The sequence below is a fragment of the Eleutherodactylus coqui genome, chromosome 7 (genome assembly GCF_035609145.1).
Source record: "Eleutherodactylus coqui strain aEleCoq1 chromosome 7, aEleCoq1.hap1, whole genome shotgun sequence".
Classification (NCBI taxonomy): Eukaryota; Metazoa; Chordata; class Amphibia; order Anura; family Eleutherodactylidae; genus Eleutherodactylus; species Eleutherodactylus coqui.
Genome location: NC_089843.1, coordinates 203,619,628 through 203,763,806, shown reverse-complemented (window position 1 = coordinate 203,763,806; position 144,179 = coordinate 203,619,628). Strand labels below are relative to the sequence as shown.

Below are 144,179 nucleotides of genomic sequence, written 5' to 3'. Positions count from 1 at the left end.
TCCTTTGGATATTTGTGGGGTTCCTTAACCTGGTATGTTCAATAGGTAGATGACTTACTCATGATTTGGGTGCCAGTGTAGCATTCATACTGATTTTCTGGCATATATAAGGAGGTTTCTGGGATTAAACTATTGATGACTTTGGCTGAGGATAGGTCGCCAATAGTTGATCATCGATCCCTGCTCCTTCAGTCCATACCAGGCACAGTGCTGTACATTTCATAGTGGCTGTGCCTGGTATAGCAGCTCAATCCTATTCCCTAGAATGACCCTCAGCTGTTCTCAGGCCATGTGACCAATGAACATTACGTCACATGCTTGAGCATGAGAAGAGGTCGCGGCTCTCACCTGAGTGCTGTGGCTTTTTTAATCAGCGGGGATCCTGATCAGGAAACAGCAGCTGATGATCACCTATTCATGACTTATCCTGAGGATAGGTTATCAAAAATGTATCTCCGGACAATCCCTTTAAATAATAACTGTCTCAACTTTAAATGTACAACATATGTCCACCAAACAGAAGTGGTTTTCCTGGATCTGTGTGTATTAGCTGATCCCGAGTCAGCAAAGTGAATCACCATTACTCATTGTAAACTCATCGCTATGGATACATTACTTCATACTACTTCTTGACATCCTAAACTCTTAAAAAAAAGCAATCACTACAGGAGAATTAATCGGAGCCAAAAGAAGATGTTCAGATATGAATTAACGGCCACTAGAAGAAACTAGAATATGTAATAAATTGGCAATTTGGGGATACCCTTAAAGGCAATAGAAGTAGAACAATTAATGGAGTTTCCCACAAGATTAGGAGTGTTATTGTCAGGACCGGCAATGCTCAGGATCTCCGGCTTGCCGGGGTTGGTAATTTCCCCTGGCTGCGGTATTCATGAACGCCGCTGGGTTGCTAGGGACATGGCGGATGCCATTCCGCACCGCATCCTCATTGCCATGGCAGCCGGGCACGCCCGCTCTGTCTCTCCCTGTTCTTAGCAGGGTCCGGAGGCTGATGCTCCTACCTCTCCTGATTGGATCTTGTTGCTGTCAGACTCTCCGTGCCAATCAGCTGCTGTCAGGAGTTCTGACAGCATTTAAGATGCTTAGTTTCAAGCATTATTGCCAGTGTATGTTAGGTATTCCAGCTGCACCTGTGTTTTCTTGTATTGACTCCCGTTTTGACTCTCTGCTTTCTGGACCCGACTTTGTCTTTCGCCTGACCCTTGGTACTTCGTTCTTTCCTGTTGATGACCAGGACTGTGCTTCTCTAGAGAGCCTAAGGACTGTCGCCCAGTTGTTGCCCTGGGGTTTAGCCCAGGGGGGCAAGTAGGTAAGGACAGCAGTTGCGGGCAGTTCAGGGACTTTCGTACTCAGACCCTAGTACCTTGACAGTTATGCTTAAGACCTTTTAAGGACTAGTTTTTTTTTTTATCATGTCCTGATATATAAAACCATAGGGCTCAAAGAGGGTGTATTCAGTTTTTCTCATTACTGTATTAATTGTAACTCCACTTTTGTTATTTATCTCATTTATTGTCTCCAGTATAGAATCCAATACGTCATATTCACTGCATGTTCTCTAAATTGTACTTCATTGTGTGCATCATGCTTTGAATCATTTTGTGATGTTAAAGGAGTCCTTCCATTCACTTGAATGGAAGCCGTCCTCGCAGAATCAGTGCAAAATGCTGCGATTTTACATCTGTGAGCGGAAACCACAGTTGGTTTCCTCTCATGTGTATAAAGAATCAGTTTTCCATAGCATGCTTTGGGGTGTATTTGCTGCGGAATCCAGAGGCAAACATCTGCTCCAGATTCCGCAATGCAAATCCGCCCGTGTACATGCACCATAAGTCAAGAGGCAAGCTAGATTTTCACACTGGGGACAAGACCGCTGGATGGTCTGAATCATAAATTTAGTGTATCATTATGGATATATCTGCTGTTTTTGTGTCATAGTGTGTAGAAGGTTTTTATCCAATGTGCTTTTGAATGTACCGTACTGTGCAAATGTGCTGATCAAGCTGTTTTAAAGAAACACAAAAAGACGGGCAACATTGAGTACTGTAGACGCAGTGGTCGGACAAGGAAATGTAGTTCAGCAGATGACAGACACATCATGTTTTCTTTAGTTTAAAATTGGAAGATGTCCAGCCGTGCTATAAACTCAGTCCTGGCAGAAACCAGGGGGACCCAGGTACACCCATCTACTGCGCGGAGAAGATTGTCCAGAAGTGATCTTCATAGAATAATTGTGGCAAAAAAAACCATACTTTCGATGAAGAAACGCGGCCAAGTGACTCAACTATGAATGAAAACATAGGAAGTGGGTGGCAGAAAAATGGCAGCAAGTGCCAAGTCATAATTTAAAATATTTGGCTATAACAGAAGGTAATTTGTTGGCTGAAGGGCTGGAGAGCCGTACGTGATGAGTGTCTGCAGGCAGCAGTGAAGCATGGGGGAGAGCGGTACAATAATGAGTGTCTGCAGGCAGCAGGGAAGCATGGTGGAGAGCGGTACAATAATGAGTGTCTGCAGGCAGCAGTGAAGCATGGTGGAGTGCGGTACAATAATGAGTGTCTGCAAGCAGCAGTGAGGCATGATAGAGAGCGGTACAATAATGAGTGTCTGCAGGCAGCAGTAAAGCATGGTGGAGTGCGGTACAATAATGAATGTCTGCAAGCAGCAGTGAGGCATGATAGAGAGCGGTACAATAATGAGTGTCTGCAGGCAGCAGTGAAGCATGGTGGAGTGCGGTACAATAATGAATGTCTGCAGGCAGCAGTGAAGCATGGTGGAGTGCGGTACAATACTGAATGTCTGCAGGTAGCAGTGAAGCATGATAGAGAGCGGTACAATAATGAGTATCTGCAGGCAGCAGTGAAGCATGGTGGACAGCGGTACAATGATGAGTGTCTGTAGGCAGCAGTGAAGCATGGTAGAGAGCGGTACAATAATGAGTGTCTGCAGGCAGCAGTGAAGCATAGTGGAGTGCGGTACAATAATGAGTGTCTGCTGGCAGCAGTGAAGCATGGTGGACAGCGGTACAATAATGAGTGTCTGAAGGGATGCAGTGAAGCATGGTGGAAAGTGGTATAATAATGCGTGTTTGTAGGCAGCAGTGAAGCATGATGGAGAGCCGTACAATAATGAGTGTCTGCAGGCAGCCATGAAGCATGGTGGAGAGCGGTACAATAATGAGTGTCTGCAGGCAGCCATGAAGCATGGTGGAGAGCTGTACAATAATGAGTGTCTGCAGGCAGCAGTGAAGCATGGTGGAGAGCTGTACAATAATGAGTGTCTGCAGGCAGCCATGAAGCATGGTGGAGAGCTGTACAATAATGAGTGTCTGCACCCATATGCTGGAATAGAAATACTTTAAACCCATGAAGTATCTGGAGTGCTGGAATTCCTGTGCTGGAAAGTCATAAAACACCCAAAAGAGCATCCAAACAAGTTCAGATCCTTTAACCTCACGATGACTCCGCCCTGCCTACTAACTAAGGCTTTTTTTTCCAGCATTGCTTAGCAGTGATCAGTGTAGCACAGAGAGCACATGGAAGTCCTCCGTGGGCATGCTGGTTTTTTTTTGAACCCACATTTGATTGAATGGGTAACTGTTGTCTGAGAAATCAGTCCAGAATAGGACATGGTGCGATTTTTTAAATAGTCCGTGTCTATATAGCCCCATGGGTCAGTGTGATGTCCGTGTGCAGGCAGGTGCAAATCCAGACAGCACACAAACATGATAATCACCTGTGTGAAGATGCCCTAAGGGTGACATCAATACTGAAAGAGACCTAAATGCTACTAAAGCCATTTTTGATGAACAGATACCTTTCTTGTAGCATTTTAATGAAGGGGCATTCACAAAAGTCAGAACAGTGTGAGTCTGGCAGAGGACCGTCATTCGCTACCAGCTCCTAGAACAAGTCGTTCTGGTCCTGACTGAGTGTATTTGGTTTCCTGGATGCATGGTCACTTTCCAATAAAACATACTTTCACCTTTTCTGACGTGTTTATTGTGGTATTTAGCTTCCATCCAAGGAGATCCGCAGTGCTGTCAGCAGTGCAGGAGACTCTCATGAAGATTTGGGTCTGTTCTTGATGTTATGCTGTAATGTCTTCATTCTGTAAGGGGGTTATTGTTTATGCTGCCTCCCTTTACTAAAAGTGTGAACTGAATTGTGTTACTATTTGTAGACGGCCAAGTTCCTATTGACCATTACTAGCACCGTCAAACTGTTTTTGTGTTGTTTTGCCATTTTACAGTATGTGCCAAATATAATTATCTGCGGGCACAGTGCAGTCTAAACAGTTACCTACCTGTCATGTTACAATGCATGTCATCTGCCCTAGATCGCGGGTGCAGACGCTGCACATAGCGCCCCACAGGCTCTATCAGGGTCAGTGTCTAAGGGTGGCTTCCCATTGGAGTATATGCAAAAAGTCACAAGTTAGCGCGAGGTATTTGCACCATGAGCGTCACGCTTTTGCACGCATTTTTGTGCATATTACTGTTTGTTTTTCGCTGTCTGGGCCACTTCACTTGGGTGTGTTCTGCGCCCCAAGTTAGATGGCAATTTAGCCTAATTAGTTCCCAATGTGTTCTTTTCCCCGTGAAATTGTGCAGCTTATTTTCTTTCTCTCTGACTCGACTCTACATTAACCTCTATTTTTTTCTCCCCTTCCTTTTTGTTTTCTCCCCACTCTCTCCACCTTACCAGTTTTATAGGCCTTGCACTAACCTGCATGTTTTTGATCCTTAAATGTTTGAGGCCTGAATATCCCCCAGAATGGCAGTCAAGTTCTTTATCAAATACATAAATTGAAGACTCATGTTGTCTTATTTCAGGAGGCGCATTTAAAAACAGGTCAAATTCCCGCTGTATGCAATCATTACTTTGCATTATAGCTCCATAGCACCAACCCAGTCTTCAGGTCCAGAAGGGTCTCTATTGGCCTACACAAATCCCTCTGGCATGAGGTCATGGGAAGCTTAGTAGACACAGAAGGCCACTACCTCTTTATCAAGGTGTGGATAGGAGGTAAGATCATTGGAATCAGTGACCTGTACCTCCCTAATACCGATCAGCTTCACTCCTGAAGACAATTTTCTGTAAACTGACAAACTTTGCTGGGGGGATAACTCTGATTGGAGACGACTTTAATCTCACTGTAAACCCTGTAATGGATTCTATATATTCCAGAGGTCATCTACCTAACTCATACCTACGCTCCATTAAAGTTAGTTGATGTAAGGCAAATTCTTCACCCTCAAGAAAGGCACTGCTCATTTTTCTTCCATGCTCACCAATCTTATGGTCGTATCGATGTTCTTCTGTTGAGTCACAATGCCCTCTACTGGCAACCATCTGCATTTATAGGGAATATCCTATGGTCAGACCATGCACCTGTTACCCTGTTCCTAGAAATTCAGGGAGCATTGAGGCAACCCTGGACATGGCACCTATATGATAGTTTACTAAATGACTCTGCATGTACCTTTAGAAATTAGATCTATGATTGCAGACTTCCTCGAACCCCACCCATCAGATCCTACATATTTACCCTTGTGTACTATGAGGTGACTTATTAAACATTGTACCCGCCTGAAAAAAGCTAATTCTTTTAAGGTATCCTCCTCAATGACTAAATTACATAACTTAAAAACATCCCACAAAGCTACCCACTCCTTCTTGGTTTTACAAGACCTCCTTAATACCGTACCAAGCTAGAGCTTAAAACTCTACTCAATAAGAAACATGCCCATTATCGACAACAAATCAAAACATATTCTTATGAACATGCTGACAAATGTGGTCGACCCCTGGCCAGACTTCTACATCCCCACACCTTTATCACTTATCTCACAACTCCCACGGGTTATAGAGCCCACCATCCGGCGATCATCTCTAACCTTTTTCGAAATTACTATCAAGGGCTATGTAATATTAGAGAATCATTTGCAGATTTACCCAGAGAAACTCTGTATATCGAAGAAAACCCCCTACCTACAATCAATGCGGAGACTAAGACCTCCCTTGAGCAGTACATTATGGAAGAAGAAGTAGACAGTCATTAAATCTACCACAGCAGGCAAAAGCCCAGGTCCGGATGGATTTTCTGCATGTTTTTACAAAAAATTCAGGGACCAATTAACGCCCTTTTCACCAAAGTGTTTAACTCCATCTCACCACTTTCTCCACTCCCATCTGCAATACCTAAACTGGGTAAGACCCATCTTCCTGATCAATATAGATATTAAACTATGCTCCAAGTGCTTAATGAACAGATTTAGCCCTATCATCCAATCCCTAATACATGGAGACCAGGTGGGGGTTGTGGAGAGTCGGGAAGTCAGGGATAACACGAATAAAACTCTACTATTAATAAAAGGAGGTATTAAGCCTAAATCCTCTTTTTGCCTAATTTCAGTGAATGCCCAAAAAGCTTTGGATTGTGTGCAGTAGGGTTTCCTCCAGGCATCACTCACACAGATGGGCATGGAACAGGGATTCATAGACAAAGTTCTCTCTCTGTGACAAACCATCAGCATAGGTCAGAACAAATTGAATACTGATGACTCTCTTCTGCATTAATAACAGCACTATACAGAATTGCCCCCTCTCTCTACTGCTCTTTGCATTGGTCATGCAACATCTAGCTAAAGCCTTGCAGCGAAACCCTAGTGTATATGGTCTCACCATTGGCCATCTCCATAACACCAGAAGAGTGGAGCAAAGCATTTCTACTGTCCCATAAGCTGCCCATGACCTGTAAGGCCCAGGAAAAGAATTGTAAGATGTTTACAAGATGGTAAAGATGCCAGGCAACTGCTACACCGTATTTATCCATCAATCTCACCAAGCTGCTAGAGATGCAGCTTGAGCCCTGGAGCCATGCTGCATGTGTGGTGGGATTGCTCTTCATTCAGACCCTTCTGGGACATGGTATTCACCAGCTATACAAAACTCACCAGATGATCTACAACAGCATCCCCTAAGATTGCTTTACTTTCCATCTTACCTGGATCCATCTTGTCAATAAAAAAGGATCTCTTACGACATTTCTTATAGCAGCACGTGCCATCATCCCCAAATATTGAAAGATCTCACAAATTTCTAATGCCCTTGAATGGTTCCAGGAACTTAATGAAATTATGACAATGGAAAGATTAATATCTGGGGATTCAGACTTCCCGGAGAAGTTTGTTGCAATGAGGAGCCCTTGGATATCATTTCAAAATACCTCTAATTTTCAGGCCTTGCCAACCTAATCCCCACAATATTAGTGCTTTTTCAGGGTACCCGCTCTCATCCCCCCCCTTGTTTGGGATTTTTTTTATTCTCTCTCTCCTGTATTCTGTCTCTTCACTTCTCCCCTTTCCATTTCTCTGCTGATAAATTCTGTTCTTCTAAGTCCTCAATATTAAACTTATACAGAGTTTTTTTATGTTTGTGTTAAACTATTGTTGCTAAGATAATACCTCTTTTTAGGATGTCAACATGGACATGTACTTATCTCTTCCACTACAAGAACTTTATACCCTTTTGATATGTCATGTATTGTGTATGCTTGAAATATCGCTTTCACAAGTTTTATGAGCTCTTTTCCTGTCTTATAACAATAACACATAGGAGTTGACTAAGCATAAAACCAAAAGGAGTAACCTGGAAATAACGGTCCGAACTTACCCAAGAGAATTTTATGTTTTCCTTTTTGGTACATTTTATATGGTCCTACGAGATCTATTTGACATTGCTAATTTTATTATATTTGAAAAATATAAAAAAAATGAAAAAACATAAAATCTGGGATATAAAGTGTATCACAACCTATACACGTTGGACAGGAATAGCATGTGTAAGGTTAGCATACTCTTCATTGTTAGGACTAACTGTATGCAAGAGATTTGTATATTCTCCTGTGACAGGTGGTTGATTACTTTAGCAAAAAAGCGGAATGCAGCAAAAAATTAAGCGAATGATAATATAGATTATCAGACATATTAGCAGGACCTGGAAAATGCTTTGCATGACTCCCATAATCCAGTTTTTAGGGTTAAAGATGGAAAATATGTTGGCCCACCATGAGTCCTTTTTTCCCTCATGCTCCTTTAAGCCATCTATCTCTCATTTTCGAGATCACTTGTAAAGTTGCTCATATCTGCATGTTACCCTTGGAATCAATAGAATGGTAACAGGCAGGTCCAATGATTTGACACATTCCCCCTTGAGCTGCTGTGAGGTAGACTAAGACAATAGTATGTTGGTCTGATACCACTATCAATTGGCTTGGATTGCGTTCGTTTGATTGACTAATCCCAAAATTGCAAATATCTGATCATCCAAATAGTCAGTGGCCTCAACTAACTTATCACAAATTTGAATTAACATGGGAAGAATGGAGTAAGTCCTAAGCACATAATTGGCAGGTCCCATACTTACCATATGCAGTCTACCATTTGGAATGGGGTACATATCTGCCTTTCTTTTGTACAGTATATGTTTAGGGATACTCATACATGACAGACCATGATGCGGTAGCACAAAGGTAGCAGTCGTAAGCCTGCCAAGAATACAAAGGGTATCTAGGATGCCAGAGAAATGTAATCCGAAAAGTAAAACATCCCAGGCTCTGGCTCGATTTTCCACAGTATTATTCCGTCCACCATCAAGACCTACTTTCTTTGTGCAATTTGAGCAGTGTAAGGATTCCCCTAATGTGTGTTTGACTCTGATAGATTGTATTTGCTTATTGGGTAACCCATAACAATCCCTATAGGGGGTGTGATTTGAAAACAGAGTTGCTTCATTATTTGCGACTTCTATACTTGCACACTTCATCCAGGAGGGGAAACAATTTGCAGTCACATTGTTTTTGGCAAATGAGATGGCAAGGTGATCCCCAGTCCATGAGCAATTTAGGAGCAGCCAAGGATCACCAAGCCATGCCCCAACCATCACTGTGAGAACACAGAGGTACGAAGACTTTTATTACTCCATGACCTGATCTCCTCCACACTGAGAGGTTTAGACACATAGGGCATAGAGGAGGAGGCTATAGGAACAGGAGTACATGTCCAACTATTTTTCTGCATCATCAAATGCTGCAGTAAGTATTTCATGAGGTTCAACAAATTTATTGACCCACTCATTTTTCAAACCCCAAATACATGGTACTATGACCATAATTAGAAGGATATGCATAGTTCTAACCAGTATTTGTTTCTACTTCTTTCTAGACAGAGACTCTTTTACAGTGGCTGGCGTGGACCCACTTAGGCTTTCCTTCACGCTTTACTGAAATATTTGTCGTTAACAGCACTTGAAAGGGTCCCTCGTATCATGGCTCCAGAGATTTTCCCACGTGCATCTTTAGACTACACAGTCTCCTGGCTCCAGAGAATGTGTTGCGCTTGTAGAGTCAGGATCTGGAAGGGAAGCAAACACCCATTTATGCACTTGGTTTAAATGTTTTTGCATGGCCTGAACATACCCAGTGACAGTATCAGTTTTCATCTGTGATACCCTCACTGTGGGAAATACAATCCTGGCTTGGGGGCTGTGCCAAAAAGTATCTCAAAGGGAGGCAACCCTGTCTAACAGTTGGGTGGGAATACTACTGAAAAAAAGCCAAAGATAGACACTCTGTCCATAGTTTTCCTGACTCCTGCATGGCTTTCAGAATTTTCAGCTTGAGCGTCCTGTTTAGTCTTTTCACCCTCCCACTACTTTGCGGGTGATAGGGTGTATGAAAAGCTTGCTCTATCCTCAGAAAGGACGTGATCTTCCGCATCACCCCACAGGTGAAATGAGTAGCTGTATTACTTTCTATGGTCTCTGATACCCTGTACCTGCAAACTACTTCATTTATTAGTTTATGAGGGGACGTTTTTGCTGTAGCTTTCGACGCAGGATAATGTCTCTGCCCACCAGGAGAACAGATCGATGCAAATGAGGACATACTCAAAATTATTGTCCATTGGCAACTGTATATAGCCAATTTGCATCCTTTGGAAGGGGTAGAGCGGCCTAGGATTGTGTTTTTGTGAAGTCTTAATTACTTTGCCTAGGTGATTTAAGGCACAGATCATGCAGGCCTGGGTATACTGGGCTGCCATTGTACTGAATCCTGAAAGAAGGGTATACAGCAACACTCAAAAAATTTCCCCTTAGAGTGAGGTGGAAAAATGCAAGCCACTATAAAAGGCTAGAGCCAAAATACCCAATTTAATCCAAAAGAAGTCAATAGCAGTGGCAGCATAAACAGGAGTAGATATAAAAATCACAACCTTTATTTCTACATAGTCTTCTTAAAATGGTAGGCTATGATGGGACTTTATCAAGCTACCAGTCACATACACAACATCTTATTAAATAGTGAACATAACATACAAGCCCCAAATCAGGATTCATCAGGATCCATCCCAAATCAGTGTCACCCACATTAATTAAAGACACAATAATACACAGGTGTACATATTAAAGACATACCATGTAAGGTAAAATACAAACTATAGGCAGTATAGGGCGTTCAATGATGTCTCCTCTGCAATGGCGTCCATAGTGGCATCTGAGTGATGCTAGTGCGCATGTGTGAGACCAACCAAAGTCCTGCAATATCTCTATGTCAATCTAGATTCAACTGAGTCAACCGCGCATGCGCAGGAATCACTGGATTGTCACGGCACATTGTCTCACTGCAGGATCGTGTACATCCCATTGTCATAGCAATGGGATCGCAACTATGGAAACCCATACTGAGCAAAAAAAGGACAAATCGTTTGAGACATAATCTTAAGGCAGCAATCTTAAAGCGGCAATATAATAACAAACAACCCACCATGGATTTAATAACTCAAGGACATAGAACAATGCTTATCCATCATAAATTAAAAAGCCACATAGTGTACAATAAACAAATAATCATTTTGGCAGCTCCAAAGTTATGTAAAAAAGAGAGAAAAGGGGGGAGAAATATAAAAAAAGAAAAAACACCTAATATAAATGATATACTCCTCAAAATATGAAAAAACATATGGGGGAACAGAAAGGCAGTCTATATCCGTCTTGCTAGTAGCTCACAGGATATTTGGTATTTCCTGCAGAGATGCATTAGGCTGGAGGGAGGACTCTAGTTCCTCTTTCTGAAAGGAAACAAAAGCATTTAGTAAACACAGATGTTGTTCAGTAACTCTGGAATTAAGAGTAACAGTACCAACGGAAATATAAAAAAGGTTAGCTTGTATTGCTAGTAATACATCAGCTCCTAATAGGTTAACAGGAATTGTGTAAGAATCTTCTGGTTGGGAGATGTGGACACAGAGTGGCTTTAGTCAAGGGGTTTTTGTACAGCATTTCCATCTACCCCCATACAAGATATAAAATCATCTGTAATTTCATGGGTAAACATATTATCTGTATCACTGATTTGGCTGCCGCAGTATCTGTTAGAAAGTTAGGTACCCTGTCCCCCTGCAAGGCTACGTTGTCAATGGGTGCAGGCCCTACAGAAGGGGGAACAAATATTGTTGACATTGCATACACACAAGATTCTGGGTTGCCAACACCCTATTGAGTGTTAGTTAGAGGCGGTAGTGGGGGCAGGTCATCATACTGTGGGCGTGAAGGACTTTTACAATTCCTCTTTAAATGTCCCACCTTTTTACAATTCCAACAAGTGGTAAGACCAGCCCTATCACACTCCATCCTTTCCCCAAAGGTGGACATAGAACACTTTAGTATGTTTTTGAACTCTTGCTCAACTCCCTTGACTACATCTAAAATGTCGGCAGGAAGCTGTTTAGACCACTGCGGCAGCGCCTTCACCAGTCATTCCCTTAATGGTTTCTTCAACCTATCCACAAAGGATGTTCCGAGTAGCTGTATGTCAAGCAAATGAGTTTGTAGTTCTATGTCCAGGTACGCACTTGGGAATAGAAATTTTCAGTGCTTTCATCCTTACTCTGTGCCAGATCAGTTAAGTTTACAGATTGTTCTAAGAGTAATCCCTATGCCCATCGTGTAAGTGCTGCAATAAAATGCTCTCCCAATAGGAGTCGTCTAGAGATGAGCGAGCACCAAAATGCTCGGGTGCTCGTTACTCGGGACGAAATTTTCGCAATGCTCGAGGGTTCGTTTCGAGTAACGAACCCCATTGAAGTCAATGGGCGACCCGAGCATTTTTGTATATCGCCGATGCTCGCTAAGGTTTTCGTTTGTGAAAATCTGGGCAATTCAAGAAAGTGATGGGAACGACACAGCAACGGATAGGGCAGGCGAGGGGCTACATGTTGGGCTGCATCTCAAGTTCCCAGGTCCCACTATTAAGCCACAATAGCGGCAAGAGTGGGCCCCCCCCCCCCGCACTGTCAGCGTAAAGATCGTTCTCCTCTGCCATAGCTGTAACAGCTGTGGCAGAGAAGAACGATGTTTGCCCATTGAATTCAATGGAGCCAGCAATACAGCAGGTTCCACTGAAAGCAATGGGCTGCCGGCGATCGCAGGATGAATTGTTGGGAAGGGGTTAAATATATAAGCCCTTCCCTGCAATTCATCCAGAAATGTGTTACAATAAAAATATATACCGGCGTATAAGGCGACGGGGCGTATAAGACGACCCCCCAACTGTCACCTTATACGCCGGGAATACAGTGGAGCAAGGAATAAAAATCATTACTCACTTCCCCGGGCATTCTGCGGTGCTGCTGCAGGCTGTCGCTCCCTCCTGGTCCACGGCAGAACATTGCTTTCTGGACGCAGGGCTTGAAATCCCCGCCTCCAGAAACACAGCCAATCACAGCCATTCAATGACATCATTGTCATTGGCTGTGATTGGCTGAAGGCACATGTGTTTCTGGAGGCGGGGATTTAAAGCCCTTCGTAGAGAAATCAATGCTCTGCCGGGAACCAGGAGGGAGCGACAGCCTGCAGCAGCGCCACAGAACGCCGGGGGAAGTGAGTAATGATTTTTATTCTTTGCTCCACTGTATTGCCGGCGTATAAGGTGACAGTTGGGGGGGTCGTCTTATACGCCCCGTCGCCTTATACGCCGGTATATATTTTTTATTGTAACACATTTCTGTATGAATTGCAGGGAAGGGCTTATATATTTAACCCCTTCCCGACAATTCATCCCCGCGCTCGCCGGCAGCCCATTGCTTTCAGTGGAACCTGCTGTATTGCTTGTTCCATTGAATTCAATGGGCAAACATCGTTCTTCTCTGCTACAGCTGTTACAGCTGTGGCAGAGAAGAAGGATTTGTCTTCTATATGTTCTCATTGGGGTCGGCGCTGCTGCCGCCGGCCCCATTGAGCGCATATAGAGAAGATTTATGGCCTTAAGAAGAACCGTTGGGGTTCTTGAAGCCTAAAATACTCCTAACACTCTCCCTATAGCAGCTCCGGCACCAGCAGCACTTTCCCTGAACTAATGTCAGAATGCATCTGTGGCGAGCCGCGGGAGGGGCAGATTTTAATACTCGCGTGACACCTAATCTCGCCAGCCACTCACTGCAGGGGGGTGGTATAGGGCTTGAACGTTGCAGGGGGAAGTTGTAATGCCTTCCCTGTCTTTCTATTGGCCAGAAAAGCGCGCAAATTTCTCAGGGAAGAAAATGAAAGTAACCCGAACATCGCGTGGTACTCGTTACGAGTAACGAGCATCTCGAACACCCTAATACTCGAACGAGTATCAAGCTCGGACGAGTATGCTCGCTCATCTCTAGAGTCGTCTCATGATTGCCTACGAGGTACCATGCAGCTAGTAGACATTGCCTCTTCAATCATTTGAGCTATGGCAGGGTCTGGCTTAGCATCCACCAAGTTCTGCAAATCTTTCCAAGTGCAATTATATATTGACTGTATGGTATGTATCTGTCAGGCAAAAGGGGAAGGTCTCTCTTCCAGATCAGGAAGCTGATTACACATCAGGAAGCTAGTTGATCTTTTGGAGACCAGGGTTTATATTCTGTTATTTTTTACTTTGCCTCCAGGTCTGTATCAGTGGTGTCAAAAAAACACCAGGAAGCTCGAGGAGTCACGTTAATGGGTAGAACAATATAATATAACTCGCAGTTGACAGGTAACAGATGTCCTTTCTGGAGGATTGGAGAATATCTTCTTTCTTTAAGTAAATTCAATACTGTCTCTTCTATTTAAAAAACTCTTTCTCTATCTTTCATCTTTAGTTTCTGTTCCCTATCCTTCTTTATATGTATAATCCCTTTTTCTTATGTCTTTCTTTTTTTTTAAACAGTCTTCTTTCTATATCTTTCTTCTTTAAACTGTTTCCTATTTCTTTCTTGCTATTATCCTTTCTGGTCTTAAACTATACCTTTTCCTTTTCACAGTACTGTCTTCTCCTCTATCTCCCTCCTGCTCTTACTTGATCTTCTTTCTCTCCTCTCTAACTACTGGCTGACTTCTAACTGCTATCCCGTCCAGGACTATCCCTTTTCTCCACCCAATCACGGACCTCCTCTTACTGTTACCCCACTGTCTGCCAACCAATGGGGACAAGAGCAGCTCTCAGGCATATTAACATTAACCTTTTCTTCTCTAATCACCAAAACCCTTATCATTATCAATACACAAATTTAAAGACACATACACACAAAAAAAACATGACCACATTACATATTATAAAGTGCTCACTCCAGGCACTACATCCTCCCCTTCTTTAAGTAAATCCAAGCTTGGTGCTTGTTTGTACAGGCTGTTTTTAGGGGGTAATTATTAGGGTTAAGGGGGACTGTATAAAATCCCGGTTACTGGGCAGAACTCCCTTTCCCAAATGGGGAACTCTCCCAGTAAGGGGCTACCTAATCTGCCTTCATGTGGCTTGGAGTAGTGTCTTCTTCTAGGTCACTACTTCCTCCCCAAGGCATAAACTAACTAAATACATACTGGAACTTAGATCATGTAGAAAGGGGTGCCATGAAGGGAACAAGGGTAGGAGTGGGAACAACACCACTCACTTCACGACCTTTGGAGCGGAAACACTTCGTCCGTGGTCACACAGCAATTTGGATCCCACACTTGACACTGTAACACCCCATCACTAGCTCTTAAGGAGGAGGACCCTATAAAAACATTATAGACTGATTTTAAAAGTCCAAAATAATTATGTGGTACTCCTCTTTCGTCTTCCTGCTCAGTGCTTAAAACATCAGTTACATTACATAGCATTACTGTAATACAGTGGCACTTTTAATAATAATCTTTATTTGTATAGCGCCAACTTATTCCGCAGCGCTTTCAGGCATGGATAAATGCAAAACAATACAACAATTAGAATATGAGGTACATTAGGCTAGACACAAATGGGTTGGGGGTGGTACAGGAGGTGCAAGGGGTGGGGAACACAGGCAGTAGGAAATTTCATTTGCAGATCAGATTTGGTATGCTTCCCTGAAGAAGTGCGTTTTTAAGGCACATCTGAAATTTCGTGCATCGGGAATTGTCCGGATGCCTTGGGGTAGAGCATTCCAGAGGATGGGTGTTGCTCTGGTGAAGTCCTGTAGGCGAGCATGTGAAGTTCGTATTACAGGGGTGTTCAGTCTAAGTGTGTTAGCCGATCGGAGTGAGCGGGCTGAGTGGTGTGCTGACAGGAGGGAGGTGACATATGCTGGTAAGCAGGAGCAAGACACTTCCTGGAAGGTGGACAGCCATTGTCTTTATTTCATTGTTTCGGCCCTGGGTGCACTTAAGGGAACACAGACCATAAGTAAGTCCTGCACCTGGCTATAATAAAATAATGAATCGATGCAAACTTTAGCAGTACCTCAAATGGGACTTTCATATGAAGTTTAGCCCATAGAAGGCCAATAAAATAGTGCAGTGTCCGAGCAGAGGCTGGCCGCAGTGGGGGAGACCACGGGTGGCTTGGCGATCTCTCCCGACTATTGCAGAAAGTGGCCTAGCTCGGCAGCGCGAAGTGGAATAGGCAGAATAACCGTAACATTTATACTTAACGGTTTTGTCACATGATGCCAGTACCTTTGGGGGTGAACTCGGGTGGTTGGTAGCGAAATAACGGAGACGAGTGCCCGTAGCCTTTTTATTGTAAACAGAAGGTACACAGTTTACTCAGCAGTTTGTAAGCACTCTTTAACAATTTACAGTTCACAGATTTGGCGATTTGTTTTGCAGTTGAATTTAACGCTGTTCCAAATACAGAGTATCACAAAACAATTTTCTTCAATGATCTTTCTCCCTATTTAAAGTTACCCATAAAGAATCCTCTCAGTCCTGGTTATCTGAGAGTTGTTTTCCTTAGGATTATTTAGTAGAAGATGGTGTTACTGAGATATGGCCACTTGTGAGTACCCATGAAAGTAACAGACTGTAATCAATAAACAAAATGCCCTGCAAAGATACTGTAACCATTAACCTTTGTGGCCTGTTAAAAGACTGTTTTTTAATAGTAGCTAACAAGCTTTGTGCACCCATTAGAGACTGTAACTAGCAAGCTGTGTGTCACATTTGTAGCTGCCCAACTCTGTACCTTTTAAAGACTCTAGGTAGCAAGATTGTACCCATTGTGTCTGTAACCATTATGCTTTACGCCTCCTGTTGATTGCTCTTTTTTTTTTGGAAGTGGGGTGGCCAAAAAAGCACAATTATGAAATTATGTTTTGTGAAATTTTTATAAATTAAACTTTCACACATCTAGAAATAGCAATTTAAAAATATATATATGTGACAACTTAAAATGTACTAATATTAAAGCTATATTAATCTTCTTTTTACTTTTAATTTTATTCCCCATAGGAAACTTGAACTAGCTACAGTCTCATATTAGGTACATACTTTTACAAGTATCCTATTAAGCCCTGCCACAGTAATGGAATGGTAGCCCATGATTTCATTGCAGTGCCACTCGAATATCAGAGGGAGCCCCCTCCCTCTTTAGGGCCATTTAAAGTGACTATATCACCAACATGTTTTTGTATTAAAACCAGATGGTGAAACATTTTTCTAAACGTTTTTTATTTTCTGAGTGTAGGGGGAAAATGGGAGATGTGACGTTGGAACGGCATGGTCCGGCATAAGTGAGTATATGTTTTTTTTAATTATTTTTCCTTTTTTCGGTCATGTGTGAGTTTAGGATTTCACACAGCTTTTGGTATAGATAGTGCATTGAAATCCATGTTAAGGGCAAAAAACACGAGGGGGCTCGAGCCAATACACTCATAAATACTAATAAACGCATTAACCTGGTTTCGTTTTTATTATTTTTTTACTATTCAAACTCTGCATTAGTGTGCGTGAATTCGAGGGAAAAAAAGGGAGTAGATAGGTCCTGCCCCATCTTTTCTCCTGTGTGGTATTAATTAATGCGCGAGAACCCTGATTATGGAAATGCAATCATTGTGTTGTTTCACCCCGTTATGCCCATGTCTTTAAGCCCTAAGGCTGGCTTCACACGAATGTATGCACATTTGCACGTTTATGAGTGTAGTGTTTTTACAGAACAAAGAATGCTTTTTTGCGCGCCCATGAGTGTATTTTATCGCACTTTTGCGGCGCAAGGCATGCTCATTTGCGCTTGGCAAACAAAGACGAACCAATTAAAATGGCTAGTCCTAATGTGTTTCAGATATGATCTTTTTCCAGCAGGATTACGCAGTGTTTCACACGTCCTTGTGTATTGCACTTGGGAAAACCCCTTTGGTCTGCAAATACGCAGAAAAATAGAACATGTTCTATTTTTTCGTGCATAACCAAAATGTGGATGCAAAATATGGAAATGTATTTCGCGTGTATTTGTGCATCCCCATTGACTTCTATGGCGATTTTTGTTGCACAAGGGCACAGGAAAATGGGACGCTTTTTTGTGTGCGACTGAAATTTGCAGGAAAAATACGTACACTTGAACGAATCTATTGAAATCAATGGATTCTATTCTTTGCATATTGCGTGCACAAATACGTCCGTATGGGGGGGGGGGGGGGGGTCTAGGCAGCGACTAAGTCCTATGGATTCTAAATGGAAAGCTGGCAGATTCGCCGCACAGAATCCCAGTGTGGATCCACAGGACATCACACTGCACACCTGCAACAGAAATCCAAATGTCACCCTCCGCATATCTGACATGTGTGAACATACTGTAACACATTTATGTATCCACTTTATATTTTCTCCAGAAATGGGAAACAATCAAATAAGGACATTTTTGCTGCGAGGAAAATGCAATTGAATTGCTAAAATATATATTTTTATTAATATTAATTACAAATGAGCTTCAGAGTGCAGACATTAACCCATTTAGGACCAGCCACAGTCTCTTGCTCCGCAATCAGAGACAGGAACGGGTTATCAGCTGTTAGTGACAGCTGATAACCCGGAGCAGAAGACAGAAGGGGATATTTAATCCTTTCTGCCCTCTGCTTCCCCGATACACAGTGCTCAATGAGCACTGTGTGGGGAAAGTGAAAGTAAAAGGCACTTTCACTACGGGAGCCCAGGGGGGGTCATGTGACCACCCGGGTTCCCTGCTATAGCAGAGTTGGAGGCTCATACTAGACCCTGGCAGCTCTGCAAGTGACTAATGTCACCACAGGGGTTGCTTTTCCCTGTAACAGGGACTCCTATGGATGCGGCTCCTATGGATGCCCCAGCTACAGTGGGAAAGTGTCAAATAAAAAAACAAAAAAGTGAATGTCCCCCAGAGGTCCTAAAAAATGGGAAAAAAAGTCAGTAAAAGAAATATTTTAAAAAATCGTCCTATATGTCACGGAAAAAAAAACGCAGCAAAAATAATTTTGATAGCTAAAGGAAAAGAAATAGGGCAGTAAAACCGCCACATGGGTAAAATCCCTAAAAAGTGTCTGGTCCTTAAGGTACAAAACAACCTGGTCCTTGAGGGGTTAAGGAGCAGCGAAATTATACCGAGAAGCCTACTTCTTTGTTAGAGCAACCTTTTATAGCCATAGCAACAATAGTATTAATTTAGCGCTAATGCAGGTAATTTTATAAACTGGCCAGTGTCATGGCGTCCTCTTCCGTGGCTGGCATCATCGCTGCTGGCAGGAAATGCCACATCCTCTCTTCTTTATGTGAACCTATTCACTTAGTAAAATTGCAACTTCCTTTTCTAAAAATTCTTCGTCTTCTCAAAGTAATGTTTTGGCAGAGTTGTATGTAAAGCAAGGAACCTTTTGTGCACTTTCAAGTCTTTTTCAATTTCCAAGCTGTTTGTGACTTTTCTTTGTCAATACAGGATTTGCAGCGTCCCTGCTCAGAGTCCCTGCTTGGACTTCCTACTTGGCCCAATATATTTAGCTCAGGATTAACATTAATTCTCGTGGAGCACTCGAATTCTTTTAAGTAGGCAAACTGAACATTTTGCACCTTGTCTTTTTCCCAATCAACAGGCTTATGTAATAAGAAGATTAATATATTTTCAAATAGTCCCCCTAATGACGGCAAATATGCCTTTTTACTCACCCCACTAATAGGGCCTTTAAGCTGCACATACATCTATTTAGGTGTCATGCACACGGCCGGATCTGGGGCGGTTGTGTGCCTCCGTGTTCCGCAGCAATGACCCTCCATAGCATGCTATGGCAAAGAGGTTTTTCGTGCCCAAGAGAGGAAATCAATTGCCATTTCCGCTCGCGGATGAAGCGCAGCATGCTCCATTTTCTCCGATTCCCACACAAACGGCTTCCATTGAAATGAATGTAAGCTGTCCAACCCGCGGCCAATTGTCATTCCGGATTCTGCGGGAAAAGCAGGGGTTTAAAAAAGAATCTGTACTGCGCATGTCCGACGGCGAGCCGTGTGGACCATCCGCAGTACAGAGAAGCCGGAAGAAGACAGGTCCGCACGGACACCTGCAAAGACGGCCACCTGCACACACAGGTACACAGGGTCACCCGCCGCAGTCAGGGACAGATTCGGTGCAGGAATCCAGACCTGCCATGTGCATGAGGCTTTAAGGCGGTGGCTAGGCTGAATACTGACAGCCAGGCACCTGTTCAAATTGCCAAGAACAGAAAAACCTCAGATCTTGCATTTTAACCCATTACATGCCACAATCAATAGCAACTGCAAGCATGTAAGCAAATTACTGGGGTTGGGGGCTTCTTCTGTCACCCATCAGCACCCTGCTGTATGATTGCAAGGTACCAATGGGTTTCCCTGGCAGCTGGAAGCCTGACAAAGGCCTACGTGTCTGCCATGTAATGCAGTCTATTAGACCCTGACTTCAGTGGAGTCTAATAGGCCGCTGTCATAAGCTTAGTAGAATGCACTACATAAGTAATGCAGTGTACTATTCCAGTGATCGAACAATGACATATTCAGGCCCCCTCAGAGACTAAAAAATAGAGTTACATTTAAAGAAAGAAATCCAGTCTTAAAAAAATTTCAGATTTTTCCCACAAAACCCATTTAAGGGCTCAGTCAAACGAGCGATTATTTTAGCACATGAATAGCCTCATTTAAAAAGCGGCTCTATTAGAACTAGTAATTTCCAATGACAGTGTTCACATGTATGTTTTTCAGAAGGGAAAAGAAAAATAATTATATATATATATATATATATATATATATATCTCAATATGGGAATATCAAACCAAGCCAGAAACCATGCACAGACTGACTGTTTCGGGGTGATTGTCCATCACCAGTGTGCTGTAGGTTTCTGGCTTAGTTTGTGAGGGGCCTATGATGTGGATTATAAGCGGTGTCCTATCTCCTTAAGGAGAGCACCCAAAAAGTGTGTGGGGACACCTAGGGGGTAAGTGGATCAGTGGAGTAGACTATACCATCTCCTGATCCACTCACCCCCTATGTGTTGAAGGCCTGACTACCAGAAGACTCTAAGAATCGGGTAGCTGAGTGGAAACTGAATGGACCCCATTATAGTCACTGGGGTCAGTTCTGCGCCATTCTGCCAGGGGGTTCTCCTTTCCTGCTCCCCGAACAGAGCAAGAAAGCGAAACTCCAGGTGCAGGTGTAAAAACCACCTACTGAACTTTAAACGAAGACGCTGCAGTAAGCAGTAGGGACTGAGAACGACCTATTAGGGTGTATTCACATGAGCGAGTTCCATCTGATAGGGATATGGATGGAATCACATGGGTTATTAAACACGTGTTTATTCACATGACCAATTTTTCTCTCGCAGCATTGAAAACTCACTGCATGTCCGATTTTTGGACAATTCCTTGTAAGGAATCACCCATAAGCTCCTATGGGATCTGTTAAAAAAAAAAACCCATCGCACTCGCATGCCGTGTGATATGTAGAGGCAATGTATTCAACCAGAGATTCCAACACTGATGTAAAAACGGCCTAAGAGCTGCGTCACACAGAGGCGATGTCCAAAATCACTTGTGCAAACCACATCCATTAAAACTCATTTATTTCAATGGGTTCCCTCACATTGAGCGTTTTTGCGTGTTAAAATCGGTCGTTCTAAAAAATACATAACACGCCCTACTTCTGTGCGCACCCAAGGCCCCATAGGAGTCTGTTGGGTGTGCCAACGTGCACTTGTCCCAAATGGAAAAGCACACTGAATTGCGGGGTTTTGCGGAGTTAATCGATAACACCGGAGACTAATTAGGTTGGCCCGCCTACTAAGTCAGCTGCCTCGTCTATTAAGTAGGCTGCCCTGCCTATTTAAACATGGCGCGGTTGTGTCCTGTACCAGTGCGAACAGGCCCGGCAGTGCAAAAAAGTACAGCAAAGGAGCGTGGTTATGATCGCGAGAGGACGCAATAGTGCTCCATTCAGAGCGCAAATCAAGTCAAGGCGCCCCAGGACATATTAAGGGTTTTTCAGTGTCGGCTATTTTTGCCAAATAATACAGCATTTTTAACGCATCATTAAGCATCACTAATAGAGATGAGCGAACGTACTCGGATAAGCACTACTCGTCCGAGTAATGTGCCTTATCCGAGTACCGCTGTACTCGTGCTGAAAGATTCGGGGCGCTCCGCTGCTGACAGGTGAGTCGCAGCGGGGAGCGGGGCAGAGCGGGCGGGAGAGAAGGAGAGAAAGATCTCCCCTCCGTTCCTCCCCGCTCTCCCCTGCAGCTCCCCGCTCCGCAGCGCGTCCCGAATCTTTCAGCACGAGTACAGCGGTACTCGGATAAGGCACATTACTCGGACGAGTAGTGCTTATCCGAGTATGTTCGCTCATCTCTAATCACTAACATTAACCGGAATCAGTTAATCAGCGTCCATTAACGTCATTGGGTGGTCAACACAGGACACCAAACAAGGAGCGGTCCACTCTTGAACAACCAGTATTTTGAGGCATTGCTGGGTTCAGATATTTTGTTTGTTTCACTGTTGAAAGGGGGCTTAGGCATTGCCGCTGATTCTTTTCACCTTGCTGTCATGTGCACTTTGCCTTTGTTTCATTGCAATCACATTTTTTGTGCCATACAGTGTATGTTTGTGAGCAGCGGTACTCAGCAAACTAGATAATCAAAACCCCGGAGTAAGAGAAGCTCTGCTTATAACACAATTATGCTACGGTTAAAGCCAATTGCAAACAATGGAACAAAGTAAAAGCTTCGCGTCGCCGGGTGAGTCATTTAGTACCGCAAGAAAGCAACATGGTTTATATAAAACAGCACAAAAGAAGTAGAGAACAGAGCATAGTGCTACATTCTGCTCTTTCTTGGGGTCAGCTCACCTCTGTAGCTAAATTACGCTAAAATACAGGACAATATACCGCTGCATGCAGAGCTATTTCATCCTGGAAAATGCATGCTAGCCGGATGGAAAGTGAGCAGACGCCATTATAGTCAATAGGGTCTGTTCGGCACCATTCAATCCCATAATATGGATCCGTTCAGCCAGTGAGTACCATTTTCTTTCTCTCTTAGTAGAACAGGAAATAAAACCCATTAGGCCGGCCGTACATGGGCGTAAGTGCATATATGCTCGCTATCGCAAGACGGTGGGGCTATAGTGCCCATATCTGCTCTTTTACTGTACTCTTTTGCACTCTTGAAACTGCTGGTTCCAGCAGCGGCATTTTTGAGTAGGTGGGGCAGTCTATTTAGTAAGCAGGTCAGCGCATGGAAATGCACCTGTCTGGGTCTGCCCTTACTGCTGATGTGAAGTAACCCTAGCCATAGAGCACGAGTGTCACGTTTCAGTCAGCACATAGTTAATTATTTTCCAGCACACCTTGTTTTTGTAGCCTCTGTCCAGACTAGCCAGGGTTAACAGCTCCTGTGCCTTCTAGTCTAGGTTAATTACCCTGCTAGGGTCTGAGAGGTGTGCTGGTGATTGACATGTCGGTCAGCCAATCAGCTTCTCTCGCCTTTCTATAAGAGCCAGCCAATTATTCTCCAGTGTTCCCTGAGCAGTCCTGCTGCTCAGACCTGCTGAGTGTCTGGCTCTGGTACTTTATTCCGTTCCATTCCCGGTATGTTTTACTTCTGTCCTGCTCCTGTGGAGGTTACCTTGGCTCGTTCCAACTCTGCCTTGGTCCTGTGGTTTTCCTGTTGTGTTGGTTATTCCATCAGCCTAGCCTGTCAGTACTAGTAAGTTGTCCTCTGCGTTGGTACGGTGGTTCCTTCCTGTCCTGCCACTAGGCAGCGTAGGGTCAGTGTTGGCGGCCTGGACTTGTCCACCTTTGGGGCTACCTCCAGGGCGGACATTGGCGTGGGTGAGAGTCAGTTAGTCCCACGCCGTGCGTTCCAGTGCACATTACTAGTACTGTAACATAATAATCGGCCCAAATAAACTGTGCTAGACACAGTATGGATCCTGTTCAGGCACTTACTAGTCAGATTAGTGCCATGTCTGTGCAGGATCCGATGCAAGTGCTAGCGTTATCGCAGCAGATGGCAGACATCATGTAGCAGCTGTCTGCCCTTCAGTCTGTGCCTGCAGCGTTGGACTTGTCTGCCCAATCTGAACCAAGGCTTGAACTACCAGACCGTTTTTCTGGCAATCGTAGCGATTTTGTTTCTTTTCGTGAAGCCTGTAAGTTATATTTTTGTTTAAGGCCAGTTTCCTCACGGAATGAGACACAGCGTGTCGGCATAGTTATCTCCCGGTTACAGGGAGACCCTCAGGCCTGGGCATTTTCCCTTTCTCCTGCCTCACCTACTCTGTCTTCTGTTGACAGTTTTTTTTTCTCAGCTCTAGGATTGCTCTATGATGATCCGGATTGTGTGGTCCTCGTTGAAAGTAAAATCCGCATGACTCTACAAGGCAACCGCCCGGTTGAGGACTACTGTGCGGAATTCCGGCACTGGGCAAATGAAAACCAGTGGAATGATCCGGCTTTGAGAAGCCAGTTTTGTTTTGGTTTGTCATGCAGGGTGAAGAATGCAATGGTTTAGTATGCTACACCTTGCATGTTGGTGGATGCCATGGCCTTGGCGATTAGGATTGATCGCTGTCTACGGGAGAGAAAACAGGAGACTATGTTTAAATCTCCTTTCTCATCATCTATGTTACCTGAAGAGGTTGCAGAGGAACCTATGGAGATACGGACAGTCTCTACTAATAAAACACATAGGGATATTCGTCTAAAGATAACGTCATATCGGCTGGTGTTTGTCTAGATAGCGGGTCAGATATTAATGTGATTAATTCTCAGTTTGTCCTAAAAGCTGATCTGAAGATAAAGACTCTCCCTAAACCAATGTCAGTTACCAATGTTACGTCTGAGACACATTGTTCTGGATGTACGTTTAAGGGCGCCCACCCACTGGCGTTTTTTTTTTTTTTTTTTTTTTTTCCCCTGCGAAATTCGCAGCATTTTTTTCTCTGCAGGGGTCTATGGGACTTGTAATGTTAAAATCGCGATCACGCAAAATCGCAATTTCGCGGTAAATTGCGATTTTGCGCGATCGCGATTTTAACATTACAAGTCCCATAGACCCCTGCAGAGAAAAAAATGCTGCGAATTTCGCAGGGAAAAAAATCGCCAGTGGGTGGGCGCCCTAAGGGTTGGGCAGTTCTATGTGGAAACTATATCCTTGTATGTATATGAGGGCCAGCCTTCTGATATAATCCTTGGATTACCGTGGTTTAATATTCATAACCCGATTGTCGACTGGGTCTCTAATAAGATTTCTGGGTGGGGAACCCATTGTCTAACCAGGTGTATTCCTGGGGCTGGAAAAAGTAATGAATTTTGTTTACCTTTTGTACTACGTCTGGCGTGATATATATTTATATCTTTCTTTTTTTTTTATGGCTCGTACACCTGTTCATTACAGACTATTGTGCCTGAGACCGATTGTGTAAGGCGCAATAGTTCTGTTCAAGGTGTCTTCTGTATTGTGACAGTTATGCGTTTTTCCAGGAAGGGACATTGGCGTGGGTGGGAATCAGGGATTCCCGCGCCATGCATGCCAGTGCACACTACTAGTACTGTAAAAACGAGTTTGCAAAAATCAACAGGAAGATAGGTCCTGCCATGTCTTTCTGGCACGTAGTATTAACTCTTTCCAATCCAAACCCTGTCTGACGTCTTAAGACATTATGATTTAAGGCTGTACAGCTCTGATGTTGGAAGATATCCGTCGGGGTTCTCTTACTGTATATTGCCGGCCTCTCTGCTGTCGGAGACTATCCAACTTTTCACCTCATGCAGTACTGGCTTTAGCCAGCAGATGGCACCGTTGTCTAATGGCAGGAAAGGAGTAAGCCCCCTATGAAAAACAGGATACAAATTGGATTGGAAAGGGTTAAAGAGCAAGAATACCACTACTGAAAACAATTCCAATGCATCAGATCACATGCGTGTATTTGCGAGACATAAAAACGCCCGGCCGGCCAATATAGCGTCGGGCGTTTTTACGTTGAGCCCAAAACATAGTTCTGGAACTATGTTTGGGCTGGAATACGAGCAGGGACGAAGAAAGGTAAGCCTGCGATGGGGAGGGTAAATGGGCGATGGCCTGGTGAGGTCGATGCATTTGTGCTAGCCTCACCAGGCCATATAAAAGGGTGCACAAACGTTTGATTTGTGCGCCCGTTCATCAGTTTTTTGCCCCCAATGTAGCATACGGCCGGCTGATATGTGCTCGTGTGAAAGAAGCCTAAGTCATCAATAGTTGATCAGCAGGTGTTTGGTGCTTGGGATCCCCAGCAATCTATTGGTTCTCTGGCCCACTGTCAATGCAGTCGGATCGGATGTAGTCATCAGCGGTGAGGGCTGGAAGTGCAATAAAGGCTTCACTCCCCTTAAAATAAATGGGAGCATGGTTTTTATTTATGCCAACAGAGTTATACACTGCTAGACACTACAGTTTGGAATTGACTTTATGGTCGCAACTCAGAAGGGTTGTTGATTTGGGAATTATTCTGATGGCCAGATTGGAGTCAAGAAAGGAATTTTTTTCCTTAAAGGGGTTGTCCCGCGGCAGCAAGTGGGGTTATACACTTCTGTATGGCCATATTAATGCACTTTGTAATATACATCGTGCATTAAATATGAGCCATACAGAAGTTATATACTCACCTTACCTGTGCTGGCGTACCCGTCTCCATGGTACTGTCTAATGTCAGCGTCTAATCGCCCGATTAGACGCACTTGCGCAGAAGGGTCTTCTCCCTTCTGGTCGGTCCGGGCACGAGTGGCGTTCTGGCTCCGCCCCCTTCTACGCGTCATTGCATAGCTCCGCCCCATCACGTGTGCCAATTCCAGGCTACTGATTGGCTGGAATCGTCACACATGACGGGGCGGAGCTACGCGATGACGCGTAGAAGGGGCGGAGCCAGAACGCCGCCCGGACCGACCAGAAAGGAGAAGACCCTTCTGCGCAAGCGCGTCTAATCGGGTGATTAGATGCTGAAATTAGACGGCACCATGGAGACGGGGACGCCAGCGCAGGGAAGGTGAGTATATAACTTCTGTATGGCTCATATTTAATGCACGATGTATATTACAAAGTGCATTAATATGGCCATACAGAAGTGTATAACCCCACTTGCTGCCGCGGGACAACCCCTTTAAATGAGGAAAATTGCCTTCCTCTGGATTAACATTCATAGTAATAGGGTGAACCGGATGGATGTCTCTTTTTTCGTCCTTACATACTATGATACTATGTAACTTTATTAATAATAATAGTAATAAACTTGTATTTTTTATCTCCATAGGCAAAGAAGGCTACCATTGCCCTCCAGTGCAAGGATGCCTCAAAGAGAAGGCCAGACTTCTGCATCCTTGTCCCTTTTATGTGTGACTCAAGGGAGGGAATGGCTATTGGGATCAACTGCACTTAGTGCTAAATGTTTTTGGTTTGACTTGGGTCATGATTTAAGCTACTATCTTTCTAACATCTAATCCTATGAGACAGTTTCCACAAAGACGTGCATTATGTTCATGTATGGAAGTCATAGTTTCTGCAATACCCTTGCAGTGTCTTAATATAAATGTATTAAAATATGAACTGTTCTCACAGGCTTAATTTTTTTCACCAAAGTCAAAGAAAATTATAGAGAGTTTAACCAAGAAATTGCCTTAAGCTTTATGGCTTCTTGAGATTGCTGGAATAAACGACTCATCTTTTATCATGCCACAGAAAATGTGTTTGAAAGATACTTCGGATAAATCACAACCCGACGTGTGACTTTTAGCACCTGTGAGTTCTCACTTGATTATATTTTATGATAAAATGACTCACAGCAATGGGCTTATTATATTTATCTTAATAGAAGACTCCACCGAACACACAAATTAGGTGCCAGAGGTTACAGCAAGTATGTACAGCAGATGTGCCTAAATCATCAGTTGTTCTTTAGTATCTCAGGCATGAACAAACACATATTTCAGAAGAAGCCACACAGTGTGAATGACCACAAGTGGCTAAACCAAGCAGATCCAGACTTGACAACAGTTGACAACTTTGGCTGTATGAGGCCAGTCACTCTGTGAGAGGTAGGTATCCAAAAGGCACTTTTAGGCCAGTATAACATGAAATATATGTGCCAACTAACTAATATAACCGCCTTTGCCCGAGTTAATTTGGTACAGGTGTTTATGGTTACTTCAGAGGAACTGAGGAATAAAATCTGTATACACATAAAGGAGCATTAGATTCTTCTCAGACTGCATGTACCGATGTCCCTCTGCAGAATGTGCCACCCCTCCCACTCTCCTCACTTTTTACCTTTAAAGGTAATACCCCTTTTAATTTAAGTTTAAGACCAGACTGGATGTTGCAGCCTTTCTTAGCCTTAAAGGCATGCTCCAACCCTGCAGCCCATGGCCGCTTCCTTATGTACTTTACAGCCTTTCGGTAGATTCTCCTCAGTGTATACACATAGAGGGGAGGTAGATTCTCCTCAGTATATACACATAGAGGGGAGGTAGATTCTCCTCAGTATATGCACATAGAGGGGAGGTAGATTCTCCTCAGTATATACACACATAGAGGGGAGGTAGATTCTCCTCAGTATATACACACATAGAGGGGAGGTAGATTCTCCTCAGTATATACACACATAGAGGGGAGGTAGATTCTCCTCAGTATATACACACATAGAGGGGAGGTAGATTCTCCTCAGTATATACACACATAGAGGGGAGGTAGATTCTCCTCAGTATATACACACATAGAGGGGAGGTAGATTCCCCTCAGTATATACACCCAGGGGTGAGGTAGATTCCCCTCAGTATATACACCCAGGGGTGAGGTAGATTCCCCTCAGTATATACACCCAGGGGTGAGGTAGATTCCCCTCAGTATATACACCCAGGGGTGAGGTAGATTCCCCTCAGTACATACACCCAGGGGTGAGGTAGATTCCCCTCAGTATATACACCCAGGGGTGAGGTAGATTCCCCTCAGTATATACACCCAGGGGTGAGGTAGATTCCCCTCAGTATATACACCCAGGGGTGAGGTAGATTCCCCTCAGTATATACACCCAGGGGTGAGGTAGATTCCCCTCAGTATATACACCCAGGGGGAGGTAGATTCCCCTTAGTATACAAATTTCCTTAGGCTTTATGGTTTCTGAGAAAAGTACTATCTCATGTATCATGGATTTTCCCAGTTTTTCTCGCTTAGAATTGAATATTGAAGTTACTCTTCCTACTGGGATATAAAGAATTGTTGTGGCAAATTTCACATTTGTACAACACCAGGAAGTTACATTACACAGGGGTGCACTTACTTTTCTACTGAACATTAAATAATCAAGTTGTAACCCCCTTACTTTTCCTATATAAGACCTATAGAATAGTCCTGCCAAATTTCAAGTTTGTGCGACAACAGGAAGTTAGAGAATCAGTGGCCAGTCAGTCAGTGAGGGCTTTCGTGTATGTATATATATGTATATATATATATATATATATATATATAATGTATGTAGGCATAGAACAGAACCATTGATCTCAATGGGTTCGTTCACATTTACATATTTTGGTGAACACATATCAGTTATGCACAAAAAAAGATGTTCCATTTTTCTGCTTATCTACGTACCAAAAGTCCCCATAGGGCTTTCGTGTATGTATATATATGTATATATATATATATATATATATATATATATATATATATATATATATATATAATGTATGTAGGCATAGAACAGAACCATTGATCTCAATGGGTTCGTTCACATTTACATATTTTGGTGAACACATATCAGTTATGCACAAAAAAAGATGTTCCATTTTTCTGCTTATCTACGTACCAAAAGTCCCCATAGAAGTCAATAGGGGTTCACAAATGCGTGTGCTTTACACAAGGAGTTGTGTAATTGCGCTGGAGTAAGAACATATCTGGAACTCATTAGATGAATTAGCCATTTCAATTGGTGTGTTTTTGTATCCGAGAAGCAAGAGAACATGCTCTGCGGGCAGAAAAAGTGCAGAGGAATATGCCGACAGTCACAAAACAATTGCGCTAAGATGTGCGCAAATGCACATACTTCATGTGAAGCCGGCCTTAGGGTATGCCCTCACGTAGCAGAAATATAGATTTCTAGTTACTATTTTGTAGGAAGAGATCTGTACAGTTTTATAGGTGGTGAGCTCCCTCTAGTGGTTGCTGCAAGTAGCCAGAATTTAATCATATAATTGAATGGTTATGTGAAGGGAAGTAAGGAAATTTAGAGTATTCCAACAGAAAAAAAAAACAGCTTCTAAAGATGTTACTAAAATTATCAACATAGAATTTTGGACCTTAAAATTAAATGTTCAAAGTTGGGCTGCATTTACATCAGTTCATAGCAGAGCTATGACAGTCTTCATTGATCTGTTTTGAACAGTATCCCAATAAATCCAAATGGATCCCATTGGCTTGGGCAATTTTTACATCTGCGTTGGATCTCTGGTCGGAGGTTCGGTCACAGATCTGGTTCAACATACCTGAAGAAAAGCCGGGCAGCTGGGCAGAAGCTAAACGGACCACATTACAGTCAATGGGATCTGTTTGGCACTGTTCAGTTCCGTCCCGAGAGATTCCCCTTTCCTGTTCCTTGAATGATATCACTAATACCATTCAGGGCTCTTTCACAAGGCCATAGGCATTTTTACGTGCGCCCGCCAGCACCGTAAAAACGCGTGAATGTGCGCACAAATGTAATGTTTGTTCGCCTGTTCAGGCGCATTTTTGCGGTCACCTCCCCTTCCCTCCCCCTCACGGCTCACGGCCTCTCTCTTTCCCTCCATCTGTTTGCAATGGGAGTGGGTGTGACATGGGCGGAGCTAAGCACCCGCCCCTTTGTCCACTGCCAGCAATGGGAGGGGGCAAAGTGGGGTGGAGCTTATCTCTGCCACCCCCTGATTGTAAACAGCCGAAGAGGAGGAGAGAGGAGGAGAAGGGGGGAGCGAGTTTAGAAGTCACACTGCTAAATTCCCTCCCACCTCCCTTTTCCGGCTGCTGTCATTGGTTCCAATAGGAGCCCATGCAGTGGCTGACATATTCCGGCCCCAAAGATAGTTCCAGGACTATCTCTTCAGCCCGTCGTGAAAGTGCCCAGCGCTATATTGGCCGGCCGGGTGCTTTTACGCTGCGGGAATACGGCCATATGATCTGATGCATTGAAATCCAATGCATCAGATCGTAGCGTATATTGTCCAGCCGTGAAAATGGCGGCCGATATACGCATGTGTGAAAGAGCCCTCAGTATGTAATAGTGACATGTACTCACATGTACGGTTTTTTTTTTAACGACTGTGTTTAAAATACGCAGCATGTGCAATTTTTGTTAGTTTTTGATGAAAAATACACTCGTTATAGTCTATGGAAAGTGATTAAAATACAGGTACATCCGTATGGCATCTGTATATGCATTAACTGGCATTATTGCTCATTGGCCAAACAACAAATGCATTTATGCCCAGTAAAAAGCAACACCAATGACAGCAAATATGGAGGCAAATTCAGATGAAATGCTGAGCAGATACCAATGGCCAATGACCTACTCATGTGATTTCATCTGTAATATATCCATATTAATGATCAATATTACATACATATGCTATATACAGCCAGCCCTAAAGCCCCGCCAACATAGGCACAGTACAATGCGCTACATAGGTAATGCAGTGTACTATCCTGGTGATTGAACAATTGCATCTTCAAGTCCCACTAAGTTCAAAAAAAGCTTAATTTAAAGAAATAAAATAAAGTTTAACCCCTTAAAGATATGGTCCTCTTGTTTTCTAGGTTGCCACGGGTCACTCTCTAGGGCACGGTGTTCAACACTGTGGTTGGCATTGGTATGGAGCACTTCATCAACATAATTCTCTTTTGGTATGGTTTTGGCTAATGGTCAGTCCTTTGATATAACTGGTAAGACTCCAAATTAATTTATTAATCATTATTCTACTGCACTCCACAATGCTTCACTGTTACCTGCAGACACTCATTATTGTACCGCACTCCACAATGCTTCACTGCTACCTGCAGACACTCATTATTGTACCGCTCTCCATCATGCTTCACTGTTACCTACAGACACTCATTATTTTACCGCTCTCTATCATGCTTCACTGCTGCCTGCAGACACTCATTATTGTACCGCTTTCTATCATGCTTCACTGCTGCCTGCAGACACTCATTATTGTACCGCTCTCCATCATGCTTCACTGTTACCTACAGACACTCATTATTGTACCGCTCTCCATCATGCTTCACTGTTACCTGCAGACACTCATTATTGTACCGCTCTCTATCATGCTTCACTGCTGCCTGCAGACACTCATTATTTTACCGCTCTCTATCATGCTTCACTGCTGCCTGAAGACACTCATTATTGTACCGCTCTCTATCATGCTTCACTGCTGCCTGCAGACACTCATAGTACTGCTCTCCACCATACTTCACTATTGCCTGTAGACCCTCATTATTGTACCTACTCATGTGATTTCATCTGTAATATATCCATAATAATAATCCATATTATATAAATATGCTAATATACATGTCTGAAAGAGGCATGCATGCTGGGAATTGGAGAAGCCCTAGATAACTGCTAACCACTTAGAAATCTATAAAGACAGAGTATTCGCAGACGTCCGGCTTTGGTTGGGTTGCTCATGTGAATGCTGTGGCCGCATGATTCAGTGTCATTTGACTGACTGTAAATGGATTTGTGTTAAAGCTGAGCGGCAGCCAACTGGACCAACCTGAACTACACAATGTGATTTCTGCACACAGCGAAGGGGGGATTAGAATGAATGAGCACCCAGCCGGAAGCTTCAGACAGGACAGGAGCCCTAAAGCCCCGCCAATATAGGCACAGTACAATGCACTACATAGGTAATGCAGTGTACTATCCTGGTGATTGAACAATTGCATCTTCAAGTCCCCCTAAGTTCAATAAAGCTTAATTTAAAGAAATAAAATGAAGTTTAACCCTTTAAAGATATGGTCCTCTTGTTTTCTAGTTTTGTTTTTTCCTCCCCTTTTAAAAAATCATAACTCTTATTTATCTATCGACGTCGCTGTATGAGGGCTTGTTGTTTTTTGCGGGACGAGTTGTATTTTTCAATGGCGCTATTTAATGTACCATATAATGTACCGAAAAACTTTTAAAAAATTCTAAGTGGAGCCGGATAGAAAAAAAACTAAATTCTGCTATTTTTAGGTGCGTCTTGTTTTTACAGCATACACACTGCAACAAAAACGACCTGATAACTTTATTCTATGTGTCAGTACGATTACTACGATACCAAACCTGTATTGTTTGTTTTTTTTGCTGTAGTTTTATTTATTTTCAAAAACATTTTTTTTTTTTTTTTAATTTTCTGCCGCCATCTTCTGACAGTCATAACTTTTTTATTTTGTCATTGATGTAGCTGTGTGAGGGCTCGGGGTTTTGTGGGACATCCTGTAGTTTCCGTTTGTAGCATTCTGGAGTACACACGTCTTTTTGATCGCTTTTTATTGCATTTTTTCTTGGAGATAAGGTGACCAAAAAAATCACAATTCTGGTGTTCTATATATTGTTTTTGGTTACGGATGACGTTCACCGTGCGGGGTAAATAATGTCTTACTTTGATAGATCCGACTTTTACAGACGCATGCAATACTAAATATGTATTTTTCTTTTAATATTTAGAGGAGACATAAACATGCGATGCTTTGATCGTTCCTGCAGTATGATGTAATGCTGCCATAGCATTACATTATACTGTGATCGTACAGGCATTCTATCAAGCCACCCCAAGGGCTTGATAGGCATTCTATTATGACAGTCCTGGGGCTTTTCAAAAGGCGGGGGCCGTACGTGACCCCAGGTAATCGGCCATTGGATTTAAATGCCGCTGTCAGAATTGACAGCGGCATTTGAAAGGTCAATAGTTCTGATGAGCCATGCGGCATATCTTACAGCCGTCACCTGCGTTGTATGAAGAGTATTTCACAGAGTAGGCAGAGCAAAAAGTCTCCAAATTTAACTTGAGTAGCCCTTTCACAGTGGTGACTTGAATTAAAAAATATAATTTTTATTTTGAACTTTTTAAAAATGCACATATAGGGGCACAACACATAAAACAACAAAAACAAAAAAAGTAAGTAAGGGGCGTGGTAAATACCATCCAACCACACCGTCACTAAAGATGGGCATCCACTTGTGCTGTGTGTGTGGGTGTTTGTGTGATCTGGTCACCGGCGACCACGAAGTTTTTTTGTCCTGCTTAAAGCCGGTAATGTATGAGGCAGGGGTATATTGGTACTTGGGGTTTGTAAGATTATCCCCAGTTGTTTTGGTCATTTTTATTTATAAAGCCCACACACCGTAGATGGATGCAATTTTTAGTGATTTGAACGTTCGTTTCTTCACAATTCTTTTTTGCCCCCCCCCCCCTTTTTTTCAAAGGAGGGTAGAGGTACCTGACCAATTCCTAAATGGATAGTCGGAATTGGCCTTGGCCGTAGGGATCATCTCCCGAGGTTGCTAGATATGTATGATGCCAACCTCCAGAGAGAGTCTCCCGGTTAGTATAGGACGGCCTCGCCTCTATAGATAAGGGTCGTAGTGTAAATACTTGACCCAAGCGTATTCGAATTTCCCTTTTTAGTATGCTGATTCTCGTATTTAATTGCTCGACGCGTTTCACCACTTCAATTCTCGTGGATCATCAGGAGCATTATAAATCGGGATTGAGTAGAGACAGTATAGATGATATCATGAGGTCACCAATAGACCAATTGATAAAGAAACGAATATCTTAATTTTTGGAGGCCCTGTTCATGCAGCAGGTTTCTCAAAGGATCGGGTCTAGCCTGGGTAGAAAGTTCGATACTCAAATTTCTCTTATTGACAAAAGCAATAATTTGAGATTTGCCAGAGATAGCGTATCCTAATGACCCAAATCAGCCTTGAATGCGAATGTCTGGCGTGGGGTGTTCAGGACTGATACGGGAATGTTCAAGCTGCTACTACTCACAGAAACATACCATAGGGATGCAGTATTATGCTGCGAGTAAAGCAGTATTGGAGCAATCCGTCTCTGTCCAGAGATTGGATAGCCGGTTCGTCCTATGCAATATGCATACTGGGACGCTAAGCCGGTATCGCAAGGGTTTTTGTGCCTGTGCTTATTCAGGACACATATCCCCAGGTGAGGAAAAGGAGAGAAGCACTAGCCCCCTGCTTCTCTATAGAGAACACCCCGTTCACCAATCTGCTGCTTCTTTAGCTATCACATAAACAGACTAGTGGTTTACTAGCCTGTTACGTGTAGGAGCTTATCTAACAGAACCCGCCCGAGTTTCTTTTCCCAGAGTGTCAGAATTGACAGAAGAAAAGGATGGATACAAGATGAAAATAACAAAAGTTGGTGTCCATAGCCCAGATGGTAGGCGTTGTATGAAGAGAGCTCACTGCGCAATCTTTCTTCATATATTGCCTAATGCTCCAGGACTTAACTATGTCCTATAGCATTAAGGGGTTAAAACATACATTTTTATTTCCACAAAAACACTTTAAATGTATAAAATACAGAAAAAAAATTAAAATCAGCAACACATAATAGATGTTACCGCGTTTATAATGACCCCTACAATGAAAATATTTTGTTACTTATCTCGCAGGGTAAGGGCTTATTTAGATGACCGTATATCTGCTCGGTTTTCACGCCGAGCCAATATACGATGTCCTTGTCTGCAGGGGGGGAGGATGGAAGAGCCAGGAGCAGGAACTGAGCTCCTGCCCCTTCCCCGCCTCTCACCACTATTTGCAATAGGAAGGGCGGGATGAGGGCGGAGCTAAGTGCAGGGGCTTAGCTCCGCCCCTGTCTCACCCCTCCTATTGCAAATAGTGCAGAGGGGCAAAGAGGAGGCGGGACCTCAGTTCCTGCTCCTGGCTCTTCCATCCTCCCCCCTGCAGACAAGGACACCGTATATCGGCTCGGCGTGAAAACTGAGCCGATACATGGTCGTCTGAAATAGCCCTAATGCCGTACAAATAATTTAAAAAAGCAATACCAGAATTATTATATTTCTTTCGTCTGCCTCCCAAAAACATAATAAAAAGCCATCCAAAAGTCACTTGTACCTCAAAATGTACCAAAAAAATTACAGCTTTTCCCGCAAAAAACTAAATCTCACAAAGCTCCGTTACCGGAAAAATAACTTCCTTCTTGGGGTAGGAGAGAGAGGTGTTTGGAATGCTAAGCAGGTGTAAAGTATCTGTTACTAGGTAGCATTGTCTCTGACGCTAGGTTGCCACGGGTCACTCTCTAGGGCATGGTGTTCAACACTGTAGTTGGCACTGGTATGGAGCACTACATCAATATAATTCTCTTTTGGTATGGTTTTGGCTAATGGTCAGTCCTTTGATATAACTGGTAAGACTCAAAATGAATTTATTAATCATTCTTGTGCCGCTCTCCACCATGCTTTACTGTTAGCTGCAGACACTCATTATTGTACCGCTCTCCATCATGCTTCACTGCTGCCTGCAGACACTCATTATTGTACCGCTCTCCATCATGCTTCACTGCTGCCTGCAGACACTCATTATTGTACTGCTCTCCACCATACTTCACTGTTGCTTACAGACACTCATTATTGTACCGCTCTCACTATTGCCTGCAGACACTCATAGTACTGCTCTCCACCATGCTTCACTATTGCCTGCAGAAACTCATTATTGTACCGCTCTCCATCATGCTTCACTGCTGCCTGCAGACACTCATTATTGTACCGCTCTCCATCATGCTTCACTGCTGCCTGCAGACACTCATTATTGTACTGCTCTCCACCATACTTCACTGTTGCTTACAGACACTCATTATTGTACCGCTCTCACTATTGCCTGCAGACACTCATTATTATATCACTCCCAACCATTCTTTACCGCTGCCTGCAGACACTCATTATTGTACCGCTCTCCACCGTGCTTCACTGTTACCTGCAGACACTCATTCTACCGCTCTCCACCATGCTTCACTGCTGCCTGCAGACATATTATTGTACTACTCTCCACCTTGTTTCACTGCTGCCTGCTGCCTGCAGACACTAATTAATTATTGTACTATTCTTCTTCAGCCCTTCGGTGAACAAAGTGTCTTCTGTTCCAGACAAATTTCAACTTTTGGTTCTTCAGCCCAGGGCACCTGCTGCAGTTTTTCTGTACCCCACTTCGTTTTCATGCATGGTTGAGTTGCTTGGCTTGTATCTACATTTAAGGTACGGCTTTTCAGCCACAATTCTACCATGAAGACCCCTTCTGGCCAGATTTCTCTGAACAGTAGATGAATGTACCTGGCTCCTACTGCTTTCTGTCAGTTCTAAGCTGATGGCACTGCAGGACATCTTAAGATTTCGAAGAGAAATAAGCATGATGTGTCTTTCATCTGCTGCACTATATCTATTGTCTTCAATGCTGCCCTTTTCTTGATGCTTCTTCAAAGGAGTTTGAACAGAACCTCTTGAAACCCTAGTCTGCTTTTAAAAGCTGTGCCTGGGGTAGAACTTTTTGATTTACTTTGTGTCTTGTTCCTGTGCTCAGATTTGCCATGGTGTATGCCTTGTGACATGAAACTGTCTTGCAGAACCTCCCCTTTGTAGCAGAGTTTGGCTGTACCTCACCCCGCTTTAAGCCTATTACACAACTGTTTCTGTTAATGACTGTAATTCAACCTACATATGAAAATGCTGATCATTATCACCTGACTATAATCCTGCAAAATCCATGACTGTGTACAAGTGTACCTAGAAGATCTGATGCTGTTGTGAAGGCAAAGGGCGATCATTCAAAGTACTGATTTGATTTACCTTTCTCTTTTGCTCATTCACTTTACAATTTCTTAATTGTCATAAATAAACTATAAACACTTCTATTTTTCACAGCGCTCTTACTTTTTTTCACACTTGCCTAAAACTTTTGCACAGTTCTGTATGTATAATCTTTTGTAAGCCATTTCCTTTATATTAGTGTTAACTTGTTGTTGTACTAAATACATTTTCATTGCCAATTCTCAGGATTTCTGGAAACTTAACTTTTATTCCAGACATGTGATGATCTTCAAACATTAACAATAAAGCTGTTTCTTACAAGGTCACCGAGGCAAAATCCATTGAATTAAGTGCAGCCAGCTGATTTATTCACACATTTTTGCTTTGTTGGAACACGCTCTTATGAAATGCTCATCATTACATGACGTTAGGCTGAGGCTCCTCTACTACAGATTTGTCCTGATGTCTCCAGTGAATCACCTTGAAAATGACCCAGAAGAGGTGGATGAAGTTATCCAGCAAACAGGTTTTTGCTTGTTGAACAGTTAAGCAGTTAACTATGTGAATGTTCCTTATCTATATAGAACAGACCTACTCTCAAATCCAGTGCAGCCTAGGCTGCTTTACCATTCTAATTAAAAATTTAGGTGTTACAGAGAATTCTCTTAAAGGTACACTGTCATTAACCCATTAGGCTAGTTTACCACAGGCGAGGGTGATTCACGGCCCGATATCGCACTTTGCGCCATGTGAAAGCGCTGTGGATGTGAGTCTTTTTTATGTGAAAACAGCCTTGCATCACTGCGGGGAATCCCTTCATCGCATTGCTTTCAATGGGGTGGCAGTGGCGCCGGCCCCATTGAAAGCAATGGGAGAACTCCGCAATCCTCTGTGACAGCAGCACAGGGATTCCCTCGGGGAATCCCTTCACCCTTGTCTTCACTGAAGGGATTTCCCCACAGGGATGAAGGAGTCCCCTGCAGCTGCTGTCACAGAAGATCGTAGTTCTCTCATTACTGCCGCCAGCCCCATTAAGAACAATGGGCTATATCGCAGGAAGAAATCACATGCTGCAATGTGCTTCTCGCATAGCATCCCATGGGGTTAAATATCATTCATCTTTCTGCTAATTAGGATATTAGTAAAGGGAAAGACCATAAAACTTTGTTTATTGACCCATATATGAGGCACATTTTGTGCATGGATCCCGGCTAGTAATACATGCATGCTTTGTAAACTAACAAGTAGTGGTTCTTATTGATAGGGATTTTTCCATGTTACGTTAATATGCTGTGGGGCTCCAAATCAAAGGTGGTTATGGCAGCCACCATGAGAAAGCAATAGACACAGGCATCACGGTCGTGTCTTAGAGCAATCTGAGTTTTATTGTGTACATTGTCTTTCTTATACAAAAAATAGTAGGCGTATCAGAGGTTGAACTGCTTTACAGAGGTCGACCTGTTTTACTGGTACATAATTTTGTCTTCTCTATAAACAATGCTTTATTTGTTTGTATTTAGACATCGTGTCTGGACCTAGACAGCAGACAATGATCAAAGCATTCCTCACAACCTTTGTAAACAAAAGCTAAACGAGATCTTGGAGACATGATGGACCCTTAAGATTACACGTCTACTTCATTTAGCAGAGCTTTTCATAGGACACAGAATAGAATGTACAATTTAGGCCTACAGCCTCCGGAAACGTATATCAAAGATACATACATATATAAATTAATATGTTCATAACCCTCACAATCCCCCATTTTGAAACAGTCCATCTTGAAAAGAGCCTTTGTAGTGGTACTATCAAGGGTGCTAAGCCACCCCTGCCGGTCTTTCTATCCTCTTCGCCGGATCCCCACTGTTGTTGCTCTTTTACGTATGACTGTTTTAACGATATCGTAGAGGGAGCGATTCCAGATAATTTGCTTGTTTCCGTATCACACAGAATGTCCATAAATTGCAAACACTCAAAAGAATGAACAAAAGAAACAGTATTAGTAAAGGGTGAAACATAAAATCCATCATCTTTCCTGCTGTAGGTGACCATCCAGTAAAAATATCATACTAGTTATACTCTGTGTCTACCTGGATCTTAGTACCTAGGCTGACTAGCTTATCTCCTACCCATACATTTTTCTAATTCTATAAGGGAGAGGTTAGTAACATCCAAATGCTTTTAAAGGTGTTCAGTATCTATCATTAGTCTTACAATTCTACCCAAGGATACTGTCAGAGTTGACATAGGGATAGCATCTGGGTGCCAGTAGTACCTTAATGTTGCTTCAGCATCTGGCAAAAATGTGTAAGTTTCTGTAAATCAATGTATCACCGACATGTTCTGTATACATCCAGACAATGGAGTGGTGAGATTATACATACTGGTGGTTCCAGTTCGGTTGGCAACAAAGAATATATATACATATTGGGGGCCAACTTCTATCAGCATATAGAAGAAGCAGGTAACACCGTCCAATCACATATGCTGACTGAAGGCTGCAGGAAACATGGCTCATATGCGGCTGTACTCCGTCCGCATGCTAGGCCATCCAGTGTTTCTTCACAGTTCTCTATACCATGGGTTTTATTTTCACTATAAATCATCGTACCTGTGAACTTGGGCAACCAATATTGTAAAGCATATAGAGGTGGTCCGAACACCACAGGTAGTACTACAGACTTACACATCAGGCTTGTGTCCTTTACATCATAAAATCATTTCCCCAGTGCTATACTCATCAGAGCATTCTATACCATCAGCCCCGGGCCGTATCCAAGATGCTACTGGAATTACATTCTTGAAAATATTTCTCCACAATTTTTCATTATTTGTCATCACATCTGACTGCTTTGTCCCTCTTGTGAATCATATATACATATTGCAGGCTACATTGTGTGTAGTTCATGAATTTACTCATATTTACAAACAAATCCTTTTAAACCGCAAAACCAGATTAAAAAGCGTTAATACATCCTTATCATATCCTAATGCAAGACATCGGGGGAGGAACAAGGAAGGCATGCATTGTGCCTGAACATTTATAAACATCCTGTCCTACCCCAGCCATTTTATTCTTCATCACCTCTAAATCTATAGAGTTTAGAACCCCTACACCTGTACCAATTCCCCCTAATAGGGTATCATACCATTTTCGTTTTCCTCTGGTGCAGGGTTTCATTGCCTGAAGAGAAATATTATAATGCAATATGGTTTTCTGGCTCTTTGTGGATGATAAGGGGTGTCAAATGCCTGGGAGTTACCCAGGGCAGACATGAAGTGTTGCATTATTTCACCTGTGAAATGTGTACCTCTATCTGACTCGATTACCTCTGGTACCCCGTATCTGCAGATTACCTTATTCATGAGCTTCTTTTCGGTTACCTGCTCATTTACTTTTGTAACAGGGTACGCCTCCAACCTGAAAAACATCAACAACAAGCACATATTCATACTTCCCAACACGTGGGAGCTGAATGTCGTCAATTTGCAATCCCTGAAATGGGTAGAGTGGTCCTGGCAAGTGCCTTTGTGGTCAATTTACTTCTACCCTGTTGCTTACGGCATAGCTCATGCAAAACTGGACAAATGATGTAGCAGCTACAAAGAACCCAGGGGGCAACCCTTTCTCTCTCAAGCGTAGGTAACATAGCTGCCTTCGATAGGTGAGTCTTTCCATGGATCAGCTGGGCCATCATGGGGTACAGGGATCGTGGTAGGCAAGTTACTGACTGTTTGCCATACGCCACCCTGTTCTACTGCTCCCATATTAGTCCATTTATCTTTTTCTTCTTTGCTGGCTTGTGACTGTAATGTCTTTAGTACATCAATGTTCAAATTTTTATCAAAGTCCAAATCATAGTCTCTGACTTGTGCGGTCAGTATCTTCTTTCCTTCTTTCTTCCACGGCTTGAGGGCCGCTGTCTGCGCTGAAGTCTGCTAGGGCGTTGCCTTTTGCTTCTGCACTGTTGGCTTTAGTATGAGCTTTCACCTTCAGGATTGCTACTTTGTCTGGTAGGAGTAGGGCTTTCATAAGGTTCTGTACTGCTACACCATTCTCAATGGGTTGTCCTACAGAAGTTTAAAAATGCCTGGCCTTCCATATTGGGCCGTAACCATGATCTATGCCGAATACATACCAGGAGTCAGTGTAAATGGTTACCTTCTGTCACTCTACACGCCTCAGTGAGGGCCTTCAGTTCCGCTTCTTGTACCGAGACATGCGGAGGCATTCTGCTTTTAGAGATCTTGTTGTGTGAACACTGCATATCTGGTGTGGAGTCATCAATCACCCTGGTACCATCTATAAAAACAACTCAAAATATGTATTAACAAGGGGTTTCAATAACTCTTTAAAACTTAAACTTTTCTTGTTGCATCAATGCTAGACAATCATGCTGATATTCTATTCCAAATAGATCACGTTCTTATTTGCAAAAATTTTTAAAAATAGCTGATATGTAATACATAGATCACCTATGCATCCCCCTCCCCCATTTGATCACCTATGCCTCCCCCTCCCCCATTTGAAACAGGATACTCTATTGGAAGAAGAGTAGCCGGGTTCACCATTGAAAATAAATATTAAAAGGGGGGGGCATGAGCAAAGCACATTGCAACCTTATTTGACGAGCTAGAGACAGATGTTTAGGTTGTACTTGAGTGAGTATACTCTGGATGTCATGAGGGGTGAGAACCACTAGGGGGGGTAGTTCAGGACCAACTCAGAAGACTTGTCAACCATTGCTTGTACTGCTGCTACCGCACGGACACAGGAGGGGGCTCCTCAGGCTATCGGATCCAATCTCATGGAGTAATACCCAAGTGGCCGTGGACGTCCTCCATGTTTTTGCGTCAATACTGCTGTCGCATGAAAAGGCCAGGGACGGCAGTATGAGACAAGTCCCAAAAAGGTGCGAAGCTTTGGCAGCAGAAGAAGATACAGAAATGGCTTGAACTGCAGCCCTGCGTTGTTCTGTGAGATGTCTGCCTTCTTGAGCTAGACAACAACCTTTTGTTTACAAAGCTGTAATTTTTCCTTTTTAAGCCTTGCAGCCATTTTCTGCTAAAAAAAAATTTTAGAAGAGAAATAGATGCAGATTGACATGTTTCAGATCCTCAACACAAAGCTGGAAAGTCATTAACATATTGCAACAGCACAGTCCCCTCAGGCGGAGTCCAAGCCTGCAGGACAGTTACATAAATGCCCTTTTGTCTGAAAAAGGGCCGGAGATTCAGACTGTCTCCACTCTGGCTTATTATCTATGACCTTAGGGATTCCAATAGACCTTCTACAAAGGCCATACTAAGTACATGTTTGCCCATCTTTTCTATGCCCCTATACCCCTGATCTGACTAATGTTGTTGAAGGCGGGCATAGAATTGTTTTACACTTTCTTCCTTCTCTTTGTGTGATATTAGAAAGAGACAAGGAGGATTCTCTCAAATTTTTGTTTTTCTTTTTCCCAATGTTAAAAATATTTTACCACTTCTCAATTCTCTATGATTAATTTAATCCTAATCTGTGCCACAATAGTTTTTCACATAATTTTAGATTATCGTTCCCACTGCCTTCCCTGTTTTACATATACTCCTATTCCACCCTCCGCTCCCTGCATCTCTTTCTTGTCCTCATGCTTCCACTCACTAGCCTAGGATCTAGTGAGCATAGGCATAACCGGTTTGCACCGAGGAGCTCCGCAAGCAGGGCAGCTCTCTCTCCAATCCGGGTTCTGTTGTCCACAATGCCAGCAGGTCCATCCCTCCAGTCCAATGTTTGACCTTGGAGTGGATGACTTGGCATAGGGTGGGGAGGAGACGGTTGGAATTGAGATGAAGGAGGGGGTGAAGATGGAAGAGGGAACTGACCCGACAATGAGAGAACATCTTTGAATTCTTTTCTCATTTCATTTTCAGCTACTGAACAGTATATATATATATATATTACAACATACTTCCTGTGTAGCCAAATATAACCAATTCTTAATTCAGATTTCTTTGCAAAGACAAGTAGGTCTTCTAAAGCCCAGTACTCCACCCTTTGAAATGTATCTTATCTTCTATAGAACACAGAAACTTCTCCAGACAAATAGCTGTATAACTGGTTCCACTGCCTGTGACATCTTCTATTGTGCAAATAACCTGGGCTGACTATTCAAAATGAACTTAGAGTGTAATACACTTGCCCCCACCTTACAAAAACTGCAAATTCACACTCACTAAGGGGGGTTTTATTCATTCCTATACGGACTGATAATATGTGAAGTAGAAATTGGGATTGTATTTACTGTACACCAGACTTCCAATAATGAGCGAATTATGTATAGATAAGAAAAACTCTTAGTACCGCGGTTTTTACACAATTCGTTCAGAATAGGCTACCCAATGACAAACACAATACAACTTATGCCCATTTCTACTCACATACTGATATTCACCACACTGTGACCACTCAGCGGCCAATATATTATAGGGGGCTTTATTCCACCCTGGCATAATTAACAATTCATCGGACACTTCTTTGTTCTTAGCTACCGACATTTTCGTACTATTTCGGATTTTCTTAAACGGCGACATTTTCACACTATGCCAGATTATCACAAGAAATTCTTCAACTATCAGTTTATCAAAATTTTCCTTTAAAACAAACTAGTGTATTACTCTCTGCGTAATCCTGTTCACAGCGCCATTAATATATATTGCTGGAAGGAGCAAGACTTAGTTCAAATTACGCTTTATAGAGAGTTAGACACTATAAAAGGTTCATACTGTAGTTGATTGGGACCCTAATAAGTGGGATGGGGACCAATATTCATTTGCCAATTTCTTTAGCTATCTTCCGCACCTTATCCTCTTTACCAGCAGTATGGACAATGGCTGGCGGTTTATGTACACCAAGAGGCTTATTATTTTGTATTCTTTCACACACATAAAACAATTGTGTTTCACTATTTTCTTATGCAGTCTTCCATACCTTATCCTCTTTACCAGCACTATGGCCAATGGCTGGCGGTTTATATACACCAAGAGGCTTATTATTTTGTATTCTTTCACACACATAAAACAATTGTGTTTCACTATTTTCTTATGCAGTCTTCCATACCTTATCCTCTTTACCAGCACTATGGCTAATGGCTGGCGGTTTATATACACCAAGAGGCTTATTATTTTGTATTCTTTCACACACATAAAACAATTGTGTTTCACTATTTTCTTATGCAGTCTTCCATACCTTATCCTCTTTACCAGCAGTATGGACAATGGCTGGCGGCTTATGTACACCAAGAGGCTTATTATTATTATTATTTTCTTTATACACTCTTCAAATAAAATACTGTTGTTCATTGAAGATGAATTACACTTTAAATAGAACTTTTGTTATTAATTTGACTAAAGTACTTATCAGGTGTTTCAAGTACACAATTATCTCATATTAATATCTTAATTCAATAATATTCAAATTAACACAACCCAATATTTTTGAATTCCACATATTCCACGAATCTGTATATACATATATACACTGTGGTAATCCTGGGCTATTATCTCACACAACTAGTCTCAGGAATAAAATTAGATGCCCCTCCTTTGGTCACTCCATTTGTTCAAGTGAGAGACTTAACATGGAGTCTAAGAGTGACCTTCACTCTATACATTACCACAATATACATATATATATACCAACATCCACTTAAAATGGAGACACACTTCTCACCTAGGCTGGACTGTGTGTAGGGTGGAGCAAGACCTGTTCCTATTGTTTTTCCCTCCCATCTCCTTACATCACCTAGCTCCACCCCCTATGGTCTGGCTCAGCATTTGGTCATTTTTGCTTCATTTCGTTTCTGGTTACCGGACAGTATACACCATATAACACAGTCTAACTCTCATACAGGTCCTTCCATTTATACACACACATAAAGACAAAAACATTTGCATGTCAGTTACTAAAGTGTCAGTACTTTTTTAAGTGTCAGTACTTCCTCACTTGTCTAAAAGTGTCGGTACTTCCCAACCCTGCTTATTTCCCCCCGTCTCAACTACTTCTCTTATACCTATAAGAGGATCCCATCAGGGATTTTATCCCCTGAAAATTTTAGGCTTCCCTGGTACAATTTATACCATGCCTTTCAGAGATCGGCAAGCGGGTTTCATATTCTGTACTTCCTCACCCTGCATATTCTGTACACTGACCATGCAAAGTAACAAATAAAGACAATAACAGTTAAACACCCGCACAGCATATTCAGCCCACCATATGAATTCTTAAAAAGCTTGAAGATTTATAAGAGGCATGCACTTCTTACCCCTCGGACAGGAAAGGAGCAGCCAGGAAGCACGGATAGATTGTGGCAAGATAAAACCTTACCTTACTGCGCAGTTTTTGTCAATCCGTGGTTCCGAGTGGCTCCTTATCCCATCTGGGTCCGGGGGGGTTCGAGGTGTAGGTGGTCCTCTTGTTCCATCAAGCCCCGCGATCGGGCGCCAATTACTGATAGGGATTTTTCCATGTTACGTTAATATGCTGTGGGGCTCCAAATCAAAGGTGGTTATGGCAGCCACCATGAGAAAGCAATAGACACAGGCATCACGGTCGTGTCTTAGAGCAATCTGAGTTTTATTGTGTACATTGTCTTTCTTATACAAAAAATAGTAGGCGTATCAGAGGTTGAACTGCTTTACAGAGGTCGACCTGTTTTACTGGTACATAATTTTGTCTTCTCTATAAACAATGCTTTATTTGTTTGTATTTAGACATCGTGTCTGGACCTAGACAGCAGACAATGATCAAAGCATTCCTCACAACCTTTGTAAACAAAAGCTAAACGAGATCTTGGAGACATGATGGACACTTAAGATTACACGTCTACTTCATTTAGCAGAGCTTTTCATAGGACACAGAATAGAATGTACAATTTAGGCCTACAGCCTCCGGAAACGTATATCAAAGATACATACATATATAAATTAATATGTTCATAACCCTCACATTATTGTTGGTAGGAAAGCTAGCCAAGAAGAGTGAACAGTAATCACAATCCTGGTGCTGGATACAGGGGTTTTTCATAAACTTCTGAAACTTTGTTGTCATAACACGGGCCATACAATTTTGCCTTTGTCCTATTGTCCCAAATATACTTGCTGTGACCATAACTATGTGCGAGTATAAAAGGGGATGTTGTGGTTTCCTATGGTCGGATATACCTTGTGAAGCCTCTAGTGGCAGAGTTTACAAGCTTCACTGACTGGAAATAACCCATGAAACTCTGCATCACTTTGTGCTGGATGTCATGAGAAGGTTTATAGATGGAGGTTTCCGTATCATAATGCATTAGTGTTGCCTGGAGACATTTAAAAATAACATAAAGTGTTCAACAAAGAACAGCGGCATCGCACAGCGGCGTAGTGTGTATTGGGTCCCCGTGTGACGATAAGTAAACATTTGGTGAAGACTTTCTTGAAAGCTGCGGAAAGTGGTTAACACAAGTGTGGATTCATAAATATGTAAGCACATTCTCCAGATCCGATGAATCTGATAATATGTAATTCAGGTCTGAGAACAGTATTTTACTGTTGAAAGTTCCCTCTGAATTATACTGCATTCTGTAGCATTCCCCGAGTTGTACAGTGATCCCTTGCTATATCGTGGTTTAATGATTGTGGCGGTACTGTTGTATCTTGTCTCCACCTGAAGGGATGGGTGGAGACCAGCAACAATGAGAGGGAAAGCCCTGCTCACACATGTGGATTGGCTGGCGCTTGTACCCTTTAGCACTGTGACAGAAGAAGGAACTATCACAGCGCCTGAGAGGAACCTAGCTTCAGGAGAGGAACAGATGACGAAGCGGGTTAGGGTTACAGGTTGGGATTGGTGTTAGGGGTTACCCTCCTAAAAGTGTCCCACTGCCTGCTCCACTGACACCTGTGTCCTGCAGGTGTCCCACTGCCAGCTCCTGTGATCGCGACGGGTAGGGACAGCCGGGTCCTGAGAAGCTGTCTGCTGAGGGGAACGGTGGCCGTAATGTGGACACCCAGGACTGGGACTTGAACGACAGTGGAGCAGAGCAAGGACACTCACATTGGGGACAGCTGATTGGGGGGATGGGAGCGCACAGTGACATTGTTGGCCTGCTGCAGTGCACAGTGAAAGAGCGGTGCCGGCTGATGGGGGAGAAGGGTGCCGGAGCTGACAGTGACAGCGTTGCATGGCAGCAGAGCACAGGCTGCAGAGTCACCGAGCCCCACACTCATTGGGGCAACGGCAGCGGACATGCCAGTACCAATAGCAGATATGTCAGCTTGTCAGGGGGATAGCCGGTGACAGGTGTGCAGCCAATCCAAATATGTGGGGCTGTGAGTTCTCACTAAACCCGCCCAACCCATGTCTCCACCCAGTAGAGACATAAAACACCCGCAGTGCATTGCAGATTTTAGATAGGCCAAATATAATTCTGTTTTTGCTGAGTCTTTTGCTATATCACGGAATTTTGTGGTACATACAGTAAATATAGTACGCCACTAGCGCTTGCAAATGCGAGATTGCACACGGCACATTATTGGCTTAAATATCTTTGAAAAAGATAAATAGTACAGTAAAAAAAAAACAATATAAATTTGGTATCGTAGTAATCGTACTGACCCATCGAATAAAGTTATCAGGTCATTTTTGTTGCAGTTTGTGCGCCGTAGAAACAAGATGCACCGAAAGATGGCAGAATGTCGTTTTCTTTCCATTTCACTCCACTAGGGATTTTTAAAATGTTTTTCACTACATTATATAGTACATTAAATAGTACTATTGGAAAAAAACAACTAACCCCGTAAAAAACAACAAGCCCTCAGACATCTACATCGATGGATAAATAAAAGAGTTATAATCTTTTTAAAAGGGGAGATGAAAAAACAAAAATGGAAAAAAAAGGGCAGCGTCTCTAAGGGGTTAAACAAATGTATCAGTTTTTCAGTGCTTTTCTAATCCATTCTATAAGGGCTCAGTCAGACGAGTGTTTTTATGTGCGTATGTCAACTGCGTTTGCGATCCGCATGCATTAAGAACCAATGCTTTTTAATGGCAGCAGTCATATGTCCAATGTTTACCTGCGCACAAAAATGCGCGGGGGGGGGGGGGGGGGTAGCCGCAGTTATCAGCACTATCCATTGTCTTTAGAGTTTTCTCCCACTCCATACAGCCTCTCTTATCTACAAGTCTCTGTGAGCGGTAAATGACCCCTAGGTATCAGCGCAAGACAGCGGTTTAATTTTTTCGGGTCACAGCATAGATCCTCTGGTATCTACAAATCTCTGTGCATGGTGAATTAGCCCCAGTTCTCGTTAGCTTTACCATCCTGCTGCTTTGCCTGCTGAGAAGTTCGCTGCTAAGCATAAAGGCTGACGCTTTGCGGTTAGAACAGGAGACCAAGGATGACAGTATGTCACTTGATAGCCAGATCACCCTCACGTCTATATCTCAGCGCGTTTTGGAGGAGCTGGAGGAGGGGGAGGAGGAGGGGGAAGAGACTGCGTGCAACACTGCAGAGGGTACCCATGCTGCTTGCCTCTCATCTGTTCAGCGTTTATGGGCTGAAGAGGAGGAGGATCCTGAAAGTCATCCTCCTAGTGAGGACAGTGATGTGTTGCGTACAGGGACACTGACACACATAGCTGACTTCATGTTAGGCTGCCTTTCCCGTGACCCTCGCGTTAGATGCATTCTGGCCAACTTGGATTACTGGGTGTACACCCTTCTAGACCCACGGTATAAGGAGAACCTTTCCACTCTCATTCCCAAAGAGGAAAGGGGTACGAGAGTGATGCAATACCACAGGGCCCTGGTGGAAAAAGTGATGCTAAAGTTCCCATATGACAGCACTAGTGGCAGAAGACGCAGTTCAGAGGGCCAACTAGCAGGGGAAGCGCGGGGATTAGGCAGCATGTCCAGCGCAGGCAGGGGAACACTCTCCAAGGCCTTTGACAGTTTTATGGCTCCCCGGCAAGACTGTGTCACCACTCCCCAGTCAAGGCTGAGTCGAAGGGAGCACTGTAAAAAGATGATGAGGGAGTGCATAGCTGATCGCACCATCGTCCTCCGTGATGCCTCTGCTCCATACAACTATTGGGTGTCAAAGCTGGACACGTGGCACGAACTTGCGCTGTATGCCTTGGAGGTGCTGGCCTGCCCTGCCGCTGCCGCTAGCGTCTTGTCAGAGAGGGTGTTTAGTGCAGCTGTGGGGAATCATGGCCTGTCAAATGCCAGTGCTGACATGCTTACACTCATAAAGATGAACAAAGGCTGGATTTCCCCAGACTTATCTTCTCCACCAATGGAAAGCAGCGGATCCTAAAGATTCTTTTAGCTGCAACAGGAGAAATACGCATCCTCTCTCTAACCCCAAAAAAGGGGAGAAGTAGCTTGGTCTATCCCTTTCGGATCTTACTCCTCCTCCTCAAACAGCATGTCATCACGCTGAACCGCCAATTTTTCTGCGTTCCAAAAGGCTCTTTTAAAACCAATGTTTTCGAAGGGATACCTCTAGGCTCTGTTACAAATAAAGCAACAATGAGCTGTATCTTTAAAAAATGTTTATGGGTTTCACCTGCCCTCGGGGTTCAGCAATTTTTCAGGGGTACACTTTTACTCTTGGTACACCAATTTTTCAGGCCCTCACCTATACTCTTAGGCAACTAATTTTTCCAGACTTCGCCTATACTCTTGGCAAACAAATTTTTTCAGGTGTTCGCCTATACTCTTGGTACATCAATGTTTGAGGGGTTCACCTATACTCTTGCAACAGAAATGTTTCAGGGGTTCACCTATACTCTTGCAACAGAAATGTTTCAGGGGTTCGCCTATACTCTTGCTACAGAAATGTTTCAGGGGTCTGCCTATACTCTTGCTACTGAAAGGTTTGAGGGGTTCGCCTATACACTTGCAACAGAAATGTTTCAGGGGTTTGCCTATACTCTTGCTACAGAAATATTTCAGGGGTCCACCTATACTCTTGCTACAGAAATGTTTCCAGGGTCCGCCCATACTCTTGCTACAGAAAGGTTTGAGGGTTTCGCCTATACTCTTGCTACTGAAAGGTTTGAGGGGTCCGCCTATCTCTTGCTACAGAAATGTTTCCAGGGTCTGCCCATACTCTTGCTACTGAAAGGTTTGAGGGGTTCGCCTAAACTCTTGCAACAGAAAAGTTTCAGGGGTTCCCCTATACTCTTGCTACAGAAATGTTTCAGAGGTCCGCCTGTACTCTTGCTACAGAAATGTTCCTGGGGTCCGCCTATACTGTGGGTGCACAAAGTTTTCCCATTGCGGTGTTCAGCTGTCTGGCACAAATACACTGAATAAACTTGGGCAGAAGTGTGGACCATGGTGAAATTCTGCCATGTTTGGGCACTCTGATTTCTTCATATGTAATACTTTCTTTGAGTTTCATGGGCTCGCCTATGCTGTGGGTGCACAAAGATTTCCCATTGCGGTGTTTTAGATATTTGGCACAAATACACTGAATGACTTGGGTAGGGCGCAGAAGGCTTCCCCCATTGCGGTGTCTTGCTATCTGACACCTACACAGAATGAAGTGTATGGGGACACACGGGTTTCCCATAGCTATGTAACTCACGGCACCTTGGGTCACACAAGGTGGAAGCTGGGACCGAGCCTGACCCTGGGCCCGCTCACGTGCTTCCCACGCACAGTATTGCGGGTCCTACCTCGGTCATGGTTTCTCCGGCTTATTATGCCAACTCCTCCTGCTTGAGGTCTGGGGATCTGCGCTGGGCGACATGAATTATCTCTCATGCTACAAATTACCACAGTTATCCAAGATACTGGATTGGAGCATTCACTGGAAGCATTAGTGATTTCATGAGACTTTCACAGGGTCACTATATACCTGTGGTGGCTACTTTTGCAACACCTCATGCTTCAAACCAATCTTTGGTGTTAGTATGCGCTGCTGCATTGTGGAGATGTGTAGAAGTGCTGGCACCTGAGTCCCCTTTATGCCCACGTTTGTGGCTCCTGACAATTTTGTGATGGAGGTGGCACAGGATGGGAATGATGATCATACGTCAATTTATCATCAATTCTCAACAGCATTGCGGGCTATCACCCACACTTTCAAAGAGGGTCACTGCCTGGCCCTGCCAACCCTCTGCAGTGTGTGCCTCCGGTTCCTCCTCATCCAGTACGTGCTTATAAATAGACATGAGGGTGGTGTGGCTATGAAGCAAGCGTGTGGCATGAGGGCAGCTGAACGCTGCGCAGGGAAAATTTTGTGTACACTGTGCACACAGGGTCGTGTAGGGGGTTGGACAGCAATGCCAGCATGTAACCCAAGAGAAGAGGCAGCTGTGTCACCCGCAGGCAGTGATTGTCCTTGGTTGTAGGTAGTGTGGTGCTTAGCTAAGATGTGCCAGCGCATGTGCCTTGCTAATGAGGGTCTGTCCCAACTAAATTGTTAGGGGGTTGACCGCCAGGCTCTTGCCCCCAATTTGGCTTAATAGTGGGACCTGGGAGCCTCAGATGCACCCATGCATGCTGCCCCTGCCATTCGCTATCCGTTTCTGTGGTGTTGTTTCCATGACTTTCTCATGTTTTCAGGTATTGAACACAACCTCCCCCCTGTGCAGAGCATCCGTCAGCTTGAAAAATGCTCGAGTCCCCCATTGACTTCAATGGGGTTCGTTACTTGAAACGAGCTCTCGAGCATTGCGGAAAGTTTGACTCGAGTACCAAGCACCCGAGCATTTTGGTTCTAGCTCATCTCTATTCCAAACCTCACATTTCCCCCTTTGCTATGTAAAAAAAAAAATATGGATAGCTGTCAATCACTGTCAGGACCGCCCATCTGGACCAACACTGAACAAGAACTAATACAATTCCATGAGAGATTCAATGCATTCCACCCCACCATAAACCTGACATTAAGCTACTTCTATACTGAAATCAACTTTTTGGACACCACCATAAAAATCTCAAACTCAATACAGACATCCCTATACCGGAAGCCGGTTGATCGGCCCACATACCTCAGATGGGACAGTTACCATCCTAAACACATCAAAAGGTTAATCGTCTACAGCCAGGCCATCAGATACAACTGGATCTGCTCCAACCCAAGGGAACATTAATACCATCTTGAAAGGACATTTATAAATCAAGGCTACCATCCCACCTCAATTGATGACCAAATCACCAGAGCCACCAGGATACCCGGAAGCCATCTACTCCAATACACAGAGAACGAACACGTGCCTCTAGTAGTGACAATTCACAGCTAGAGGTAATAAGGAAAAGGCCGGCTGAGCAGAATCCCACAGTGGAATACGACTCTATCAGCATCAGCGCCCGGGTGTAACTGTTTCATCTGTACTGCGAATGGTCTGCACAGCAAGCCGTCGGACATGTGCAGTACAGATTTTTGTTGAAAGTCCTGCTTTCCTGCGTCATCGCCTATGTGATTGCGGAAGGGCCGCGGATCGGACGGCTACTATTGACTTCAATAGAAGCAGTCATTGCGGAATCCAGACGAAAGTGAAGCATTCTGCGATTTTTCGTTTGTGAACAAAAACCGCCAGTGGAGGAAGAATCGATTTCCCATAGCATGCTATGGGCGCTATTTGCGGACGCCCGCCATGGATCCCTCAGCAAATATCCGTCCGTGGGGAGGAGCCCAAACTGCAAATAAACCCTATTATACCCTATGTCACAACTTGTCTGTGCCTTATCAATTATATGTGTATATATACACTCTTTCCCCAAAAATAAGACACTGTCTTTTTAAAATTTCTGCCCCAAAAGAGGCACTAGGTCTTATTTTCAAGGGATGTCTTATTATACTTAGCTAGCAGGCTCGGTCTGGGTCCTCCCACTGCTCTCCGGACCTCCAGCACGCTTGCTGCAGTCCTCAGCCGCCCACAGAAGATCACTTTCTGGTTACGGGATTCATAAATCGCTCCTCCAGGAAATGGCTGTGATTGGTTTTTGAGCACTGCTCAGCCAATTAATGCAGCGCTCGGTGTACTAATGAGATGACTGTGGTTGGTTCATTGAGCGCTACATTGATTGGCTGGGTATCATTCAAGAACCAATCACAGCCATCGCTTCCAGGAGGTGGGATTTTTGAATCCTGTATCCCGGAAGCGATCTTCTGTGGGCGGTCGAGGACTGCAGCAAGCGTGCTGGAACTCCGGAGAACAGCAGGAGGACCCAGACTAGGTCACTAACTTACTGAAAAGAATCACACTTTGCTCTACTGGCTAACACGGTACCAAACCTTTTTTTGTTCTGCACAGATCCACACAGCAGAACTATCACTGTAACCAGTGTGCCTCACCTCCTAGTTGTCTCTAAACACTTTTTGGCTGCTCTCCTTAAGGAGAAGACGACCCTCTTGACCCGCTTACCAGTTAAGCCAGAAGCCTGCTGCACCCTGATGAGGGGCAAAAAACCCTGAAACAGCTGGCTTTGTATTGTTTTCCGGCTTGGTTTCCTATTCCCAATCATTGTTTTACAGACTTGTTAAAAAGTTGGACATTGATTTGAAGGAATGCTGCCATCCAATAGGTGGCGCTGCAGAGGTATTGTTCCAGCTTCCTTATTTGTTACTATGCTATACTGCCATCAGAGAGGGGGGCAAAATGATGGCGACTGAGATGACTACTGAAACAGAACAGGAATTGTCAGCCTAGTTTTAAGATAAGTTGTCAGTGTGAAAACTGATGGGTTTTATAGTTGTTTTTTTCTTAAATATACATAGGGACGTTGAAATTAAAAAAAAAAAATTCTCTAAAAAAATGTGTTTAACATGAAAACTGGATTTAAATAATAAACATTTTCTGCTCAAACATTCCCTTAGACAGGTTCCACTATCATACACCTCTGTCTAGATCCTTCTTGATAATTGTTAGTATGACTTTGAACCATGTTAAATGGGCCACCAAGTGTTTGAAAAGTAGATGTAGGAGAGAAAAATGTGCATTAGGGCTTATTCACAGGAGCGCATATCGGCCGCCCTTTTCATGGCAGGCCAATATACGCTACCATCTGAGCTGTCTCCCCCTTCCCTCCCCCTCGCCGGCTCTCTGCCTCTCTCCTCCCCTCGGGCTGTTTGCCACGGGAGGGGACAGGGCGGGGCTAAGCTTCCACCCCCCTCCCCACAGCCAGGAATGGGCGGGACAGGGTGGAGCTTAGCCCCTCCCCCTCCCATTACAAACAGTCAGAGGGAAGGAGAGAGGCAGAGAGTCGAATTCAGATGGGTGTATGCAAATTGCATCTGAAAACGCTGGCTAAACTCGCATTTAACATCACATGGACTCCTGTCTGGTGTGCCCAACGTATACGGACCCTGCATTATGTATGTGCTGTTCTGGTCTGTGAAAACCGACAATATGATGTGCGGTTATGTTTTTGAAAAACCGATCATGTGACGTTATGGGGCCCCAAACCTCGTGGGTTATTATGGGGCCGTGTGCTGTCCATGGGATACAAGAACAGTACATGGCCTGAATACAGAGCCGTGCGAATTGGCCCTTAGTCCTACTCGGAGAAATGAACTGAGCCTCCAAGTACATTGACAAACATTTGTTATACTAGTGATTTATTAAAGGGGTTGGCCGGCCTTTTAAAACTCTAAGCCAATATTAAATTGGTTTGTGTCCAACTTTTGGCACCCCCATCAATCATCAACTTCAACGGGGGCCTCTTGTTCGAGCGCTGCGGCCTCTTCATGTATACGGCGGTCACAGTCTGCTTCGCACTTGCAGATGCCATACTTTTTATAGCAGCAGTGCAAGATGAGCCAGGTACTCCACGGCATTACAGGAACTTGTCACCATGTGGGACTTTACAGACATGTGATGAAACTGGAGACACATGAAGACACGGTGCGGCCATATGCAACTCACACAAACGTCATTTCATCGGTATTACCCGTGCAATATACGCATACAGAATACGTCGTCAGTCAGTGGGAGGACATTGATTTCCACTTAAACTTGCGCATATTCATTGCGTATAAAAAGAATGCAGCCTTTGGCCTCATTCACACGAATGTACACGATTTCATGCTAGCCGCACGTGGCTGATAATCACAATAGTGAAGAATAGCCGTGATCTAATACGGACATTAATTGGAATTTTCTCGTCAATTTACACGACCGTATGGCGTGAAAAAAATCGCTGCAGCACGGAATTTCATTGGTCGGAAAAATGGCTTCTATTAGCTTAAGGCCGCCTGCACACGGGCGGAAATCCCACGGCGGAAAGTTTGCATAGGAGTGCATTACAATACGCACTCCCATGCAGACGGCTGCGGTTTAGCCGCGCGAAATCTCGCGCGGCAAACAAACCGCGGCATGTCCTATTTTTGTGCGGGGCACGCACTCACCCAGCCGCCGGCTCCGGTCTGCGCATGCGCCGGCTGCGCCGCAGCCGGCACATAAAAAGAGCTGGGGCCGCCAGGCGCAGGTGAGTACGCGCTCGTCTCTGCAGGCTCTCGGGTCGGGTCGGGTCCCGCGGCGAGAATTCTCGCTGCCGGATCCGACCCGCTCGTCTGCAGGCGGCCTAAATAGCTAAAATAGAGCCAGCTGTCTTCTTTTCCCAGCGCCAGACGCAGGTAAACTCCCTCCCCCTCCTTTTTTTAAATCTCCCATAGGAGTCTATGGAAGCATCCAGCGTTTGTCGTGACCTATCTTTTGACGCTGCAAGAAAATTCGCTGACCAAAAACAGTTGCCGATTTCATGATTGAACGGCGCGATTTTTTCATGCGCTGGAAAATATCCAACGCGAATGAATGCGCTGGAATCCGAAGCTTCACACGGTAGCGATTTTTTATTTCGGCGAAATAGCTGCGATAAGACGCTCATGCTCATGTGAATAAGGCTTAATTATGCGCGGTAGAGCTCTATTGTTCTCTATGGATGTGTAATGGCTCGTTTACACGTAACAATTATTGCTCAAAATTCGAATTGGAGCGGTAATCGTTCAATGTAAATGTGAAAAGAAATGCTCGCTATTCGTTCGCAGTTAGAGATGAGCGAGCGTACTCGGAAAAGCACTACTCGCTCGAGTAATTTGCTTTATCCGAGTATCGCTGTGCTCGTCCCTGAAGATTCGGGTGCCGCTGCGGCTGACAGGTGAGTCGCAGCGGGGAGCAGGGGAGAGCGGGCGGGAGAGAGGGAGAGAGAGATCTCCCCTCCGTTCCTCCCCGCTCTCCCCTGCAGCTCCCCGCTCCGTGCCGGCACCCGAATCTTCAGGGGCGAGCACAGCGATACTCGGATAAAGCAAATTACTCGAGCGAGTAGTGCTTTTCCGAGTACGCTCGCTCATCCCTATTCGCAGTCTTTATCGCTGACTTTCAGTCAGTGAAAAAGCTATTGCAGGCTTGTCGTTACATGTAAATGCTCCCTGCTCATATACGGTGAAGCGCTGAGTGAGAAGCCCGCCATGACTTTCAGTCTGAACGCTCTCGTGAGCACTGACCACCTAAGCGGTGACATCAGCGCTCGTGCAGTCGTTTAGCCAACTGTTGTCCCATGTAAAAGGGCCATAATAATCGCTGTACGTACGAAATTATATGCGACGCCGCTAAGCGACAGAACGGGAGATTCAAAAAACTGAAACCAGGAAGACTGCGCAAGACGGTATGTGGAAGATACGCTGTCATGCACAGTCCAAAATCACTGCCATGCATGGCGATACGCCGGCTGACACGGATTGTACACGCAGCGTTTTACCACACGCCAGTGTGCGGCCGGCCTGAGGCCACTCTCACACTGGTGATTTTCACAGCGTTTAGCGGGCTCTTCTAATGCCCACTAAAAACGCTGAGTTGAGCCTCTGTTTATTTAAATGGGGCTTCGTTTTAGCGAAGCGTTTCTAAGATGCGCTAAAACAAAATGCTGCGTGCTCTATTTCTGTGCGTTCAACACGTTTTTGACGCAGTCTATCACCCATTACAATGATGGGGTGCGTTAAAAACTCTGTCAACTGTGGTCAAAAACACCGCTTTTAAAAATGCGGCATTTTTACAAACAAATGGCCACGGACGGATTTCTGATGAGTTTCCTGCGGCGGAAATCCGCAGCTATTAGGTTCTATTGAGCCTAATAGCTTTCCTGCTGCCAATGAAATTGTGGCGTTTTCTATTTCACCGCGGATTTCTGCAGCGGAAGGTCTCCATTAATATAGTGGGCGGAATTCCGTGATCACTTGTGTTTTTAAACGCGGTACTTTCGCAGCAGAATTCCGCGCCGCTCGTGGGCATGAGCCCTATAAGGCCTCATGTCCACGGGGAAAAGCAGGCCCGCTCCGGATTCTCCATGGAGAATCCATAGCGGGTCCCTCCTGCCCCGCGGACATGAGCGCTGAAAATGAGAATAAATAAGAATAAACTTACCTTTCGCCCGCTCCGGATCTCCTTTTCGCCGCGGCGTCATCTTCTCTTCGTCGTGGCCGGATCTTCTTTCTTCGGCCCAGCGGATGCGCAGGATGACGTCGGTGACGTGCCCTGCGCATGCACCGGCCCGAAGGAAAAAGATCCGTCCGCGACGGAGAGAAGATGGCGCCGCGGCGAAGGGAAGAACTGGAGCGGGTGAGTTAATTCCGATTTTTGTCTCCCGCGGATCCGGACGGCTTCCATAGGCTTCAATAGAAGCCCGCGGGAGCCGTCCCCACGGGAGACCCGCACGAAAATGGAGCATGGTCCAGATTTTTTCATGCTCCATTTTTTAAAAAATCACTTTTATTGACCATCCGTGGGTATTTATCTACCCGCGGGTGGTCAATGCATCCCTATGGAGTGCGGATCCGCTGCGAATTTTAATTCTTCTTTTGCCCGTGGACATGAGCCCTAAGTCTGGTTACATCACATGAGGCTCTGCATGCCATTAGTTCACCGTAGAATCTCCTGTTTATCTTTTGTGGTTGCTGATACCTTGTAAATCATCATTACCACATCGAAGAATTACTCACTATTAGAAAGATAGAATCAACTCTTTTATTTTTATCAATTTAACCCTTTATCGGTCCAGGATATACATAAGCGTCATGGAGGTTTGGGGTCTGTATGGAGGAGGATCTGGAGCCAATCCCGCACCATACAATGCGGGTGTTGGCTGTTCCTAACAGCTAAGACCCACCTGCAACAGCTGTGATCAGCACTCACACTGATTGCAGCCGTTAACCCTTTAAGTGCTGCTGTCGATTCTGAACATTCCACCCCCCTTCCCCCCCATCCCGTCATGGAATCTCGGGGTTTTGTTTGTTTTCCATGGGTCCTTCTGAGCCCCTAGAGCTGTCATTACAGATTGCCTATCAATCGCCTATAAGATCTGGCTGTCAGATCGTACTATAATGTAATACTATGGTATTACATCATATTGTAGAAGCAGTCAAACTATCACAAGTTCTTGTCCCCTATGGGGACTAAAAAAACGAAGAATCAGTTTTATAAGTTTTTTTAATCATTAAAAAAGTAAAAAGGTAATAAAAGTTGAACAAAAACCTTTCCCCATATTTATAATAAAAATGTAAAAAGAAAAAAACAAAACAAAATCATATTTGGTATCGTTGCGTCTATAAAAGTCCAATCTATCAAAGTAACGCTTAATTTACACCACACAGTGGACATCTTCAGAAAAAAGATACACAATGTCAGGGTGCATTCAGAGGACCGTATATGGGCCGGGTATTCACGTCGGCCGATATACGGCGCCTCTCTCTGCAGGGGGAGGAGAGGGGGTGGAGAGGAGGCAGAGAAGGGGCGGGAGCTCAGAGCACTGCTCCCGGCTCTTCCAGCCTTCTCCCCCTGCAGAGAGAGATGCCGTATATCGGCCGGCGTGAATATACGGTCGTCTGAATAAGCCCTCAGAATTGTGCTTTTTTTTTAAAAGAAAATCTTAATTAAAAAGCAATCAAAAAGTGGTATGTAATCCAAAACAGTACCAATAGAAACGACAGGACGTCCTGCAAAAACAAGCCCTCACACAGCCACGTTGGCGAAAAATGAGAACATCTATGGCTGTCAGAAGATGGAGGCAGAAAATAATTTTATTTTTTAAAACCAGTACAGCAAAAAAACAAAAAACTGCAGTGTGTCCGCCATAGAAACAAGACCCACCAAAGAGGGTGGAATTGTGATTTTCTTTTCATTTAAGGGCTCCCACACACTTGTGTTTTTGGTGCATTGCGTTGTGTTTTTAACATTAGAAAGTCCCATTAAGAATCGCGTTACCAAAAAACTCAAACGCAAGTGTGTGGGAGCCCTTAGTCGCCTTAGATTTTTTTCAAAAGTTTTTCAGTACATTATACGGTACATTAAATAGTACCGTTGAAAAATGCGACTCGTTCTGCAAAAAACAACAAGCCCTCAGGTACGTTAATGAATAAATAAAAGAATTGTGGGTAGGAAAAAACAAAAATGAAAAAATAGGCCCGCGTCCTTAGACCGTTTTCACATGGCTGAGAAAATCGCGCAAGATTTGTGTGTTGCTAGGAGCTTTTGAATGGTGTCATACACATGAGTGATTTTTTCCCCCGCATCGCATCACACTGGGAAACAAATTGCAGCATGTCCTACTTTTGGCCGTGCTCTCGCATCGCCCATTGTTTTCAATGGAGCCAGAGGCAGCATCACAACACATGCTAGATGCACGTGAGTGCGATGCGAGGTCTCCCCATTGAAAACAATGGAAGACATTGTGTGATCATCCACCACAGCTGACAGCCGTGGCGGAGGATCGCTGCTTCCCCAACATGATGCGAGGCAGTGTGGATATAAAAAGGCCTTACATCCACAGGGAAAATCACGTGTTAGTGAGCTTGATATTGTACCGTTATTCACAGCCTGATATCACACTCACCTGTGTGAAGTTGGCCATAAGAAATTAAAGGGTTTTTCCCAAAAATACATTAATGTTCTATACATAGGATTTTCCATGAATGTCTGATATATGGGGTCTTACCACCGACCGGCAGTCTACTTGTTGAGTAGCCTGCTCAGCTCTCTTTGTAAGGGGGCATTCAGACGAGCGCGTGCAGGTGCGTATATAGGTGCACACAAAACCGGTGCGCCCACGTACGTGCACAAACACGTGTGAATGCATGTCCATGCAGCATTACTTTCAATGGGGCTGTGGCTGCTGGCAGCCACATTGAAAGCAATAGTCTGCTGGCAGCTCCTGCAGTGATTTTCAGGGAAGGGCTTCAAATATAAGCCCTTCCCTGAAAATCATTATATCTGGTGCAAAAAATTGTCACTGTAATGAAGTTCTTTCAGCAGGCAGGGATTTAAAATTGAATTCAATGAATGGCCGAGTGCTGCCTGTGATTGGCTGAGCGCGCACCCAATCAGATACAGCCCTTTCAGCAGGCAGGCATTTTAAATTTCCGCCTGCTGAAAGGACTTCATAACAGTGACGGGACACAAGCGTCTGGACTTGCCTGGGTCCTGGCAGCGGCGGAGAGGTAAGTAAGTATGTATTTTTTAAAATTTTTTACTACAACTAGGATTGATTTTCAGGGAAAGGCCTATTTAAAGCCCTTCCCCGAAAATCACTGTGGGGGTGCCGGCATCCTATTGCTTTCAAAGGAGTTCCGCAATTCTCTGCCACAGCTGTGGCAGGGAATTCTTTACTCCCCGAGGGGAGTCCCCTTGTCACTGAACACTGTGACACTGCTGACAGTGTTCAGTGATGAGGGGACTCCCCGCGGGGAATATAGACAAGCACCATGGAGCTTTGCGGTGCACGCATGTCCTATGTTTTGCAGGTACATACGTTTGCACGCCTGTAAAACACGGACATATAAACACACCATAGGGAAGCAATGGTTCCGATAGACGCGTGGTTATGTGCGCACGTATGTACGCACACGCTTGTCCGAATGCACCCTTACTCTCATGGATTAGGATGGAAGAAGCCGTGAAAATAGAAGGTTAATAGTTCCTGCAAATAAACATCAGAATTGTTTCTCTGTTCCTTAAACAAGTTAGCATACTCCGTGTGAAAAAACAATGCTTAGAAGACAACAGAAACTAGGAATTAAAGAAAAACCCTAATTGCAATTATTTTAGCTTGCGGCTTTAAAAAAATCTGAATGGTTAACCTGATGATTTATATGAATAAACCTGGAAGAGTCTGGTGACCTGTGAGTCAGCCCTGTCCTCGGCATGTACTGCCCACGTGTGCAAAGAACATGAGAATGAACTCTCCGAAATTACTGGTAAGTTTAGGTGCGTTCCAGAAGGGAGTGGGACTGCCTGAAGGCAGAACAGTCTTTACTGAGCAGTTTGTAGTATGTGACTCAGATAATCTGTAGAAAACCATGGCAACAAATAATATTTTCATCTTTATTTCACTAACGCACTAAAGAACATTCTTTAAGTCTTACGATGACTGCACTATAAAGCATACTACACCAAGAAGTACGTTTTTAACTGAAAATGTATTGTGTCCCTGTCACTATTCTATTCTAGTTGCCTTACAGTTCGCTAATATGTTGGTACTGCGTGGAATCCCTATTTTAGTCTGCATGGCATTTTTACACAACTTTCGGCATATGTGCTGGGAGAGCTCCCAGCGCATGTGCCAAAGGCATCCATAGGGCTCCATTTACCCGACAGATAGTAAAAGTGTGTCCTTCTGGCGTGGCTGGCCAGGTATGGAATTGGTAGACCTTTTTTTTAAAGAGGATAATAAACTTTCTTACAATGGAAAAAAACTACATTCATTGTGAAAAAAAATCAAGCATCTAGAAGAAGTTGTGGGAATCGAATGAAACTTTCTCCCTGTGATTGTAACGTTGATATAAGTAAGTGATTACAATATCAGAGCAAAAGGAGCATTTATTGTGGAAAACTGACCCCTTGTACAGAGGCTCTATCACCCTGTTGTACCACCTCTAGCTTGGATGCAAGATGTGATACAGGTGGGCATGGAGGCTCTAGTACCCTGTTGTACTGCCTCTAGCTTGGATACATGATGTGATACGGGAGGGCATGGAGGCTGTAGTACCCTGTTGTACCGCCTCTAGCTTGGATACAAGATGTGATACAGGTGGGCATGGAGGCTCTAGTACCCTGTTGTACCGCCTCTAGCTTGGATACAAGATGTGATACAGGCGGGCATGGAGGCTCTAGTACCCTGTTGTACCGCCTCTAGCTTGGATACAAGATGTGATACAGGCGGGCATGGAGGCTCTAGTACCCTGTTGTACCACCGCTAGCTTGGATACAAGATGTGATACAGGGGGCATGGAGGCTCTAGCTTGGATACAAGATGTGATATGGGGGCATGGAGGCTCTAGCTTGGATACAAGATGTGATACGGGTGGGCATGGAGGCTCTAATACCCTGTTGTGCACCTCTACCTTGGATACAAGATATGATACGGGCATGCATGGAAGCTCTAGTACCCTGTTGTACTGCCTTTAGCTTGGATACAAGATATGATAGGGGCGGGCATGGAAGCTCTAGTACCCTGTTGTACCACCTCTAGCTTGGATACAAGATGTGATGCAGGTGGGCATTGAGGCTCCAGTACCCTGTTGTGCACCTTTAACTTCGATGCAAGATGTGATATGGGTGGGCATGGAGGCATACAAGTTCCATATGGTATCTTGCGGCATATCACTCCATATTTGTTGTAACTGAGCTTCTAGATCGTGCAAACTCGTAGACTGTTGAGGTTGGCATTCCAGATGGTCCCATACATGTTCTATTGGTGATAAATCTGGTAAGCAGGCAGACAGGAAGTGTGGCAATATTGTGGAGACATTCCTGTGACACCCTTGTCCTGCTGGAAAATGCCATGAGAGGAGCACATGTGGCTGAATGATGTAATGAAAATACCACTCGGGCCATGACCCCCCTAGACCATCACACCAGCAGGGGGCTGTGTGCCACTCCATAGCAAAGGTAGGATGAGGTGCTCATGCCTAGTCTCCAGACATGAACACGAATGTTGTCAGTGCCCAAACTAAACCTGGATTCACCGCTGAAGATCCGATTCCACTCGGTAGCAGTCCACAACATCTCTGCGTCGTTGGGTTGGTGTCAAAGGCAGTACAAGTAAAGGGTGCCATGAAACCAAATGTTTTTCAGACAAGCACCTTGAAACGGTTCTGACAGACATAGGGGCCTGTAACAATGGTACCACCAGTCTCTGGATGGCAGACAATCAAACAGTTGAAGCTGCTTGTGCTTGACAGATAATTTTTCTCTACTGGTGGTCTGTCGAGAGTATCCTGATTATACTTCGTGTGGGCAAGTGAGCGTGACGTATTTATCTTAGTGTAGGGACTCACTACAGGCAAGGAACCTTTATGCGGTTTGTGAGCTGATGTATTTTGGCCAAAATCCAAGTAATACCTTGCATTTATTATCTATCATTCACATGCAGTGTGGCTTTAAAATGCCAGGGGGAGCCCAGGGTGGCAGTACCAATGTGGTTCACTTTTTGAGGTGCAGGGCAGCCCGCCGAACTATTATGACATTATTAATAGGTTGCTGGTCTGCATGGTGAACTGCATGTATCAGAAGGTCTGGCACTGTGTATCTACTCTGTGTGGGAGTATACACCAAGCAGCTACCCCCCCTGTACATTAAGAGGCAGTGTGAGTGGCTGTCTCATGGGTGTCCAGCACAGGTGTAATTAGCTCCCTCATTTGCTACTTGCATGTTGAGGGGATGCAGCTATCTGCCCTCCTTAGTCAGTAATTATATGGCCATTTTCTGTGATTGTTACTCTAGGCACTCTGGTGTATTTCCAGTTGGATTGGTGGTGGGAGCTAAAACATGCCCCTCAAGTGAGGATAAAAATGGCGGAAGGTATGCTACTGACTCTGTCCTAGTCTGTACACCAATGCTGGCAAATGGGCTGCCTAAAAACTAAAAGTATCAGCTGTATCTGCTCTAGAGAAAAGCGTGAACACTGGAATTTTTCAATAATTTTTTTATATGTATAGCCACATAAAAAACACCACAAAATGTTCATAAGGCCACTTTCATACGGCAGTATTGTGGTCAGTATTAGAGATGAGCGAGCGTACTCAGTAAGGTCAGATACTCGAGCGAGTATCGTCCTTACCGAGTACCTGCCTGCTCGTCTGCAAAGATTCGGGTGCCGGCGGGGGTGAGCGCTGTGTTGCGGGAGTGAGCAGTAGGGAGCGGGAGAAAGGGAGAGATCTCCACCTCGTTTCCCCTCCCCCCCCCGCTCTCCTCCGCCAGCACCCGAATCTTTGCGGGCGAGCAGGCAGGTACTCGGTAAGGACAATACCCACTCGAGTATCTGTCTTTACCGAGTACGCTCGCTCATCTTTAGTCAGTATTTTGCATCAATATTTGTAAGCCAAAACCAGAAATGGAACAAACAAACAGAAATAGTGTAATGGAAGGATTTGCGCCTTCTTCATATTTCTAACCTACTCCTGGCTTTAACTTGCAAATACTGATGCAAAACGCTGGCCACAATATTGCCCTGTGAAAGTCGTCTAATAACTTCTTTGAAAGAGTGCATCATTTTCAGATGACACATTCTCTTTAACAATTACAACGGAAAGCAACATTCTCTCTGTGCTAAACTAAAGCCTGGTTCACACGGGCTGCAAAATGTATGTGAACCCATGGTTTCCAATGGGTTATTTCAGGCTACAAAACATCTCATGTGAAAGAACCCATTGGGAACCATGAGCTTCACATAGATGTGTTATGTAGCGATGTCGCATCGCTACAAAATTGTGCAATTTTGTAGCCTGTGTAAAACAGGCCTAAGGCCTCCTTCACATGGGCGACACGGCATCGCCGCAAGAAAACCGCAGCGATATCACATCACTGCGTCTTCTCGCGGCAATACCGCGATTTTGTAGCGCTACCAAGTCGCATGTGATGCTACAAAGTCGCGCAACTTTGTAGCATTACATGCAAAGATTTTTGGGTGGGGTGAGGGTTGAAATTTAAACCCCACCCCGAAAATAAGCTGTAACTGAAGAAAAAAAAATACATCACCTCTCCTGCGCTGTCTGGGGCGCCACAGGAGCCTCTCCCCTGGTCCCGGCACTGATCATCTCCTTCATCTTCTGGCTGGGGATTGAAAAATCCATGGCTGTTGGAAGCGCTGGCTGTGATTGGCTGTCACTTAGCCAGTCAGAGGCAGTGCTTAATGAATGGCTGTGATTCGTTTAATCACTGCTATTCATCGAGCACTGGCAGTGATTGGCTAAGCGTCAGCCAATCGCAGCCAATGCTTCCAGGAGCCGAGGATTTTTTAATCCCCGGCCAGAAGATGAAGAAGAGAAACAGTGCCGGGACCCACGGAGAGGCTGTGGCGGTGGTGGAGAGCGCTTCTAAGGTGATGTATGTTTTTTGTTTTCTGCAGCCAGGGCTTAGATTAAAGCTTCGACAGTAAGATTTCCTACTGTCAAAGTTGCATCGCACCGCACGAAAATCACGTTTTCATGCAATGCAACGGGGAGGAAGGTTCCATAGGGAAACATGAGCTACAAAACCTCACAAGTCGCGGGCATATCGCCGGACCCATGAAGTGTTGGTGTCGGATTGTTACATGCTACAAAACATTGCATGTGTAAAGTAACCCATAGGAAAGCATGGGCTTCACTTCATGCAATTTGTAGCATTGTAGAAACGCGACAAAATTGCGTGAATTTGTCGCTCGTGTGAATGAGGCCTAAAGCCCTCATTTACACGGGGCAAGTATTGCGCAAATCTCTCCTCAGATAACTGTACAGTGTGAACGTATGCAGTAAAAGACCGATCGATCGGATCTTTCATGCTGACCATAAAATCATTGTTGGTCTACCTCTGCATCGTTCATTTTTGGCCCCCGGCAGTTTAGGATGATCTGTATTCATTCTGAGGGAGAGGGACAGTTTTGGACAAACAGAGCTCATTCTACTGAAAACGGCTATTTCTCTGGTTCTATCAGGGCTACAAACATGCTTTTGGTGGCATTTTCAAGCCAAGATTCGTGTAACCCTTACATAAAAGATGCTACAGCCATTTGAAAATTAGTTGGAATACTGAATTTACAGCTGTCAGTTTTCAATCAGTGCATGCAAAGAACAAAGGGCGAGGGGTGGGGGATGAGCAGGCAGCAGAGAAGCCCTGTGCTTCTCCTGTATATCTCCCTGTCCCAGCAGAAGGTTGGAATGAAGTTTTGTTCATGTTATCACCCCCTATCAATCAGAGAGCATATTTGCTCTCTAATTGACACATATAGGGTTTTTTCTCAGAAATGGAGTGAAATTATACGGCCTTGCTGATTTAATCAATTCTCTACATCAGTAAGGCCAGCTTCACACACGCGCCTTAGCGCAACGTTTTTGCGCTATGAACAGGGCTTTTTTTTAGGTGCGTATCAGCATATTTTACTGTACCCTTTCTACCTGCAGGGCATGATTTTTTGTGCATGGGACAGAAAGATGCACTGATGCACTTAAAATGGCCAATTCATCTAATGAGTTCCAGATATGTTCTTTTTCCAGTGGAGTTACGCAGTGTTTCATGCAGCTGCTTGCATATTGTGCAACCCCCCATTGACTTCTACTGGGACCTCTGGTGCGCAAATACACAGAAAGATAGAGCATGATCTATCTTTTCTTGCATGGCTAAAATGCATACATGCAAAATATGCAAATGTGAATGAACCCATTGAAATAAATGGGTTCTATTCACTGCATATTGTGCAGAAATTTGAGATTCGCAAGTAGATCCATGTGAGTCTTTTTTTTTAAATAAAAAGGGCTTATATTACACAAATGTGAGGTTTTTTTGGAATGAACAATGCTTTTTTGTGTGCGTCGTATTTTACTGAACATTTTCCACCCACAGAACAGGTTCATTTGTGTGTGGGAAAAAAAAAACAATTGAAATGGCTAATTGAGTTCCAAATGTGTTCTTTTTTGCGTACATACAAACCCCCTTATGATTTAGGAATAAGGCGATTGAGCTTTGAGTCAAATATATTTACCTAAGACATAACTTTAAAATCTTCAGTACAAAAAAAGTAACATTTTCAGGAGGGTTTTTCCATGACGCTTGGGGGATGTTAAACAGGCAGTTAGTCATCTATGAACTGCTGCCTGTTCACTGTGAATAGAGACAGGCAGCCGAAACCATCTCCAACCCCTCTGCCTCCATTCACTGCGTGATCATCTTTCCGTATAACAGCACCCATGTAAAAGATACTTAAATTATCACAAATTATCACCCGCAAAATCCCTGACTCCCAAGGGACTTTCCTCAAAAACAACTTGGGTCTCCTTCAAATATGAGTACGTGCAATTGTGCGCACCACAGCACAACTTTTTTGCGTACTGGTCGAGGCTTTTTTTTGGAGTATATTAGCGTATTCTACTGTACTTTTTCCACCTGCAGGGCATGTTCATTTGTGTGCGCATCACTCAAAATGGCTAATTTAGTCTAATGAGTTCTAGCTGTGTTCTTTTTCCCCATTGACATCTACGGGGACCTTTGGTGTGCAAATGCACAGAAAAGTAGAGCCGGCTGTCTCATTTTTCTTTGTGTGACCGAAATGTGCGCACAAAATATGGAAATGTGAACAGACCCATCCATGTTCTATTCTCTGCATAGTGCGTGTGCAAATATGCCCGTGTGATGGAGCCCTTAATGTTTGTCTTTCACATTCCCTTGTTGATGCCAATTTTGTCCAAGACTAGGAAAAGTCCAGAAGTAGTTTCTTTATCGCTGCTCTTACAAACAATAGTCCCATATCACCTTTGCAGTTCCATATTATGCATACAGTTGCAGCTGCTTTGTATTCTTGCTACTAGAAATTGTCATGTCTTTGATTGACAGCAGAGGGTGTAGTGAGGTTTTTTTTTCAAAGCTCGGGAAGAGTAACTGTCAAAATGATCTGCCTCCAGGTCCCACCCTCATACGATTATGTTATTTATGGTGCTCTTCTGGGATGCCTTAGCATGGAATTATAGCAGCTGCCATAGAACTGCAACCAGTATGAGCCAGTGTGCCACTCTGCAGCCACCCCAGCAGCAGTCATTCGCATAAAGTGTCATCCAGGTAATTATTTGCTTGCACATTGTATTATTATTTAATGCAGCAGTTGTATGTACTAATATCTCTGGATATTTATAAAATAGCCCAACTTATTGCCCCGTTAGACTGACTCACAACAGCTTTTGCGTCCCACAACTTCTCCGGCTGCCGCAGGCGACTGCACAGCTTTTTTTCTGTGTTCCGTAATTATCTTTTCTTTCATTCTAATCATTATCAGGCCATAATAATGTGCGCTTGTATCTCTGGACAAATAAGGGCAGGATGTATTGGAAGGAGAAGGCTCTGTCAGAGCTTCAGTATTTGCTTAGATTATCTTCCTTTCAAGCTGTACATTTGTATCCAGCACTCTTTATCTTTAAAGCAGGAAATAAACATTTGCATTGGCATATAATCTGCCCCATGACTGCTCCTATGAGCGGCTACAGCTTTATGGAATAAAAATCAATACCTAATTCAATTTTTTTCTTAGAATCTCAGCAGCAGCTTTCAGCACACAGCTGGCAGCAGGACGGTAATATCCATCCTGCGCTACAATGTCACGTATACTTAAAGGGACCCTGTTACCGGCTATGAGCACCATCAACTAAGTTATAGTGCCCATAGGACAAGTTCCCAGGAGCCCAGGAAGGTACTTTTTAGACTTACCACTATCCTAGTGCCTGCTGTCACCCATGAAAATGGGGTTGGGGTCAATGAGGGTGCATGCGCATCGCCTAGAGCTTTGAGTCCAATGCGCAACAATTTCATGGTTGACAGCATGGGCACTGGGAAGCAGGTAAGTATAAAAAATACTTTTCTGGGCTCCTGGGAACCCCCACTATGAACATCATAACTTAGTTTATGGTGCTCATAGCCGGTGACATGTTCCCTTTAAATATTGGTAGCTAGACCAAAAATGGATGTTGACCTAAAATAAACTTCCAGAGCCCTTTAATGCGTCCAGCTCAATGAAACTAAGAATTTGAAACTCTGAATTTGAGAGTATATATATATATATATATATATATATATATATATATATATATTGGATTCTGACAATACTGCTTGACTCAGTCCAATCTATCTTTACAAGCCTCTGTGTCATAAATCAATTTTTGCAATATGCACTTTTGGCATTCAAGCATGTACCTTTTTAGCATAGAAACCTTAAGTGGGTTCCTCAGGTGTGTAGTTTCATGTCAAGTAGGCTGCATGTTCGCTCAGTCTCCAGTCCCCAATGTCTCCTACTGAACAATCATCTAAGGGCTCATTCACACTTGTGCTATCGATTCTGTTTTCTTGCACCATTATGGGAGGACGAACATGGAATCCACAGGCCATATGGATTCGTCTTATGATGGAACCGAATGGCGCTGAATTGACCTTATTGTCTATAATGTGGTCCATTTAATTTCCATCGGGCTGTCTAGGATTTACCTGGGCAAAGTGAAACAACATGCTGCTATAATTTTGTCTGGGATTTTCGTAAAAATCTACAGTGGAGGTTCCAAACAAAACCTCCTCCGTTCTCACAGCTGGCTGATATACGCTTCCATCTAAGCAGGTCGCCCCCTGCCCTCCCTCTCACCGGCTCTCTGTCTCTCTCCTCCCCTCCGAGCTGTTTGCAGTGGGAGTGGGTGGGACAGGGGTGGAGCTAAGCTCCCACCCCTCCCCTCGTCCATAGCCAGCAATGAGAGTGGGCGGGGCAGAGTGGAACTTAGCCCCGCCCCCATTTCACCTTCTCCCATTGCAGACGCTGGAGTGGAAGAGAGAGGTAGAGAGCCGGTGAGAGGGAGGGAAGGGGGGAACTGCTTAGATGGAAGCGTATATTGGCTAGCCGTGAAAACCCGGCTGATATACGCTCATGTAAATAATCCCTAAGCTGAATAGATCTGTTCAATGTCAGGGTGTATTTGCACTTGTAAACCTGTGATTTTTTTAAAATGCAAGTGCGATTAATTTTGCGAGAAAATCCATTGCATCACTGGACTTGCGATTTTCACGGGCCTGAAAATCACATGTTGTTGTTCCATACTTAAAAAAAAAAGAAAATTGCATTGCACACACATGTACATGCGAATGCGAAGTGATATTTTTTGGCTTCTATAGAGGAGAATAATTGATTCTTGAACAGAATCGCCCAAAAATAGGATGTGTTGCAACTCTTCTATCTCGCAGGTTCGCTGTGAGAAAAAAATCGCGCATGTGAACAGACCCATTTAAAACCTGACAAGGCACCTAAAGTCAGTGTCAAAATCCCCCGTGTAAATGCACCTTCAATGTTATTAGATTTGTGCAGTTCAATGATCTTTCCCAGAATTAATTTAATTTTTTATTAGAAAAAACAACTTGTCTGCGAGCCGATCCTTACAAAAGGGTTTGTGCACATAACAGATGCAAAGAAAAAGTTGTACAAAGTAGAGATGAGCGAGTATACTGGCTAAGGCACATTACTCGAGCGAGTAGTGCCTTAGCCGAGTATCTCCCCGCTCGTCTCTAAAGATTCGGGGGCCGGCGGGCTGACAGGTGAGTTGCGGCGGGGAGCAGGGGGCAGCGGGAGGGAGAGAGAGGGAGAGAGATCTCCCCTTCGTTCCTCCCCCTGCTCCCCGCCGCTCCCTGCCCCGCCGCCGGCCCCCGACTCTTTAGAGACAAGCGGGGAGATACTCTGCTAAGGCACTACTCGCTCGAGTAATGTGCCTTAGCGAGTATACTCGCTCATCTCTAGTAGAGTCCTAATGAGCAGTGCCTTGCTAAAATCTTCACCTACTTTGGTGTCTTTTCTGTTTAGTTGCATTACATCTGGAATAAAGAGTTATGTGGGGTTTATACCGTTTGATTTGCACAATATGCCGATCCCTTTGGATGTGCAAAATATTTTTTACTTTGACACAAACAATAATTAAGACAAAAAAAAAACAGAAAAATTTAAAGTGCATATTCATCTCCTGAAGATCGAAGCTTTGTGGAGCCACCTTGTGTTTCTTTGGTAAGTATCATTCTTTAAGTCATGCCACATATTGTATGTAGGGATGGCCATTTTGGATCTGACAGAATAACGGGGGTGCAGGTTGGGACGCACCTGGGAAATAATGACCATAATATAATAAATTTCCACTTTTATTTAATAGGGTCTTTTATTGGGGAGCTATGGAAATACTAAACTTTAGGGATGAAAAGTTCAACCAGCTTAGTGATGCCTTTAAGTTTATTGACTGAGACAATGTCCTCAGAAAAAAAGAGTACAGACAATAAATGGGCAATTTTTAAAACCATCTTAAATATTCACAGATCATACTTTACAGGAAAAAAAGAGTTAGGAATAGGAGAAAAATAATGTGGCTAAATAAAAGTAGAGAGGGGCAATAAACAACAAAAATAAAGCGTTTAAACTCCAAACACAAGGGGATGCAGAGGATGCTGTTGTACCCGGGCCCAGGAGCCTTAGGGGGCCCATAAGGCCTCTCTTCTCCATATAGGGAGCACAGTACTATGAAAGCATTATACTTGGGGGCCCTGTTACAGATTTTGCATCGGGGCCCAGAAGCTTCAAGTTACACCTCTGTAGAAGGGTTGGTGATCCGGGTATCATTCTGATTTCCATATTTGCAGTCGGGAAGTAAGGAATGAATGTAAAGCAGTAAATAAAGAATACAGTTAAGGTGGTTTCATATCTGCGCTCGGGGTTCTGCTTCCCTGCTCCATTCGGGGAGCAGGAAAGGGGGGGAATCCCCATGGCTGAACGGCTCCATCTAAGGACGAAACTGAACAGCGACGAAAAGTCCCCATTGAGTATAATGTGGTCCGTTCGCTTTTCACTCAGCGCTCCGACTTTCAGCCAGAAGAAAGCGTGCTGCATACAGGTATTTTCTGCCGGATCTGCGATAGAACCTCTAACTGGAGGTTCCAATGCAGATGTGAAACCACCTTTAGGCCTCCTTCCCACGGACGGATTTCCGCCGTGTAATACGCGTCGAAAATCCGCCGCGTTGCCCGCAGCTATTAGGTTTTATTGCATCTAATAGCTCAATGCTCACGGTGCATAATTCCATCGCGGAAATCCGCACCGTGAAATCACCCGACCTCACCCGCGGCATGCTCTATTTGCCACGGGTGTGCGTGCGGACGGCTTCCATTGCAGTCAATGGAAGCCGCCCGTCACGCTATCTTCCGCTGTAGCACAGCAGAAGATAGCGTGAAACTGCTTCCCCGCCTACCGCCGGCCGCGTCATGTGACGTTGTGGGCGTGTCAAGTGACGTGGCCGGCGTGTCACATGATGCTGCGGCGTGTCACGCCGAAGCGTCATACGGGACGTGGGGCGCCGGATCCGCAGGTAAGTATTGGGGTCTCTGGGGGGCGCTGTGACGGGCTCCGCCGCGGAATTCCACGGCGGAGCCCGTCACCGCCGTGTGCAGCCGGCCTTAATTCGACAAGCTTGCAAGGTGTGTTTTGCTGTGACAATTATGTATGAAGAAAGTGCTGGTACACGGCACACATTACAAAGAACCTGGCAGCAAATTCATGGTGCCCCAATCATGGGCAGCTTAAAATTTCAGCAGATGTCCTGATAATGAAGTATGTTTTCCGGTGAAGCGTTCCATAGTAAAGCATAGTTCATTGTTATTGGGAAGCCGGTCGGTACAGTGAGACGCATGAATCTACTGATAGGTTTCATTTAAGGTTCCAACTTTTAGTTGTTTACAGTATCTTAGAAGCCAAATGGCAGAGATTAATAATTACAATAGTCATCACACCCAGCTAGAACAAACAAACTTCACTCTTTCTACATGGTTACTCTCAGGAGTGATATACAGTAACTGTAGTATGTGTAGGATGTCTGTTTGGTGTCTGATTCGAAAAAAGGATCATAGAATAGTAGAGTTGGTAGGGACCTCCAGGGTCATCAGGTCCAACCTGCTCAGTGCAGGATTTACTAAATCATCCCAGACAGATATTTGTCAAGCCTTTGTTTGAAGACTTCCATTTAAGGTGAACTCACCACCTCCCGTGGTAACCTGTTCCACTCATTGATCCCCCTCACTGTCTTACATCTAATCTGTGTCTCCTCCCTTTCAGTTTCATCCCCTTGCTTCCATTGATCAGCATTGACAATTCTGCTGGTTGCTATTGGAACCAGTCGACAATTTAACAGATGCACTCATGGCAATGTGGCTGAGCTTCTACAATCATTACTATATATAACTTAGGCCGTATTTACATGTGCAATTTATTTGCACATGTTCCACCTTCACTGTCTAATATCTAATTTGTATCTCCTCCCTTTCAGTTTCATCCCATTGCTTCTAGTCTTTCCTTGTGCAGATGAGACTAGGGCTGATCCCTCTGCACTGTGACAGCCCTTCAGATATTTGTAGACAGCTTTTACCCCCTTAAGGACCAAGCACTGTAAATTTATGGCGCTTGGTCCTGGGCTTTAATCTCGCCTGATAAAAATGGAGATTGGCTATCAGTTACAGCCGAGTCCCCCTGCGGGATGACGTGGAATCACTTTGGAACCTGCATCATCCGCTAGACACAAGTTCACCTCCTGTTGCGTTAACTACCCCTCTGTCAGGATGTAAACTTACATGCTGCGGCATTAAGAGGTTAGAGAGGACCTATCAAACAGATATATCCAAAGAGCTGACAGGCTGGGGTCACAACCGTATGCTCATTGTGTTTTACCTGGGCAGTTTGCGGGAGCGTAATCCGCAGTAGCAATATCCCATAGACTTGTATGGTGCCTCCCACAGAAGCCGCGTGAAATAGTGGCATGCATTACCTTAGCCCGTATACCACGCATATACATGCCAAGATACTGTATTGGGATTGGCGGTGTTTATGAAGTTCGCAGGTCATTGCGTAATTGCTGTGTTCACGTGCAACAGAGATGTGTGTGGCATATCGCCAAATGCGGTTGTGTGAGCCCCACCTTTAAGCAACACTCTGGCCACGATGAAGCAGGAGCCACAGGGTTCAAAACATTTCTTCGTTATTTCCATGGCTTTGAATGGCAAACTGCAATACCCACCTCTAGAAAGGTAATTCCACAAGTTCTTTCCGTGGCTGCAACTACCCTTCTACCAGTATTTAAAGCACTGATTATACAGAATATTGGCAAAACACCGACCTGCAAAAATCAATACAATTAAAATACAGGTGGAACTTAATTTTTTCTGTTATCCATGTGGGAAAGAAGCAAACGTGTGATTCACTGGCTTGTAGACCAATAAATTAAACCTGTCACGTATACTTGAGTTTTCTGCTACATGTAATAATTTGGGTCTGCAGATTAAAAAAAGTACTTAAAATCTTGGAAAGCCATATATGCGAATGTAATATATAACCGACTTTCCATCTGTCATTTTAAATAACAAGTTACATCAGTTTCCGGTTTTATATGAATAAAGCTCAAAGGCATTTGGACACCTTCTGAGTGCGGTGGGGGGGAGTTTTTATTCACATAAGTGCATGTATTTTGGGCGGTTGCACCATTTGTCTTCTGCAGCTCCTACATATCACTATATAATTAGCAACTGCAGTATAAGGGCTTATTCAGATGTGCGTATATCGGCCGGGATATACGCTGTCCCTACTGCAGGGGGAGGGGCAGGAAGGGATTAGGAGCAGTGCACTGAGCTCCCGCCCTCTCTCCGCCCCTCGCCACTGTTTGCAATGAGAGGGCGGCATGGGGGCGGAGCTGAGTTCCACCGCGCCCATTGCAAATAGTGGCAAGGGGTGGAGAGAGGGCGGAGAAGGGGCGGGGGCTCAGTGCACTGCTCCTGGTGCGTCCCCCTGCAGAGAGGGACAGCGTATATCGGACGGGCATGAAAACCTGACCAATATACGCACATCTGAATGTTTTTCTATATGAGTGTTTTTCCAATCCTAGCCATGAGCACAGGTTTTTTCAGTTTGTAGCGCTTTCTGTAGAGTTTTTACTGTCACCCTTTGATTCTATCAGGATTGCCCATTGTGTTCTGTTACAATCATTCCAAGCACACTCACTCCTAGGGAGAATAGCAACAGTCCTGGATTTTTTCCATTATGGATAATTTGTCTAGCCATGGATTCGTGTACACTCAGGTCTTTATACAATGATTTGTAGCCTTTTCCAACATCATGCATCTCTATTACACATCTTTTGAGTTATTCTGAAAGCTGTTCGCATGGAAGTATTGTTCACACTAACTAATCTAGTTTTGCCAGTAACCAGGCTTTGTGTGCTTTCCTTTAAAGGACAGAGCACCAGTGAAAGCCACACTTTCTATATCATTTCGTTGAAATGTCTTTTGCCAGTTAGATCTTGGAGATATTTTTAACGGAGATTCACTTACTTTTTCTTCTGCCCTGTAGATGTTTACTCAATGTGCTCATTAACCCATTAGTAACAAAGCTTTTTTCTGTTTTTCCATTTTAGTTTTTTCCTCTCCCCCCTTTTAAAAAAATCGTAACCCCTTTATTTATCCATTGACGTAGCTGTATGAGGGCTTGTTTTTTGTGGGACGAGTTGTATTTTTCAATGGTACCATTTAGTGTACCATATAATGTACTGAAAACTTTTAAAAAATTAAAAAAAATTCTAGGTGAAGAGAAATGGAGAAAAAAGAAATTCCGCCATCTTTTGGCGCGTTTTGTTTCTACGGCGCACAAACTGCAACAAAAATGACATGATAACTTTATTCTATGGGTCAGTACAATTACTACAATATCAAATTAAGGGCTTATTCACACGTCTGTATAAGTTCCGCCCCCTCCCATTGCAAATAGTGGCGAAGGGCGGGAGAGGGCAGAGAGGGGACGCAGAAAGGGCAGAGAGGGGGCGGGAGCTCAATGCACTGCTCCCGGCCTGGCCCGCCTCCTCCCCCTGCAGAAAGGGGCATGGCATTACATCATACTGCAATCTGACAGGCCGCCTATCAAGTCACTCCATGGGCATTTCAGAAGGCCCCCTGGGTGCCACGACATACCCACATGGCTCGCTGCGATCTCATCACGGATGGGCCGTACAGGAGCCCCGAGGATTTAAATGCCCCTGTCAGAATTGATGCCGGCATTTAAAGGGTTAACTGTCCCGATAAGCTGCGTGGCTCATCGCAGCTGTTGTCGCTAGGTGTCGGCTGTAAGAAACAGCAGGCACCCAGGATGTATGAAGAGAGGTCGGCGCGCGATCTCTCTTCATACATAGACTGCCGATACTGGCCGTCAAAAGGTGCATCGGCACTCGGTAAGGGGTTAAATGACATAAACTGTCATTCATGTCTATAATTGAGCATGTTGAGTAAGCATCCACAACTACATCTACAGCCCCATTCCCACCGCCGGGTTGGGTTCCACCTGTGAAATATCGCAGCGGAATCTGACCCGGCGCCCCTCAGAGACCCTATACTCACCTCTCTGGATCCCCCGTGAGTGTCTCGCCCTGTGAGTTGGTGCTCATGCGCAGTGCAGCGTACGGCGCTGGGCTGTGACGTGGATTCTCGCGGTACTTCCACAGTGCTCACAGTGCACGTATCGTGGGACGGACGGCTTCGATTGACTGCAATGGAAGCCGTCCGCACGATTTTCCGCACAGAATTGAACATGCTGCGATTTTCCCCCGCAAGCGGAAAATCGCGGTTGATTTCCGCTTGTGGGCGGAGAAGAATGTTTTAACCTAGCAGGTCTACGGATGGACATTGCTGCGGAATCTGCGGCGGGTGTTTCACCGCAAATTCTGCAGCGATAATCCGTCCGTGGACATTAGCCCTACAACTGTTTGTTGGTAGTTCAGATAGTTGCCGGATGGCACCTGGACTGGTTATTGCTACAATTGGGAAGTCCAGTGATCCAATTGAGAGTTGACATAATATAAACGTATATCACATACTATAAAAAGACAGTATTTTACAAGCTAATATGCAGCAGTAACTTGACACAACTTAAACATTAGACTGTTTGTTAAGGACAAGCACTTTTAGGCTGGGCTCACACAGGGCAGATTTGCGCAGAAATTTTGCCGTTTTGCTGCAGCGAAAAAACGTGAGATTTCCGCAGGATAAGCAAAGCTTCAAAACCCAAAGCAAAATGCTGTATATATGTCCTAATGCTCACAGGGCATAAGCTGTACCTGCAGGACCACTGTGGGACACCAGCTGTAACCAAAAGGCAGGCTTCCACTGTAGGAGTCTGGATGGAAGGTAACTGAGATTTGGCTATTTAAGCCCCTTAGATGCCATAACTAATGCTGACTGTGCCATCTACATGTTTACAGAGGAAAGGGAACCCATTGCCCTCATCTGATCAAGGGGTGCCAATGGTTAGTATGGCAGCCGTGGGCTTAACAATGGCCCCTGGTTCGGCCATCTGAGCACTCCTTCTAAATCATGCCCGAGTCAATAAAGACAAAAGTTAACATCTCATTTATACCATATGGTGAACATGTGAAATAAAATGCCAGAATTGCTGTTTATTGTCCATTTTGCCTTCCAAAAAAATGGAATAAAAAGTGATCAGAATATCATATGTACCTCAAGGAGGTACTTAAAAAACTACAGCTTATCCGGCAGACCTCTACAAAGCCTTGCAAAACTCTGTCAAGTTACTTACTGCCTGGCTGGAGCTAACTTAGCTCTGGAGAGTAACCACAGAACCCAATGTGCGGCCCGACAGGCACAGTGACATTGTGGAGTAGTGATACCATCAATGCTGTTTCCTCAGGATAGGTCATCAATAGTCGATCGGCTGGGGTCTGTCGCTCGCGACCTCGACCAATCAGCAGAGCGGGCGCATGCTATCAGCGCCGCAAATACATAGAAGTCGGCGCTTGTAACTGCAGGCACAGCTCTTACTGAAATCAATGTAAGCTGTCCCTGCAGTTACAAGCGATGGCCACTACACAGAGGTTGGCGCAAAGACTTCCGCAGCTTCAGCTCCGAAGTCTGTGTATTTGCAGCGCTAACTGCATGCGCCCGTACAGCTGACTGGTCGGGGTCTTGAATGACGGACCCCAGCCAATCAACTATTGATGACCTATCCTTGCATACTAGCCAGTCTTTGTGCGGTTTCTCATGGGCTCAGCCGAGGTTTGACTTTCTGGTTTAGAGAACTTCCTGACTGCTGTCTTCATGCTCTCTGTCTTCCCTGCTTTCTAAGTGTTTCCTTGTAACTTTTTCCATCTTTGGTCATACAGGGAATACTGCTAGGTCCCGGATGTGGCCTTTTCAGGATGAGTGCACAGCTGTTAGTCAGGACCGGTCAGGGACAGACAGTAGAGAGGATTGTCTTCCTCTCCATACCCATCCCTATTTGTCGTGGTGTCAGTTCTGTCTGTGTCTATATCATTACTTGTCCTCCATCTATTCCCTTCCTTGGATCTCTGAGTACTTTACACAACTTGAATAGTGTAACCGGACCTCGTTGGGTGAGATCTTGTCTAGGCTACTCCCGTCATGATGGTTTCATTGGCTTCCTATGAATTTCCAAGGGGCTCTTTTGAGTTCCTTGAAGAGCAGGAAATACTTTTTTATAGCACAAAAGAGGACTACTACTTTGTGGGGGCACAAAGAGAATATTACTAATGCATGGGGGCACTAAGGGTGGCATAACTGTATAGGAAGCACTATTACTGTATGGGAAGCATTATAACTGTACGGGAAGCACTATTATTATTATACTAACAGAGCTCACTTGTATGGTCTGCAGAGAGCCTGTGTACAGCTTGTGTCCACCACTATATGGTCACTGTATGGCGGTAATATTGGTCTTTGCATAGTACTTGTTTATTTATTAACAGTACAGTGGTGGCATTTTTTTCCCCTTGTATAGCGGTATTATAAGTAATATTGGCTTTAGTATACTGGGCTTTGCTTAGTAAGAGTCTGGTATAGTGGCATTATGGGGTAGGGGTGCATTTGGGCAACAAGTTGAAAGATGGAGCCCAGATCCAAAATGTGTCCTGGGGCAGATAGGCCTCAAGTTACACCACTGGCAGCGTGACTGTTGTGCGCTCTCGCTGTTGTTATCTATTCTCTCTCTCTGCGGTTGGCAGAGATAAGACGTTAGATATCACTTCCTGTCTCTCATTTAGGATTATCTTGCAGCACAGAGAAAGACATTCGGACGTACAACTCCCTTTCTTGACTACCACCAATCAGCATGTGGTTTGTATACTGCGCCGGTACTAGTTGTAGCCGTCTACTCTGATACATATTTGTGCCGCAGTTATGCGCATCTGAGGTTGCATATTTGAGTGCAGTACTGCAGTTCTTACTGTACTTCTTGTAAGTCTCGTACATCGAAGTGGCTGATTAGCCTCACTTCATATGTTCTATATGTAAACAAACCCATTGAAATTGCATATTGCGCATTCACATATGCTCGTGTGAATCTGGCCTTACAATGCAAAGACTGAAATCTGCTGCAAACCCACAGCCAGATCTGTGGTATTAAACCAACTTTATCTGTAGATCTTTCGGAGCATCTTCCACCCCATATGACTGTACCTCTGCTATTGAAATGAATGGGGTTTACAGAAATCTGAGTGCTCATCGCCAAAAAACAGTCTCAGGGCTCTTTCCCACGAGCATATATCGGCCAACCGTTTTCACAGCTGGCTTATATATACTGTGGTCTGATGCATTGTATTCCAATGCATCAGATCACATGGCCGTATTCTTGAAACGTAAAAGTGCTTGGCTGGCCAATATAGCGCCGGGCGTTTTTACGTCGGGCCCAAAAGATAGTCCTGGAACTATCTTTTGAGCTGGAATACATCGGCCGCTGCATGGGCTGCTATGGGAGCCCATGACAGCGGCCCCAGGTGTGAGGGAGTTTAGCAGCGTGGCTGCTAAACTTCCTCCCTCTGCTCTTCTTCCCCCATGCAGGCTCACCTCTGCTCTCCTGCCCGCTGATTCTTTGCAATGGGAGGGGCGGGGCTAAGTGCTGGTCTGTCCCGCCTCCTCCTTCAATTGCTGGCTGCGGACAAGGGGTGTGATGTGGGCGGAGCTAAGCTCCCGCCCTTAGTCCATAGCCATCAATAGGAGGAGACGGGTCGGCGCTTAGCTCCGCCCACCCCCATTGCAAAGAACGAGCAGGGTGGAGAGCAGAGGTGAGCCTGTGATGGGGAGGGAGGGGAAAGGAGTGACGGCATAGTAGTCTCAGCGTATATGCCAGTTCACCAGTTCTATCTAGCCCAATGTAGTGCATATCGGCCGGCTGTGAAAACGGACAGCCAATATACGCTCGTGGGAAAGAGCCCTCATTTAGAGGAATGGAACTGATATGCAGTTGCTGAAATTTCTACAACAAATCTACTAGATGTGATTAGAAGGATGGAGATCATTTAAATTCCGCAGCTGATGCTAATATTCTGTTGAATAATGAAATAAAATCTTCACCAAATATAGTTAGAATTGTAAAATTGAAAACTAATGTTTTTTTTTTTAAGGCAGTGGCATGGCCAACTATTGACAGCCAGGCTCCGGCGCTAACAGCCAGGAGCAGATAAACCTCCGATCCTAGCAGTTAAACTCCTTACATGTCACAATCAATAGCAACCATAGCATGTAGGGAGATTACAGAAACAAGACCTGACAGAGCTGCAGCAGGGCTTCTGTCCACGGACGGATTTGCATTGTGGAGTCCGGTGTGGGATTGCGCCTCCAGACTCCGCAGCAAATCCAACCCATAGCATCCAATGTAAAAACATGATTTCCTGCCCATGAACGGAAAATGATTGCGATTTTCCGCTTGCAGCGAAGAGATTGCAGCGTGCTGCGATTTTGTGTGAGTCACGCACTGACAGCTTCCATTGAAGTCAATGGAAGCCGTCCATCTCGTGGCCATTCTGCAATCATCATTGCAGAATGGCTGCGGGATCGCCATAACTATGGAGGCGACATGTGACCTATAATGCATTGGGTTCCGTCGGCTCCACTGCTCTGCTTTCCAGACCTGGAGATATTAGGGGCAGGTGAGTATAAAGGATCAGGATGACCTGACAGTGTTTGGCCGATCAATACTTTAGTACTCATTAACTACTCTTTCTTTCAGCGCTGTAAGAGACATTTCAGCCTTTCACGCACTAATTAAGCAAAGTCCAAACTCTATGTACACTTTTTCTGTCAAACGGTAGCTAGGTTAAGTATGAAGGTAGTGCAGTGTTTTCGTGAGACGCACATCTCGCGGCCAAAGATCGCAGTATAGCCCTGCGACGTTGCAAACTAAGACTGGCTTTATACGGGCGCAATACACAGGGAATGATTTCAATGAGTTTACTCGAATTTCTATATTTCGCATGCGCATTTAGGTCCCCCGAGAAAATAGAGCATGCTGATGTCATCTTTACAGTCTGTAGTGAGCCTGAGCCATTTCCAAGCAAGCTGCTGCAGCCAATGACAGGAGTGCGATCATTGGCTGCAGCAGCAGTCTAACAGGATATCACAGGCTGACTGTGGCCTGTAAGCAAACAGCACAGCGGAGACCCGGAGACTCTGGTGGGGATTAGCGGGGAGACGAAGGTGTGAAAATCGTCCTGTCAGCAAAAGGGTTGAACCTCACCAAAGTGCCCTTCTTAAATTTGACCTTACTTAGTATTAAGTGACTAGACAGGGCTCAATGTGTAGAGCCTAAATATGCTGAATAAAATATAGATATTTTTTTAACAATTTATAGGGGGTTATCCACCCAAATAATGGAGTTCCATGTTCCCCGTATAAGTGATGGGGCGGTCAAGCGTGTGCACTGTTGCTCTATTCATTTCTATGGGACTGCCACAGCTAGTCAAATACAAGTGCTTGGCTATTGCCGGCAGTCCCATAGAGATGAATGGAGCGGCGGTACCTTACTGGCCGTTACCAGCGCGGCCGGCGGGACAGATATTGCCGGCAGTCCCATAGAGATGAATGGAGCGGCGGTACCTTACTGGCCGTTACCAGCGCGGCCGGCGGGACAGATATTAATTTGTTGTGTCTTATTATTCCCCAGAAAAAAAAATTCTATTTTCATTTGGAAAGCAATCAGCAGTTAACTGATTGCTTTGCTAAAGCTCATAATGTGACATTAATCCCAGTATCCCGCTCTCAGCCCTCACAAAGCAGAATAACAATGTATTATATAACTTGCAGCGGTCACATGAACCAGCTAATTGTTTTTTCTTTCGTGCTTAACAATGTAGACACTGAAGGGCTTTTATGAACTGCGCAATTTGTGTATCCACAACACTTGGTCATGTGCACAAACCACATTTCAGCCTACTATTCTTATTATTAATGGGTTTTATACCCATATATACACCTAGATGTTGTTAGAGAAACCCGTGGGATAAACGTTACACTGTCCTAAGTATATGCTTTGTTTTATCCCAATGACAGATTATTATATGTAGAAGATTAAAGAGACACAAGTAATATTTTGTTCCTATTTATTTTACCCTTTCCAATCCACTGTCTGACGTCTAAAGACATTCTGATTGAAAGGCTGTACAGCTCCGATATCGGAAGACGTCCGGCAGGGTATTCTTACTGTATATAACTGGCCGCTCTGTTGTCAGGGGCCTCTCCAGCATGTCACATACTGCAGTACCGGCTCTAGCCAGCAGATGGCGGCATTGTATAATGACAGAAAGAGAAAGCCCCCTAGGAAACCCTGAATCTAATATTGGATTGCAAAGGGTTAAAGCCTACCTATTATTCTAAGTGAATTTTCAGAATAAACCCCCCCATGTCAACCCACCTTCATTCCTCCGCTCAGTTATCTGCTCTTCCATGAGACACAAGAACTGGCAGCATGCACTCATTCTCCCTCTTTTTCTTGGGTGGGGAGGAGACAAAACATATGTCTTGGGGTCTGTACCCCTGATCTTTTAAGACCCTAGTAAGGTTCCTGGCTGTTAATGCTGCAACAATGTGTCACTTCAGAGACCCAGCAATGTAGCAGAAAGTTACGACTGTGAGGTTGCATTTACATGCACAGGGAAGGGGGGCTAAAGTTTTGCACTAGGTCGTATGGACCTTCGCAGCACCGTCCTTGATGAGCTGTGAATAATGCTCCATCGGTTATGCTATTATTCATTAGGCATGCTGCAACCATGAGTGACATGAATGATGACAAGTTCCCTCACTACAAAAAACGTTTGGCATTTTAGAGTAAACATGGTTTCAAAAAGAACTGGGTACGGGGAGAAGCGTCTGTTGGGCAGCTCCATTTCAACTTTTCTCCGCCCAGATTGATTAATGCGTCGCTGCCTATATACAAATAGCAGGAATCTGCTGACCGCTTCTCCTTAAGGCTAAGTTCATATTATCCTTAAAAGGGAAGCTGCCACCATATTTTTGCAGCCATCACTGCGAGCACCATAAGGTAGTGCTGATCACACTGATTATAGTGATACGTCGCACGCGATACGAAGGAGATCCATGAAGCACTGCATAACTGCACAGGAAAAAGAAAACATCTGTAACTCATCAGATGAATTAGCCATTTCAATCACTGCGTCTTTGTGTCCCTGCGGGCAGAAAAAGTACAGTAGAGTCTGCACAACTCCATGTGAAGCCGGCCCTAAGAGTGTGGTGCTAGGATCGGAGGTGGGCTACATTTCCGTGGCCCACCCTAAATAGAAGACGATGAAAAGGCAGCACTCTGAATTGTGATCCTTTATTCGCACCCGTGCCTCATCGAAGCTCATACTGAGCTTTTCTCAAGCATATTCTCCTGTTTATATATTGGTATAAATTGCATAAAAGCTTAGAAATTACGTAAATACATTGCATTACATATTTTGTACTGAGTGTAAGTTGCAGGCTATATTAATAGTACAGAGAAGCGTTCACAGTTCTTCTGGTTGTCAATGGAAACACTTAGCAAACTTGTTGTCACACATATCCAGAACAGCTCCTATAATGTAGGATGAACTTACATTCTCCTGCATCAGAATTGTGGAAAGCTGAAAGTTTTTAGCTCTGAAGTCGGCAGAATTATGAATTCAGCTCTGGACTATAATAATATGGGCAGACAAAGTGAATGTTCCACCGCTGTTCTGCAGCAAAATCAACAATAAGTGCACAGCAAAGTCCGCATGTGGCGTTATGGCTGGACTCGCAATGCATTTTACTGCAGGTTCAGCATGGAATTTACCCTGCGAAATGAATTGGGTAAAATCTGCATTGAAAATCTGTAATGTGTCAATTTCATGTAGATTCTTTCAGCAGTCTGTGGGTGAAACTTCATAAACTCTAATCCCTTTTGCTGCTAATGTAAATGAATTTTCTGCCTGGAAAATACGGATGGAAAAATCCTAGAATGGTAGAGTTGGAAGGGTCCTGCAGAATCATCAGGACCTCCAGGGTCATCTGGTCCGACCCCCTGCTCAATGCAGGATCCACTAAATCATCACAGACAGATGTCTGTCCAGAGTTTGTTTGAACACTTCCATTGAAGAACTTACGACCTCCCGTGGCAACCAGTTCCACTCATTGTTCCCCTCACTGTCCAATATCTAATCTTTGTCTCCTCCCTTTCAGTTTCATCCCATTGCTTCTAGTCTTTCCTTGTGCAGATGAGAATAGGGCTGATCCCTCTGCAGTGTGACAGCCCTTCAGATATTTGTAGACCGCTATTAAGTCTCCTCTCAGCCTTCTCTTCTGCAAGCTACACATTCCCAGATCCTTTAACCGTTCCTTATCGGACTTGATTTGCAGACCGCTCACCATCTTGGAGATGTAACTCTTCTCTGAACTTGCTCCAGTTTGTTAATATCTTATTTAAATTGTAGTGCCCAGAACTGGACACAGTATTCCAGATGAGGTCTGACTAAGGAAGAGTAGAGGGGGATAATGACCTCACGTGATCTAGACTCTATGCTTCTCTTAATACATACCAGAATTGTGTTTGCCTTTTTTTGGCTGCTGCATCACATTGTTGACTCATGTTCAGTCTATGATCTATTAGTATACCCTAGTCTTTTTCCCATGTGCTGCTTAGCCCAATTCCTCCATTCTGTATGCCCAGATACAGGACCTTACATTTTTCCTTCTTAAATACCATTCTGTTAGTGGCCAAGTACTGTTCAAGCTTGTCTATATCTTTTTGAATCCTCTCTGTCTCTTCTCTACTGTTATCTATCCCCCCTAGCTTTGTGTTGTTGGCAAATGTGATCAGTTTCCCCTCAATTCCCTCCTCCAGATCATTTATAAAACTTTTGAAACTCCACAGCATATTTGCCCTGGATGGCCATAGTCCGACAAACATGAGCAGCTTCAACTGTTTAATTGTCTGCCAATCAGAGACAGGTGGTACCATTGTGGATGAAGGACATTTGGTCTCACAGTGCCCATTATGTGTATTGCCTTTAACATCAACCCACCATCGCCTCAGTTTGCAGTGGTGTTGTGAATGACAAAACCGAACTCTTATGGAGTGGAACCAGCTTGTCTTCACCAACAAATCCAGGTTTAGCTTGGGGACTGATGATTGCCGAGTTTGGGTCTGGAGACCTATGGGTGAGCGCCTCAATCCTGCCTTTGTTGTGGGGTGGCATACTGCCTCCACTGCTGGTGTGATGGTCGGGGGCCCGTTCCCTACAACAGTCACCCTTAGTAGTGGTACGAGGGATAATCACGGCTCAGCGATATGTTCAGGACATCCTGCAGCCACATGTGTTACCTCTCATGACGGCTTCCGAGACATTGTCCAGCAGGATAATGCTCGACGGCACACGCAAGGGTGTCTGTAATGTCTTACCGATGCTGGATAGGAGTTGCGGATGTAGTAGATGTACAGGTCCCTAGAGTAGTCATATGGAAAGCAAGGAGTCAGCAACGGGGAGGTCTTGGGGTGCAGTACAATAGATGAGGCAGGTAACTTAGTCAGATGGAAAGCCAGGAGTCGGCAATGCGAAGTCTCTATTTGCAGTACAATGGATGAGGCGGGTAACATAGTCAGATGGAAAGCCAGGAGTCAGTATCAGGGGGTCTTGTCATAATAGCAGAGGAGCAGGCAGAAGGGGAGCTCATCAATGCTGTGAAGCAGAAAAATCACGCAAGAAAGGAGAGATCAGGGCCAGGTTTATATAGCAAGTCTAATCAGGGACAGGGCAAAGCCAGAACAGAGACTTGATAGCTCAACAGGGAGAGCGGATGGCCGAAGTTCTTCATTGAAACACTTCTACATGTATGGGACTATCTGGGATGCCAATTTTGACAGCCAATGAGTGTTCACTATCTTGAGGCTCAGTTACAGCAGGATACCATATAGATATGCTGCAGGATACCATACAGAACCTGTATGATATGCTCGCCCATAGTCACTGTGTTGAGACGGGGATGTGGACCCACTGTGCCGCCAAACCAATTTACTTTAGGGCTAGTTCCAGGGGATGCACCTGGTTTTCACCCTTCAAGCCCACCAACTGTGATATGGTTTTCACTGCAGGGAAGCCCCAGACTGTTAGCCCAGAAGTAGTTAGATAGCAACTGATGCAAACTGGTCAGGGTTACTATTACATGGTACCAGGGGAGCAGACAAAAGACAGGCAAAGGTTTGGACAGGTGGAGCTCTTGCATAATGAGACAGGCCCAGGCTCAGGGCAGGCTGCAGACAGTGAAAGTCGAGATCAGGAGCAGAGAAGACAGTAAAAGCTAAGTGGAACAGGCATGGATCAAAACCATGTCAGAACACATTTGCATACCAGATATGGTCAGGGATTGAAAAGCTGGCTGCATGCAGGCCCATTAAGAGTCAGGACGTGCGTGTGCATCGTTTAGGTGGCAGTGACCTTGGATGGAGTCAGATGGGGCCTCTTCCGCAGGAACAAGGGATGAGAGCCGCGACCTTCAGGAGGAGGAGGTGAGGGAAGTTGGCCGTCTGGCTTGGGAAGATAACATTCTGCTCTGTGACCTAAGTGAAATCTACTATGACATCAATTTAAAGCATAAGCTTTCCACGTGCCCAACTGTAATGGAAAGGACATCTGAGAACAGGGTTCAGAAAAAGCAACTGATGGAACCTTCTAGAGAATCAAAATAAAGAAAATGCATCAACTGTTATGACCATCAAACGATTCGAGGGCAAAGGCATTTGATTTCCATTTGTGAGACAATGCTGTAGTTCCTAAACAATCTTTTATAGACTTAGAGCTTCATGTATTTCTTGGCACTTGAATGTCACATTCTGGAGTTAAAATAGAACGTCGTGAGTTATTAAAAAAAGACATTGGCAGACCTTCAAATTCTCCGTTGAACTGTGACCTTTTGCCTAAATTAAGATTAGCGGTGACAGCAATGCGCACGTTTCTGAACAGGGCTGCAGAATACTACAACCTGCTTGTACTTCAAGACTTCTATCGGGCGATCTGAAGTTCAACATCTAAAGCGCGCAGAGAAGTGTTGTACTAGTGTGCCATAATTGTCTGGCAAGAGAGGGAGCCTGAAACAAAGTATTGGTTCCCTTCCAGCCGTTGGCTGCAGAGCAGAGAATTCCAGTGGCAGAAGGAGAATGAGTGACACTAGTTTTACTTGTTTGCTTTGGACAACACATCCCTTAAGGCCAGGCGTACTTGCGAATGCCAAATTTGCATGATTTCAATGGGATTCTTCACATGCACGTATTTTTCTTGCACATTTCAACTGCACGCGCAAAACAAAAAATGCAGCATGCTCTATTTTCCTGTGCATTTGCGCACCAAAAGTCTCCATAGAAGTAAAGGAGGATGCGCAAATATGCCAGGAGATGCGTGAAATTGCACAGGCAAAAGAGCACATCTGGAACTTATGCTAATTAGTCACTTCAGTCGGTGCATTTGTTTTCTTTCCGGCACGCAATTGAACATACTCTTGCGGCAGAAAAAGCACGGTTTATTCCGCAAAAAGGCTATGCTCATGCACATACAAAGTCACATAGACTCGTGTGACGCCTGGACTAAAGGCCCATTTAGACACAACGATTATCACTCAAAAGATGTCGCTCAAGCGACTTTTGAGCGATAATCGTTGTGTCATTTACACGCAAGATGAGCGATCACCTTGCGCTGCCAGCGGAGGATGCAGAAGACAAGTGAGTTGTCCCTGCTTGTCTTCTGCGTGCAGCTGTCTCCCACTCCGAGTACCCAGCTGTTATACAGTCGAGCGCTCCAAGGGGAGGATGCAGAAGAGAAGTGGGGTGTCTACGCTTGTCTTCTGCATCCAGCTGTTTCCCATTTCGAGCGCCTGGCAGTTATACAGCCGAGCGGAGGATGCAGAAGACAAGTGAGGTGTCCCCGCTTGTCTTCTGCATCCAGATGTTTTCTGCACGGAGCGCCCAGCTGTTATACAGCCGAGCGCTCCGTGCCGGGTATGGAGAACAGCGGTGGACCGCTCTGTTCTTCATACCCCGCCTGTCATCAGGGAGCGGGATACAGCTGAAACAATAGTATCAGCTGTATCCAGCTGTGAATCCTTGATAAGACTCATCGTCAGCACGCTAAAAGACAACGATGAGCGATGGGATAACGAAAACTACACGATGTCAGTGCAGTTAGACACAACCATTATCGCTCAAAAGACGGCTTTTGAGTGAATTTTGAGCCATAATCGTTGTCTAAATGGACCTTAAGGAAATCTGATTAGGAATCAGCAAGTCCGATTCGGAGGCAGTAGAAATCTAAAATCTCAAATTCGTCGGGAACGTCAATATCTTCGAATGCATTTACTCCTTCTTTGCGTCCGTTCAATCAGTAACTTTAGTAGAACTTACGGACCTCGACAGCCTCATTCAGAAATAGGTGGCTGAGGAAAACAGAATGCCTTGTGTTTTGTCATTGGAGACCTGAAGACAATTCCTAGTTAGAAGCTGGCTATGAATATTGACAAACTATAATTACTGTATGTATTTAGGTTCTTGACTGAGAGCGCTGCCATCAAACACGCTGGAATGCCTGCCAAAAAACTTCTGGCAGCCTCTATTTATTTTAATCAGTCGAATTCTAAATTCATTGCTCGTCTATAGAAATGTGACAGAAATAGAAGCTTAAAAGATGAATGAAGAGCGGTGACGCAAAAATAGATGGCTGATGGGAAGAAAGAACTTTTGTCAAAGAAGGTTTCTAATCCGCCATTCATCTAGACAGAAGCCGCCACTTACAGTTAGCTGTTACTTCTGTAGACTCCTATGCAGTAAACCAGCATTCTCCTGCCTCCGCCGGCTCCCACAGAGATAAGAAGAGGCGTCTTCATTTAGAATGCAGCGCTATTTCTTCTGTTTTTTTGTGTCGGATCTGCGACGGAAGGTTCCAGTGCAGACATGAACCCGGCCTAAGGTTGCCTCCACACTTGCGAGAAAATCGTGTGTTTTTTGAGCGATTTGAGAGTAAGGCCTCATGTCCCCTGGGAAATTCGGGCCCGCGCAGATTCACCATGCAGAATACCGCAGCGGGTTCCTGTTTTCCCGCAGACATGAGGCCTGAAAATAAGATTACTTACCTGTCCGGACGCTGCGGATCTGCCCTCTGTCGTGGCGGGATCTTCTTTCTTCGGCCTGGCGGATGTGGTCGGCACACCAGCAGCGTGCCGCGCACACGCCAGGCACATCCTTTTCTTTTTTTGAACTCCTGCTCTCCCGCGGCACAGCAGAAGTACAGCTGCGGGTGTGCCGCGGGAGGGGACAGCTCCCATAGGCTTCAATGGAAGCCGCGGGAGCGGTCCATGCGGGAAACTCGCAGAAAATGGAGCATGCTGCGAGTGATTTCCAGCCCATGCGATCCACGCGGCAGGAAAAAATGACATCCGCAGGTATTTAATTACCTGCAGGTGTCCAATGCATCCCTATGGACATGGATCACGCGGGCGGGACACCAGCACGGATGTGCTAAATCCTTTTTCCTAGTTTTCATTCCCACCTGCGATGATTTCACTCATGCAATGTGGAGCGACTTTAGAAAAAAATGTAAAAATAAAAACCGCAGCATGTCCCATTTTTCAGCATTTCGCTTATTTTTCTCTCCCATGTTTCCCTATAGAGCTTTCTTTCTATCACATCGTAACGCATGAACTTGCGATTTTCGTGCGAAGTGTTTTTAACATTAGAAACTCCTATTGTGAGAAAATCGTAAGCAGCAGTGATGTGTTTGCAAGAAAAAGCACCGCTGACGCTCAGACATCTCATGAGCAAAGTTGCGATTTTCTCGTGGCGATATCGCGATCGCCAGTGTGGAGGAGCCCTGACTGTAGCCCATCCATGCCTTATAAGGCACCTTCTTTTGTTTTTGCCACATTTGAAGTACAATGTAGCAACTTTCTGAAAACAGACAAATCTAGTCGGTAAGGTACTTGTATGTCCATTCCTTTCATCAGCTCCCTATGCGATAAGCCGGCGGCCTCCTGCATCCGAGCGAGTGTGGGCTTGCATAATGAAGGTGAAGTAGCGACGGCCTCCTACTTCCGAGTCCAGAAGAATTTCACCATTCATTAATTTCGTATAGACTCATTTACATGTTTGCGATGCGCCACGCTCTTTTTGGCCTTCACCTCGTGTTAGAGACTCAGCTACCGTGTTTCCCCGAAAATAAGACAGTGTCTTATATTAATTTTTGTTCAAAAAGGCTTAACTTTTTTACATGTATAGCTGCCTGGATACTATTTAAATTGACTTTTTTAATTAACTGTTAGCAGGGCTTAATTTTGGAGTAGAGCTTATATTTCAAGCATCCTCAAAAAGCCTGAAAAATCATTTTGCATCCTCAAAAATTCTGTAAAATCATGCTAGGTCTTATTTTCAGGGGATGTCTTATTTTCAGGGAAACAGGGTAGCAGAATTCTGGACATTGCTAGCTATCTACATTGGTTGATGGAGCAGATCAAAGAGTCACCTAGCTTGGAACTCCAAAAAGCAGCTATTAAAGGGGTTGTACCTGATTACTGCAACCCTTACAGCAGTGCTTCCCAACTCCGGTCCTCAGGGACCTCCAACAGGTCGTGTTGTCAGGATCTCCTATAGTAAGAACCCCTGTGGTAATGTCTGAGGCACCAACAATGATGACATCACCTTTGTAACACTGAGGAAATCCTGAAAACATGACCTGTTGGGGTCCCGAGGATTGGAGTTGGGGAACCCTGGCCTACAGTGAGGTGGGGAGCGACCGGAAGGGTAGTTGTGCATGCGGGGGGCTCATCACTCCTCTTCAGTGGCCACAGAAACTCAAACAAATTCTATTCATTGCAAAGGGGGATGAATTCTGCAGCCTAACTGGCAATAATGTGTCGGTTGCCGGACCACCGGCGAGCCTCCGTGGTGATTGGTCATCCCCGTACCGCAGACCACCTGCCCTTGGGAACCCCCAGCTACCCCCATGATCATTGCTGGTCGCACCCGTTGGCACCAGCAGATGATCTGCCCCTGGAAGATGACCCCTAGGGCTTATTCAGTATTTTGTCAGCCGGAACCAGGAGCCAAAATACGGAAGAGCTGCGGATCTTTCCCCGATACATCCTCTCTGTCCGTTCTACTCCTGGTTTAAAAATACGCCCGCGTGAAGGAGCCCGAAATACGCAGCGTAATCGCGCAAAAACGGGGTTATCAAGAGGATTATAGTGGGTGCTGCGCACGTGTCTGTGCAGATGACTGTATGTTTTGCGCGCACACATGGAATTTAATAGCGATTTAAGTGTAATAAGAGCCAGCTGTCTTCTTTTCCCCGCTTTTTGCGCAGTGGCACACCCTTCCCCTTGCGTATTTTCGCACCTTCCATAGACTTTTGCTGCCATATAGAGGATCCCTGCCCGTCATGTAAACGCAAAAACGGAACATCCATTGCGCAAATACACTTGTGCACGCAGTCACGGGCGCGAGTGCGTTTATGGATGCATTTGCATACGCAAAAACAAAAACACGCACAAGCGCTCCCTTAAATTAGTTCAATAGGTGCTCATTTTGAGCACAAATGTGCAGGAAAGTAGAGCATGCTGCGTATTTTTTGCGCAAATGAAACACGAGAAACACTTGCCGATCCTCCGGCACGGCTATCGCTACTTCAATTAAAAGTTGGGAGGCGTTCCCTCATCGCCGGGGACATGGCGCGTTCCCGAGCATGATGCTGGGGTGAGTTTCACGGCCCCATATGGCGCTCACCCGTGTAAAATTACCCTTAGGCCCCATTCACACCGGCGTACGTGTATTTGCGCGCACCTGAACGCTACGTTTTTGTGCAGCGATACCTTATGGCGCACGCATCGGCGCACTTTACTGAAACCTTTAGCGCCGCGCGCTCATTTGTGCCCAGCAAACAAAGATGCTGACACGTCTCATGAGTTCCAGATGTTATTTGTTACTGCGCAATTCCGCAGCGTATCGCGCATCTCCTTGTGCATTTGGCGCGCTTTTGCACATTTCCATTGACTTCTATGGGGAGCTCTGCATAAATACTGAAATGCACTGGAAATAACGCACGTCTATTCGCTGCGCCCGTCTGACTCCGCCCCGACTTGTAAGTACCGGGATTCGACCGTCGGTCCCTTCCTACACCCCCCGCCGCTGCCCCGGGTGTGCCGCCGCAGGGTGCGCAGTGCGTTCCATCCGTGCGTACATTTCCCAGCGTATGACGCCATTGGATGCACGTAGCTCCGTGCTGACGTCACGGACGCCGGGCGGACCAATGGCAGAGCTCAGCCCCTCTCTCACCGCTCAGAGCAGTGTAGTCAGCGGCGGCTCCAGCGGGAGAGCAGTGAAGCGCTCCGTCCCATTGATCAGCCAGGTGAGTGCGGCTGTCCTGCACGGGCGCAATGGTGGCGGGTCTACAGGGCGGAGACATGAGGCGGGCGCATGCAGCAGCAGCAGGACGTGTGCGGTCAGTCAGCCCGCCGCACCTCGTCAGTGTGGAGACGGACGTGCCTGGTAGCGGCGCTTGGCGGCTAGTGGCGGCTGCAGCGAGCAGGGTATATAGCGAGGCGCTGTGTACATCAGCTGTGACGTCACTGGTACCTACGGAGGTGTCGGCAACCCGCTGTCCCTGGACGGCACGTGATACGCTGCGCTCCCCGGCGGGGACAAGAGGAAGGCGGCTGTCACCTCCGGCTCCGGTCTCACAGGGGGAAACGCAGAAGCAGACCCCCTTTTTTTTTCTTTTGCAGGTTTAAATAATTTTACCCAGACTTAACCCCTTAAGAACCAGAGCACGCCGCGCTGTTGGGCCATTTGTTTCTCTTTGGTTTGGAGGGATTTTTATCTCCACTTTGCAAAAGCCATCTTTTTGTTCTCCTCCCGCTGACCAGTGAGGCTCCTGTGTGTTTTTTGTTTTTTTCCAGTGTTTTTCACTTAACAAAAATAAACATGATTTGCTTTTCTTTGCAGTCCGATACAATTGTACCAAAACTTTATTTTTTTTAATTCCCCCCCCCCCCAGTTTTTTCCTCCTTTACACAATAAAGACCTTATTATGGAAAGTATTGCTTTTTTTTTCTCTCCTTCCCCTGACTGATCGCTGTGAAGGCTTGTTTTTTGCATAATGTGTTATTTGTTCATTTTTTTTTTTTTTTTTTTATACAAAGATGGGAAAGTGTGTAAAAAAGGCTTTTGTGTTTTTTTTTGTTTTTTTTTCTTTGTCATATGGGGGACTTGAACCAGGACAGCTCTGATCACTATTATTAATGCATTGCAGAACTAAGGTACTGAAATGCAGCTTCGCTTCCAATAGCAATGACAGACCCAGATGCCATTGTCTGGTTGCCATGACAACTCATCGGCCCTCTGTGATTACATTGCCTAGGGCTGATGACGTCATAGAGGAAGTGCGATCCTTCCGTGAACCTGTTGCATGATGCAGTATACACTGATCGCAGTCACTAAGGAGTTAACGCCCCCCTCCCCCCCAATGATTGCCAGAGGAGTAAGCAATGACTTAGCTTTTGTATCTTGGTAATTGTACCAACCTGACATTTCTCGTGTCCTTCATGTCGGCCGGGTCCTGCTGGCAGAGTTGGTTCTTCTCTCCCTGCCCCCCCCCCCCCCCCCCAAAGCTGGCAATAAACTAGACTGCTGAGAGCTGCAGGAAGGAGCTGTAAGTTCTTAAAGAATACTTGCACTCTCACGCTGGGGCGCTGCTTCTCCTTCAGATGTTTTCGGTTCCTTCCAACAGCTGAAGATGGCGCCGTAAGGAGCTGAAGAGGCTGACGAGCTGGAGCGCTCCATAGTGTAAGCGCAGGCACTCTGCCCTCAGTAAAGGCTACAGGGGCTCTTTAAAAACATGAACAGTCCACATATGCAAAGTTCAGTAGGTGAAGCGAAAAGCTGAGCACTAGCATGCAGTGCAGGAGTAAGTACAGCACACCTCATTAAAGGGGTTTCCCTGGCAGCGCCCGCTGTCACTACGAGGTTTTACCGGGTTTGGCGTGGAAGCCGCTGCTCCAACCCAGCCGGCACTCGTAGTTGCGGCTGCAGCTCTCACTGAAATCAGTGGGACCCCAGCCTGCAATTACAAGCCCGGCTCCCACTGATTTCATTGAGAGCTGCGCCGGCCGCTGCTCAGGGGTCGGACTAGTGGCCCCTGTGTATCGCAGCGGGCACAATCTGGAAAACCCCTTTAATTTCAATACACATCCATATGGTTGATTTTCCGGGAATGAAGAAGCTGCTATAGTGTGTGCTGAATGTGGATTACCGTGATCGCCGCTGAGGGTGGACGCGCTGATGAGAGGAGGGTATACGGCAGGTCTTTGTAAGGACTTTTTAAATAGTTTGAGAAATCGTTCAGATTGTGGTGATCGTCGTGAATCTGATCAGTTATTCAGTCTAAGGCCCAATGTCCACTGGCATGCGGGGCACCTGTGTGGGCGATCCACAGTTCAAGCTCCATCTTGCTGCAGGTCCCGCACGGACGGCTTCCACTGAAGTCAATGGAAGCCGTCCAATCCGCAGATAGGCTGCGGATACCGCGGAAAAGCAGGAGATTAAAAAGAAACGAAAAACCTCCACTGCGCATGTGCATCGGTGTGCCCATCCACACTCGCAGTGGAGAAGGTGGAAGACCTGCAGAGGATCCGGACAGGTAAGTAATGTCCTCTTGCCGTGAGCAGGGTGGGATTCCGCTGTAGGCTCCCGCCCGTGGACATGAGGCCCATGTATGACCAACAATAAATGAGTTCAGCTTCTGCATGCATAAAAACTGAACGACGTGGCGGCCATGCAAAAACTGCCAGTTTACTATCCAGGGAGGCAGATGGGCTGGAATGATCCCCGACCCGCTCCATTCACTGAGGAATGATCATTCCTGTTTAAAAGCACAGGAGCGATCATTTCTGGGATGACCTGTCGGGTATTTGCGCCCCGTGTAAAAGCCCCTTTGGGTAATGTGGAAAAGCATGTCTGTCTTTGTGGTGCGCTGCGGTGTAGTTGTCGGGCGCACCTGTCCATCAGCCATGCTCTTGCATCGCACACTGCAACAATGTATCGAAGTGATGGCTACACTAGTACAGACAGATTGCTGTTACTGTATCAATCCCTTTGCACTGTCTGGATTGTGTAGCTTTGTGTTTCGTGTAGTAAGTGTTGAATTTCAGTTGTGCTTATGTAACTAAGCTCGTCGGGTCTTACAATAATCTTATTTCTTTGTGTTTTACGGTTATGTCACATGCTGAAGGTCCAGCGGTCTATCTTCGCTCCCCTTTTCCTTCTTGTTTCTGCCAAATATGTTGCATCTACTATAAAATTATTAATTCTTCCTTTTTTTTTTCTTTACAGGACAGAAGATCTAGATAGAAAATAACGAACTCGTTTGGAAGAAAAATATGGAATGTGTTTCACTGTTGACTGAGCCCAGCCAGAGGAACTCTATAGACAGTACTTGGAAAGTCCTCAGTTAGCAGTTTGTTCGCCGGACACTAGCAGTTTCCAGATAGAGCTGATCACTGTACGCAGCTCCACTCGCCGGGTGCTTCATCCTCTGGAGTCGGATTTGTTTTAGTTTTTCTTTTTCTTTTTTTTTTGACCCGGAGTAAAAGAGAGAAAACAGCCAAAATGATCCTGAATGAGTATCTGTGGATGGTTATACTGGGCTTCATCATAGCCTTCATCTTGGCATTTTCCGTCGGTGCAAATGACGTGGCCAATTCATTCGGCACGGCGGTCGGTTCCGGAGTGGTGACTTTACGGCAAGCTTGCATATTGGCTTCAATTTTTGAAACCACCGGCTCGGTGTTGCTGGGAGCGAAAGTAGGGGAAACCATCCGGAAGGGTATCATCGATGTAACCCTGTATAACGAGACGGTGCACTTACTGATGGCGGGAGAGGTTAGCGCAATGGTTGGTAAGTCACTTGTGTGTCTTATGAATGAGAAGTGCTTTTTGTGTTCGTGGTGCCAAGTTCTTGTTTGGAATATAGCCGGTTTGTCAAATGAGTGAGAGAATACATAGAATTTAAAGGGACTTTCAGATGGGATGGAAGGACGGCAGTTCTGACACTTCTGCTGCAATTAATTAAAACATTTTCCAATCAAAGGACAAAAATGTAATTAGTTTTAGGACTTCTGAAGCCAGTATAGAATAGTTTTGCTTGCAGGAGATCCCAGCTTGCATGCTACTCTTGTGTGCGCCTCCTTGGTGGGGTTGGTTATTATGGAATTCGGGGGTAAATGTCAGACAAGTCTGACCTAATTCAGATGCTTTCTGAATTAATAGGGTTTTCCAGGTAATTGGCAGGGGTTTGTCACCCGGGACCCTGGGCAGCCGGCTGTCACCCTGTACAGAGTGGGAAGCGGGCGCTGAACATTGTACAATGGCACAGCTCCAATGGGAACGGTGCCTGCAAGGTCATGCTGGGCCACTGCATGATGTAAGGAGCTACCTGCTCCGTGTAGGGTGACAGGTGACCTGCCGATCGGCTATTGATGACCTATCTCCATAATGGATCGTTAATGCTTTAGACCTGGGAAACACCTTTTTAATTACTTGTAGTTTACAGCATCAATGTTTAGACTTTTTATTATTAATTTAATTAATTTAATGTACTTTTACTGCAAAGCTAAATGCAATGGCAACTGTCAGGCTTGGAAAAAGCCGACTGCCCATAAGCATCTGTACTGATGGGGGGTCCAGAATGTGTCCTTCAGACCGATTTATATTTGTTAATGAGAATTGCAGTTTTTTTTTTTTTTTTATTTTTGGGTGTTTCTCTTTAAAAAAAAAAAAACCCGCCACCTGTCGGCTCCCTTATTCTGAATGCTTGTGAAAGACAAATTAATTATTTATTACGTGTTTGAGATCGCGCCAATCTGCTTAATGTGAAATGTTAATAAATAACCCGGGACCTTCTTTAGGAAATGGCTGCGGCCAATTCGTCTCCTAGTGTCTGTCACTTCCTAAACTATGCACGATGAAAATAGTGATTTCTGGGCAACCTCCTCATGGCTCCGGTAGCCCGGGTACATTCCCCTCAGCAGGGACGTTCCAAGTTGCTGTCTTTGAATATAGCCAGTCTGTTATATAAGTGCCATCATATGTAGAATTTAAAGTGACTTCCGGCATAAGCAGCGACCCCTGAGCTGACCCAAATGTAGCCCCCCTAAACCCCTCATAATCTTATCTGCGGACTCATTAGGGATTTATGCTGCGTTTATCCGGAACGGTAATAGTTTAGTTTATACACATTTCAGCCGGCATAACTATCAGCGCCGACTCGTTTAGTTTAAGCACGCCACCCGAGCGCCAACAAGCTGTGATGTCGCTACTGTGCTCTTTTGTGTATGTTTGGGTCACTCACACGGGCGTGTGTCGCCCGCAATGCGCGTTGCTTACTTACTCGCTAAGGGCAATTGCTCGAGCGAGTATTGCCCTTAGCGAGTACCTGCCCACTCGAGAGAAAGGGTTCAGGTGCCGGCGGCGGGCAGGGAGGTGCGGGGGAGAACAGAGGGGAGATCTCACCCCTGCTGACTGCCGCAACTCACCGCTCCCCCGCGCCGGCACCCGAACCTTTTCTCTCGAGCGGGCAGGTACTCGCTAAGGGCAATGCTTGCTCATCTCTATAGCCTATTGATTTCTATTGGGCCACCAACACCTGCTTTTAGATTTAATTTTCAAGCACGTGAAATAAAACCGCAGCACATCCTATTTTGGTTTGTATTCTGCATATAGGCTATTGGGATTTAACATACGCAGCAAATACGCACTTTGGTTCTCTTGCTAAGAGCTGTAATAGGACTGTTTTACATTTAATGGCTGTGTGGTTGTAGGCCAGCCGCAGACCATCAACCATGAACAGGCAGTAGCTACGTACAGCATTAGTGAGCCGCTGCATCTCAGACACGTGGGACCCTTAGTAGAAACGTCCATCCGCCATCACATTATCTCATGACCATTGGAATGGGGGGATTAGACAGCGAGGTAACAGTCCGTTCTTGAAATTTGATATGTTGGAAGTAGAAAAAAATCGGCAAGTGTAATGATCTGGATGACAGTGATTAGGGAAAAATTGTGATGGGTGAATGATGGGATTGCAATCTGTAAAATAGCAGAACTTTCCGCAGCCCCATTGAAACTAATGGAGCGGCCGCATAAATGCCCCACCAGCGATGCTTTCACTGCGGTCCGTGCTGTGATGCAGGAGTGACCAGAAATGGGGTAAATGGGACTTTTTGTTCCCAGGATCGGTGGAGGTCCAACCACTAGGACCCCACATGAACACTAGAGATCACTCCAGTCCTGGGCATTTAATGCTCTAGATGCCGCAGTCATTGGGGGCCACAACATCTAAGTAGTTAACAGAGGGAGTTCCTGCTGTCAACCCATTGGCCCCTAATATGATAGAGGGGAGCTGATGGGTTTCTACAGCAAATGCCTAAGTCCCTACTGGGGCATAGACTCTAAGTCGAGGTAAAAAAGATTTTTGTAAAATCTCGTCCACTATGCTGGCCAATCCCGGGATTAGGAGCCGCATGCGGAATTGCCGTGCGGACATTCTGCACTGAAATTCCGCGACCATTCCGTCCCGTGTGACCCCAGCCTTATCCCTATGTACACGATGCAGCAAGGCCAAATAGAACTTATTTTCCAAAATAGTGTTTTTATTGTGCAAAAGTAGAAAACCCCCCAAAAAGATCATTCTGGTATCAAAACAAGAGCGAACCACCGCCGGAAAAGTTACAGTGGCATTTATATGGCGCGGGGAAAGTGGAATCACTGGTGTTTGTTTTTTCTTCCCCATTTCCTCCTTCCACCCATAAAGTTATACAATAGATTGGGGACCCCTTAAGGCCTTCTGTCCACAGGCTATATATCATAGCGGGATTCAGCGATAAATCGCCCGCGGATCACACTTGGAACGCTTTCCATAGCGTAACTATGGGAAGGGCAGCCCGATGTACACAAGTGGGAAATCGATAGCGATTTTACACTTGCGGCATGCCGCAATGAACCAATCATTGTGATAGGTTCATCGTGGAAAATTGTGGTGGCTTTAGTGCTCTCCCGTGGCCGAAATCTGCCAGCATTAAAGTGAAACGGTCGTGGAGAGGCAGCCTAAGGGTTCCATTAAATATATCTCAGCCCTCAAGAAAGAAGCACGAGTGATGACGACCCGCCACCAGGTCACATGAGCATCGCAGCTATTCACTGGCTGAAGGGAGATGATGATTGGCTGCATTGGTCATTGGGCCCTTTTCTTTGGGACGTCTTTGCTGGCTCCCCACATCGGTAAGTGAAGACCAGCTGGGATCGGAGAGACGGCAGCGGGGGGGAACGTGGAAGGGGGAGGATCAATTCTGTTATTTTACTACTGCAGTCTGAAAATGTCTTTGAACAAAACTCTGTTCCCGGATCACCCCTTTTATCATGGCATCCTTGACACAATCCATCCCTACAAGGACCCCCCCCCCCCCCCTCGCCCTGCTGGTTACCCCCTGTTTTCCCCAACACTTGCTTTTTTGCACTATAGTTCTTTTTTCCTATTTTAACTGGGATACATGACCTTCCATGCTGCGATTCTGTTTCCTGGAGATGCATTAGATATAAAAAGTCCCCCCCCCCCTCGCCCTGCTGGTTACCCCCTGTTTTCCCCAACACTTGCTTTTTTGCACTATAGTTCTTTTTTCCTATTTTAACTGGGATACATGACCTTCCATGCTGCGATTCTGTTTCCTGGAGATGCATTAGATATAAAAAGTCCCCCCCCCCCCCCCACCTTCTTAAAATACCAGGCTTTTGTCATGTTTAAAAAAAAAATCCAACAAAGATGAATCCTTGTTTAGATGTATTTCCACAGTGACCCGTTATCTGTACAATTCCATTGAAAAACAAACGGAAATCTCTTAAGGCCCATTTAGACACAACGATTATCGCGCAAAAGATGTCATTTGAGCAATAATCGCTGTCATTTACAGCGCAAGGTGATTGCTCAAAAATTGAGCAATCACCTTGCGTTCCGACCGGGGGGACGCAGAAGACAAGCGGGGTGTCCCCGCTCTGAGCGCCCGGCTGTTATACAGCAGAGCGGAGGATGCAGAAGACAAGTGATGTGTCCCCGTTGTCTTCTGCATCCAGTTGTCCCCCCGCTGGGAGCGCCCGGCTGTTATAAAGCAAAGCGGAGGATGCAGAAGACAAGTGGGGTGTCCCTGCTTGTCTTCTGCATCCAGATGGTCTCTGCTCGGTGCGCCCAGCTGTTATACAGCCGAGCGCTCTGAGCGGGTATGGAGAACACAGCTGGACCACTCTGTTCTTCATACTCAGCCTGTCATCAGGGAGCGGGATGAAACAATAGTATCAGCTGTATCCCGCTGTGAATCCCTAATAAGACTCATAAATATCCACCCCCTAAAATTAATACTTTGATGTACCCTTTGGCTTGATGACAGACAACGACCCACAAGGACCAAATGCTATCAACATGGCAGATCCTGACTTGGCAATATGTGCCCACTCTTCCGTTCCAGAAGCACTCCATATCTGTCAGATTGCATCTCGTGTATAGCGCCCTCTTCAGGACACCCACAGATCTTTAATGGTATTCAGGTTTGGGCTCTGGCTAGCCATCCCAAAAGTATGTTGTGCTGAAAGGTGAAATTCATCTTCAGCTTCCTAGCCGAGGCATCAAGGTTTTGTGCCAAAATGGACTGATATTGGGGACTGTTCCAACCCTGACTAAAGTCCCAGTTCCATCAGCAGAACAGCCCGCACATAATGCTGCTCCCCACCATCCTCCCTGTGGGGGTTGGTGGTCTTCTGGTGATGGCAGTGTTGGCTTTGCACCAAATATACCTTCTGGATTTCTGGCCAACAAGGTCCCCTCTGTCTCATCAGACAGAACGCGTTCTTCACAAACCTCTGGCAGATGTGATGGAGGTTTTGGTAAAACATGGCCGGGCTTGGATGGTTTTCTTTGTTTAAAAAAAAAACGCCTCTGTCTTGCACCCAGACATATGAAGTACTCTTCGGAAACTCCTGCAGGTCCTTTAATGCAGCCTTCGGCCTCTTGGAGCTTCCCGGACCAATTCTCTTCTGTTCCTATCAATTTTTGAGGTCCATCCAGTTCTTGGGAATGTCACTGTGCCAAATATGCCCTTCTTGCTGACGTCTTCACTGTGCCCCATGGTACATGTAATGTCTTGGAGATGTCTTGGGCCCCCTTCTCCTTCCAACAAGCGGATCTTTATGGACCAACTAAGAAAATGTCAAGAACATTCTTCTAGAAGAGCCGAACTTTATATGGGGGATATCAGTTAACACTGCATATGGACGCAATCTGCTGGCAAGGTGCTAGGAGACCAGATTTATGGTATAAAGCAAGCAGGACGGCCTGTGCAATGTTCAGCTGTCTTCTGATGTCAATCCCTGCTTGCGAACGTCCTTATTCGCAGGCAATAAGCTGTCCATGCGCGGTAGGCCGCGCTCATACGGGATCATATGCAATTGGCTTCATGATCAATCGCGGGTTTTCCGCTGTGTATATCTGCTCCGTTCGTGTGAGCCCGGCCAGATACTAGAATCCTTACTGCATTTACAGGACATCTTGCGAATTAACACGGTGCGGCTTCTGCCTTGAGCTGCTGCACGCAGATTTGTCCCATTGACAGGAACGAAGTGTGTAGCAGAAGCCGGAGGCTTTCAGATCTGACCTGATGTGGCAGATGTAAAGGCTTTCTGTAGGAGGCCTCCTTCCCCAAACTTGCTGGTCTGAATCCGACACTTCTATTACAACCTCCACATTGGAACAAACATCGCCCTATCATGGACCTTCTATCTGGGATGTCTTGGAGGAAGCCGCAGTGTCACTCTGGACTCTTGTGACTCTGCGCTCCTTCTTGCAGAAGATGCAAACTGCAATTGTTTCATGTTGTAGACATCTGTAACAATGGAAATTACCGGTGCATCTGGTTATCTCAGGACTCCTAAAGCGAGAGCCCACTGCCATAACCCTTTCCATCCCAGACCTCGTCCAACATGGAGATTTTCCTGTATATCTCCCATTTCGGGCAAGGTCTGGAACTATGCAGAGGAGAACTCCGCTGACTGACCTCTCCTGCATAGTGTAATATACATATAATACACATATTAACTCGCGGTTTCATTTTTAAAAAATTGCTGATTTAGGCCCCCTGCACACGGGCTGAAACTCCGCGGCGGGATTTCCCGCAGATTTTCCATCCGTGGAAGCTGCCATAGGATTGCGTTAGAAAATGCAATCCTAGGCAGACGGCCGCGATTTGTCCGTGCAAAATTTCACAAATCGCGGCATGCTCTATTTCTGTGCGGGTCTCGCAGAGCCCCGCACAGAAATGTCACTCCCCGGCCGCTGGCTCCGCTCTGCGCAAGCGCCGGCTGGGCGGCTGCTGGTGCATCACAGAGCTGGAGTCGCGGGAGAAGGTGAGTGCCGAGCTGGTCCCTGCAGGGGCTTTGGTCGGGTCCCGCTGTGAGGATTCTCGCAGAGGCATCCGACCCGGACGTCTGCAGGCAGACTAAATCATGACTGAACCCCTCTTACGTGTTGCTGTTGAGTAATTCCCAGGAATCCACAATGCTTTCCCATCCAAAATAGATAAGAGCTGGGGAGGAAGCGGGAGACAGGGAAATTGGATTGGAAAGAGTTAAAGCACGGACCCCAAACAGGTCGGGTTTTTAGGATTTCCTCAGTGTTGCCCAGGTGATGTGATTATTGTTGCTACAGGTGGTGTAAATTAAGGATATCCTGAAAGCATGTCCTGTTGGGGTCCATGAGGACTGGATCTTGGGAACCGTTGGGTTAAAGGTAACCAGTCGAAAACTAGAAGCACCATAAACTAAGTTCTGGTGCTTCTAGCTTGGGTGATATGGATTCTGGGGAATACTGGGGTTCTTCTTTATGGGACTGCGCTCGCTCAACCTTCTGAAAAGACTTAAAGGGACCCTGTCAGCTGGAACCCGCTGCCCAAACTGCAGGCATGATATAATAGAGCAAGAGGAGCCGAGCAGTCTGATATATGGTTTTATGGGGGAAGATTCAGTAAAACTTGTATTTTATTCATTTATATCTCTGCGCATTCTGAGCTGAAGGGTCCAGTGGGCGGAGCCATCAGTGATTGGCAGCTACCTCTATGTACACAGTCATACACAGCTGTCACTTACTGATAGGACCACCCATTGTGAAAAGGGATCCGTCTTATGATGGAACCAAGCGGACCCCCTTGGTTATAATTGGGTCTGTTCAGTATCTGTCCAAATAGCAGGCTGTACTATTTTTGGCCAGGATTTTTATTGACCTCGGCGGTCTGATCTGCCTGGCCCCTGTATGTTCAACAATATCGCATGTCCCAATATTTGTGAAAACGCGTCCGGAACAAGACATGTCATGAGTGTTTTCTTCTTATGGACCATCGGACCGTATGAGAGCCCTCACAAGTGCATAACCTTCTAGGCTACTCTGGGGCCATGTGCTCTCCATAGAAGGCTCTGACCCCGACCGCCTTATGGCGCCATAACAAAATGTTTGTATTGTGTACAAGTAATAAAACATAATTGCAAACACAACAGAAGAGATCTAAGATGTATATTACATGGTGAACCACGATGGTTGGTTTTTGTTTTTTTTTGCCTCACCCCACATTCCCCTTAGAAAAAATAGAAAAAACACTTTTGATGTTCTCTCCCATTGAGGTGTGCTCATCATGTCACGCTTGGACTGCTGCCAGGTGAACCTGTGACGCCATAGTGAGTCATGTGACCTGCCAGACTGCTCATGCGCCAGCAGATGCGGCGATGGACAGCAGCCAAGTGACGCATCATGTGACCAGAAGTGTGAAGACAATTGTGAAGACCATTAATAGCCACGCTCTATGAGCGGAGGAGAAGTGAGGCCGGCGCTGGTGACGATGTGATGGGCATTACATTATTTTTGGATAGGGAGGGGGGGGGGCATATACATTACTGAGGACCCTGTGGAAACCATTCTGCGCTGCAGGATGATATGTTCATAATGCGCTGCTGGGTAAATCCAACATCTAGGACACGGAGAGGAGTAAAGACGCGGTACAAGCGGAAGTGCTCGGATGCTCCGGACACGGACGTCTGCTCGCCATGCCGCGCCGCGTTATAGGACTGAGCAATAATTAAACCTATTAGGGAATGCAGACCAGTTACGTGATTGGCGTCGCTGCATCCATAACCACCCATACAATGAGTCAAACATACTTTGTATCTTGCAAGGCAAGATTCTTAGAGCCTATTCTGGGAATAGACCATCAATAATTCAGACGTTGACAACCCTTTTAACCCCTTGGTGACAGGGCCCATTTTAGGCCTTGGGATATGGGGATTTGGGGGGAATTTTCATCTCTACTTTTTCAAAAGCCACAGCTTTTATTTTTTAGGCTGCCTGTCCACGGGCGATTGTTCATTACGTTACCTGCTGGGATAATCCGGCCGCGGGTAACACAATGAGTGCTTTCCATAGCGTCGCTATGGAAAGCGTCGCCGCGGCGTCCATGAGCGGAGAATCATAGCGATTCTCTGCTCGCAGGATCTGAATCGCAGCATGCCTCGATTCTCCGCAGTGAACTGACAGCAGCCCCACCCCCCCCTCCCCCCCGCTGCCATATTGCTGCCGATATTCCGCAACGGCCGTGGACAGCGGGCCTTATTTCTTTATGAATATGGCCAGTGGAGGGCTTGCTTTTTGTCGCTAGCTGCCGTTATTATTCGTACCACTTTTTGAGGAACATATATAACTTTTACATTTTATTTTATCACTGTTTTCACTGATTTCCCCCCCCCCCCCCCCCTGCTGCTTTAAAAAAGGAAAAAAAAAATGGACATTTTCTTGAAAAATTGTAGCTAAACTTTTAGACTTCAACTATTTAATACATTATGCTTTGTGTGTTTTACAAGTCCAGAAATGGAAGTTTTTGAAAACTACAGAGCTCATTCTTGGAATGACTTGGATGAGCGTTCATGCGTTCTTCCCATGTGAGGTTTCAGACTTCAGGTTTGAAGCGGCTATTAAAGTGGTCTGAGATCCTAGAAAACTGGGGCAATGGTATTCAATAACACAAGTAGTGCTTGTTGAATCCACGGCTGCTTTGATTGTCATCGGCAGTCTGTTTACTGGACTGCAGCAACTGCGTCAATAACATGTGACCAGCGCAACCAATGGCTGGCGGCGGTGACTGGCTGTACGTCTATATGAAGTCACCAGTGCAGCCCAGTAAACATGATCTCGAAAGGCCCAAACTGGTTTTGGTAGAAAAAATGTGTAAGAGTCATTGTGTATTTGTGAAAATAAATAATTTACGAGGCATCGAAAGTTTTTAAAATTTGACTCATCCCAGAACATGAAAATTGGGCCATAACTCCAGATAACCGCAATATCCAACTTGTCATTTATCTGACTCTAGTATTGTGGAAGGTGACCTAACGGGAGTTTAGTAGAGTTTGATCACTGGATAGGGCATTGTTTGCCCATGCCGGCTAGCGTACAGAAGCTGGCATTACTTGCCCACCGCTGAGTTGTAGTGTTTGGACAGAGGCCACGTTTTGGTTTGAAGGGCTACTCCGGTAAACAAAATAATTGTGTAGCTAATCACCCACTATGTATGTCAGTATTACCTTGTTTAGATATTCTCTCTGAAAATTCCCGGAATCCTTCTTTTCAGGTGGGTTGTCTGATCTTATTATGACCACCTGGGAATTACTTGTCTTTCTGTTCTCTCCAGAAGTCACTATTACAGTCACCTGATCTTCTTGTGTGATACAACTGCATGAATTGTACCACACAGACAACTATATGGGGGTGTAAATTCCAAGCAAAGTTACTGCTGATGATTAGAGACCTCTGTCACACACAATCTAACGGTATTAGTGTTTTTTGACGCCACCAGGAAGTCCTGGTGGAGTCAAGAGTGACGGGGGTCACGCCACCTGTAGCTGATTGGCTGGGCAGATGGCAAGGCAGAAGGTCCCGGCAAGGCGATAACGTCTGTGCAAAAGATATAGAGTATCGGGCGCACCTATTGCAAGCTACTAAGCAGTGAGGCGACGGAGGCGTGAAGCGCCTTCTCCTGAAGACCAGATCCTAGTGCAGTGCCAGAGCGAAACAGCATGGTGAGCGCTGCCACATTCTGCCAGGGCTCCACGGCGGGGGGGAGCCACTGTGAGGACCGGACGCCCTGTTCGGAAGCAGAGGACCGATCAAAGTGCGCCGCGGGACCGCAGCACGATCCTCTTCTTGTCGGCACCGACACATGCCCACTAGGTGTGCTTGGGGCAGCCGCCTTAGGGAACACACAGGCCCCGGGATGCTTGCAGCTAGTAGCCGACCGCCAAAGTACACAGCCGACATCCGTCAATCTGCCCTCATCCTCCCTGCGGCAGCGAGGCATCACATTCCAGCAGCACTGACACTCAGGGGTGCAGCCTGTACATTACTTTTTGCCGGCCATGCTGCCTTATGGTGAGGGTTAATTTTCACCAAAAGACGGCAAAAAAAGCTATATACAGTCTGCACCTAGGACCTTTGTTTCTTGACCCAATCAGGAGCCAGGAGTGTGACCAGGGGCGTTCCTCCTGTCAAAGCCCTAGCTCCTGGTGGCGTCAAGATACACTAGTACCCACTATAACATATATAAGATTGCACAGTCAAATATAAAGGTTCTCCGATTATATAAAACTATGTATAGTAATTAACAGAGGACAGTATATGGTAGCACATGGATCTGGGTAAGTTGGGGAACGATTTTCGCTGAAGTGGCTCATTTCTTACTTCTTGGTGTAGGCAGTCTTAGCATTTAGTAGTGTTACTATAGTGTCAGGTGGAAAATGTTCAGTGTTTAGCCTTCAGGCAATGGCTAATGATGTGTCTATATACTTTACAGCCTGTTTAGAGTTCATCAAGTTATTTCTCATATTGGTGGTCCTGAACTTGCCTTTTGGGGGGTCTCTAATCTTCTCCTTCTCTTTGCAGGTTCGGCTGTGTGGCAGTTGATTGCATCCTTCCTGAAACTCCCAATCTCCGGGACGCATTGCATAGTCGGAGCAACGATTGGCTTCTCTCTTGTTGCGATTGGTTCCCAGGGCGTACAGTGGATGCAGCTTGTCAAGATTGGTAATTGACCTTTCCTTTTATGAGTGAGCGTATGTGGAAAAACCTTTCCAGAAATATCTGGTCCAAATATAGTACACTAATTTTTTCCCAAAACACATAATGGAGGAGGCCAATGCGTAAATCGCTTCTCTAAACATACAAATCTACAGAACTTTTCTGAAACTGCAGGTAAGAAACACAATGTCAGGTCTTTACATTCGGTTTCCTGTTTGGCTTTGCATAGTTTACTATTTAAGGGGCTCTTTAGGTCAGGTCCACGTGGGGCGAATTTGCTGCGGGATGTCGGCAGTGGAAAGTCAGCCTCCAAACGCGCACCAGTTTTGATGCTGATTTTATTACATATTTCTGGTTAACAGTTTTTATTCGTTTTTTGGAAAGGTCAAAACATATTAAACATGACTTTCAATATTACATTTATTTAAATAGTCAGTGGTTACAAAGTTGGGCAAAATGCCCAAAATTACATCTCAGGTATTACTTCTTACAGAGTAGAATGAAGAAAAATTCAAAGTTTTTTTTATTCCTTTTATCAGATAAACTCCTACTGAAACAAAATATAATCAGCCTGAAGAGACCTGAACCAAGAGTAACATTAAGGGAGAAAGAAGTAGAAAGACAGTAGGGCAAACACGTAAGGAGTGGATCAAGGGGTGGGGGAGTTGGGCTGTGCTTGTAGATTGTCATATGGGCCCACCTGAGTTGAAAGGCTACAAAAAACTCTTCTGTTGATTTATCTCTGTAGATATATAACCTCATATATTTGTTGGGGGGTAGAGGATATATTTGAAGGTGAGCTACAGACCCCTGGGAGGGTCACTGATCTAGCGTTGGGTTCCATAGACTCATAGTAAGCGAGTACTGGTACCAAAGTTACCAGATTCATATACCGCTTCACGGTCTTTAAAGAATAGCCGCCAGTTTCTCATTAACCGGAATCCATGACCGTTTTATTTTAACCAAATCAACACTAAGTGATGTTTTCCTCCAGGAGCAGCGATTGCCATACATGCAGCTAGGAAACAATAGGATATCCACTTATGAGTGTGTTTGGGGATGTTAGGGATACGTTGTCCTAGTAAAGCTTCCCAGGATGATTCTTGTAACAAAATATTAGTAATGGAATATATAAGGGTGTATACCCGAATCCAGAACCTGCGGAGCCGAGGGCAGGTCCACCAGATATGTAGGAAGGTTCCCTCCTCTCCACATCCCCTAAAACAGACCTGACATCCCTGGAAACATGCTGGAGATTTGTTTAGGAACAAGATCCCCAGATGAGGAAGACTTTTTGTGACTCAATGAAATTTAAAATTAAGTTTTAATAGCTTAAAGGAGATGTCCCGCGCCGAAACGGTTTTTTTTTTTTTAAACCCCCCCCCCCCCGTTCGGCGCGAGACAACCCCGATGCAGGGGTTAAAAAAACCACCCGCACAGCGCTTACCTGAATCCCGGCGGTCCGGCGTCTTCATACTCACCTGCTGAAGATGGCCGCCGGGATCCTCTGTCTTCATGGACCGCAGGGCTTCTGTGCGGTCCATTGCCGATTCCAGCCTCCTGATTGGCTGGAATCGGCACGTGACGGGGCGGAGCTACACGGAGCTACACGGAGCCCCATAGAGAAGAGGAGAAGACCCGGACTGCGCAAGCGCGGCTAATTTGGCCATCGGAGGGCGAAAATTAGTCGGCACCATGGAGACGAGGACGCCAGCAACGGAGCAGGTAAGTATAAAACTTTTTATAACTTCTGTATGGCTCATAATTAATGCACAATGTACATTACAAAGTGCATTATTATGGCCATGCAGAAGTGTATAGACCCACTTGCTGCCTCGGGACATCTCCTTTAATCATGGAAGGGGGTAAGTTTAGGTTTAGAGTCTATTTGGTATCCTTAACTCTGAGACCTGAAATCGCTCCAAAGTTATCCAGAGTTTGATATATACTGGGAGGAGATGAACAACAGCACGTCGTCTGCATGTAGGGCGCATTTGTGTTCATGTCCCCCTATGTGGATGCCCCTAACACTCTCATTGGCTCTAAGCATAGAGGCCAACGGTTTGATTGCTAATGCAAATAGAAGTGGCGATCATGGGCATCCCTGCCTTGTCCCTCTTTCAATAGCCATTGTGTCAGACTCGAAGCCCTGAATCCGTACCGAGGCAGAGGGAAATGAGTAAAGAGCCTGTATTAGGGTTCTGAATTTTGTTCTAAAAACCAATGCCCTCAAGAATAAAAAATAAATATTGCCAATAGGCTGAATCAAAGGCCTTGCATAAATCTAGGTGAAGTCCTCGCCTGTTGTCTCCCCGTTCCAACCTGATCGTACCGCCGAGATAATATCAATCGCCCTTCTAGTTTGATCGGTGGCTTGCCGACCGAGGATAAATCCAACCTGGTCTGGGTGAATATACTGATTTATTACGGATTTTTGTGCGGGGTTTGCCCCCTCATTGAGAAGGTGAATTCCGCAGTGTAAATGGCGATACAATTGACATGCGGCATGGAATGTAATTGAGGTTTGCATGTGTGAACAGGTACTATGCCTAGAATGTGTCTGCTCTTGTTTGGCCATGTGTGAGTGGCATTATTTGGCTCCATATCGCCATCCACAAATGTTGACCTCTTAATTGGCTTCTATAGCAGCAGTTTTTTACACCATTTGGCCATAGCCTTACAATCACCTGCCTGAAATTGTGTAGATCTTTCACCAAAATAGTTCTGATAAGATAACTTCTACTATCTGGCACCAACATGTTGGCATCAGGGTTGCACCAGAATTACGAGTCCTCTCCCATCCATAGGATAAAGGGGGTAACTTGCTTTTCAGCGGGGTCTGACTCCTGCGACCTCAACCAATCCCGGTGGGCTTACTGCCTCACCCCCTCATAGCAAGTAGAAGATTAAATGGAGTGGCGGTCGGATTGTTCATCAAGGTGCTTTATTGTCTGGGTCAAGAAGGCTTATAAGGAGAAGGAGAATCGTGGTAAATCACCAAAGCACACACCTGTAAACACATCCGAAATACACTGGGGTGTCTCCGGCCTGAATGTGGATGGGGGATGTATATTACAGAACCCATTGGAGCAGATTTATCAACACCGCCTAGAGGAGAAGCTGTCTGTTTCCGGTAGCCAGCAATTGCCGCACAGCTTTTATTTTACCAGAGCAATTTAAGAAATGAAAGCTGAGCCTTGATTGGTTGCTATGGGCAGCAAAGATTAAAAAAAAAAAAAAAAAAGTAATCAAAAGTGGTCTATACATTTTTTTTTCTTTTTTTTTTAAATTACGCCAATAAGCTAATATGTTGCATTCTGTTATGGTTAGTAACTAATTCTGTTTTCTTAGCCATGGGTTCTAATGTGATTTTATTAGTTTATAATGTGCACCTCATCCACACAAGGGAGGCCATGATCACAGAGCGAGGATATAGGGGGGAATGCTGGTCACGGCACAAACGCCCAAACCATATATATTTATCCGATTTTTTTTTTTTTTTTTTTTTTTTTTTTTTTTTTTTTTTTTTTTTTTTGGTTGTTGCCAAGCAAAATCATGCGTTTCGGGGCACGAAGACCTCTTCATCTGCTTGGCCTGGGGGACACACTATCAGGATATTAACAGGTTAAGGTGCAAAATGGGAAAAAAAAAAGAATCTGGAAAAAAAATAACATTTTGTTAGAAGCATGGACTATTGCAAAAAGAGTAACGAAGTCTGTAGGTTTTACATGAATGTATGTACCATCAACTAGTGGACTCATGCATCTGGAGAAATCGCTTCTCCGTTGTGAGTGTAGTCCTAAAGACAACCTTTATTACTATTCTAGTATATGTTGCTCCAGCCCACACCTCCATAATAGCGCCTCCTCATAGCCCACAGCTTCAACCTCTGTCATAGCGCCCATAATGGAGCTCTTTTATGTATGTGTGTAGGTATATCTCAAAATAAAAAAAAAAACCTTCATACCTGCCTGTGTCGTTCCTTCCACTTCCAGCCTCTGTAGCAGCAACCATGCTGCTCACCTGCTGAGCTACAGGTAGAACGATCACATGATCACTGTACCTGTAAGTCAGTGGGTTCAGCATGGATTTGTTTGTTTTTTGGTGCATAAACCCATACAAGTAGATGTCATAAGAGTGAATAAATATAAGCCAAAAGTCCTCTTGACAAAACAGTAATCTTCTTCCCAAAAGATAAAGAAACTGATATATTGCAAGCCCTCAACGTGAAGTATAAGTAGCTTGTTCTGTTATACATCACTATCAAAAAGCCCCATTACATAGAATCATAGACTGGTAGAGTTGGAAGGGACCTCCAAGGTCATCGGGTCCAACCCCCTGCTCAGTGCAGGATCACTAAATCACCCCAGGTAGTTGTCTGTCCGGCCTTTGTTAGAACATGTAGTTATAAAATAGCGTGTCTGTGAACAGAGAGGCATTGAATGCCAGGGTTGCCGGTGGGTGGTTGTCAAAGGCAGCACATGTAATGGGTGTCGTGAGACCAAATGTCCTTCAGCCAAGCAGCTGGAAATTGTTCTGACAGCCACAGGGACCTGTAACGATGTCCACCATCCAGAGACAGGTGGCGCCAATAAAATAGTTGGAGCTGCTCGTGTTTATCAGACGATCAGATAATTCTCTTTACTGGTGGTCTGTAGGGGCGTCCTGAGCCTGGTCACCTTGTGTGCCCTCATACATCCACTGATCCCAACACCTGCTAACAGTCTGGTCAGAATGGCCCGATGGGGGACAATTCATCAATACGACCATCCAGCTTATCACACCCCAATAATGCGCCCCTCTCAGACTCTGATAACGGGGTGAAATCTCTTCTCTTCCGCTTGTGTAGAGCTTGTTGACCACTAGACGCCTCTACGACGCAGAGGTCACTACACACAAGGAGACTGAGTCGAAATGCTAAAGACCACCTGTCTGAGTGATTGAGTGACACTGTGAGTTACATATAATAATGACCCAATCATGTGATCAGTGACCAGGGCTCTAAGCTCCGCCCCTGATCACATGTGCAGAGCCTGACAGCAGCCATGTGCTTAGAGGACCTGTGATGTCATTAATGTGATCAGTCACGTGTGTGATGTGCTATTAGTAAGTGGTACATTGCGTTACCAGAAACACTGGTACTAGTCTTTTTTTAGAAGCCAAGGGTGGAACTACTTTTAGGGCTTCAGGTGACAAGATTGTTCTTGAGCGAAAAAGTGAAGAGTGATACATACGATGAAAAAATAAAATAGTAAGTGGAATTATGTATACAATTTCTAAAATGACTGTAGCATACTTTGGAGGTATTTGTAGTTCTATAAATGCTAGCGGAGTGTGCTTGAATGTGACCTCGTGGACGTAGAACTAGATAGAACGAGAATAACAAAGCGGTTAGCCCTCCATAGATGTTGGCAATCGATTAATTGAGGTCCATCGGAGATCGGGTGTTAAGTTTATAGATCGAATAGGTTTCAGCTGGCTGTTGTGTCAAATGGTATTTGTTTAATTTCAAGAACTGAAAATATATTGAAACTGTGGGCATGTAGCAGTGTGAACGCTGTGGTTCAAAAAAAAGTTATCTGTGTCAGTGTTAACTTTGGGTAGTCCGGCCTACATGTTGGAGATGGCATGGACATGTTGGAAGATAAATGACAAAATCTGTGGTACAGTTGAAGAGAAGTTTTACACTAAAGTCCTCCTTTTGTCCTGGTCCTTCTGAAAGTAGTCCTGCCAGGACTAATGATGTCACAGCATCTGCATTTTCCCCACATTTAATACAACCCATCGGCCCATGTCTGAGTACTGAGCCGGATACCACCCATAGGCCTAGGTCTGAGTACTGAGCCGGATACCACCCATAGGCCTAGGTCTGAGTACTGAGCCGGATACCACCCATAAGCCTAGGTCTGAGTACTGAGCCGGATACCACCCATAAGCCTAGGTCTGAGTACTGAGCCGGATACCACCCATAGGCCTAGGTCTGAGTACTGAGCCGGATACCACCCATAGGCCTAGGTCTGAGTACTGAACCGGATACCACCCATAGGCCTAGGTCTGAGTACTCAGCCGGATACCACCCATGGGCCTAGGTCTGAGTACTGAGCCCTGATAGCACCCATGGGCCTAGGTCTGAGTACTGAGCCGGATACCACCCATGGGCCTAGGTCTGAGTACTGAGCCGGATACCACCCATGGGCCTAGGTCTGAGTACTGAGCCGGATAGCACCCATGGGCCTAGGTCTGAGTACTGAGCCGAATAGCACCCATGGGCCTAGGTCTGAGTACTGAGCCGGATAGCACCCATGGGCCTAGCTCTGAGTACTGAGCCCTGATAGCACCCATGGGCCTAGCTCTGAGTACTGAGCCCTGATAGCACCCATGGGCCTAGCTCTGAGTACTGAGCCCTGATAGCACCCATGGGCCTAGCTCTGAGTACTGAGCCCTGATAGCACCCATGGGCCTAGCTCTGAGTACTGAGCCCTGATAGCACCCATGGGCCTAGCTCTGAGTACTGAGCCCTGATAGCACCCATGGGCCTAGCTCTGAGTACTGAGCCCTGATAGCACCCATGGGCCTAGCTCTGAGTACTGAGCCCTGATAGCACCCATGGGCCTAGCTCTGAGTACTGAGCCCTGATAGCACCCATGGGCCTAGCTCTGAGTACTGAGCCCTGATAGCACCCATGGGCCTAGCTCTGAGTACTGAGCCCTGATAGCACCCATGGGCCTAGCTCTGAGTACTGAGCCCTGATAGCACCCATGGGCCTAGCTCTGAGTACTGAGCCCTGATAGCACCCATGGGCCTAGCTCTGAGTACTGAGCCCTGATAGCACCCATGGGCCTAGCTCTGAGTACTGAGGCCTGATAGCACCCATGGGCCTAGCTCTGAGTACTGAGGCCTGATAGCACCCATGGGCCTAGCTCTGAGTACTGAGCCCTGATAGCACCCATGGGCCTAGCTCTGAGTACTGAGCCCTGATAGCACCCATGGGCCTAGCTCTGAGTACTGAGCCCTGATAGCACCCATGGGCCTAGCTCTGAGTACTGAGCCCTGATAGCACCCATGGGCCTAGCTCTGAGTACTGAGCCCTGATAGCACCCATGGGCCTAGCTCTGAGTACTGAGCCCTGATAGCACCCATGGGCCTAGCTCTGAGTACTGAGCCCTGATAGCACCCATGGGCCTAGCTCTGAGTACTGAGCCCTGATAGCACCCATGGGCCTAGCTCTGAGTACTGAGCCCTGATAGCACCCATGGGCCTAGCTCTGAGTACTGAGCCCTGATAGCACCCATGGGCCTAGCTCTGAGTACTGAGCCCTGATAGCACCCATGGGCCTAGCTCTGAGTACTGAGCCCTGATAGCACCCATGGGCCTAGCTCTGAGTACTGAGCCCTGATAGCACCCATGGGCCTAGCTCTGAGTACTGAGCCCTGATAGCACCCATGGGCCTAGCTCTGAGTACTGAGCCCTGATAGCACCCATGGGCCTAGCTCTGAGTACTGAGCCGGATACCAGTTTCCTGTGTGTGCCTCAGTTTGTTTGAAGCCAAATATTCTTCAGATTTCAGGCTCTCCTAACTGTAATGTCTGGCTTTATGCATATTTTATCTTTAAGGTATGGATCTTATGTTGGTATTAACAAAGATTTGTCTAAAATATTCTGAATAATGGTTGTTTGGGAGGAGTTAGTTGTGACTAAAATCCAGTTTTGGGGTCTCCTTTTTAAAAGTTCTCCTGGGGTTTTGTTACTTTTATTGGCTTTAGAGTATTTCATAGATCTTTCAAAAACGGCTGTTTACTAGATGTTCTGGGTGCAAATTTTGTTTTGATGAATTATATTTGAACAGGGAAATCTTTTAACCCTTTTGCGCTTAAATTGGCCAAATAGAATATTGGTCTTCCGTTTCCGATACGGCAGCTTCTATAGTTCAGGTGGCTATTGTGTTCTGTGGGCTAAAAATAAGTTTTAGTGGTATTCTCTATTGCCCTCCATGTCCCAAGATTCAATCCAGGTATTCAGTTAGAGGATCAGAATTCTTCACAGAAAATAAGGTTCCAGTTATTGTGGTTTAAGTTCAGCGTAAAATCATTAAGTTCTTCCTGGATGAAGATGAGATCATCAACATCTCCTGTATAATTTAATATTATCAGGCCGGTTATGTTGTGAATAAATACAAATCTCTTTCAGTTCTCCCACAAAGTTAGTGAAGCTTGCAGCAAATCTCGTACCGTCACGTTCCCTTTTATGTGTTTTTTAAAACTTTTTTTGAATGGAAGCTGAAGAAATTATTCTGGAGAAACCAATCTTCTAAAATGGTGTTTTGTTTTTTGTGTGGATGGGATTGAATCGTCATGTTCGAGGATAGACGCTGTTGTCTTGGTGCCTGCATCATCTGGAATATTAGCGTAAAGGAAAATTATATCTAGGACGGCCCACCGGTATGACAGGAACCACTCCATTTCCGACAAGATTTACAAAATTGGTGTGTCCTTAGGTTATTCATCTGGACTCATATCTGTGCAGTATGACAGTGTGATAAATTCCCTGCTAGTGAATTAATGCAAGATATTATTGGTCTACCAGGGGGTTGCTGATATATGTCATAGGAAGATTATTGTAGATTCATAAGCGTCATTGATTTTTTTTTTTTGATAAATGAAAGCTTTTAAAGTGGGCCCAGTGGGATTGGAGCTCTGAGTATAGTATTTAGTCAGACGGTGCATAGCCTCCTCGATGCAAGTCTTCACGGTTCGGTAGCGCTGTGCCCCCCCCCCCCCCCCCCCCCCCTCATCAGCGTAACATCAATGTCATTATTATCCAGTCGTGGATTCAGTGATAGATTTTCTTTCTTGGTTAAATTGGATTTAGGTTGGCATATTTCAGCCCTTCTAAATTCTGCAGGCTCTGTAATTACCTTTTATAGTGAACGGGGTAGAAAGAGAATTTGGCGTTGAGACTGGTATAATGGTGGAGGGGACATGTCAGAATGGTGGAGGGGAGATGTCAGAAAGAGGGCTACTTACTGTGGACACAAGTGACCGTTGGGCTGCCTTGCATCGCATAGTGGCTGGAAAGGGTTAATTTATGGATGAAGGTATTTAAATCAAGAAAAAGTTTGAATTCCTTAAACCTGCTGCTAGGGCAAAAGGACAATCCTCTGCGAGGAGGCCGAGCTCGTTACTGGACAACATAGGATTGAAGAAAATGAAGATGTTTGTCCTTTTTTTTTTTTTTTTTTTTTTTTTTTTTTTTGCTGTTGTATGTTTTAACCCCCAACCATCCCCTTTCCTTTTTGAGGGGGGGGGGGGGGAACCATACCTTTTGTGGTTCGGAACCGGTCTGCACATTATGTTGCTGGGCAATAATAACACTAAGAGAAATGGATTCTTTTTCCATTGGATTTGAGGTTTATGAATTAGGAGTTTGAGCCGTGACGGGATAGAGGAGAAAAAAAGGTATTCGTTTTTCCTACTGACGAATGATAGGACATCAATACGTGATTACCACAGCCGCTGACGAATGATAGGACATCAATACGTGATTACCACAGCCGCTGTCACTATGTTCAGCGCAGTAAGTAGAAAGCGCTGGCCGTAGTGCAGTGGCCCAGGTTGGTATTGCAGCGCAGCTGCTGTTAAATTCAGTAGGAGCTCCAACCTGTCCGTTATCAACAGAAAAGGTTAACTAAGAGGCGGAATACCCCTTTTAATGGTTTTTCCTTTTTTAATCCCTTCATCTAGTGTTTAATTCCATGAATACTGTCATTTATTATATTGTACTTAATCATATTACTAATAATCGTATCAAAACCCTCCACTTTATATTTTTTTCCTTCACTTGATCGTCGTTTAAGATTCCCCTGCTCCTTGTAAGATTCCTAGACAGAAGCATGGTCTGCTTCAGATTGGTCATACTCTGGTAATGAATGCGTTGGCCAATGAGGTATGGGGCGGTAGATAGCTGTAGGTAGATATTTTTTATTTTCATATTCTTCCCGGTTTGTTCATGGCTTGATGAAGTCTGTAGTGAGATTCGTAGCCTATTTCAGTCGGTGTGTATCCCGTGCCCCTATGGTCATTGGATTTCACATCGGCATTAGCTGTTGCCTTGGCTTTGTGTATCTCCAGTCTGCTACAATACATTGTTTCTTCTGACACCTTTCTACCATAGCCAGCATTAACCCTTTAAGCAACTTGTGCTACCGTATGTAATTCTTCTGTGCGGTCAGGCTAGCTTTTAGGCCTCATGTCCATGGCCAGATCCGATTCTGCATGTGGGAGCCCACAGCGGAATCCGACCCTGCCCGCGGCCGAGGACACCTTGGTCCTTCTACTTACCCGCCCAGGTCTTCATTTTATTGTGTGTATGGAAGCGTCATCTGGCTTGCCGCCGCACAGCCGCAGTGGAGGTGTGTTTTTTTTTCTTTCTTTTCATTCCCGCTTTTCCGCAGATCAGACAGCTTCCGGTGACTGCAATGGAAGCCATTTGTGCGTGAGCCACACTAATATAAAGCATGCTACCATTACACCCCTCCCCGGATCAAAAGGCCTGCAAATCAAATCCGCCTTCTTTATCATTTGCGGGCGCCCATGTTTTCCTATGGGCGGCTTGATTTGTGGATTCTCCAGACATGAGATCTGCTGGTTCCCTATGCGCATCAGTGAGCCGTGGATGGCTGTGACCCTGTTCGTGGTTCATGGTTTGACCATCCTTCAACCACTTTTGGTAGGTACTAAGCCCTGCCAGGAACACCTCACCGGACCTGCTGTGTTGGAGGGGTTGTGACCGAGTCATGTAGCCAGTCCAGCTAGGCTCTTGGCAGTCTCTCGGATCCTGACGGTTGCCTCTGTTTCCTTTGTCCAACAAGTCATCTGCAAACCCCCCCACGGTCCACGTGCTGCCTGATGTATCCCATCCCTTGGCTGTTGGCATTGTCATGAGATAATTGTGGTTCATTTCATCTGGCAGCGGCTATAATGTTATGGCTGACTCAGCCCAGTGATGACGGCAACCCAACAGGGCGCAAAAGTTGTCTGTCGCCGTATTCACACCTATAATTGTGCTTTTGGCTGCATTTTTAGCAATGTTCTGCTCTTACTCAGTAGGAATATCTTTACATTCATTGCTTTTTTTTTTTCTTTTTTGTGACTGTCGGCGTTTTTTATCGCCAAGGCGTTTAATTTTGGTATTTTTCAACATAGATTTTTTTTTTTTTTTTTGAGTGTTCAAAACGCTATGAAAACAGTTAGAGAAGGACATGGCAGTTTAGAAGGCTGCAGGTGCCCTCACATGTTGCATAAAAAAAATACCCCCAGTCAAAACCCCTGTATAAGGGCTAATGCCCACGGACAGATTTATGCCGCGTTCCCCGCCGCAGAATAACACAGGTGTTAGGTATTATTGAACGTAATAGCTCAGTCCTCACATACGGGATTCTGCCGCTGATTTACGCTGCAGAGAAAAAAATCGTTGCATGTTCTATTTTACCGCGTTTTTCAGCGGCGGGAGGTCTCCAATAACATAGTATTAATGAAGACCACGGAAGAACGCGTTAAAAAGCGCGTGTTTCCGCAATCGCCAGCGGGGATTTGTTTTCTTTATCCCTGCGGCGTATCCCGCTCCGTCCGTGGGCATGAGCCCTAAGTGTTGAGGAGCTGTAGCCCTATGACTAATAATACAGAGGAGCACTTTTTACATAGTTCGCCATTCACACGGTCGTATAGGCTGTCTTTGTACTCTGCCAGCACACAGCCCCATTATATCCTGTCAGGCCATCTATGGGCGGCATAGACTGGTGACAAGGTGCCAGGTCACTTAGGTTTTTAGCATAAGTACTTTTTCATACAACTTGCATTTATGTTCTTCAGCTCAACCCCTGTAAGGAGTCGTTTAGATGTTGTGCTGACACCGGGATATTCTGGAGCTCCGGCTGCCCCCTCGGTATAGGAAGAAGGAGGTGAGGGCAGCCGGAGCTCATGAGTGCCGCTGACTGCTGTAACAGATGAACACTGATCGTATGAGCAGTACATAAGTGAGCGGCGCGGCGCTCTGGGACTCGCTAGATGATGCAGCCGAAAACGGCGACTGATTCCTTGTGGTCAGAGTGAAGCATCATGCCAGTTTCACACAACCGGATTGGATTTGCACATTCCACGAGCGTGTGATCTGCGGTTAAATTAAATACATTGAATTGCGCTTTTCCGCTCAGATTAGCATGTTGTAATTGCATAATCCGTGAGCGGAAAATAGAACGCAGCATGTTCTATTTTACTGCAGGTATCCACGACAGAGCCAACTGTTCTCTGTCGCAGATATAGCCGTAGCCGGTACGCAATTACAGACTGCGCTGTTTGTTTCTGCAAAAAAACCGAAAATGATACAGAAACAAATTAAAAGCTTTATATATATATATATCTATATATCTATCTATATATATATATATATATCTATATATCTATCTATATATCTATATATATCTATCTATATATCTATCTATATCTATATCTCCGTTTAAATTGAACATTTCTTTCCACCTGTGTTTAATTTGCTCAGAGGATCAGATGGTGGCGGAGGCCCTAACGCTGGTGTGACCTTTGTAGGGTAACCGCGTAAAAGAACACTTATGTGATAGTCGGTCTTCCATGGGGCTTTGCAGCAATGACCTGTGTTGGCTGTCACTAAGGGGTTAATAAAGTTGTACAACTTTGTAATGTGATTTGTGTACTCTTTGTGAACTACCGTAGAACTTATTTGAATTCAGTGGCAGCAAACCAATACCTGGCCCTCCTTCCATCTGAGAAGTAGATACAAGGTGAAGCTCCTACACTGCAGACCGATGCAGTACATTATAGTGAGCTCACAGAGCGTTGCCTAGACTGGATAGAATTGTAGCCACTTCTCAGCGGACAGCAGGGCTGGCTGTGTGTTTTTTTTTTTTATTCACTGACTGCAAACTGATATCTTGAAAATGGTCAGGATTTGAAACCTTTAAATGTTAGAAGTCTTAAATATGCAACTTTCTAATATACTTGAACCGTGATTAACCCTTTTCCGATCCACTGTCTGAAGACCTTCTGATGGCTGTACAGCTCCGATGTCGGAAGATGTCTGGCAGTGTATTCTTACTGTAGATTACTGGCCGCTCTGTCAGTGGGCCTCTCCAGCATGTCCCATACCGCAGTACTGGCTCTAGCCAGCAGATGGCGGCATTTTAAAATGGCAGAAAGAGAAAGCCCCCTAGGAAACCCTGAATTTTTTTTTGTTTTTTGTTGTTTTTTTTCCTTTCAGTGATGCAAACATCACTCGTGTGAATGCCCTATTTGGCCAAGTTTTTTGTGTAACACAACTTGAGCAGGAATAGCCTTCGTGTGAATGCGCCCTCATTTGACAGGTTTTCTTTAAGGTTTCTTCACATCGCTTTTAAGCTTTATTTTACTTAACTCCAGAAAACCTCTTTAAAACGGCAAATCTTGTTTATCATTATGTGTCATACACATCCAGCGTGTGCGCCATATATGTTCTTGTGAGGATTATATGCTGAGATTGAAGTCTGTAACGCGTTTTACATTCGTCTCCTGCTAGTCTTCAGTGCCTTCATGGCGGTCTGGTAATGGTCTGGCGATTGGCCTTGTCTCCAGTAAAGCCCGTATAGCAGTGTGGGTATATACTATGCATGTGTGCATCCCGATAACCTGATCCCCCTTGTGTGAGTGCGCAGAGCTTTATAACTTGGCGGGTACTTCGTGGTTTGTCTGTTATATTACGGGGTGTGTTATGTAGCCAGTGTCCTTTTTAATGAGGCTCTTCTAAAATCGCTGCTTCTAATTCTTCTTTGCAGTTGCCTCTTGGTTCATCTCCCCACTGCTCTCCGGTCTGATGTCTGGCGGGCTGTTTTTGCTGATTAACTTCTTCATCTTGAATAAGGTAAATGGTGAACCTGTCAGCGGTTGGAAATAAAGCAGTTATTCATCATCCAGTTTTTACAGGTAAAACATAAACTGTCAATCCCAAAATCGGGAGACTGCTTGGAAGCCTAGCTGTGGGCGGTGTAGTCCCACCGGTTGATGTAGCCTGACAGAATATCCCGTTGATTATCAGTTAACTTGAATGTGTGCTTAAGTATCACTCTGTGTGCATTTAATTTACTTTTGTCCTTATTTCTTGATTTACACACTCAGAAACTTAATGTTTTTGTTCTTGCAGGAGGATCCAGTTCCCAATGGACTACGGGCACTCCCAATATTCTATGGTGCTACAATTGCCATTAATGTATTTTCCATTCTCTACACTGGTGCCCCATGTAAGTAGTAATTTCACAATTAATGTATCTTTACCATTAAGTATCAGAATAATGGCTGACCACTATTTAGAGTTGTCCAAGAAAAATAAAACAAGTTTAAAAAAAAACAAAAACTTTTCTGTTTGTTGGGAGGGGAATTAAAACGGACTTAGGCCACCTGCACACGGGCGCCGCTCAAAGCCTGCATAGGAGTGCATTACAATACGCACTCCTATGCAGACGGCCGCGCGAAATCTCGCGCGGCAAACAAACCGCGGCATGTCCTATTTTTGTGCGGGGCTCGCAGAGCCTCGCACAGATACGTCACTCACCTAGCCGCCGGCTCCGGTCTGCGCATGCGCCGGCACATGAAAGAGCCGGGGCCGCCGGGCGCGGGCGAGTACGCGCTCGTCTCTGCAGGCGCTCGGGTCGGGTCCCGCAGCGAGAATTCTCGCCGCCGGATCCAACCCGCTCGTCTGCAGGCGGCCTAAGGGTGCCTGCACACGGGCAGAATTTCTGCCACGGTATTTTAAGCACATTGACCGCCCCTAACCGCAGCCATATACTTCTATGGGGATCTGCAGTTGTCCCCAGACGGACAGATTTTCACTCGCTAGAAAAAAAACGCGGCATGTCCTAATTTGGGTCGGATTCTGTGCGTGGAGACTCCAATACAAGTGAATGGACGCATTTTTTTCATGCAGTACATCCGCGGTGCAGCTGCGCATGAAGGCATTGGTTGCTATGACAGAGGAAGTAGGCGTGGTAGGAGGCTGCAGGTTTTTCCGCAGCACATCCGCGCGTGATTTTTCATGTATCTGCACCTATCCGCAAGCACATTTAGGCCGCCTGCAGACGAGCGGGTCGGATCCAGCAGCGAGACTTCTCGCCGCGGGACCCGACCCGAGAGCCTGCAGGGACGAGCGCGTACTCACCCGAGCTTGGCGGCCCCGGCTCTTTCATGTGCCGGCTGCCGCGCAGCCGGCGCATGCGCATACCGGAGCCGGCGGCCGGGTGAGTGCGACCCCGCACAAAAATAGGACATGCCGCGGTTTGTTTGCCGCGCCAGATTTTGTGCGGCCAAACCGCGGCCGTCTGCATAGGAGTGCGTATTGTAATGCACTCCTATGCAAACTTTCAGTGGCGGAAATCCCGTGGGAAATACCGCCGCGGGATTTCCGCCCGTGTGCAGGCGGCCTTAGGTGCCATACGCAGGTCTCCCGCGCGTGAAAATCTGCTGGTGTAATCCGGAACGCTCGTGTGCAGGCGGCCTTATTCTATACTTTTCACTAGTTATATCACTGGATGTACTTAAGTGTACTTGAATTCTCAAAAAGGGACCGAGTCTTCATTGGCTGCTGTTTTGCTGCTGTTTATACCCAGTTTGAACGCTTTCACTTCAGCTTGCTATGTAGACTTTGCTCTATTTTTCTGCCCTGCTGTTTGTAATCCACTTCTCGGTGGGAGCTGTCCTAAGCGGCTATTCTGCCAGTACTGTATTTGCTTAGTCCATCTACAGTCACCTGCAAAGCAGTGTTTGAATATCCACTCCTCTCTTGCATGTAGTAACTAGCAATGTGCCCGTGTCCCTGTTACTAGAGAAACCAAATGCTTTACGACAGGCAGGACTTTAAAAAACTGCTCAAAGACCCCCTAGTGGCAGGCACTTGATTTTCAGTGATAAAACACAAAATGTGTGTTACTAGATTACCTATACACGCAGACTATTAGATGAGCATAGGTCGGGTGAAATGCTAGTGTCCATTTAACCTTCAAAATCTCCTGTGTACATTGTCTGCTGGTCCCATAAATCCTACATACAGGCGGTAGACACAATCGTGCTCTGAAATGTTTTTACAACTGTGATGGTTCACTAAATGCAGCGCTGCAGACTAAAATAAAAACCTAAGGGCCAAATGAAAATTCGAAATGCCAAATCTACAGGTAGGGGCACATTATCCACTATCCACAGTGCCAGAATTGCACTTTTTTTTTCTCTTTTAATTATGGAGTCTCCCAAGCGATGCAAAAGTGTTCCCTAAATGGTGTCAATAAGAACTGCAGGTCACCCTGCAAAAAAAAAACTGCGCCCAACAGCGCCACCTTTGAACAAAATAGAGTTAAGAGAGTCAAAAAATGGAAACGGTAAGCAATTATTTTTAAAAAGGTTTTTTTTTGTTGTTTTTAAGCAGTAGGCATTAAAAAAAACTATATGAATGTATTGACATAATTATACTGACCCATGCCATAACCCAACCCCACCCCTCACAGCCCCCAGAAAGTCGCATTTTAATTTTTCTAATACATTATATGGTACTATTGAAAAACACAACTAGCCCTGCAAAAAAAACTCAGCTTTTTTTTTGTACTGAATGTAATATCGGATTTTCACAAAATGCAAATCTTAATCTATGAATTGAAAGCTCACACGTTGTAAATGTTGCCAAACCTGAATGTATGAAGTGTTCACAATTTTGGCCCCTGTATGTCTGGAGATGTTTGGGGTGGACGACCCATCCCTAGCCACAGGGTTTTGCTTAAGGGGATAGAAGTTCTAGTAGTTAGTGTGATGGTGTATCCAGTGTTTTCTTGCTCTGACCTCCTCTGTGTATTGGTGTGGGCATAAAGCAAGTATTGTTGTATCCGTCAGATCTGTATCATGTAATATTTGGATTTCTTTTTCTTTTCTCTCCAGTGCTGGGACTCGAGAGCTTTCCTGTGTGGGCCACTGTACTGTTATCCTTTGGCGTTGCCATATTATTTGCTCTAGTAGTGTGGTTTTGTGTTTGTCCATGGATGAGAAAGAAAATAGCAAGTATGTGTTTATTTTTTTTTTTCTTGGTCATGTTTTAAAAAAAATATTAAATATTATTTCTGTGTGTAAATCTCTGCACCTCAAATTCCTAAATTCCTCAGTACTCATTGTAATCCTAGTGTGAGGGTTCAGCCCAATTTTCTCATATTGCATAAGGCAGTTATTTATATCAATTAAATGGTTTTTCCGCACAATATTCTAGTTATAAATATTTTTTGTATTAACACTTAAGAATGTTTCTATCCCCAGATATTCCAGGACTAATGTCAAAGTAGTGCCACCTGCTGTTTCTATTGTGTCCACCTCCAGTAAGTGGTCACACATGCTCAGAGTTGCTTCTCTGCTGGGCATGTGGAGGGATCCCTGCTGTGGTGAGCGGCCGCTACTGAAATTGCTGCGTCTTCTATGCTGCCAGAAGAGGAGATGATGATCAAGTGATAAGAGAGTGAGACAGCGTTACTGTAGAGAAGCAAGACTGAGCATGTGTGACCATCTTGGACCGGAAACAAAGGCCTTTTAATCTAAACAGCAGGTGGCGCTAGTCTAACAGCCCAGGAATATCTGCCGTTTCAAAAAAACATTTAATAAGTGTAAATAGTTGCAAAAAAAAGGTTAATTATGGGCTTTAGAAAGCTGTATATCATGTAAGTAAACTCTGAAAACAGGAGGCACGATTAGTGAGCATTAGAGATGAGTGAGCATACTCGGTAAGGTGGTATACTCGAGGGGGCATCGCCTTTTTCGAGTACCTGCTGGCTCGTCCCTGATGATTCAGGGGGGCGACGGGGGGGGGGGGGGGGGGGAGCTGGGAGGAGAGTGAGAGATCCCTTTCTCTCTCCCTCCTGATCCCCTCTGCCTGTATAAACAGACTACACGAGCGATCGCCGACATCGTTTTGTCTAGTAAATGCTTTGCACAGCCCTTTGTTATTTCGGATAATGGCTCCCTGGTATGCCGCTGCGGTTGGCTCACAAACCTAAGCAGACTTGTGGCTACCGTAGCTACTTGTAAGACTTGAAGTCTGTCCACACCATGCAGTGAAATTGGGGCAAAACCTTATGATTTTTCTGCAATTTCCGAAATTTGACTGCACCATGTAAATGAACCATTACTGACCCAGACAACGATTACTGGCAGCATTCCTGCTTCAAAGTGGATTTTAAAAGTCACCAGTCCTTATTACATACGGGCAGATCATAGTTAGTGGACGCCCCTTGCTGGGAACATTATTTATATAGCGGATTTGAAATGGCCCATGTCTTATTAAAGGTAGGTCATGTACGATGCAAGTTGCCAAGAGACTTGGATTCTGATATGTAAACCACAATTAACTATAGCTTTACGTGGGTTCAACTTTTTTTGCTTCTGAATGAGCGGTATTCGTGACTTTGTCATCGTATGCACGAAAGTTCCTGCGAGATGAAAGATTTCATACTTTGTGTTTATGTAGGTCGATTAAAGAAAGAAGCAATGTCGCGGATATCGGAGGAGAGCCTTGATAAAATTCAAGATGAGGAGACTGCTGTCTTCAAGGAGTTGCCTGGTGCAAAGGGGAATGATGAAAGTGCTGTGCCCCTTACTAGCGCCACCACTGAAACTGCGATCGCATCGGAATCTGTAGCAAACGGAAGCACAAGGGTACCATATGGTACGTCATTCCACTAGTTGCTACCAATGTGCCATTCGTCTTCCTGTTGATTGACAGATAGTAACAAGTAAAAAGAGAAGTATTTCATAGCATGTTCCCGCTGCAATGATGACCCATAATGTGTTGAGATTTTGTATGCAGTTTACATCTTAATTACTAATGGAGGCTAGCAGTTAAGGCACGTTAGGACGTAGCAGCCTCCAGACTGCTGCCGTGCGGCTGGGTGACAGCAGTGAGCCCTGCGAGGCTTGGAGCTGAAGGACTGGACTATCTTGGCCATGAGGACACAACGTTTTTTTGGGGGGATTTTCATCATTTATTTTTTTTTTTTTCATCAATGTCGCCGTATGAGGGCTTGTTTTTTGCATGACGAGCTGTTGTTTTCATTTGTACTATTTGGGGGTACATCCACCTTCTTTTTTTTTTATTTTTTTTTTTTTATCCCATTTATTTATTTATTTTTTTTGAGAGGCAAACTGAACAACATTTTTTTTGCCTCTGTTTTTTTGGGCGGATTTTTAAGTTTTTGGTTTTTTTTGTTGCTGCATAAACAGTGTGCAAATTATTGTACAGGTCATTATGGACACTATGATGCCAAAGATGTGGTGTGTGGTTTTTTTTGTTTTTTTTTTAAACAGGTAAAAAATGTGCAAAAAATATATATATATATTTTTTTTTTATTTTAAATACACTTTTCATATTCCTGTAGGGGGCTTGAACCATAACAGCTATGGTCCTGTAATGACTTCAGAGGGAGCGTACTCCTTCTGTGAACCCTTTACATGCCACAATCTACATAGATCACAGCATCCAGGCAGTTAACAGCAGGGATCGCTGTCCCTATGTACACTCGCTATTGCAGTGGGAGGTCGGCTCTCTGTAACTACGAGCTCCCACTGCAGGATGTAAGCTTACGTCCTGTGGCGTTAAGGGGTTAAAGACTGACAAGGATGGAAACTATAAAAGGATTGGCAACATAAATGGTGAAAATTAGGGCAAGAAAAACTTTATTGCTCCATATTGATTAAAAAGAAGCTACGTTTCAACCTCTTGAAAAAGGCCCTGAGCGGCTGAAACGTAGCTTCTTTTTAATCAACATGGATCAATAAAGACTTTTTCTTGACCTAATTTCCACCATTTATGCTGCCACTGCTTTAATGCTTTTCGTGGACTACTTCAGAGACCCTTGGTTCGGGGCCCTATAGTGGCTTCGCATCTCGCCCACCTCGCCTTATTGGAAGTGGCTTGAGTGCTGTTGGACTCCATTTGTCCATATCGGGGATGGAAACTAAAGAGGTCTCCGTCTCGCATATTCTTCCCTACGATGCTGTCCAGGTTCGCACTTTTTCCGTCCCCATAGGGTTCTCTGCATAGAAGATGGAAGTGCCGCTGGTTTCATAGAACATAGTGTGAATCCAGCCTAACCGATCGCTCTTCCACAATGCGAGAAAACAGCGGACATTGCAGATCACTAATGGGATTTTCACTCCTCACAATCCAAAAGTGTATTTTGTTGTACCTCAATGATCTCCAATATTTGAGTGTCACTGGTGGTTTTGATATGAATGAAGGGTTTGGGGGCACCCATTGAGCCTAAGCTATTGTACATTATCTTCTTACAGGAAGAGCTGCTTCCATGACAAATGGCTCCATTAGGTCTCCAGTTTCCAATGGCACCTTTAGTTTTGAAGGCCACAACATGAAAAGTGATGTTCATGTGTATCACACAGTACACAAGGACTCGGGGCTGTACAAGGACTTGTTGCATAAAATCCATTTAGATCGAGTGACCGATGATCGCCCGGCTCACGAGAACAACTACAGAGTGCTGAGGCGCAACAACAGCTACACTTGCTATACAGCCGCTATCTGTGGCATGCCCGTACACTCGACTTTCAAATCCACCGACACTGCAACTCCAGAGGACAGTGAAAAGTTAGTTGGAGACACAGTTGCATACTCGAAAAAACGAATCCGTTATGACAGCTACTCCAGTTACTGCAATGCTGTAGCAGAAGCTGAAATCGAGGCAGAAGAAGGCGGCGTAGAGATGAAGCTCGCTACGGATCTGGCTGATCCAAATCCCCCTCATGATGATTCTTTGGAAGACGACAAAGACGAAAAAGACAAGTCAGAGGTCCATTTACTTTTCCACTTCCTCCAGATTTTGACAGCCTGCTTTGGATCATTTGCTCATGGAGGAAATGACGTAAGGTAAGGGTCCGTTGGCAAGTAAGCTCTTCTGTCTAGTCCTGCTATTCGCATAGTACATATTATTCAGTTTTTCAATTAATATTATGACTCTCTTTTTGGAAGGTTTTTGGTCTATTTCACCATTTCATTTAAATGGACACTCATCAACTATGAACTCCATAAACTAAGTCATGGGGCTCAAAGGTGATGGAACGGGGAGGCATCTTTCATATTCACTGGGCACCCCATTCCAGCACTTGTGATCCTGTGAAGTCGGTGCGCATCAGCCACCTGACTCTCTTGGATCGTGCACTTCCCATAGAGATGAATGGGAGATGAGTGCACAGAAAGAGTTAATCTGCTGGCCTGCACGGACTTCGCGGGGGCACAGCGTGGGAACGAGGCTCCAGGCAAGTATGAAAGATGGCTTTTTAAGGTTTAAATGGCAGTGCATTAATGCTTTTGCCGAGTGTACAAGTACTTGAGATACACTATACATATGAAGCAACTTAAAGGGGTTGCAGAGTTTCTATAAAATGTTTAAAGCGGTTATCCCACCAGGAACCTATATCCATAGGATATGTGATATCACTGGGGGTTGGACCACTGGGATGCCAAGTCCCATTAGCGAATAGAACGGTACTGTGCGTGCCACCAGAGGCCGGACTGACAGCAATCATACATTTTCCACCTAACCTTTGGATAGGTGATAAATGTTTCTGGTAGGATAATCCCTTTATAGCAATAATATCTAAAAATTGGCTAAAGTAAGTTGTGTCCCAAGGCTCTACCAGTTCTTTATTCTGGGAACCTGTTTAAGACTGCAGTTTCCAGGGGTAATGCGTCCGTCCATAGACCAGAATAGACATTGCCAAATCTCATCATCTTACATAATCACAAGGTTTCTGGATATATTGTGTGACCTGCACCTGTCAGCTCTGCAAATCATAGTCTTTACATAACAGGACCTGAGAGCAGAAGAGCGAGTCGCACTGCAGGCCACCAACGCACAGCTTGGGCACAGCGCACCACTGCCTAGGAAAGAAAATGGTTACTTTTAAGGGGTTGTTCTCAGGACAAACATTGGTGACATATTACTTGGGAAGTGCCATATTCCTGTCGCCTGTGCTCAACTTTTTCGCAGTTGTCTTGTGACCATAGACTATATACCAACTATGTGAGCCTTTTGGATTTACCCAGCTTTTTCTATAGCCCTGGTGCGGTGCAGAATGTTAAGGCAGTGGAAGTGCAGTTCTAGGCTCTTGCTCACTCACGACCTGACGGTTGCAAGTTCAACCCCTGCTTGGTTCAGGTAGCCGGCTCAAGGTCGACTCAGCTGTCCAAGGTCGGCAAAATAAGGACCCAGCTTGGTGGGGGGAGTAATAAATTACTTGAAGTGCTGTGAAATAAGTTGGCGCCATACAAACAAGATTTATTCTTTTTCTATATAGAGGACAGGTTGTAAAAAAAAAAAAAAAGGACTCTCCCCCATTATGTCAGCATCTCACAGATGCTGCCATATAGCCATAGCGTAATGTAGTAAGAGTGGCAATATTAAGCCTTAGTCCCTTGCCTGCCTTTTGGATCTCTTCCTTCTGGCTAGAGACCTGGTTTGCAGAGACTATACCTCAGTCATGTACAACGCATTGATCTATTCTCCATCGATTTCCATTTATATACAAATAAAGCTTAATCCCTCTTATGCAACTTTGTATCAGTTTGTAACAGTTTCCAAGATCTGTTTGCTGTCAGTGAATGAAAAGACTAGTATTTGTACATTCAGAGACTGAAACCAGCCATAAATCTAGCCCTGCTCAGTTGTATCTAGTCCATCATCAGCCCAGACCCGAGATTGACGCGTTTTACTGACCGTAATACATTGTAACAAACTATCAAGCAAGATTTGTGCTGCTGACGTAGGCAATCCGGTGCTCTAAGTACATCTTGTATCTACACCAGCTAGGCGTATTCGGTATGGCCAAGTTCTTGGGCTCGTGACTGAACGATGGATGACTGCAAACACAAACAATAGTGGTGAAGGATTGCAATATGACGTATACGAGCTATAAAACCACATTATTTACTGCTTAAGCTTTTTTGAATGGAACTATAAAACCCCTTTAACAGATTAGATATGAGGCGATTTAATAGTGCTGCACAAAATGACCTGGCAGGCTGCAGATTGTGCATGTGTACCTTAGCCGAATGCCCACGGCCGGGTTAGATTTTGACTGTGGAATCGGACCCGGTGCCCAGTCAGACACATACTCACCTGTCTGGATCCACTGCGAGTGTCTCGGCCGGTGCAGGGCATGACATGCCAGCAATGACGTGCATCCGCGGCGATTTCAAAATGGACCTTTTGGGATCGCCGCGGATCGGAGGCCTTCCTTTGACTGCAATGGAAGCCATCCGTGTGATTTCCTGCACCAAATAGAACCTGTTGTGATTTCCCCCACCTCCTCGAGTGGAAAATCCCAGATGACTTCCGCTTGTAGGCATGGAAAAATCTTTTAACATGGCATACTATGGATGGACATTGCTGTGGCGGACGTCTGGCCTTGAATTCCGCAGCAAAAATCCTTCCTGTGGGCATTGGACCTTAGGCACATGAACAGATTCTAATTGCAGAATCCCCGATCGCCATCGGCGTGGAGGATCCACAGCCAAACGCAGGCATTAAAATGCATGTGCTTTTCACGAGCGGAAGAAAGATCTAGGCATGCTCTGTTTTGCCAGGGACAGCCTCCATTGAGGTCAACAGAAGCGACCAGCCTGCAGCCCATACACCATTAACATTGCGTATGGACTGCAGATATGTGTCATCGCTAAGTGATGATGCGGGAAATGCAAACAAAGGGGGGGAAAACCCTTTACTGCGCATGACTACTGGTAAACCATCGATGTCATCCGCATACAGTCCAGCAGGTACGCAGCGTCACCGGCTGGGCTCCGAGCCAGAATCCGACCCGGTCGTGTGAGCCCGGCCTAACAGAAATGATACAGATTACAACCTAGTTTACTGGTTGGTTACATTGAATGTTTTGGTGGGCTTTTTGGGAAGTGTCGATCTGCATTATTTTAACCTTGTTCTTTCCCTCACTCAGCAACGCCATTGGCCCTCTGGTTGCTCTGTGGTTGATCTATCGGCATGGGGGAGTACTGCAAGATGCTTCAACACCAGTGTGGTTGCTTTTGTACGGCGGAGTGGGCATCTGTGTTGGCCTTTGGGTATGGGGTCGACGAGTAATCCAGACGATGGGGAAAGACTTAACCCCAATTACACCATCCAGGTAATGTAGTTAAGTTTGTTAAATGTTATTGATGGGATCCAGCCATTTTGCAGTTATAGCATCCGGTGTGGTGGAAATAAGATAAACTCACAAACAATACAAATCCAGTTATATTAACCCCTTCCCGCTCCATGACGTACCGGTACGTCATGGCAGGCTGGTACTTCGCGCAAAATGACGTACCGGTACGTCATCGGGATAGCGGCAGATCATGACTGACCTCGCGCTATCCCGCAGCGGGAGCTGGCTGTCAGTCACAGCCGGCATCCCGCTGCAACAGCGGGGGGCATCAGAGATGCCCCCCCCCCCCCCCCCCCCTGCTGTTAACCCCTTCCCTGCCGCGCTCTAAGTAGAACGCGGCAGGGAAAGAGTTCACAGAGGAAGCCGTCTGCCTCTGTGTCTCCGGCCGGCTCTCGCGATGTTATCGCGAGAGCCTGGCCTGTCACCATGGCAACAGGACGCCAGACACTGGCGTCCTGTATTGCCTATGCCTATGATCGCTGTATAAGCGATAAGGCATGGCAGAGCAGTAGCTCTGCCATGCCTTATGACAGCGATCATAGGCATAGTGCTGCAAGTCCCTCAGAGGGACTCAAATAGTGAAAAGAAAAGAAAAATGTAAAAAAAACCTTTTTTTTATGCTTTTTCTAATATTAGCATAAAAAAAGGTTAAAAAAAAATGAAAACCCCACATATTGGGTATTTATGCGTCCGTAACGACGTGTACAAAAAGGTGAACATGCTTTTTATTTTGTACGGCAAAAAGCTTAAAAACAGAGGCAAAATGCTAATTTTTAGCGTTTTGCCTCCCAAAAAATGCAATAAAAGTGATCAAAAAAGCCGTACATCCCCCAAAATGGTACCAACAAAAACTACAGATCGTCTCACAAAAAATAAGCCCTTATAGAGCTCCGTACATAGAAAAATAAAAAAGTTACAGGACTTTGAATGCAGCTATAGAGGAAAAAAAGAGATTTCCAAAAAAAGGAAATTTGGTATCGTTGTAACCGTACCGACCCGCAGAAACAATTTAGTGTCATTTATGCTGCATAATTAACTCTGTAAAAAAAAAAAAAATCTATGGCAGAATTGTTGCGTTTTCTCTCCCTGTTATCATTAAAAAAAATTATAAAAGTTTTACGATATAGTCTATGTACCCAAAGTGGCACCGATTTTAAAAACTACAGCTCGCCACGCAAAAAACAAGCCCATATACTGCCGCGTCGCCGGAAAAATAAAGTTATGGCTTTTGAAAAATGGAGATGGAAAAATACCAAAAATCGCTTGGTCCTCAATGCCAAAATAGGCCATGTCCTTAAGGGGTTAAAGGGGTTTCCAGGGCAAATACTAGTGAAGCAGAGTAAATCTCTGCTCGGACCTCTATGTAGTGGCCAGCGCTTCTAACTGCAAGCTCGGCTCTCAATGAAATCAACACAAGCCATGCCTGCAGTTGACTAGCATTGACAAGCGCCGGCCACTACACAGACATTGAAGCAGAGACTTCAATGTGCAACTGCGGCACAATCAGCTGATTGGACCTCAGTTAATTGACTATTAATGACCTATCCTGAGGATAGGTCATCGATAGTATTTTCCCTGGAAAACCCTTTTTAATAAATATTACCATTTTTGCAATAATATCAAATATCTGGTTAATGAGCTTCTTGTAGCGGCCAGTAACCTCTCTGTAAAATATAAATGCAAAATGTGCTCTCCAGTCTCACCAGAACAACCCAATGACTGGTAATGTTTCCTTGTCCCCATCTCTAACAGCTTAAGTTTGTCTTAGTTGCCGATTAACCCCTTGAGTGGCACGCCCGGAAATTTTCCGGGACGAGCTCCACTGCTCATAGCGACATAGCCTGGAAGATTTCCGGGCTATGTATCACTATGGGAGCTGCAGAGCACAATGCCACAAGCTGTGACAGTGTGCTCTGCCTGCACAGACCCACAGAGAACAAAGCAAGGGCTTTGAAAAACCAGCAAAAGATATTGCCGATATGCCGGCAATCTCCTGCTTTGTTTACAGGTTGCCATAGAGACCATCGGCTTGTCAGAAGCAAGCCGATGGTCTCTGTGGCAGGGAGAGCTTGGTGCTTGGCTGTGAGAGGACAGCTAGGTACCAGCTCTTACAGCAGAGATCAGAGAAAACCTCCGATCTCTGCTATGCTAACCCTTTACATGCGGCAGTCTATGTGACTGCAGCATGTAAAGGGCTGTCACTGCAGCATGTAAAGGGCTGTCACCATCGGATCCCCGGAATGTGATCAGGGGGTCCTGATGGGTCTCTGTGGAAGTCCCCTAAAGGGACAAAAAAAATAATAAAAATTAAAAAAATAAATAAATTCAAAAATTATTAAAAAAATAATAAAAACACTTGCCTCCCTTTACTTTGTAAAAAAATCAAAAATACAATCACACATGTGGTATCCATGCGTCGTAATGACCCAGAGAAGGAAGTTAATGCATTATTTAACCCCTTAATGACATGGCCCCTTTTTTTCTTTTTTCCCCATTTTCTTTTTTTCCTCCCCTGTTTAAAAAAAATCACAACTTGTCCCGCAAAAAACAAGCCCTTATATGGCCATGTCAATGGAAAAATGAAAAAGTTATGGCTCTTGAGACGCAACTGCAAAATTAGTTGAAATTCAATGATTAGACCATTTTAAAAAACCTGCCCTGGTGGGCACGACAGGGTGGTAGGAAACCCGCCACTCAAGAGGTTAAATAGGTTTTTCCGCAATGAACATTTAGATCCACAGAATCGGTGTGGCTCGGACTTCTGTTCCCAGTGGTTGTGCTTTTTTCACATCCCTCACGGCCAGCTCTGCAGGAAAGGGGACCCGGTCACACCACCCTTTAAATCGATGGAGGTCCTAGTTCCCAACATTCAGACTACACCAACATTTACGGCAAATTTTTTTTTATGCGGTTTGCTGTGCAGGATAAATGTGATGTTTGACAGATTAGACTTTTACAGTCACAGCGATGCAAAAAAACGGGAAAAACATTTTTCTCGTGTAATTAAAATGAAACAAAACTGATTTTTACTTTTTGTATTCTTTTAGCCTCTGATGGAACTTTTTTTAAATAGTTTCTTTAATTGCTTATAGAATATATATACTGCAACACTTCAATATTGCAATGTATTGTATTTTTGCAGGCAGTCTATTAAGCCATGCCACAGGAAGGGCTTAATAAGAAAAATCTATGAAGGGCCTAAGTGCCTCTACGAGGCCCGGGATGTCATGACACCCAAGTGGCCCCTCATGATTTTGTCGCAGGGTGGGGCTGTTTGGGAGATAAAGGAAGCCCCCTCCTTTTTTGGGGGGCAGTTTAAATACCACTGTTATAATGCTGCTGATATACATATGGTTGCCATCCGGGGTTGGCTGTGAAAAGACTGCTGACGTTGGCTGTGTATTGAGTGGGCTTGGGACTTGAGCCTGTTTCATACAAACTCCACATACATCCAATGTACATGTCCGTTAGATGCCGCCAAAGAGTTAAAGGCTGCATGCATTTTTGCCACCAGTTGTTTGTATAGCTCTAAGTGGAATTTACATCCCATGCCTGTTCTGTCATCTTCTATGCCGAAAACTGTGTTGGTATAGAACCAGGATCTGATCGTAGTATTTAATGAGTTAAGGAGAAATCTTTGCCCTCTATTTCACATGGGGTCAGTTCTTTTTTGCTGGATAGAAAAACACTGTCCCCTTCCCTCCTTTTTTTCAGATCCCCACAACCTGTCCTAGTTAGACTCCAGGACGGATTGCTCAAAGCCTGCAGATTACAGACCTTTTGTTGATTTCTCTAAACTACCCCTTTAAAAAGACGAAAACCATTCTGCACACTCGTACCCGCACCAGTAGGCTTCTGGCACATGATGAAAATGCCACTTGACAGTCATAAGCAACTTCCTGCAAAGAAACCTTAATTCTTGTAGCTAAAAGTGCACAAACACTTCCTAATAATTAAAAGCTCAAGCTGTAGAGAGTTCAGACACCAAAACAAAAGGGACCATAAATCCTTGTCATCCAGATGGCAGCAAATATCCTCTATGGGTTAAATTAGGTAGAGCGGTGATTCGATGTGAAACGGGCTCAACTTATCATTTTAGTGCAAAAAAACACCTAATAAATGTGACGGACGTTATTAGTGATTATCACTTATAATATTGTATCACTCAGAAAGGCATCCAGGCCGCTCTTGTATTCTTTTATTGAATTTGCCTTCACCACGTCCTCAGGCAGAGAGTTCCACAGTCTCACTGCTCTTACAGTAAAGAACCCCCTTCTGTGTCGTTGTAGAAACATTCTTTTCTCTAGATGTAAAGAGCGCCCCCTCTATACAGTCCTGTATATAATAGATGATGGGAGAGATCTCTGTATTGACCCCTAATATATCTATACATAGTTATTAGGTCACCCCTCAACCGTCATTTTTTTATAAACTAAGCCCAGGTTTGATAAACTCTTTGGGTATTTTAGTCCGCCCATTCCATTTATTACTTTTGTTGCCCACCTTTGTACCTGCTCAAGCTCTGATATGTCCTTGATACCCATGCCCAAAACTGTACACAATATTCCATGTGTGGTCTGACCCGTGACTTGTAAAGATAAAGATAAAGAACAATGTTCTTGTCATGCGCCCCTAGACCTCTTTTGATGCACCCCATGGTCCTATTTGCCTTGGCGGCAGCTGCCTGGCACTGGTTGCTCCAGTTAAGCTTAGTTAACTAAAATCCCCAAGTCCTTTTCCATGTCAGGGATAAACAGTGGTTTCCCATTTAGTGTGTAATGGGGACATGTATTCCCTCTGTCTGTGTGCAGAACCTTACATTTATCAGTGTTGCACCTCATTTGCCCTTTTCCCCCTCCCCAAGTTATCCAGATCCTCTTGCAATTGCATTCTGTCCTCTTTAATTATTTTGTTACATAGTTTTGTATCCTCTGCAAATATTGATAGTTTACTGCAAAATCCTTCTACTAGGTCATAAATATATTAAAAAGAATGGGGCCCAAAACCGACCCCTGTGGTCCCCCACTGACTGTGACCCCTCCAGTACTGCTCTCTGCGGTACCCCACTAGTAACAGTGATTCCTTCAGTATTGCCCCTGTGGTACCCCACTAGTGACTGTGATCCCTCCAGTACTGCTCCCTGTGGTGCCTCACTAGTAAGTTATTCCTTCAGTTTTGCCCCCTGTGGTGCCCCACTAGTAAGTTATTCCTTCAGATTTGCCCCCTGTGGTGCCCCACTAGTATGTTATTCCTTCAGTTTTGCCCCCTGTGGTGCCCCACTAGTACGTTATTTCTTCAGTTTTGCCCCCTGTGGTTCCCCACTAGTAACGGTGACTCCTTCAGTACTGCTCCCTGTGGTTCCCCACTAGTAACGGTGACTCCTTCAGTACTGCTCCCTGTGGTTCCCCACTAGTAACGGTGACTCCTTCAGTACTGCTCCCTGTGGTTCCCCACTAGTAACGGTGACTCCTCCAGTACTGCTCCCTGTGGTTCCCCACTAGTAACGGTGACTCCTCCAGTACTGCTCCCTGTGGTTCCCCACTAGTAACGGGTACTGCTCCCTGTGGTTCCCCACTAGTAACGGTGACTCCTCCAGTACTACCCCGTATGTTACCCCACTAGTAATGGTGACCCAATCAGAGTATATACCATTTATAACCCCACTCGGCTTTCTATTACTGGCCAGTTACCCACTTTCACACATTCTCGCCCAGACCGATGATTGGCTCTATAAAGTACTTGCCCAGTCCTGTAAGGAAAACCTTTTGGAATAATTCATCCCATTCTCCTCTAAGTATATTCCTGATACTTTGCTTCTTGCAAGAATATGACCCAGTACACATTCGTTATCCGCCGTTCACTAATCCTGCTGAGATTTCACATTTCCTGTCTTATTTGTCAGTCTTACATCGTTTTTCATGTAATTGAAAAGCCTAGATGTTTCTCGGTCTTCTATTTCATGAAGCCTATGATTGCATGCTGCCTGCTCTTCTGCGGTCTCTGAAGCAGACATTCAAGGCGATCCGGTGATAATTTTTGTGTTGCCCTGCTACAATGGGTGACAATGTTGCAAACAAACTGTGACTATCAAGTATTTTTTTTTTATGCTTCCTGCAGTGGATTCACTATTGAGTTGGCTTCGGCGTTCACAGTTGTGGTAGCTTCCAATATTGGACTCCCTATCAGTACTACACACTGCAAGGTATGCCCTTTGCATGTGACTGCAACTGGGGTAGTCAAGACTATCCATTTGCTTTTACCTTTTGGTTAAGATCAATGTTTACTGGCACAGAAAACCTATATTCTACAACCCAGCCTATTCTAACAAGGACTTGATTACTATCACATATGGGAAGTTATTGGCTGCCCATTACTAGAGTAGGAGAATTGTGTGTTCCGAGAAACTCAATCTCACTCTGATTCCCTCTGTCTTTAGTATTGATTTAAGTATATATAATGTAATTTCTTAGCCTTCTACTAATACTTATTGCAGATTTATGATTTCTAGTGATTGGTCCACTTGTGCCACTAAAAATTGATCTGAAGCAGGTCACTCAGAGCCTCATCCTCTCCCGTCATCTAGCTTTCACTGTCCTCTGTGCACGGCATGTGGTTTCAAGCGAATGACTTTCACCCTTCCAACTGTCTTCTGTTGTCTTTCTCCCTACAGTGGATTTTGCGTTGAAGTAATGTGTGGGCTAACTGTACTATTCGCCTCTAATGTTGGTATACCCATAAGCTCCACTCATTGCAAGGTATTGGGTTTGCAGTGGTAAAATAGAAAATGTTATCCGGCACAATCGGAATGATGCATTTATGTTTGACTTTGGTTCCGTTACATTCATAATGCTTGCTCGATTGAAGGCTTGAAATAATTACCTGCATTGCTTAACGTAACTACGGGCACTTCATGAAAATCCCAATCTGGCGTCCTATTATAAAGCCCCAGGCTTTTGTATCTAGGGCCATGCAATTATGCACATGTATCTTCCATTTACGGTAGATTTGGTTAATAGTCAACTGCAAGAACATGTCAACCTAAAGGGGTTTCCTGACTTTTTGGATTTATGGCTTATGAATAAGGAAAAAAACAAAGTCACGTAGTCCTCTCTCAATCGTTTTGTTCCTGTCGGGCTTTGAGTACTTGGCTGCAACCAGGGGCGTAACTAAAGGCTCAGGGGCCCTGATGCAAAAGGTGAGCTGCCCCCCCCCCCCCCCTCTATCTGTATCTCTACCTGTACCCATACCTAAACCATGCTGCACAGAGGCATAACTTGAAACTTCTGGGCCCCAATGCAAAACCTGTAACAGGGCCCCCAACTATAATGCTATACTCATAGTACTGGGCTCCCTATATGGGAAATAGAGGCCTTATGGGCCCCCTAAGGCTCCTGGGCCCGGGTGCAACCGCATCCCCTGCACCCTCTATAGTTACGCCCCTGGCTGCAACCCTAATTGCAGCATGTCACCTTGCAGCAACCGCTCGGCCACAGCAGTGTGTAAGTGACAGTTCATAGCTATATGCTCATTATATTGGCGTTTTCCAAAAGGTCTGAAAACCACTTTAAAATTTCCCTGCATGATATAGAATACTGTGCAAAAGTTTTAGGTAAGTGTAAAAAAAAAAAAAATGCTGCAAATTAAGAATGCTTTCAAAAATAGAAGTGTTAATAGTTGTTTTTGATCATTAACAAATGCAAAGTGATTGAACAAACGAGAAATCTAAATCTGAGCAATATTTGGTGTGACTGCCCTTTGCCTTTTTAAAATAGCATCAATTCTTCTTGGTACGCTTGCACAAAATTCAGGGGTTTTGTAGGATTACAGTCAGGTGTATGATTAGCCAATTAGACCAAACAGGTGGTGACCGTCATATGTTAAAATACAGGCCTTGGCTGAAACAGTTGCGTGGGAGGCTTAAAAGTGGGTGAAGAACAGACCATCTCAGCTATAGAGGTGAGGTTGTGGAAAACAGTTTCATATTACAGGTCTTACACCATGGGAAGACTGAGGACAGCAACAAGACACAAGGTAGTTCTACTGCATCAGCAAAGCAAAGATTTCACAGCAGACTGATATTTCAAGATATGCTCTTCAAGGTCTTTTGAATAAGCATAAAGAAACGGGCAACGTTGAAGACCGTAGACGCAGTGGTCGGTCAAGGAAACTTGGTGCAGCAGATGAAAAACACATCATGCTTCCCTTTTGAAATTGTAGTATGTCCAGCCGTGCCATCAGCTCAGAACTGGCAGAAACCAGGGGGACCATTCATCTACTGTTCGGGGGAAATCTGCCCAAAATTGGTCTTCATGAAAGAATTGTGTCCAAAAAGCCATATCTTTGACATAGAAACAAGGCCAAGTAGCTCAACTATGAAAACTTGGGAAATATTGCACACAAAATCGGCGGTAGGCACTCGGGACTGATAAGTGAAAATGTTAAATATTTGTAACAGAAGACCGTTTGTTCACTGGAGAGCGGTACAATAATGAATGTCTGCAGGCATCGACACCAAAAGTATAGACATACTGCACTAGTAGCTATGGGTTGGGCTACCTGAGTTAGAGGTCATGCCCAAAAGCTTCCCATTGGCTGCCGCTCATATACCTCCGCACAACCACTCCCGCCTCCGAGCTCTTCTTACTGAGGCCGCGGCGTTTAACTTAAGGATGTCGCAGTTGCTGGTTGTATTACAAGAGGCCCTTCTGTCATGCTTCTCCTCCTGCCTAGCCGGCAGTTCTCTCCGCATCTTCCGCCATCTGAGATTTGATAACTCCCGGCTAGCAGTGAGTACACTTGCAATTCTCACTGCTAGCCAGGAGTTTTCACAGAAGGAGGAGGAAGAGCCGCCAGATGGGAAGGAGAAGAGGCTTGACAGAAGGGCCTCTTGTAACAGCGTGGCGGCATCCTCAGGTTAAATGCTGCAGTAGCTTCATTAGGAAAGGAAGGAAGACAGCATCGTAGCTCCGTCCTGGCTGTGCGAAATACAGCTGCTGCTGCCGGCGGCCGATGAGCGGCAGGACAAATGGGAAGAAAATGCCAGCCTGATTGGGAACCACTCAAAGTTGGCGTTGCTTTGCAAAGGTGTGATCGGCAGCCAATGGGAAGCTTTTGGGTGTCACCTCTAACTCAGACAGCACAACCCATAGCTACTAATGGAGTATGTTTATGCTTCCGGTGTAGACATACTGCACTAGTACCGGTGTCTGACTGGCTCCAAATTTATTCTGCAGCAAGACAACAACTCCAAACTTACAGCCAAAGTCATTAAGAACTGTCTTCAGTGTAAGGAACAAGGAGTCCTGGAAGTGGTGATATGGCCGTCACACAGCCCTAATCTCAACATCGTCTAGTCTATCTGGGATTACATGAAATGACAAAAGGATTTGAGCAAGTCTACGTCCACAGAAGATCTGTAGTGAGTTCTCCAAGATGTTTGCAACAACCTTTCTGCCAGGTTCCTTCAAAAACGGTTGCAAGTGTACCTAGAAGAATTGGTACTGTCTGGAAGGTAAAAGGCGGCCACACCAAATATTGTTTGTTTTTGTCAATTACAAATGACAAATCTAAACTATTAACATTTCTATTTTTTGAAATCCTTTTACTTTGCAGCATTTTCCCCACACCCGCCTAAAACTTCTGCACAGTACTGCATTTTCCAATTTGATTTCTGTCTGCTAGACCCGCAGCAGCTGCAACTAGAAATAGGTTACCCATCCAAATTTTACACCCCTGAGCATGCTTGACATGTCGCTCTTCTTCATAAAGCACTGTGAATGACTGAAGTCAAACTGATGACATGATTAGTTCTCACATCGCTGTATTGATGCTTCCAACTGGTGACTAATTCATCCATAACTGCTGCTTCTTTCCATTACTAACAGCTAACAAAAGCCTTTGTACGAGTCTTAAAAACTTTCTTGTAGGACGCTTTTATTTTGTACCACTGCTCTCAATATTCCATGAAATCATTAGCCTAATAGACTCTGAACATCACTTTATTTCAGAATTTGATTTTTATTTGCGTACCCATTGGTATTAAAGCTGTAGTGCAAAGCGCAGTTCTAGAACTAGTCCCTGAAAGAAATCGTACTACCAACCTTTAACCTTCAGAGGATCTGTTACCAGTGCTGCTTATGTGATTATCTTAAGTCTTTGTTCTTTGTTTTTCTTCCTTCCACATCGCATGGCCTATAAACACCTAAGGTTGGATCGGTGGTGTCGGTGGGCTGGATCCGCTCACGGAAAGCTGTGGACTGGCGTCTGTTTAGGAACATCTTCCTGGCCTGGTTTGTGACGGTGCCTGTGGCTGGTCTCTTTAGCGCCGCGGTAATGGCCCTCCTTCAATACGGCATCATACCCTACGTCTGATCTCGTAACCTCTGACTACTAAGGCAAAAAAAAAAAAGAAAGTCCCGTACTAGAAACCACACAAAGCTACAGCAATATGACAAGCCGCCTGCTTCACCAACCGTGTGGGGAAATAACAAGCCCTTCTACTTATCAATGCATCATCATCTTGATGTAACAATTTTGCTGTATATGATGTATGTCAAACTGGTGAGATGTGGCTCATTACTTATATTTAAATAAATATATATAAATATATATATGCGTATAGTAGGTTACACTACCAGAGCATTATAATTTGGGGTGGGAGTAATTGCATAGCCTTTTCTACCTAGATAAAAGCTGTACATAATGTATTATTTTTGTGAGGTTGCTTTTTTTAATATTCAAAAAATATATAGTATGGATTATCAAAGATACCCACGTCTACTTGAGATATATATATACTGTAAAGTGATAAGCGAGGTACGGAACGAGTCATTATACATTTTTGTAAAGATAAGGAGATAAGAATATGATGGAATATAAAGAAGACTGGAACAAATGTACAAAAAGGTGTGCAGAATTCTTTAGGGGGGGCGGGGGGGTTCACAACCAATAATCCGATTTGTATGTATAATTATTTACAAATCCAAAATAATTTACATTTTGTAAATACATTAGCTTTTTTTTTTTCCCATTGGCCTTCCACATGTTTAATAAGAACGTATAGTAGAGTACCAAAGATGATAGGTTGTTAATGGCAAGTGTATGGATCTAGTTACATTTATGTGTCAGTGTTTCATTTATCTGCTACTTGTCCGAGCTTCCTGACTCAATCCCATGTTGTGCTGTAATGAAGCCAGATAGTATGTGCGGAAAGGCACTAATGTGTGGAACTGCTGACGCATAGATCCACTTTTATAAGTTTGTCTTATATTTCTTTTATCCCCCACCCCCCTCAACTCCAGTCCTCGAAATTCCCCAGTAGGGCAGGGTCTACTTTTTCATAGGGGTTTTCCAGGCAGCACCAGTATCCAGCTCCAGTCCCAGGATACACGGGGGTCGGAGCAGATGTAACTGCTCCGACCAGTGTAGTGGCCGGAGCTTGTAATTGCAGGCTGGGGTCCCACTGATTTAATTGAGGGCTGCGCCTGCCATTACAAGCGCTGGCTGTTACACGGGTCAGCGTAGCGACTCCCACTCCGACCCTGGTGTCAGCGGGCGCTGCCTGGAAAAGCCTCCAAGGTCACAAAACAAAACCTGAGCTGCACCATTTTTTGCTATGTTGGAAAATGCAGCCCGTCTCCCCAGTTGCAAAAAAACAACCAAACTTTAATTTGTTCTAAGTGCACTACAGAAGTAAGAATCCTCTTCACATATACATCTGTCAGTAATAATCCCCTCAGGGTACAGTCCACTCGCAAGCCAA

At 44.9% G+C, this 144,179-nt stretch overlaps 1 protein-coding gene across 3 annotated transcripts; it reads left to right on the top strand.

The window, feature by feature from the left end:
- The first annotated feature begins 68,578 nt into the window (after positions 1–68,578).
- On the top strand, positions 68,579–143,026 carry SLC20A2 (solute carrier family 20 member 2). 3 transcript variants are annotated; one of them, XM_066574243.1, is made up of 11 exons: positions 68,579–68,706; positions 96,359–96,923; positions 108,036–108,176; positions 122,008–122,093; positions 122,373–122,469; positions 125,144–125,263; positions 126,714–126,911; positions 128,534–129,125; positions 132,212–132,397; positions 138,536–138,620; positions 142,625–143,026. In XM_066574243.1, the coding sequence occupies exons 2-11, from the start codon at positions 96,635–96,637 to the stop codon at positions 142,787–142,789; spliced, it is 1,959 nt and encodes a 652-aa protein (XP_066430340.1). In that variant the 5' UTR covers positions 68,579–68,706; positions 96,359–96,634; the 3' UTR covers positions 142,790–143,026. The 3 variants fall into 3 exon arrangements, with proteins under 3 accessions (XP_066430340.1, XP_066430339.1, XP_066430341.1); XM_066574242.1 differs by lacking the exon at positions 68,579–68,706 and adding an exon at positions 93,262–93,377; XM_066574244.1 differs by lacking the exons at positions 68,579–68,706; positions 138,536–138,620 and adding an exon at positions 93,262–93,377.
- The last annotated feature ends 1,153 nt before the right edge of the window (positions 143,027–144,179 follow it).

Coding starts and splice junctions, on each gene's coding strand:
- SLC20A2 (XM_066574243.1), top strand. CDS start 96,635: ATGATCCTGAATGAGTATCTGTGGATGGTTATACTGGGCTTCATCATA. Junction 129,126..132,211: donor CATGGAGGAAATGACGTAAG/GTAAGGGTCCGT, acceptor TCCCTCACTCAG/CAACGCCATTGGCCCTCTGG. Junction 132,398..138,535: donor ACCCCAATTACACCATCCAG/GTAATGTAGTTA, acceptor TGCTTCCTGCAG/TGGATTCACTATTGAGTTGG.